Source organism: Semicossyphus pulcher, unplaced genomic scaffold, assembly GCF_022749685.1.
Source record: "Semicossyphus pulcher isolate SPU_LCO1_2020_fin unplaced genomic scaffold, fSemPul1.0.p SCAF_13, whole genome shotgun sequence".
Taxonomy (NCBI): Eukaryota; Metazoa; Chordata; class Actinopteri; order Labriformes; family Labridae; genus Semicossyphus; species Semicossyphus pulcher.
Genome location: NW_027211637.1, coordinates 9,703,345 through 9,847,523, shown reverse-complemented (window position 1 = coordinate 9,847,523; position 144,179 = coordinate 9,703,345). Strand labels below are relative to the sequence as shown.

The window sequence follows — 144,179 nt, the reverse complement described above, 5'->3', positions numbered from 1 at the left end:
TGGCTGTGAAACTGTTCAGTAAGTTTGCTCAGCAGACAGCCTAAAACTATACTTTCACAAGGAAAGGTTGTAAACTAATAACAGGTTATTTTAAATGCTGCAGATAATAAAAAGATTTGCTAATCTGCAGAATTCCTAAAGATGTACTCTGATGGTCAGGCTGCCTGCAGTCTGGTTTGGCAGATTCTCAACATAAAGGACGTCCTTGTTTTTATGTCACAAATTTGCTTGAACACCTGCCCAGGAGCAGAAGACAGACGTGACTGTTAGAATAAAATGACAAAAATAACATTTTTTTGGGGTCTTTCATGCCTTTATTGAGAGAGGACAGTGGATAGTGTCGGAAACAGGGGAAGAAGAGGGGGGAAGACACACGGCAAAGTGCCAAGGGCAGGAGTTCAACCCAGGGCCGCCGCATCGAGCACCATTGCCTATGACTGCCAATTTAACCGCTGAGCTAAACCGTCACCACAAAAATAATAATAATTCATTAATATATCGTGACTGCATTTCATCCACTTTGTGTTCTGGGTTAAATTGGAACTAGGTTGAAGACTTCCTCAATACACCTGAAAATTGTAAAATCACAACCACACACAAACACTTCACTTTGAAATAATGCTTCAGAATAATTACAGAAGTAACAAACGTGATCGTGAACGTGATTTACATAAATCTTTCTTCTCTGGCTTGACCCTTCTGTCATCTCTTTCTTTCGCTCCTCCCTGACTCTGTTCTCACTCCACTACGCCTCACTATTTAGTATTTCAGAAACCTGTGCCACTCTAAGTCACGATTTCTCTTAGAACTTGAAGGACTGCTAACCTTCTGCTCCAGAGGAAAGAGCACTGTCAACTTGAGGTGAGAGAAAGAGAGAGAGAGAGAGAGAGATGAACTTTGCCAACTGCATAACATTGTTTTTACTTTGAACATATTGCTACAACACATGTGACAGTAACACTATGTATGAAACCACATTCAGAGTCAATAACAGGAAGAGGAAGTCGCTCAGCAAAGCACAACCACCCTCTGTGGAAAGAACTCATACATTGCGACGCAGTCAGGGGCACTTCAACAAAAAGCGGGCAGTCATTGGATAATTGGATATTGATGAAGAGGTACAGACAAATGCTTTCAATTTAAAATTGTCTACAAGTGTGTCTTTTTATGTTTAATTACATGGTTTATGCTATGTCTATTTATTTTTGCAACCCATTATCTTCACCATAATATGAATCTTCCAATTTTGAATTCACGGTGCATTGACTGAGTATGAAAGTTTTCACAGTCATTATGTCTTTGTAAAAAAATAAACCACCCTAGTTTCAGGATGGATTTGGCTCTTGATCATTGATGTGGAAACACTGGTGATCGTAGCTCTCGTGTTTACAATGTGTATTTATTCCTTAATTTGCACGGCTCCTTGTCAAACATACTCAAATCAAATAAACTAGACTTCTAGCTTAAAGAGGAGGGGGAGGGGACTGAAAATTAAACTAAAAGTGAAGCTGTCAGCCTCCCATGATAGAGCAGCACATGTACAAGAGTGAGGCCAGCATTAGACAGAACTATTGAAGAATTGTATCCTCTGCATGTATCTGGTAAGATTGAAAGTCTATGTATTTTAAATTATTTTGCCTCTGTGCCTCTCTAAAACAAAAAAACACCAGACTCATATTTTAATTCCAACAGTTTAACATTTTTGTCAATGTCTCAAAAAATAAAAATAAATAAATAAATAAATCTTCCTAAATTAACTTCCACTCCTAAAACGAGAGACGGAATATGCAAAGTCTGGAACTCAATGTGTAACAAATCTGTGTAGTGCAAGTCCTTGTATTCACTTTCAACGAAATGATATAAAATATAGAATAATTCTTCCAAAGTGAACTCCTCCTAAAACTAGACAGAATATGCAAAGCCTGGAACTCAGTGTGGGACAAATGTTTGCAGTGTGAGTCCTATTCACTTTTAACAAAATAAAAAGATATAATACAAAATAAATAAATAAAATTATCTTCCCAAGTAAACTTCCACTTCTAAAACTAGATATGGAATATTCAAAGTATTGAACTCAAAGTGGAACAAATGTCTGTCATGCAGGTGTAGGTATTCACTTTTAACACCATTTTAAACTGTAGCAGTCACGTGGCAGCTTATTGCTTCATCTCAGCAAGCTTTTCATCAATTTGCTTTTCAATCTCTTGAAGAGATGCCTTCTTTTCTTTGGCAGTGCGACGCAAACTGTTAGATTTTGTGATGAAAGTCAGTTTCCCAGTGGATTCAGCTTTGTCAGCGTACTCATCAGCCGACTTCTCCAGTGCACCAATGTTTTTCTCTACACTGGCCCTCTTCTTTTTAAGTTCATCCAGCTCATCTGCAAGAGCCTTTCTTTTTTGCACACTCCTTTCCTTCTCATTGATCCTCTTCTGTTCATCCAGGTAGCTGTGCCTTTGTCTTGCTCCAGAAACTGAGATCAAAAGCTCTTTGGTGAGTTGCACATTAGTTACACCACCCACAGATCTGATATGGCCAACGATGAGTCTCTGAGCAACCAGAGAGGCCTCCTTCTGATTCTCCACAATCAGCTCCTTGTTGATTGAGAACCCTCTCTCAACACTGGCCTGTCCATGAGAGAGAACTAGCAGCATCTTCACCACATGCCATACCTTGGAGAAAGCTTTGCTGGTTCCCATTGTCTCATGTAGTTGAGTGACCACTCTGTTTGTCCTGGGGTCAAACTCCCTGAAGCTGGCTTGAAGGGCCGCAAAATCACAAAACTGTCCGAATTCTCAAAGGATGTCATCACACACCGACTCCTCAACATGGTTAGCCTCAACAAGGTGGTGCAGCATCCTTTTCATTTGAGCCAGGCACACTTCTTTGGACTCAGCCATGCGTCTTGGGTAAAGGCACTGCATACTTCTCACTAGCTGGTGGTTCACAGGAGCCTTACTCTGTAGCTTCTCCAGTATTGTGATCAGGAATGTCTTGCATTCCATCTTTAGCTCCAGGGCCTGTCTCTCTGATATCTTGTTGATGGATTTCAGTTGGTTGAGACAGGTTTCAGCTGAGAATCCCAGGTTGATTTTGGTGGCATCCTTGTGTAAGCTGCTATCCTGGAGAGGGATATGCAGAAGCTTCAGGACTGAGGTGGCGTCCTTCAGAGGTTTTTCTTTGCAGAATCGCCCCATAAGTCCTGTGAATTACATAAATTCAAATTAGTGTAAAAATTCAAATTCAATTGTCAATATACCCCATGTACACCAAAAGAGGAAAACAATATTATTTAGTCTACCTAAATCAAATTACAATTGGTACCAACAACATTTAAACTCACAAGACTGAAACAATTAACAGAATGGATTAATCAATGAACAGAAAACTGAAATTTTAGTCTAATTTTACTTGTTTTGTAATGTGTTTCTGTGCATGTAACTGTGTAAAATAATCTGATATGTACCACTTACAACTTTATAGTTGTGTTTGTCTTTGTCCATATAATTATAAGAAAAGTTAGGTTTCTGACTGCTGGATAAAAATTAAGTTATTTCCAGATGACGGTTTGGGTTCAGATAATGAGTGATGAACATTTACCATAATTGTATACTTTTTCAACCTTATTTCTCTAGCATTTAATGGTCTAAATCAGTTGCATTGAGTAATCAAATAATTGTTAGTTGCAAACCTTCTCACTTTAATCATGAAAAGTCAATATAGTAACAAATAGAGATTACCCACATTTGTACTGATCAAAATTATGCATTTATATATTTAACCTATATTTTACTGGGTTGTCCCATTGAGATGCACTTTTTTTTTAGAGAGACCTTCTCCATGAAATGGCAGTGCCAGCAGTAATGTTACATGACACATTATAATACATACAAAATTAGATATTAATAATCACATTAAAATATAGCAGAATCAGGGCAATGATCAAGGCCTGGATTAAAATCAACATCCCAAACAGAGAACTCAATTCAGAGTAAGTCTCTAGGTGTCACTGTTGTTCACTTATTCGTTCAGAGTGGGGATTTAAAATGTTGATAGAATAGTAGAAACACAACGCTTATATGGCAAATTCAATAACCATTAGCGTCAATTAAATATTAGGCCCATGGCTACTACAGACAAACAGAGGGCAGAAACAGAGCATACACATATAATATGAAAATCCCTACTTTTCATCAGTTAAAGCATATCCTTGCTGAGGAAGGGGAGCATGGGCTTATCCGTCTGATAGAGCGTGAGGAAGGGGGTGATCTCTCTCGCGATGCTGTTGAAGATCATCACTTTTGGGATGAACAGAGGATCCTTGGAACTGTTCTTCACAGCCTCAAAAGATCCGAAGCCTCGGAAGATCACGCGTAAGCACTCTCTCTACGTAGGGTTGTCACGTAGGGCCAAAGCTTCAGAGCTCGGTCAGACACACTGACATTTTCAAGCAAACGGTGTCTGCAGAACTTCAGCATCACGGTGCTGCATCCAGTGGCGGTTACGAAGTCCTGACGACGAGCAGGACAATCATGGAAAAGCCAGTATAGGCTCGAGAGTGTGTGCTCAATGTCCCAGCTAGTAGCTTTGCATCCCTCTCTAAAGGCGTTGTGCATGATATGCAAACCGCAAGAACTAGTGTTGAGAAGCGATCTGTCCACCTGCTTTTGCATCTCTTTCTGTAGAAGTCCAAACGCTTTCCAGTTCACGTGTGGCCCGTCCATAGACAGCTGGATGAGGTTATTAACTCCTGTCTCCGACAGCGCGTTGCTAATCTTTTTGCGACGATATCAACTGCAGTGGAATGTCCCAAAAATTCCGACCCAACATAGTTAGTGTTTACTTCTGCTACATCCGACAGCCTCACGTGTAAATCCATTTGTTTGGACTGCAAATGTTGGTTTAGGCTTTCGTCAAACAGCACTACATATGCCGTTTGTTGGGACACTTCTAACAGTAAGAGTCTTTTAAAGTCCGGAGCAAGCCCAAAAGTACAGACATAGGCACACTTGTTCTCACCACAGGTAAATTTCGCTGCAATCTGGCTGTCCGGGAACATAGCGGCGAAAAGACTGCTCGTGTCCTCAGATGACTTGAATGAGTAGTGTGAATTTATGATTTTTAGTGCCCACAGTATCTGCGCTTTGAGGACTTCATTTTTTGCAGAAACGTCCAAAGTTGTCTGCTTTGTTGCTGTGGAAACTGTAGTAGTGTTGCTGGATGTCCTCACAGCATCAGCGTTCATAAACTCACCTATGGGTATTGCGCTGCTAGCAACTGCGGCTACAGTCTCTTGCTTTTTCCCCTTCAAGTGGCTAACGAGCGCTGCCTCGCCCATATTCGAAATGTCAAATGTTTTACAGCACAGTTTGCATTTAGCACGTCTTGGGTCAGTGTCTTTGGCCAGCCATAATTGGTATTTGTCCTTAAAAAGCCATTTATTGTTGAAGCTGCACTTCCCTGGCATTTTGTCGGCATCGTCCGTTTGCTAGCACTAAGCAACTCCAGGCTAGTGGGTGTGCCTGCAGTTCCTACGCGCTTGCACGACGCATGCCCAGTAACACAGACTGAGCCAGACTGAATAAACTTTTCACACCACCAAAATATCATGACGGTCCGTGGCAATTGACATTTTATTACGACACATTGATTTTGTTTGGATTCATTGATGAAACTTTAGATATATTTCCATGATTTTTCCAAAACTTTTGAAAAAATATAATTTTCCATAACTTTTCCAGGGCCTGGAAATTGCATTTTAAAATTCCATTACTTTTCCAGGTTTTTCATGACCGTACGGACCCTGATTATGGGATGTGTGGTTTTGGAGCTGGACCTCAAAGTAAGACAGGAGAAACAATATATCCTTACGCTGCGTTCATTTTGACGAGACTTCTTTGGATGTGTCTTTCATGAGTCAGCTTTATGGGAGAGCAAAACAGAATTGTTTTATGGGTGCTTGGCAGAAGGTAGAGAGTAGAGGTCTTCACGGGTCTACCAGAACCCTAGGACCCGGGACCGGGACGGGTTCGGGTCCACGTATTACGTGGTCAAACGGGTCCGGGTCGGGACTTGTTCTGTAATCCTCGGTTCCGGGCCACATTATGTGTAATACCCGGATGGATCCGGGAAGACCTGTCACAGTTTAACTGGTGTTGAATTTACTGGTGGCGGTCACAGATGTATGTGGGCGTGGCTTATGAGTCCGTTGTCCACAAACGAGGAAATAAACGACTCGATTGCATTTCGCTGCTTTATCTCAATCAATCTGTGTCTTTCCAGACATTGTAAGACACACAGTTTGCTGGAACATTAATTTTTCTGTGGACAATATTACATACCAATAGTGAACCGTACACTTGCCAACTTACCGTCTCTGCTTCTGTTTTCTTAAAATAACGCAATGCCACGGAAACATCTAGTAAATAGAGAGGAAATTCAAATCGGTAAAAGCTTCACAATAACTCAAACTCAATACATCAGCATGAGTGATCTGTGGTGTAACGGAACACATTAACTGGTCAGCTGAAGTTTGAATTAACTTGTGATGTTCCACTGTGTGCGGCTGCGGTTGCAAAGGCGATCTCAGAGCTCGTTTTTATGATGCTGTTGGAAAAAATGTTGAAGCTTTATAATCAAATGTTTTAGAGTTGAAGTTATATAATCAAAAGTTTTATAATGATATGTTTTAGTTGAAACTTTATAATTAAATGTTTTAGAGTTGATGATATATAATCAAAAGTGTTATAATGATATGTTTTAGTTGAAACTTTATAATCGAAGGTTTTAGAGTTGAAGTTATATAACCATAAGATTTATAAATTATAGTTATAATGCCTTAAAGTTAACTTTCCTATAGTCTAAGGCCTTAAAGTTAAAGTTTTTATAGTTAAAATGTCTTAAAGTTAACTTTTCTATAGTCTAAAGCCTTAAAGTTAAAGTTGTACAGTCAAATGTCTTAAAGTTAAAGTTTTACAGTCAAGTTTTTTATAGTTGAGGTTTAACAGTCAAATGTTTTATAGTTAAGGTTTTATATTCTAATGTTTTATAATAAGTTTTTATAATCTAAGGTGTTAAAACTCTAAATATAGAATCCTAAGCTGAGAAACTTGCTGGGCTCAGTATGAAAGCCAGGTGCAGGGTTGGCAGCTGGCCAAGAAAAACAGGTGCCCCCCCCCCAGCCCCTCCCTTTTCTGTTGTACAGTGCATGAACGTGCCTAATTGGCCGGAGTGAAGAAGAGTCCTGCAGAAAAGTTGGAAATGGGTCAGGCAAAACTGAGAGGAAACCAACTGAGGGAAGAGAGCCAGAGCGAGGGGGGGCTCCAACAGGTGTTGGGGCAAGCTGAAGCCCAGCGAGGGAGGGGCTTAGAGTATATAAGACCCGAGCGGCTGACCCGTGGGCAGTCTCATCCGGATGACACTCATTTATTTATTGATGTATCAGTTCTGTAATCAATAAAGATTTTTGTTGCATCAGATTTTGCTTTTTCTAAGATTATTTTTGACAGTTTTATTTCTCAATTTGAAGACTTATTCGACCAAGTTTATTAACTATTTTTAAGATTTTATTATATATTGGAGATTGAAATTAAGTTGCAGATAAGATAGTTTGTGGAACTTTTTGCCACAACATTTGGCGAGCCAGCCAGGAGGAGTGCAGACGGAGGGGGGGCAGAACCTGGTGGGGTCCTGCATTTCAACACTTTTGGCCAACAAACGAACAGAGGTAAGCAGTTTTATTTCTGCATAATTCGGACTGTGTTTTGAATGCGAGATCCTCCCGGGTACATGTCTCCTCCCGTCTCCTTCCAAAGAGCCTAGATAACATTCTGAAAATCCAAAATAATAATTACGCACCAATATCCTTGCTTTTAATTAACTATTATACAAAAACAGATTGAATCAAACCAAGAGCGCTGAGACTAAAATTCCATCTCAGCAGAATCTGATGCAATGATTTATGTTTGTCTGTGTCTATGTATGTTTGTCTGTGTCTGTTTATCTGTAACTAACCCAATCACGTTGTGAAAGGTGTTTATGGGATGAGATATAGCTGCAAATGGCTATAGTGTTGGACTTCTGTCTGCTTTTCTCCTTGAGAGAGAAAGTGTAGAGAGTGGAGCTGTTGAAAGGTTTTAGTAAGTGAAGTGAAAGAAATATAATCAAGTGAGTGTGTGAGGCAGAAACTGTACTCTGTGCATGTGAAAAGATAAGTCTGAGAGGGAGTGTGGAATACAGTAACTGTGACTCTTGTGTGCGTGCATGAAGTTGTATTGTGAGCTCATTGTGTTGTTTAACTGTTTCGTCGCGTCTAGATGTACGTTACAGAATGTAAGCTTACTATAGGAGTGAGGTACATTGTGTGTTAAAAAAGTGTGTTTAATGTTTATGGTTCAAACAAACAATAGAATTAGTTTTTGTGTTTTGTTTTTCTTTTTGTTTTGTTTTCAAACTAATTGAATCAAACCAAAAGCACTAAGAAGAAAATTCTGGTAGAATCTGGTGCAACTTTACATGTTTGTCTGTCTGTCTGTCTGAAGTACCATGGGAAGGAAGTGTGGATTTGAAGAGATACTCCTGCAAATAGTCATAGCAATTTGGTGTGGTGTGTGTGTTGCTATAGTGGGGGGATTGGCATGGTTTGAAATAAGAGCATCAGAAGAAAAAGCTAAGCAATAAGTCGGTAAACAGCTAGAAATAACAGGTAGAAAACAAGGAAATCTATGGTACATTGTGCGAGTGAATGAAGCTGATATGTGAATTTATTGTGCTGTTAGATGGTGTTGTGGTGTTTAGATATGTGTTACCATGTAGTCAAAGCATGAGCTTGCCACAGGTTTTAAGAATAACTGTTGCCTTGAACAATACATCACTTGGCGTGATGCATTTTGTGCTAAAAAGGTTTGTTAAATAAAGTCTGAATTTCTATTTTTATTTCTATTATTTTTTCATTTTTATATGCCCCCAAACGTAAGATCCTCGGGGGACGAGTGACAGCCACGCTTTAAAGGGGAAGAAGTTTTTTTCCATTTTTATACGCCCCCAAGCGTAAGATCCTCGGGACACGAGTGACAGCCACGCTTTAAAGGGGAAGAAGGTTTTTTTTTTTCCATTTTTATATGCCCCCAAACGTAAGATCCTCGGGGGACGAGCGACAGCCACGCTTTAAAGGGGAAGAAGTTTTTTTCCATTATTATACGCCCCCAAGCGTAAGATCCTCGGGAGACGAGTGACAGCCACGCTTTAAAGGGGAAGAAGTTTATTTTTTATTTTTTATTTTTATTTTTTTTTATATACCCCCAAGCGTAAGATCCTCGGGGGACGAGTGACAATGCTTTAAAGGGTAAAACATTTTTTTCATTTTTATATACCCCCATGCGTTAAATCGTCGTGTGACGAAGTGAAGACGGTGGGGAGGGTAAAACATCTTTTCATTTTTATATACCTCCATGCGTTAATTCGTCGTGTGACGAAGTGAAGACGGTGGGGAGGGTAAAACATTTTTTCATTTTTATATACCCCCATGCGTTAATTCGTCGTGTGACGAAGTGAAGACGGTGGGGAGGGTAAAACATTTTTTCATTTTTATATACCCCCATGCGTTAAATCGTTGTGTGACGAAGTGAAGACGGTGGGGAGGGTAAAACATTTTTTCATTTTTTATATACCCCCATGCGTGAAACTGTCGTGTGACGAGTGAAGACCCCCAAGCGTAATTTTTTCATTTTTATATACCCCCATGCGTGAAACTGTCGTGTGACGAGTGAAGACCCCCAAGCGTAATTTTTTCACTTTTTATATACCCCCATGCGTGAAATCATCGTGTGACGAAGTGAAGACGGTGGGAGGGTAAAACATTTTTTCATTTTTAAATACCCCCATGCATTAATTCGTCGTGTGACGAAGTGAAGACGGTGGGGAGGGTAAAACATTTTTTCATTTTTATATACCCCCATGCGTTAAATCGTTGTGTGACGAAGTGAAGACGGTGGGGAGGGTAAAACATTTTTTCATTTTTTATATACCCCCATGCGTGAAACTGTCGTGTGACGAGTGAAGACCCCCAAGCGTAATTTTTTCATTTTTTATATACCCCCATGCGTGAAATCTTCGTGTGACGAGTGAAGACCCCCAAGCATAATTTTTTCATTTTTTATATACCCCAGGCGTGAAATCCCCGTGAGACGAGGGAAAACGCTGCGGAGGGGTGTGAGTTTTTTATTTTTTATTTTTTAATTTTTTTATCTTTGGTTCAGGTTTTGATTATTTCTTTGAGTTTGAGAGAGTAATGAGATTATCTCGAAGTACACCAGCTGTAACGTCCGTGAAGTGATACGGGGTCAGTGTGGTGTAAGGAATCTCAGGGCACCAACAGAGGATAGTCGCCGCGAGAACGACGCTGGCCAGAGTACATACAAGTAACCAAAACGTTTCTATGTTTGTGATTAGTCTAGAATAGTGTATGTTGAAAAATATTATGTAACTGCTGTAAAAAGTGCTTAGTAGATCCGCGGCTGTATGTCTCCTGCCAGCTCCAAAAGGACCAAGTGGGAAGCAGGGAAGTGAGAATATATAATCAGACTTCTGTAAGAAGGCAGACTAGAAATAACTAGAATACCATCCTTCTAAAAGAAGTAGATATAAAACCAGCATGACAGCAGGAAAGAAAAGTTAAGAAGAACAACAACGATCAGACAAAAAGCCGAAGATCCTTATATCACAGGCAACTAGTGCATGTTAAAGCTACATGGGAGCCAAACACGCCAAAGAAATTGAAAAGTTAACAAGAGGCAATTTGGTGACACCGGTAACGTTAATAATATTACGCCATCCCGATTACAAAAAACAAATTCAACACTACATGAAAAAATGGAATGAAAGAACCAAAAAAGGCCTACAGTGGCCAAAAGAGGGCACTTTCAGTATGGCGTGCTGTAATGAAGTGGAGGCTAGCATAAGGCTCTACAAGACTAAAGACACAAGTGCCAGAGAGAAGTGTTGCAGTGGTTTAAATATGAAACAGAAAAAAGCCAACAGATTGTCAGAGCCACGAGAAAAATATCATATGAAGAGGGGAAATCTCAAGACGACAAAAAAGGAAGAAGAGGGAGGGCAAATGAGGACCTAGGACCACGCCCAACTGCTCCACAATGGCAGCCAGACCCTCCGCCTTACCCAGACAGTGGAAAAACAAGCAATCGCACCAACTCTGACACAACAGGCCAAGAAGACACTGACTCAGAAAGTGACTCAGAGAAAGCAAAAGACAGAGAAGCCTATCGCAAAGCAGAAAGAAATTACCAGGCAACTAGAGAACAGCACGGAAGAACCAATTCCGACACAGAAGAAGAAGACACTCAACCAAGAGATAAAAAAAGAAGCCGAAGCTCACGCAAAAAAGTGCAAAGTAGCACCCGGGGACAGTATGAGGCGGAGCTTAAACAAACTGGACAATCCAACCAGATCAGAGAAATGAGGAGAGAAAGAAGCGAACGACAAAGAAAAGAAGAAGCACGGAACAGAATGGAATCATCACAGCAGGAGCTGGAAGAAGAGCTGAGAAGGCTAGAAGCTGCTCTTGCAAAGGAAAAAGAAGCAGCCATTCAAAAAACGACAAGAGACACAAAAAGATCAAAGGAGAGACCCCAAAAAGAGCCACAAAGGGGACCAACTCACCAAAGTACGCCAGGACCAATGATGGTGCATCTGAGCGGTATGATGGAGCCAGCAGATGCGGAAGTTGATAGTCTACAACAGCAATTGAAAGATATGGAAGACAGAATAATAAGACGAGCCGATTCCATGAGCAGAAGTGTGAATGAGTCGCTTCGTAAGCCTCCAGTGGAAGACTATTTAGATCTAAGATTTGGGAAAACTTTTCCCAGGAAGCATGATGCCAAGAAGAAGGCTCCTCCTGGTGTTAAGCCCAGCAGGTGCTATAGCATGGATGAGATGAATCAAGATCCTGATGAAGAAGACCAGGAACAGCCTGTAAGCCTGATGCCACTGGTGACTAAAGGGCAAGGCCCCCCCCCGATATGTACCCTGGTCATTCATGGACATGATAGGCCTGGCCGATAGACTGCCAACCCTTACGGAGGGAGCAAACAAATGGATCACAGCCTTGGAGGAAAGCACAGCAGGATTGAAGTTGGCTCTGGGTGATGTAAAAGCTTTGCTAATGCTCACGGCAGGGAAGCAGATAACGGAGGAAATCTTCAATGATGCTGGCCTAAGACTAGCAGTGTCAGGACACACTGCAGACCATGTGGGTTTTGACAGAAATCGTGGCAACGTGTGGAGAGAAGTAAGGAAACATTTCCCAGAGAAAAGGGATCCATCAAAACTGGAGGGGGAAATATTAAAGGATGAAGAGTGCCCGCTCAAATTCCTACACTCTTTCCAACGGAAATGGAAAGATGAAACAGGCGAGGCCTGGAATGCTAATGATACCACAAAGAGTTTGTTTAAGTTGATGGTAAAGAAGGCTATGCCACCTGAGGTGCAGAAACATCTAGAGGGCGTGGTGGGGTTGATGAAGATGGAGTGGCCTCTATTCTCAGAACACATCGTCCATCATGTGGAGCGATGCAGGAAAGAGCAGAAACACTCGGAACATCAAAACAAACAGCTAGCCAACAAGCTCACTCAGCTGCAGCTGGGAGAATTATCCAAATCTAGAAAAGACAAAGGTCGGACTCGAGCTCCAGTGATAACAGCCACGCAAGCCCAAGATCCACCTAAAACAGTGATAGTTGCCCCGCAAATACCAACTATCTGTCAAAACCAAAATCAACCACCAGCAAACAGACCAGAGCAACTGACAACAAACCAACCTTTAGCTACCACGACACCACCCATATATGTGCTGTTAATGCACCAACTGGAGGAAGACCATATCCAGGACAAGGTAGAGAAGGACCTATGCAAAGAGACGGGAGGTCCCAAAGAGGAACATGGAGAGGACCGCCCACACAACAGTACAGACGATCTCAGTCCATCATAAACCAGAGTGAACGACCACCAGGACCACTTGGATCACAAAGAGGTGTATGCTGGGGGTGTGGACAAAGTAATCACATCCAGAAAGACTGTCCGACCCAACCATGGCCCGAACCAACTGGTTACACAACCAGCCGATGGATGGGACCTGCTACAGATTGGCAATAGGGGTGCCCAGAGAAGCAAGAGGGAGAGAAAATGACACCAGTCATCTCATCACAACCACAAGATGAACCCACCATACCAGTTCTAGTGCAAGATTGTGAACATTCCTTTATGGTGGATACAGGTGCAACGTACTCGTGCATTGGTAAAGAAGGCTCCGGTCTCCCCCTCTCCAACTCGTCTATCAAGACAAGTAGGCTTCTCTGGGAAGACTCAGATAACACCACTAACACAGCTGGTTCCAATGTTGATTGCAGGAAAAACAATTGTGGCACCCTTGCTCTTGTCAGTAAACGCACCTATAAATCTACTAGGACGAGACATCTTGTGTACATTAAAAGCAAAGATCATGTGTACGCAGGATGGACTCTATGTGGACTTTCCAGAAGAATCAGGTATAAATATGATGTCCCAAATGGCCAAAGAAGAAGCGTCAAACACTATCCAGCCTTTGGCTTACTGGATACGACTGACGCCACAAGAACCAATGCTTCACGTACAATGGAAAGTATGGGAATCATGGGTAAAAGCTCTGCTGGGAAAAGCTGATGATCCACACTTACCACTGCATTGCACCCTGCAGTACGATGAAAACCATGATCACACAGACTATGAAGCTTGTTGGGATGAGATAATCAATAAAAAGATGTACTCCATCACCAGCCATGACATCTACATTGGACCCCAAGGTGCTGCTGCAGCTGTAACACTCCCTACAGAACTACACGAATGGTTCAAGGTCAAGAAGTCAACTCCGCATGTCAAGCTGCTGATAGCGGAAGGACATCAGTCACACGAACTAGGCCCAATGATGAAAAAAGCTTTGCAAGTTCAAGAATGGAAAACCACAGACAACAAACACATTCATGTTTCTCCAGATAAACAGTTCACCAGAATTTCAATAAAAAACTCCGACACTGGACTGGCAGAAAAGTTTTGGTAGATCAGAGAACCCTCACTCAAAGGGCTATAGCACCAGAACATGAAAGACTGCTAGCACAAGTACCCCAAGAAGTATGGTCTAAACACAACACCGATGTTGGCTGTGTAAAATCAGCACAGCCCGTGCGCATCAAGCTAAAGCCAAACGCAAGACTGCCTTTTGTGAAACAATATCCACTCAAACCGCACCAGCTGGAAGGAATTAAGCCCACAATTGACGGTTTGGTTGCAGCAGGAGTCTTGGTAGAAGCAAAAAGCCCCTGCAACACACCAATTTTCCCAATCAAGAAAGGACAAACAAATAATTACCGATTGGCTCACAATCTGAGGGCTATTAACTCCATCGTTGACGCTGAAACACCACTTGTTCCAGACCCACACACACTACTTTCTCACATTCCACCTGACACAAAGTGGTACACTATTATTGATTTATGTTCAGCCTTCTTTAGTGTACCAGTGCATCCAGACTCACAGCATCTATTCGCATTCACATACCAAGGGAAACAATATATATATCGTAGGATACCTCAAGGATTTTTGGAGTCACCTATGCTTTTTAACCGCGTGTTGGCTCAAGATCTACAACACATAAATGTCCCTTCTGTCATTCTGCAATACGTCCACGACTTATTGATTGCCAGTCCAACAAAGGAACAGTGCGAACAAGACTCCATTGCAGTACTCGCCGCACTCGCAAATGGAGGCCATAAAGTCAGCAAAGAAAAGTTACAATTCTGCCAGCAAAAAGTTGAGTACTTAGGCAGACTATTATACGGAAATAAAAGACTCATTGCGCCATCACAAGTGGAAACCATAATCAAAGCCCCACAGCCACAGACTGTGGGACAAATGCTCTCCTTCCTGGGAATGGCGGGATACAGCCGACCGTGGATCTGTGACTATGCTCTCAAGACTGCTCCACTACGAGCCCTTATCAGAGCAGCTGGTCAAATAGACAATGCAGCTAAACTGCAGTGGACAGAGACAGCGGAAATAGCCTTCCAGTCTCTAAAAGGAGATATGCAGTCAGCACCAGCACTTGGGAACCCAAATTACAGTCAACCATTTCATCTGTACGTTTCAGAAAGATCAGGTTTCGCCAACGCGGTGTTAATGCAAGACACAGCGATAGGCAAACAACCGTTAGCCTATTACAGCACCAAACTGGACAATGTGGAATCAGGTCTGCCACCCTGTTACCAAGGATTGGCCGCTGCAGTTTTTGCCTTTCAAAAGGCCTCCTCACTAACTATGGGACACCAAGTAATATTGTATACGTCCTACCAGCTACATGCAATGCTTACCAGCCCACGGTTTGTTTTGACCCAAGCTAGAAGGACTGGCTATGAGGTCATACTTGCTGCACCAGAGTTAACTATCCAACGCTGCAACACCATTAACCCTGCCTCCAGGATGGTGTTGCCTGATGATGGTACTCCTCATGACTGTGTTAAAAACACTGAGGTGTTCATGCATGCTCGGGAAGATTTGTATAGTCAACCTATAACAGCAGACCTCACGCTATTCGTTGATGGATCCTGCTTCAGAAATGCCACAGGCAATCATGCAGGTTATGGCATTGTGCAACTAGATGAGGATGGCGCGACCTTCACGGAGATTCAGTCAGTGAAAATTGATCAGCCGTGCTCCGCCCAGCTCGCAGAAATCAAAGCTTTAAGTGCCGCATGTAACTTATCTTCAGGGAAAAGACTAAATGTGTACACTGACTCCTCATATGCATTCGGAGTCTGCCATATTTACGGAAACATATGGAGACAAAGAGGATTTCAGAGGGCAGATGGCACCCCCATCACACATGGAGAAGATATTTCATGTCTTTTGGAAGCAATGATGCTCCCCACAGCAGTGGCAATTATCAAATGTTCCGCACATCAAAAAAAGGACACCCTCATTGCTCAGGGTAACAACCTTGCTGATGAAGTTGCCAGACGTATAGCAGTTGAGACAATAATGGGACCAATACTAATAGCAGAGGATCTGGCGCCCCTTATGTCAGTAGACTCACTCATCCAAGCACAGGACAGGGAAAAAAGGGTGTGGTTAGAAAGAGGAGCCATTAAAAATACCCACACGGGCCCCCACAGGGGCTTATGGCGCAGCAGTAATGGATACTTTGTGTTACCTGGGGCTTTGCTTCACTTTGCTATTCGCAATGCTCATGGTTCTGATCATTGCGCGAGGGGGGAGGTGATAAGACGCCTTCAACGCAGTTGGTGGTTGCCATTTTTGGCAACAACAGTTGACAGAGTGTTGCATGAATGTGATGAGTGTGCTCAGTACAATGTTAGGAAAGCTTTTTCAGTCCCAATAGCACACATGCCACCATTAGATGGCCCTTTCAGACATTTAGTAATAGATTTTGTGGACATGCTTGAGCGTGTAGGAGGAAAAAGATATATTTTGGTAGTTGTTTGCCGTTTCAGTCGGTGGATTGAAGCTACACCCACTCCAGGGCCAGATGCGAGATCAACAGCGAAGTTTCTGTGCAAAGAGGTTTTTCCTCGATTTGGTCTACCTGATAGCATCGTGTCTGACAATGGTCCAAGTTTTGTGGCAGAAACATTCAAGCTAGCGTTAAAAATGCTAGGCATTAAACAGAGGTTTGGGTGTGTGTATCACCCTCAATTTCAGGGTACAGTCGAAAGAGCTAATGGAACTCTGAAAACTAAAATAGCAAAAATAATAGCAGATGGAAACCTCAAGTGGACAGAGGCTTTACCTTTGGCGCTAATGTCTATGAGAATGCAGACTAACAGAATCACGCATCTAACCCCGCATGAAATGCTTACGGGTCGACCCATGCCTTTCTTCAGAGGTCCCTATAAGGGACCTCAGCTTGAGCAGCTTGAAAGAGAACTAACAAGTTATCTAACCCAAATGACTAAAATTCACAAAGACATTTTTCAACAGACAAAGGCAGCCTCAGAAGACAGAGACACTGAGATCCCTGAGGACATTCAGAGGGTGACACCTGGTGATTGAGTATACGTGAAGGTGTTCAAAAGAAAGTGGAACCAGCCAAGACGCGAAGGTCCCTTCAAAGTCATATTAGCAACCCCAACCGCTCTCAAAGTTGAAGGTAAGAGAGTTTGGTTTCATCTCAACCACTGCTGCAGAGCAGACAAGCCAGGCAGAACACTTGAAGAGATTAGAAGAAGAGCAACAAGTCCTGAGCCCCAAGGGGAAGGCGACGCCTCCCCGCAGAGTCAGGAGGGGCATCAGGAAAGGGACGGCGATGCCTCCATGCAGGGAAATGAAGAAGGGGATGGTCATGCCACCCCGCAAGGAGGAAGACGATCCCAAAGACTCGCTGCCAGGCGACAGATCTAAAGACGAAAAAGCACCAGCTCATCAGGTAGTGGGGGCTCAGTCAATGGGCCCCCCGCCAGTGCCACAGGAGGGTCCCCTAGTCAGTAAGAGGAAAGGCAGGCTACAGAGACAGACCTCAGGGCCAGAGGGCTAGTAAGAAAGATGTGAGATACAGGGGCACGTGGAAGGCAGTCATACTAACCTTAGTAGTATTAATGGCCAACTCAGCTCAAACCAGACCCTTGACCCAACCAAAAAATGTTCAGGAAATAGAAAAAACAGAACCAGCCAGAGTGTATACTACACAAATGTCAAAAAATTGTGTTCCCAATTTGCATAGCCCGAGGCCAACAACTGGAGAGACTCCTACGTGCAACCATTCTGAAACAAAACCAAACAGCCAAATTAAACCAAATCAAATGTCATTACGATCAGGTAATCAATGCCAAATGTAACACCACAACTCAGTCCAGGATCGCGTGTCAGCAGGTGATAGCCAACGGACAGTATGTGTACAAGCACCTATCAGAAACTGAAGTCCACAGATTCCACCTCCCTGATTATTCTAATGGTACAAAAGTAGTCGGAGATGTGTTCTGGTTCTGTGAAGAAGATAGGGTGATCAAGCCAACATTAACAGAGAATTGGACCGGAATATGTGCTCCAGTAATGTTGACAGGGCGACTACTGGTGCTAGGGTTAGGTGATAAAAGAACAAAGAGGGACGTAAAAGGACAGTGGGAGCCAGACGATAAGGCGTTTGTATCATTTAACGGAGAACCTCATGGGATAGCAGCAGAACATCAGGCCATTTCAGAGGGATGGATAATAACCGCTCAGCTTACAGGACTAATACCAATATGGGGAGCCATGGGTACAGCACAGCACACAGCAAAAAACAGCAGATGGGTCAATTACTTATGGTATAATCAGCAGAGGTTTATGAATTTCTCCATACAGGCTTTAGAGGGGATAAAAACATAGTTGCATGCCACCTCAGTTATGACACTGCAGAATAGGTTTGCCTTAGACTCCTTGCTGGCTGAAGAAAACGGAGTATGCGAACAGATTGGTGATGAGTGCTGTACTGCCATCCCAATGCCCACAGACGATGGAGGTAATCTCACCCAAGCATTGACTAAACTAGAAAGGCTGAGAGACGAACATGTTAAGACTACCCATGTAGTTCCAGGTCCTGAGTTGTGGAAGTGGTTGACGTCTAACACATGGCAGGGAATCCTAACCAAAATAGGCATGGTGCTAGGAACCCTTATGCTAATTCTAGTATCAATATCATGCTGTGTGTTACCATTAGTTCAGGCTGTAGTGAAGAAAACTGCTAAGGTAACCACAGGACAGTTCCCAATCCAAATAGACCAAGAAACTGAAATGGGAGAAGGACCAATGGTGGATGAGACATACTTAAGTACGCCACCCCAACCAACGAGTACTCAACAAAAAGCGTCTACATGACCATGGAACCAATAGAATGACAAATTTGATAGCGAACAAACAACAAATAGAATACACAAATAAAAATCAATTCAGTGGAAAAACGTCACACCACCAATTTACGACCTTAGACTGTCAAATGTAATTTGTAAAAACATGGCAAAATAAGTAACATTTGTCACCACACAATGTAACTCTTAAACAAAGTTGAAATATGAAATAATTAACCAAAAGCTCAAATACTTAATAAATAAATTAATAAATTGTTTAATAAATTAATTAATAAATAAATGAATTAATAACTAAAAAGGGGAGAGGATACTCAGTACAGTCAGGATAGGCTTTAATATGTTCTTTAGTACTAACAACAAAGTGGCTGGGCTCTGCAGAAAGGGAATGCAATGTGAACTAATAAAAATGTTAGGCAAGTCACAGCTAGTACAAGGGAAGAATTAAGGTTTCCCATGGGCTTTGAAATTTGCTTTTAAACAATTGATTTATGCTTGATATTCTCTCAATAGATAATCATGGCTAAAGGACAAAATTGGAATGAAGAAAATGGTTTCCGAAGCTTATATCCCCAATACATGCCTCTGAGAGTCCAGCACAGAATGAAAGGGTGCAGCCAGCCCCACTGTTTCAACCCGAAGTTAATGCCAATGTCCAGCCCCCCATGAGGCAAGGATATGAGGGAAATTCCCCTTTCTCAGAATTTCGAGACAACCCCCTAATGAGTCAGTTGCCCCAGCATCAGCAGGGATATCAGGCAGGAGAAGGTGTTTCCATTCCAGGTCCCTCCACGCCAAGCAGCCCGGGCCCGAGTTCCAGCAGAGGACCAGCATCGGGGGTATCAGGCAGGATGCCGGGAGGCCATGGCGAACCGATCCAGGACAACCCATGGACGCCACCTGGAGCCAGGCCATCGTGTCTACAACAGCTGCTTCAGGGGACCTACTCGGGATATGTCACCAGAGAGCCAGTGGAATCATTCACGCCAAGGATTATCCAGTATGGACCAAAACCAACCCCAAAGGCCGAGCTACCGGGGATCAGCAGCAGAAAAACCCTGTTCGAAACGTCACGCCACCGACAGGTCAAAGATGGCTGGTACCTATCTCAGGTATCTCTGATGATGACGAGACAAGTGATTCCATGAACAGTGTTCACCCTTGTGCTGGGAGACAGATGGGGAACCCAGACATGCGCAGTGACCCCACCAGCTGGGAATCGGAGGACACCACCGACGAATATAGACTGACATCACCAATAGATTCTGCTGATAGCCCCACAGGACCAGATGAGCCGAAACTGGAGGAACACTGGTCTCAGAACAGACAGACCCCCTCACATGTTCCCCCAACTCCTCCTCATCCATCCCCAGCTAGACCGGATCAACCTGAGGACGAGCACATTGCCGGTCCTCCGACTTCTGCTCAGGTCCAGGTCTAATGTTTAACCTACCACCTGACCTGGGCACAATGTCTATCCTGCAGTTTAAGCAATTCTACAATACAGTGCCACCACAGTAGTCCTCCGGGAAGGGTCTCCTCTGTGCTGCCTGCCATGGAAAGGGAGTGTGTATGGGAGAGCGAATGGCTGCTCGGAGGCTTCCGCTGTGCATAGCTACTCATGGCATACTCAGAAGCAGCGGTTCCTCCTGCTTTTTTCTCTAATCACAGAGGGTCTGTATTTTATCGAGAACGTGTCTGAATAAGCCAGAGGGCTCAACGGCTTGGAGGAGAAACTCGGTGCGCTGTGTCTCTGGCAGCTCTGTGAATGTTGGTCACAAATGGTGCTGAGCGACCACCGTCTCAGCCATGTGATAGCCGCTAAACTGGAGGGCAGGAGGATAAAATCCATCATCCAACAAACCACATCCCACTTGCTGGGATTCTCATTCTTTGCCAGAACGAATGAGAATTCATTTTCTTTGATTCTTTGCCAGTCGTTGAGCGTAGTACCTGCAATTCCTCTCGGGAACAGTGGGATTCCTGCTCATGATGTTAGGCTTTGTGGGCTGCCAGTGTCTCATCCATTGGAGGAATGTTAGCTAATTCACAGCCTCCACATCCTCCAAGTCTAAGACCCTGGTAAACAGCAGTGACAGCCGAGCCTGAGGGGATGCTGAAGGCCATGAGAGCTCATACACAAAGTTGGGGAAAACTGGTAATTTGTGTCTCTCTGCTGGGAGCTGTTGGCGGGGAGGTGCCGTTGGTTTTGGTAGAAGTACCTCCAGCTCCGAGAGCCTGGGAAGGCTCTTCATCTCCTCCACATGTGGCTTTGGTGTCCTCCCCTTAGAGGCTGCCCGAAGGGGCAAAAGAAAGCTCATCCTCATACTGAGCTATGCAATGTCGATGGTGACGATAAAATCCACAGTATTTCCTCAGTGTTGTATACAAGTGTTAATAGTCTGTAAGCAATTTCACTTATAGACTAGTTGTTGATTTGCTGTTACAAAGTGTGACTGAATAAAAATAATCCCATTAGGTTCCACACAAGGAGACATGTGGTTCCTAAATTTGGACAAGAGAGCACTGGTATTGGATCAGTAGTCAGTATTGGCACATACCCCTAGTGAAGGTTTCAGAATGAGTATTAAGGATGAGCTGGAAAAGTGCATCCCTAATATTTACTTTTGTTTGGCTGAGATAACCCCAACTTCCCAGACTTGAACTGCTTGACACAGCTGGTCTGAGAAGATCTTAATTGTCACATATGAGGAGGAGGTTTTCATGACGATGTATGGATTCTGGTAATGCAGATTATGTGGAAAAACACAGTCCTGACACATTCTTCAAACAAACCTCTCACTATTTAACTAAGATGATGCTGCTGAATTTTTCTAAAACACCCTGGTTAAATATAGGGAATAATCATCATAAATATTTACTGACAGAGGAGCTAACCCACAGGCTAGCAGCAGTATCAGAAATGTTCTTGTCATGGTGCAGCTTTTTGGACCAACTGAAGACTCTTTAGAGACTTATTAGAGCAAACTGACAATGGGAAATTGCAATAATCCAACCTGAAAGTGTCAAATGCGTTGACTCGTTTTTCTGCATGGGAGTTAAAGGACTTATCATAATCACATAGAACTCCCAGATTCCTGACTAAGGTGCGGGATGCCAGGCTAACATATCTCTACAGTGTTTAGGGCCAAGCACAAGAACTTCAGTTTTGTTTAAGTGAAGTAGCAGAAAATTGCTGGTCTTTATGTCTTTAAGGCATGCTTCGAGTTAAGTTAACTGACTTGTTTTATCTAGCTTCATTGATAAGTATAATCAAGTGTCATCTGCATAACAATGAACTGTAGAAGCCAACGTGCAGAGAAGCATCACTCCACAGCACAGATTTAACCTACCTTCTGATCCTGATGGTTATTAAAGAACAAAAATAAACTGTTCACATTTATGCTGTAGTTCTGAGCCTGTAAAACAGGTAAACTATAAATATTGCACATCTTCTGACTTTCACTCATCCCTCTTTCTGGTGTAACATGAACATTCGTTTTTCAGTACCAGTTCATAATTTTGGGCCTTGCAGTTATTTGGGTGGTTGTGTGGTTGTGGTCCTGAAAATCCCTGACTTCCCCAAAGTATTTTGTGTTTTTTTATACCTTGATGAAAATGGTTCTAATATTCGAACTTTTCAGTAAAAGTGTAGTAACAGCAAAATGTTAAGAAGAATCAACCAAATGTTGTTATTTTATCATTACTGACTTAACGTCATCATTAAATTGTAAGTTCCAATGCATCAACCAACATTTTAAAGTTCTCACTCTTTAGTGACTGAATTAGCTGAGGTGACACCTAGCTGACAGTTACCTTTTTTCATGCAAAGTTGGGTATCTTTATGTGGGCCCTAATGTGGATGGCTCGCTTTTGGAGCCAGCCTCAAGTGGCCTCTCAGAGGAGGGGACTGCAGTTTTTGGCATGCCCATGCTGGCTGCCATCATAACCGTCAATCATATTCCCTATTATTTATTATTATTATTATTATTGTCTCTGACATACTCCCGATGTTGCTGTTATGAATGTATGTATGGTTTGGGTGGACTGTAAAGAATTGCCCTTTTGGGATAAATAAAGTTGTCTGAATCTTAATCGGAATATTCCTCCACACAAAAGGAGAAAGGATAACTACATTTCTCTACGTTTTTCTTCATAGATGAATACTGTGAATAAAGATATGTTTCTAACATTTAATGTCTTTCACCCTGGAGTTTCTTGTTTTTTGTTTGTTTGTCGAATTTGCACATTTCATAACACAAATTTGTTTTTTAACAGAACAATCGCTTTCTGTCAAAAAAGTCAAATGTATTAATTTCGCCTGCCCTGGTCTGAAGTTAGGACCCAGATCTAGTTCATAACTGAATTTTTTTTGGGATGTCTCAACATAGTTTATTGACTTTATTGTCATTTCCATGAAATCTGGTTATGTTTAGTTTTTTTTTTTGTGTCTATGTTGTCTTGTGGCTTCCTGTTTTATTTTGAAATCTGACTCTCCTCTCGTTTCAGGTAACTTGCTCCTTCCCCTTGTGTGTTCCCAGTTGGTCAGATTGTCTTCACTGCCCTGATTGTTTCCACCTGTTCCCCATTACCTTGTCTATATTTTGTCTGCGTTTCTCTTTGTTCTGTGCCAGTTTGTCTTGTCCCGTGAGTCAGAGAACCTACGCCTTGTCCATGCTATGCTCTATGTGTAATCAGGTTTTGTATTATTTTGATACTTTGTCTAGCCTTTTTTGTCACAGAAGTTTTCTCCTCATTAGAGTGATTTTTTGTTTCTTCATTGTTGTAGTGTTTTTCCACTGTAGAGTGATTTTCATTTGGCACTTTGTTATTAATGTTATTTTGAACTTTGTTTCTGAGTCGTGCATTTGGGTTCAAGTCCTAGTTCAGTTGTGACATTTACAATCTTGTAGCAATTTATATTGGTCCAATCTAAGTGCTGTTAGCTCAGAAAACGGGTCTAATTAAGAGCAGTAACAACTTCAGGCTCACACTATGGTAGCTGTAGCTAGAGTCATTTGATTATTGTTAAGAGTAACGTCAGAAGAGAACTGTTGAAATTTGCTACAATGTAAAGAAGTTTAAATCCAAATGATACATCACAATCTGTTTCAAACGGTTTTATAAAGCTAACGTTAGATTCTGAAACAGGCCGAGTATGGACTGCGAGATACAATGGACTACGTGGATAATTTGTTGAGGTTAACATGGAGATTGGTATAAAATCTGATGAGACAAATTACTGATCAGTATATATCCGTTTATTGATTCAGTATATATCAAACAGAACTGTTGTTACTTCTGATTGCAGTGATGTCATCAAGGCCTGACCTCCTGGTGGAAAAGACATCACCAGTGTGACATTCTCATGACCGAAGTAACATCAAATGGCGCTGATCTTCACAATGGCTTGCCACAAACAGAACCCAGCTTGTAGGTGCACTGTAAGTCATTGGGGGAACCTTGGATTTAAAAGAAACAACAATTAGGGATGCAAATAGTTATTAACTTACTGTCAAATAATCTAATACATTTTTTGGATTAATTGTTGAGGCAATATAGTGTCGGAGAATAGTTAAAAATGGCCATAACAATTCTCAAAAGTTACAAATGTGTTAAAACTCAATCAAATGTATTAACTAAAACAACATTATTCAAAAACCATTAAGGTTACAAAAGGTTATTAGATAATTTAAGAACTAAATCTGTTTTTTTAGCTGCCCCTGAAAAAAGAAAATATCACAATTACAGGAAAATAGAAAACCAGGGGGTACCTTTTGAAGTTTAACTCCAAACAATGTTTTTTTTTTTATGAGCATTGTGTGGCTCATGAGGTCCCCAGAACTTAAACGCAAATTTGGAACCATCACTCCACAGCCACACACCCTCCTGAGAAAAAAACAATAGCAAAAATTAAAATTTACTTTTCAGCTGAAAAAATGAATCCTGTCATCCAGTAATGATATGGTAGGTAATAGGGATAGGAAATCAGATCCTGTTAGTCATTATATGACTCACCTTCATCGAATCACTGCCTCCAATCCAAGTTCGTGCATCTTTGCCAGTGGCCTTTTTAATCAAACTTCTAATGCCGTCATACTGCACTTTGTTATGCACTGAGGCCAGATTCCCACCAACAGATACGCAAGAAACCTAGTGAGGAAGTCAAAGGCAATCATGAAAAGGAATATATAGACTGAGTAAGTTGGTTGAGGGAAGTGGAAGAAATTGAAAACAGTGGAGAGACAAAGTGATAATGTGACAAGAAATAATAAAGGACTTATACTCAATGATTGTTGAAAGAGTCAGCTGTTTGTAAGCACATGCTAAGACTTACAGTGTGGCAGTTATGCTGATATTGTTTCAAAAAGTACCTCTGCATCAGCCCAGTCCTTTGCTGCAGACTGGTACAAGTAACAGTTGTTACCAAGCTTAGTCCATCCAGGAGGGCATTTCTTACAGCAACATTCATCAACATAAATAGAGATGACAGGTACTCATGATTTTTGTTTGGGTGACCAATATGAAAATCAAGAGTCAAACCAAGAGTGTATCATCAAATTCTGTATATCCTACATTGTTTAATTGCTTATCCACAGTGGAGGGATACTTCAGCATCACACAAGTGGCATTAGTGGAAAACAGCAAGGAATTATATCATTTGTATCATTTTAGTTAAATTTGAAATGTGCCTCCTGCTAATGAGAATCATCGTGGCCAACCTAATACACAGAAGCAAGAAGTCAAAAAGTAATAATTGAAAATTGAAATTCAACTAGTCACATAATTTCAAATTTAATGTATTTTAAGTCTTCGTAATTATAGGAAATACCAACCTAGGTCTTGTTGGGCCTGTGAACATAAAGAGATCATTAGATTATTAAAACTGATCTCAACCTAAACTTGTTTTCTTTTGACTCACGTTTATTGTGTATTGTCTGAATGATGCTGTCACTTTGTGCCAATCTCAGATTTTCATTTCAAATGTATTAACAATGTCATGTTGAAAACATAATATTATGGTCAGAGAACTCTAATTGGCCTAAGAGTTATGATTTAAATGTAACAAAAACAAGGGTTGATTAAAAATTAGTTATACTTCTGCATCTGCACCAATCCACAGTCCACTGCTCAAGCAAACAAATGCAATGAAATAAAGGCCAGGGGTCCGTTTCACAAAGAAGGTTCAACAAACTCTGAGTCTAACCCTGGACTCTGAGTTGATCTACTCTGAGATAGGAAACTCTGAGTTTTCGGTTCCAGAACAGCTGATCAGAGTTAGTTCAATCAACTCTGAGTAGGTTCACCCAGAGTTAAGTGCGTGCACGCTGACTGTAAAAAGCCAGTATTAATGGAGCCCCGACACCACGATTCACCATGGCAACGGTACACAAAAAGAGGTCCTCCTACGTCACACCAGCGGAGCTCGAAATCCTCATGCGGACGTTCAGCGAATACGAGCATGTTTTTAGAAAAATAAAGTAACACGGCTGCAGCTGCAAAAGAGAGAGAAGCGGCGTGGGAAGAAACTGCTGCTCGAGTAAATTTGCAAGTTTGAACTGGTCTATTTATTTAATACTTAATCACGACCGGAAGCTAAAATTTATATTAATTTAGGAGCAATCCAGCGGGAGAAAAACGTAAATGGAAGCACTTCAATCATATTTTCAATATTAAACAGATTAAATATCATTCAGTGGCTGTTTTAATGTGCATCAGCTTTATCCCTAACATGATGCTGACTTCACATACATTATAATTCATGTAGATTAAACTGAATGTGTTAGTTTAAAAAAAAATAAATCCAATAACTAACGGCGTCTTATTTGAGCGCTCTCGGCAGTGGTGGTGGAAAATCTAAAAATGATGACTTTGACACAGATTTGTCTTTTGATTTTTTTTATCATAAATATAAAAGACTTTTGCAAAGCGGTCAGAGCAGCACAGAGACGCAACGTTTCTTCTTTTAATTCGGTAACCGCTCAAACACACGCGTGAGACGGGCTGAATGAATGAGGAAGTCGAATGAGGGTTTTATATTCTAGAGGGAGGAGACAGAGCGAAACTCTGAGTTTCCTGAAGAAAACCTGCTCACGACCAGGTTAGGTTCATAGAGTCTGTTACTACAGTAACTGACCGAGAGCTTAAGTTACCTCTCTCTGTGAAACAGGCTAGAGTTACCCCTCTTTCTCTGGTTTGAGTTACCTCCCTTTGTGAAACGGAAAACTCAGAGTTTCCCTCATTTCAGGGTTAACAGACTCAGAGTTTTCAATAAACCTGCTTTGTGAAACAGACCCCAGATGCCATCTGTGTAAAGATACATTAGAGAAGTAAATGCAAAAGATAGTTTTTTCATTGTCTTAAAGGCCCTGGAAACTCAACTTCAAATAGCAAAAATGAACCACTAGAAAACTTTGTTGAAAAACGGCTCATTAGGCTATTCAGACCATTCCTCAGGACTGTGTAGGCGTGGCAAAACCTGTGCTGATTGACAGCTGCCAGGGTCCGCCTGTCTGCGTTCTCATGGCAACTGTCAACACAACAATGGCGCATGGGAAAGCAGTGTTTCCTCTAGGATTTTCAGTAGCAGGATAGAGGCTTTGTACCACCCAGGTATGTGCGCATCTGCACATCATATCAAAACTATTGCTGTCAGGTGATTCAAAAAATTAATCTAATTAATTACAGGCTTTGTAATTAATTGACTTCAATTAATCTCATATATCAATGATTTCTGTGAGAAGCACATCACACGTATACGCCGATCCAGAGCACCCCAAACATGCTCAATGGGTGACATGTCCGGTGAGTATGCTGGCCATGTAAGAACTGGGATGTTTTCAGCTTCCAGGAATTGTGTACAGATCCTTGCAACATGGGGCCGTGCATTATCATGCTGCAACATGAGGTGATGGTCATGGATTAATGGCACAACAATTGGCCTCAGGATCTCGTCACGGTATCTCTTTGCATTCAAAATGCCATCAATAAAATGCACCTGTGTTCATTGTCCATAACATACGCCTGCCCATACCATAACCCCACCGCCACCATGGGCCACTCGATTCACAATGTTGACATCAGCAAACCGCTCACCCACACGACACCATACACGCTGTCTGCCATCTGTCCTTTACATTGAAAACCAGGATTCATCCGTGAAGGGAACACCTCTCCAAACTGCCAGACGCCATTGAATGTGAGCATTTGCCCACTCAAGTCAGTTATGACGACAAACTGCAGTCAGGTCAAGACCCCGATGAGGACGACGAGCATGCAGATGAGCTTACCTGAGACAGTTTGTGCAGAAATTCTTTGGTTATGCAAACCGATTGTTGCAGCAGCTGTCTGGGTGGCTGGTCTCAGACGATCTTGGAGGTGAAGATGGTGTGGTCTGGTGTGATTACACATGGTCTGCGGTTGTGAGGCCGGTTGGATGTTGGATTTCAAAGCAATGCTAGATGTTGTGTGAGGGTTTGCCTCAGCTAACACTCACTCCACAAAATTGGGGAAAAAAGAACAATCTTGCTCCCAGTTACATTATATATCTCCTTGTTCAATTTTCGACTTCTCATCCACTCCGATTATCTAATCTTAGCGTTCTATCCATCCCATGCTCAAATTGCTTTTAGCCCCCACACACTGGAATCATCTTCCACAATCTGCTGAATCTTTGGACTGCTTCAATAGGGTTCTAAACAAAATCATCTATATAGGCTTGCCTTCCTGTAACTCTCCATCACTGTCTTGTGTTTAAATTTTTTGTTTTGTCCAATTCTCAGTCCCTCCAGGATTTCGTCTGCATTTTCTGTGATTGTTACTGCCAAAAATGCATGATTTCACTGCAAAAAGTTGTAATTCAATTTGTGGGCTTTCTTTTCTGTGCATCACATTACACATCAAAAATGTGAGCGACTGGGAAAAATGGTCTAATGAAGCCAGCTATGTACTGAGCGAGATGTTTGACTTCTGACCTCACTTTGGACAATACTGGAATTTTGAAAGGGTCATATTAGCAGCATGCATCATAGTCTGTCTTGCTTAATAATTTATGGGTGTAATTTGAAGCTTTGTAATGATTAAACTGACCTTGGTTATGAGTAATGTCTAGATTTGGAGGTAAAAAACTCAGTTTAATTTAGTTTTCATTAATTACAATTAAAAGAAAGATATTGTAATGATTAAATTTAACAGATTAAGTAAATCATCATGGTCATTAAAGTGTGCGATGGTCAGTCTCAAGTAGCTGGAATCAACAGTACAGTTACTGAAATTAAAGTGGTTAGCGAATTTGTCTCACAGCCAGAAGATTCCTAGTTCAAACCCCGGGTTCGACTAGGTGGGGCTTTCTGTGTGGGGTTTGCATGTTCTCCCTGTGCATGTGTGGGTACTCCGGCTTCCTCACACAGTCCAAAGACATGCTTGGCAGGTAAATTGGTGACTCTATAAAGGTTGTCTCTCTCTATGTGTCAGTACTGTGATTCACTGGTGATCAGTCCGGGGTATACCCCGCCTCTCGCCCAATGACAGCTGGGATAGGCTCCAGCCCCCAGTGACCCTGAACAGGATAAGCGCTATAGAATATGGATGGATGGGTTCCACACAAGGAGACATATCATTTCTAAATTTGGAAAAGAGAGCACTGGTATCAGATCAGTACTTGGTATTGGCAGATACCCTAACTTGAGGTGCGAATGAGAGTGAGTATCAGCAAAAAAGAAGCTGGCATGCCTAATGGTTACTTGGCTGAGCTATCTCTAACTTCAAAAGCCTTTATCTGCTTGACTCAGGGGACACACTTCATTCCTATATTTGCACTCAACCCTGGCACTGGGTGAAGATACTGAGATGCAGGTATGTATCATTTAAGTGTAACTGGGGTGGCTGGGGCTCAGTGGCAGAGTGGGCGGTCTCTCAATTGGAAGGTTGGCAGTCCAATCAAAAGCTGCTTTGAATGGTCTTGTATGGATTCTGGTAAAACAATTTATGTGGAAACCTAGTCCCCGACACATTCTTTAAACAATCCCCTCTTTAGTGTTTAATCAAGATGAAACAGTTACATTTTCTTGGTTATATATAGTGAAAATATCATCCTAAATAAATACTGACATAAAAGATATATCTACAAGGAAAATGTTTTACAGTGTTTTTATTACTGTTATTTATGTGACTGTTATTATTTATATTGTGATATTTCTTATCCTTTTATTAACACCTGTACCTTTTGTCTATTTTTATTACCTGAGTACTTTATTTAATTTTGCCTGTTTTGTGAGCTGCTGTAACATGTAAATTTCCCCAGTGGGGCTCAATAAAGCTTACCTTTTTCTTAAATATGAAGATGGACAAAAAAAGACTGCCTAATTGAAGAAAGCTATAGCTCTATTTATGTGTTATATTATAGTAACTTCATTAACTTTGTGGCTCTTTTAATGACTGTGCTTCAGTTTCTTATTTGTGCTTAAGGTGTTAAATGAAGCACCAAGAGGGTTTTCTTTCAAGAGGGTGTGGACTTTGTGGGTTTAAACACAGATATCTATTACTGCATCAATTTGCTTGACAAATAAAAAGCTTCCCTCAAGGTCTTTTCAAAATCTCAAAAAACTATAAAACTATATATATAAAAAAATTGTTCACATTTATGACATGAGCTATGGGCCCCAAAAAAATCTGATAAGATAACCCTTTATGCTGATTGGGAGACGATGGAGACTGAAAAAGTTATCACGATTGTCAATCACTGTGGTTGATGCAGAATCTCCAATTCTAATCTCAGCTGTAATATTCAACACATGGTTTAAAAGATTCAAGACTTGTGATCTTCAAGTCCAAGGGCCACTTTTCACGGTCTTTTAGGCTTTGCATTACACAGCATATTGGTACCATCTCTCGTTGTTGTTCTTGTTAACGGACTGTATCTTTGAGCAGTGATTTTATGGTCTGGTGCATGATCAAGAATGTCATGTAAAATGTTCTCTATTCCCTTTGATAACAGCCAGTGCTTTTGCAATCTCATGCCAAAACATCTGTTTTGGGGAACCTACTACATTGTACAACCAATATGTAGGTCCCTCCACATTGTGTTTAGATTTTTTTAAGCATGTTTTCTTTTTTCTTTTTTTATAATGACAACTAGAGAGAGACAGGAATGTAATGTAGTGTGTTGGGATGGCATGCGGCAAAAGGCCTGGGCTGGAATCACACCCAGGTGGCCCTGTTATTGACTCAGCCTAAGTACAAGGTATGTGCTCTTCCAGGTGAGCTCCTGGGCCAACAATGGTGCTACCCTCTCACCATTATGGAGATCTAGTTGCCTGGTGTTGACCAACCCCTTGAAAGAGTTTGGGATATTGTCTTTGCATCTCTGATTTTAAGTCTGTCACTGATATGTTTGTACCAATTCTCAGCACACAACTAAACTCAATGGCAATTTTTATAAATAAAAGCATAAAACATGGAACGAAAAATAACCACAGCTGAAACAAAAGATATTACAATATTTACTACTCTTTTCTATATTTACTGGCAGGAAAAACTGTTGCATGATCTGATCCACAAAATGGAGAGAGAAACAGCCCTGAAGCCTCTATGGAATGGAGCACAGCAGCTGTCCAGAGCTCCCTCCAGGGGAACATGCAATGTGTTGATGAAAGTTAAGAACAACTTCTTTATGGTTCCAACGGTTAAAGTCTCCAGCCACAATCACAACAGCTTCAGGCTGCCAGTCCAATGCCAACACAACTAGCTCTAAAAGTAACTCTCTCTGTATCTGAATCTGTCTGCATTTACATTTTTAGTTGCACCTCTTAAGAAAAATTGTCTTTGTTATCTGATGTCCTACATTTTTTGGAGTGTTTTTCTTATGCTGTTGTGTGTATTTAAGGTTTACAGCGAGTGTGTTGTATGTTTTCTCTATCCTCTGCAATGTTATAGTTCCTCCACAAGAGGGCTCCTTCCCCATAGAAGTAAGCTTATTCTTTACAAGCAGTACAATACCCTCTTCTTTAGGTTTATCTGTTACTATAGTTCTGTATCTACCAACTACATATCTGAGATAAATGTACATTTTTAATTGTTTTTTTTTTCTCCACTGTCTGACACATTTTAGTACCTCTCAGAATACAATTACTAATTTCTTCCTTTCATGTGAAAACGATGATGAGTTCACCTATTTCAAAGGCTAAATACACTATTCAACCCCTCTTTGATCATTGGCAAAATGCAAAAATGTTTTCAACTTTAATTATCTGTATGAGAAATAACAAGTGGGGACATGCAAAGGAGTAGGGAAAGGTCAGACTGGGGTGGAAGCAAATGCCTGCTTGTGTGTGGATATTGTATTAATTTCCCTTGTTGCTGAAGAGCTCCTCGATTACTTGAGTGATCTTTTGTTGTGAGGTCCAGATGCTGCAGAAGGCTGTTTACAAATGAGTGTGGTTTTGCTAAAGGTTTCTGCACGCTTAAAATCAGTTTTTCTTAGCAACTGTTGCCAAATACCTGCTCAAGGTGGATTAATGTTGGGTCTCTATATATAATATAACAAAGAGTACGGTGTAGACCTGCCCTTTTTGTAAAGATAACTTTTGTTAAGATTTGGCGCTATATAAATAAAAATGTATTTATTGATTGACTATAGAGCCTTCACAATGCTCAGTGAATGTCTCTTTCCATTAGAGAGGATCTGGCCCTCGTGAAATTTCTTTGCACACATTCTATGGTATGTGTTCCAAAGAGATAGCGAGAGCATGCAGGTGTTTGTCTGTGTGTATGCGGTATATGTGTGTGTTATTCGCATTAGATCTTGATGGAAGAGCTTGACTTCCTCTCTGCATTCATTTTTAATTGCTGGAGGCTCATTGACTGTATCCTGTGTTTGTACCTGTGTTCCTGTTTATGTGTGTGTGTGTGTGTGTGTGTGTGTGTGTGTGTGTGTGTGTTCGTGCTTGTGCGCGTGTGTGTGTGTGTGTGTGTGTGTACGTGTGTGTGTGTGTGTGTCTTTGGTTTTTTGATGTACACAGATAGGACCAAATCCTATTAGACTTGTTTTGTTTCAATCGGAAGGTTGGGGCTGTGATCCCTGACTGCTACAGTCACATGCCAAAGTGTCCTTGGGCAAGACACTGAACCCCAAATTCCTCCCAGTGGCATAGCATATGAATGGTCATAGATCTGATGGGTGAATGTGACATGTAGTGTAAAAGCAACTTTGAGTGGTCCCAAGACTAGAAAAGCGCTATACAATTACTGTTTGCTGCATTTAACTACGTCTCTCTCTCTCTCTCTCTCTCTCTCTCTCTCTCTCTATCTATCTCTCTCAAACCTTTCCTGTCTCTCGTCAGGTGTCACTGTCTAATAAAGGCAAAAATGCCTGGGAAAAATCTTCATAAAAAGGTGATTAAAAAAAACAAAACAATAATAATAGGAAAACACTGATTGCTTACATTTTGCTAGCTTACACTCTGCTGCACTGTTGTTGTATACACACATGATGGCAGCAAGTGCAACTTGCTGTGTGGCTTTTTTTTGCCCCAATGACACTATTCTATTTTTCACATGAGGTAGTGTATTATTCTTGCATATACCCCAACCTGCATTTTTAGACTGTATCTGGGGCATTTAGTATTGTTATGTCGGCATCAGAACAACCCAAACTTCAATAAAGTACGGCCCTTTTTACTTTGGTTTGAATTGTGAGGATAAGGTTACTATGATTCTATATTTATCATACTGTCAACAAATCCCATGTAAAGACAAAACTAATTATATGTTTATATGTCCAACTATCAGTGATTTTAGACTGCTTTCACCAGCATCAAATTTCCACAGAAATTTTTCCTAACTGATCATTTTGGATTTGAGAAAATGCTAAGAATTTTCCTGAATCAGCTGGGAATGGTTGTTTTTGGTAAACCCCAATGTGTGCACTTGTTAGGGACTATTTTCAGCTTGTAAGCGTCAATGAGTTTTTATAGCAGCAGGACTGTCCACATGGGATTGACTCAAAACAAAACACAATGTTTATCATTATGAATTGAAAATGTAATTAATTAATTAACCAACTTGGTCATACACAGTCCAATGATGGACGCTTCTTACTTTTAGTCTTTTGCCTCGCTCCTTTCACCTTAAACACCACCACGTGATTTTCAGAGATGGATGAACAGATACACAAGAACAGAGTTGAGTCTTAGGTGGCAGCTTTGTCATAAGAACTCCTTAAGCCTCCTCAAATACCATTTTAGCTAAGTTTAGACTGCACACACACACACACACACACACACACACACACACACACACACACACACACACACACACACAGATGTATATCTTTAACCTCAGTGCCTCCTAAGTCTGACTTGGTAGATAGCAAGAGATCCTGTGCAGCCAGACTTCAGTTAAATCCATTCAATTGTTCACAGAAACATCACTGTGGGATTTATATTTGAAGTTTTGTTGAGTTTTAAGACAGAAAAGATAAGAACAAGTTAAAGTTACTCAAAAAGTTTGGATAATGTACTTGAATTTTTAAAATTCCTTAGTCGCTGAGAGTTAAATCCACACCTTGGTTTGACTCCTGCACCAAAAAAAAAGAATCAAGTAGGTTTACACAAGGTATTTGACTTGGTGTTTAGGTGCAGAACAATGAACGTGATGTTATAATTTTATATCATTAGATATCTCTTTGTATGGCCCTGAGAGCTGCATGGTAGACTGTTGTATATGTAGCCTACTATGGGGAAGTGCTCATAAAGCCTACTTCTCCTCCATTTCCTGCATCCAGCAGGTTGAGATCTCAGTTTGTGTATTTGTTTTACAAACAACAGATACAGCCTGAGGTTTCCCACTCTGTTGTCAGTGTAGAGCAGACCTTTGTTCTTTTGGTTTGTACTCTGTTCCTTCCTTCAAGCTATTCTTCTTCTTCTGTATTTTGTGTTTCAGCTGAATCTCACCTTTTTTTTTGTCCAATTTTTTTTTAATTTCATACAAATGTTGCATTTGTTGCAAAAACTGCATTTCTTTTAATCCAATACCTACCAAATACCTAATGCAAAACATAACCGCTTTTTGTCTCTTGGTGACATGTGAGTACTCAAGATAAACACAAGGATAAAAGTAATATATCTTCAGATGAATAATAATAATAATTTTGTTTGTTTTGGCTGCAGTTTTGGCTGCTTTACAGTGAACAGAGAGTTAACTGCTGCCTAATAACCATTCCTCTATAATTCCAGCTTTCTTGTGTTCTCCAAATGCTGCCTCAACAAAACACCATCTGTCCATTCAGATAGGTTAGGACTCTTCTTAAGCTCTCCTTTATCCGCAGAGATAATAAGCACTTTCACAGCCCTGGCATATTAATAACATCATTTTATTCCCATCTGTGGGAACACATTATGTCAGGGCATTAATTGCTAGGGCAGAAAGTCATGATGAGTGCAGATAAGTCTGACATTAACAAGTCAAATGTCTTAATCCAAATATGGTATGGTTTGGAATGTGAATAAAAGTTACATTGGGAAGGTCACTCACTTTAAACAGACAAAGTACTATTTTGTTTCTCCCTTTGTTTTTATTTTACTCCGAGGGCACCTATAACCTTTTTGAAGGTAGGCTTAATTCCTGTCCACCATGCAACTTAAAACATGCTAAACTAGGCTACCCCCAAAGTCCCACTCTCTCTGTAGCAAGAAAGAAGTTGCAAAATAATTGTAATATAGGCAAAATGAAACCTTACAACCACAAGTAGCCAGCAGTTGCACTAGCTGAAAAAGTATAAAATAAATGGCATCAGTAAACTGCTCTAAGTAAAAAGATGACAGTTCTCAGCAGATTTTTTGCATGTCAGATTATGTCCTGGTGAACTGTAGCATGATGTTATTATAATGAGATTGATGAGGCTGTACAGAGACAGAACAGTGGTGTTTTAAGCTCATGCTCACAATGGCATAGCTTAAATGCTAATGATGCAATGTCTCCAATCTAAGTTTAACATGTCACTATGTTAGCATGCTAACATTTACCAACTGCAAATCATGAATATCTGAACACATTTTTTTATCAATTAGCAAGTTGTTGTGATATTACAACCCCGGTCTCCTATAAGTTATTTTTGCAAATTACTAAACTGCTTCCAAAGTTACAAAGTCAAACCACTGAAGAGTGACTGAAACTCAGGATTTACCAGGATGTTGCTGGGATGGATGTTGGGTGGCTAAGGTTTTGGGAGAATATGTTTTTGGCTGTAGTTCCTAAGAATGGATAGTGTGTTGCAAGATTGCCTTTTTTTTTTTTTAAGATCATTTTTTGCCTTTGCCTTTATTTATAGGACAGCTGAAGAGAGACAGGAAAAGTTGGGATGAGAAAGTAGGGGATGACATGCACCAAATGATCAGCAGGCGGGGAGATGAACCTGCGATCGATGCATTGAGGACTGTAGCCTCTGTATATGGGGCGTCTGCTCTACCAACCGAGCTAAACCAGCACCCAAGATTGCCTATTTTGATGGGGAAAAATATGTCCTCATCTAACATTATTCTTGTACATCAAATATCAACAATTTCGCAACATTTTATCAGGTATGTTAATAAACACCATTTTGCATTATGTTAAAATTGAACTTGGCCGGCATTATGTTTTCCTTCAACGTGTTCTTGCTGTTTCAGGGCAATTTCAATCAGTACAAAATGAAAAGAAAACAGGCTGCACGGTGGTGCAATGCGGCGCTTCAGAGCTAGAAGGCTCCTGGTTTTAATCTTGGTTTGGTTGGGCAGCCTTTCTGTGTGGAATTTGCTTGTTCTTCCTGTGTCTGTGTGGGGTCTCCCCCGGTACTCCAGTTTCCTCCCACAGTCCAAAGACATGCTCGTTAGGTTAATTGTGGACTCTTAAATTGTCTTAAGGTGTGAATGTGTGTGCTGTGTGAAAGGTTTGCTGTGTCCAAAACCCTATACTAACGTACTACCTACTACATACTCAAACAGCATGTACTGTATACTGCCTACTAACCTGACTATTAAGATGCCGGTGGCATCACACTTAGAGTCGTCTTCCCATATCACGTGACTAAATCGTTTATGTATGTCCAGTCTGATCTCCGGTCCATCTCCGCCATAGTAGAAGCTGAACAGCCGCAATGCATTTTGGGGCGGTTGAGTACAACCAGTGAGCTCCCGTCTCATCAAATATCCGGGCCAATCTAGTTTACATCTGGGCATTTCTCGCATGCACAAAATTGCATACTATGAGATGGGGACGCATGACATACTCAATTTTACGTCACGGTTAGTATGATTAGTATGATAGTATGTGGTTTCTGAAACACCGGTTGTCTGTCTCTAAGTGTCAGCCCTGAAATTGATTGGCAATCAGTCCAGGGTGTACCCTGCTGGGCCCCAGCGACCCTGGGCAGAATAAGGATAGATAAAGGATAGATGAAACAAAAACTTGCTAAATTTCAACAAACATTTATTTGTGAATTCTATGACAAACAGGAGGCAGTTATATCTCATTTACAGCTAGCTACATCAGTTGGAAAAAACAAAACTCCCAACACTTTAAAAAATGCACATGGATCAAATGTTCCTATTTTCTTCATTTAATGTTTGATGCCTTTTTGTTTCCCATTTCTTCAAAATGCACCTTTGTACAGAAGAAATGCTCAAGTGTGGTCTATAAGAGGAGAGAGCTACATACTTCTACAGCAACCTGGTTCAGATCAGCTGTTGACATTCAGCTTTTCTCAAAGAAATAAAAGGACAGAGAGTACAAACCTTTACTTTCTTTCCAAGTTGCAATACAAAGGGACAGACACATTTCCTTACAGTGTACTCATTTTAGATTTCTTTCATTGCATTCTCCTTTTATTCAAGAATCAAGCGTTATACAAAAAGACAAGAGTAGGTTATATATAGCGAATATACAGGCAGTCTCTAGGTTATAGTTCAGCTAACTTTATGAACAGCTAAGGGTTCCTGTACACATACCCAGGGTGGTATAATAAAATGAATGGAATGGAGACGTTTAAAAGGCTGGAAAGACGATACTTTTCTTACAGGCACACACAGAAAGGGAACAATGAGACCCATGGTTTGTGCCATGCAACCTGTATGAACTCATCAGTCATTGGCTGGTGATGCTGTGTGACATGTAAAACTGTCTGTCATTGGCTGCAATTTCTAGTACTCTCTATAACCTGAGGGAGAGGAGCAAATGTAACACCTGGCAGGCAGGTGGAAAGGCTGGAGAGACAGAGACATAACTGACCGATGACATCATAGTCAGAGAGCAATTTGAGTGTTATGTAGACTGCGTCATTTCAGATTTTTACATTAAATGCAAGAAAATACGCATTTGGTTTATAAAATACCAGGAGGAGCTGTAAGATGTATGTCCAGCTGTAATACTTAACATCGGATGTTTGCTTTAGCAAAAGTCATTATTAAATAATGATTATTCCATTTTAAAGTAATAAAAAAGTTCTCTTTTAAAATATCAGTTAAAAAGGTGAAATGTGTTTCCACTTTTTCTGTGTCCTCTTAATATGACATAAACCCAGCATCAAAACAACAGTGATAGTTTTATCCACAACCTGAACATGTGCTGGGTCTTCATCTCATCTAAAACAAGGAATATGCTCAACTTCATATCAGAAAAAGTTTAAGACAGGTAAGACAATGTAACCTTTATCCGAATCTTCAGCTATTTGGAGGTCTGGTCACACAAAAGTGAAGCAAAACTAATTTCTAAGGCATACTGTCCTATGAAACCTTGACACTGAGATCCCTTATTGGCTTGCAACACGCACTGTCCGTCAGAATGTATAAAGTAAAACAACCATTGACGATCAATGTAAACATAAAGTCAGTCTACACCTACCGCAATACATCAAATTAAGACATTTAATCTTAATTCCAGACGTAATGAATCCAGATTAGCATAATAACAGTTTGTACTTAGTTGGAGCCAAATATTTCCAGAAAAGTAAAAGTTTTAATTAAACAAAGACATCTTTGTAGAGGAAAGGCACAAGGTGACTTTCTCATTGACAGCGAGACCAAAAGACAATAGGACTAAGGCCCTGGTAGCAAGTATGTTAAGAAGAGTGATGCACAGTTATGTCTTTTACAACATGTCTCAGAGTATAGTAACGGTGTAAAAAGTGTAAGAGGTAGAACAGAATCTGCTTTAACTTTCTCCAGGTCAAAAGATTCTGTTAATCCATGAAATTGACAGCATCGTGACTTTTCAAAAAAATTTGTATTTAAATCACAAAATATGTCTGTGCTTAAATTATATTTGCACAGAAACTTTGAATAATTAAATTCACGTAATGTTTTAAGTAAACAACCAAAATTTCTACAATGAATTTCAGTGTTTTATATAAAAAAAGTTCTTTCAGGTTTGTGCTTTTATTTTGAAGGTATTCGTTTTTTCTTTACTTTAAAACAAAAATCTTGTTTGTTGTAAACCTGTTATTAGCATCTTCTGACGTTTTACATGCTACATGTTTGAATTTGAAATGCAATGGAAAAATGTTAAGAATAAACTGAAGACTAAAGCCTTATGCTTCTGTCGCTTTGCAAAACATGCTTTTTAAAAAAGCAGAAACAGAGCCAAACCTAATATTTCAGTATGATAAAGTTTCCTTGATGCGTTCAGATTATTCATCTCTGTGGGTGCTGGGAGAGGCTTTGGAAAGACTGAGTCATTATTTGAGTGTAGTTACAACCGAGAGGTTTTGGGCAAAGATTTGGCAGCTATAATGGAGACGCACAGTTTATGGGCCACACTGATGGAAATATTACTTTAGTTTTTGTATTTTTTCCCCTATAACACCATGTTTAGTCTGCGTGTGTAATGCGTCTGAACTATTTTGAGTACAGATAATAACATGTTGGTTAGCCAGTCAGCCTAATATGCAGTTTGTCCTGTAATTTGTGCACTTGCATGAGAAGTGAGCATTAGTGGCTAGCATTTGTTAAAGTGGAAAGATATGTGAAATGTCTTTGTTTGGTGTACTATACAGGCTCAACCAGTTTTATTGTGTTGGTATATTAAAACTGACACATTTAGGTTTTGAAATCCTGCAACACTGGACCTTGGAGAGGCCTGGAAGCGTATATCTTAATTGTGGTTTGATTGAATAAAGCAGACCTCCAGACCAGTGACTCTCCATTAAAAACCTTTGTATTGAAAGGAAACTAAAGAACATTTCTGTTGATGCCCTTGGGAATCGTTCTTCCTTATCTGCATCATTAGCACCAGAATGATCTGTTTTCAGCATTTCCCTTTCTTAACTATTGTTTTCAAATACATAACATTTGTGCACATCAGATTAATTCTCCCCTGTGACTACACCAGGGATTTCTTATTGTGTGATGTAACTAAAACAATTTAAAAGATGGAAATATAACAGAATGTAGAAAGGAATGTACTCAGCCTTATTAGCTGTCCTATTTGTGATGCTTTTTCAATGAGGTTATGCTAGACTATAAGATTTCCTCGGCCTCAGCCAATCAGATCAGCCTGACTTAAACTACCTGTTGCACAATTGTGACTAAAAACTAGCAAGACTATTCCTGTTCCATTTAGGCCAGAGACCTTTCAAGTGGCTTATGGTTGCAGACGGGTTGATTTTCTACCAGCTGTGAGGGATGGAATGGAGACAGACAGCAGCATGTAGCCTGTGGGTTTTTCCTCACTATGTTATTTAAATACATGCCATGTTACTGTAATGCCCTATTTTATACTGCTGAGTCAAAAATGCAGATGGACAAACGCTCAACTGCTGCTCATACACAAAAACTGGAAAAGACATTGTAAATAGATGGATAGATGCCTTGTTAAAGGCTGAGAGCCCATAGCAGACGAATTAGCACCATAACCATAACTTAATGGAAAAAGCGAATTAACAGACAAAAATATCCATATAAAATAAACAAAACAATAATAATTTACTTTCCAGAAAAAAACAAAACCCTTGGTATAAAAAGTTAATACATAGTGTGTATACTCTATTCTACTATACCTGTAAACCATTTTTTCCCTCCCTCCTCCCTGGTACAGTACTTTATTAGCTTAAGTACAGCCTGATCACAATTATGTGCATAAAAACATTTGTACCCATTAAAAAAGGCCTGCTGGGGTTATTTGTGTGTTTTATATGGAGTCCAGTTTTGGTGTGAGCTGACTAACAAGAAACCTGACAGGCACTTATATATCTGTTGATTGATTTGAACAGTGACAGTGACAGGGCAAACAAAGAGGTGAAAGGTGAAAGAAATATGATTGTTCTCCGTATTTTTTATGATTTAAATTCACTTATACTTGGGCCAGACTTTTACTTCTTCCAATGGTTTTTCACTTAGATGTGCAGACATCATCAGGAAACGTTATACTACTTAGAAATGTTTTATCGCTGAAACTGACTGTATGTAAAAGGATGAACGAAACAACCTTGTTTGATAAGCTACATTTTATAATATCAAATTCAGTAAAACAAATCATGTTTTTCTTAAAAAGTAAAAACTGTCAGTGCTTTAATTACTCTGACAGCAGATTGACAGCAACAGCTCTGTTGATTACCAAGATGATGCTACATTTTTGTATAGGGTTAGTACAGTAGCTACGCTGTCAGTGTAGTACTACTAAATAAGAAAGGTTGTGCAATAGAGAAGAGCAGAGACAAAGACGGAATTAAGAGGTGACTATATTAAAACTATCACCTCCATACACGAACACATCTGGAAAAAGACTCTCTCTCATAAAAGGAATGCATTTACTGGATTCTCCTTGGACATGGTATAGAGTTGTCATCCATTTCTGGTGATAGTAGATGATGCTTTTTGTGTTTGGATCATTATTGTATTGTATCAATTATGTAAATCAGAATCAAAAAGTCACAGAATTCAGTGTAAACCACGTTCATTTTCTGCACTTGTCTTCATAATAAGATAAATAGAACACGTAATTTGTTGGTTTGGGCTTAAGTACCTTAAAAGACCGTTGAGGCACTCTGAAAAACGGGTAAAAGAAGAGAAAAATAATCTGAGTGCATCTCTAAACAATGCAAAGCTGAATTTGCAGCGGGGCTTTTAAGTAAACCTTTCTATCAATCAAAAAAAAATTGATGTAACCAACTTTAACGTTTCAGGACAGTGTGCTGTAGGTTAAAGGACAAATCTTGACATTAGTGTATTTCCCAGAAATATGACACCAACAGGCACTGCCCTAGAATTCCCAATCAGAAGTAGGTAAGAAGTAGGTTGTCTTACATCTACAAGGTCATGGCTGCAATGCCACAGAAAATCCCAGTATTTGTTGTCAAAGTCCTTCAGGGAACATAGTGGGAAGTCGCATCTAATCAAGCCTGAAGAGCTTTTAGTTGTTTTGGTTTTCTACTTAAACACAAATGTAGGAGGTCGACTTGGATCAGATTTATGGTCTCAAGTCAATAGATCTTCAGTTTTCCCTGTTGCATTCTAATTTAATTTGAGAAAAATTCAGGTCTGCAAATGAAGCAGATAAGTCATCACAATGTGGAGTTTCCAGATCCATGTTGAACGTTGTTGTGCTAATCCATCAAAAAGGCATAACTGCATTTCCCAGCACAGCGTGTGTGTACTTGACAATGTTCAAAGAAAAATATACTCTGGCGATTGATGGTTTCAGAGTATCTAACACAATGTCGGAGATCTTTCCAGGTGTGACAGATGTTTCCTCTCTGGTTTTATAATGAAAATTCCAAAGTAACAAATGCACTTTCACTGCACATTGAAACTTTGACCAAACTCTTCGTTCCGCCTAAACCCTGCATGACTGCTGGTCCAAAAACATGATGTCATCACCATTTGTAGCGCCCTTTTTTGTGAGTTTGGCGAGGGGTCCAATCCTGACATCATAGTTTAATTTGTTGGACTCTTTTCAGTTTGTCGAGTTGTTCTCATTTAGCGTGTAAGATTAAGTGTGTTAAATTTGATGTCTTGCTGGTAGTTTTGTGATGGTTGGATCTGCTGCTGGGTTGGATTTTCAGTCCTCCCTGTCCTTGGCATCAGAATGGTACAGTCCAAGACAAGTGTAATAATGCCTGGGTTCTGTGTGTGTGTGTGTGTGTGTGTGTGTGTGTTTATGAATGTGTGAATGTGAAAGTGTGTGCGTGGGGCAGCATGTACAGTGTGCTAGTAGTGTGTGTTATGTTTGGCAGTGCGCCTGTGAGGCAGGTTTAGGTGTGTATGTACATTTGATGTGTTAAAGTGTGTTTTCATGGCAGTGGTGTGGTGCTTGTGAAGAATCAGTATTGCTATGAGCTTGTTGTGTGTCTTTGCATGTGGCAGTAGAAGTGTCGTCACTCGTTGCAGGTGTCCCCCTTCTCCTCGGTTGTTGCCGGAGACTCTTGTGGGCGGTGTTTGCACTGGCTGAGGGAGTGGCGAGCTGCTGCTCGTGATGGTCGGGCGAAGCAGGAAGACTGGCCAGCACAGTCACAGGGTGCATCCTGGGAAATGAAAAGATGTGTTATTAACCGTAACACGCAGATAAGTTATGTTTTCATCTAACACATATTTTTTTTAATGTGTTTCCGAATGAGTTTTAGAAAGTAAGAATCAAAAGATTTAGCTTCTTTACAAATTCTTGTTTTGCAGACCATTGTTTTTCCTACAAGCCCAGACAGCCATCAGTTTCCATTCATTTCTGTACAAACACACATTTTAAAAACTTGTTTAAGGCTAAAAGTAACAAATTATTTTGCTGCTTTTGGGTGTATTTTTTTGAAAGACTTCTGAATTGATCCCAGGTTGTAGTGAAGCAAACTCTGGCACAGTTCAGTCTGCTCTGTAGGATGCAGAGGTGGTACATTTATTGTTGTTGTTTTGGAGTTAGGAATAGCAAATGTCTAAATTTTGAGGTTTAGTGTCACATGCCATATTCACTTTCACCAATCATGACCAAATTTAATGCATCAATTAGTCATGGCTCAAGATCAGGCAAACCAAATTCAAAGTCAGTTTTTATACTGACACCATCTGGTGATGAGTTTACAGTCCACATTACCCCAATCTCACCATTCTCTATCTCATCCAAATGTAGTGTTTATTTCCTATGTGTATTTTCCTTTTCTTTGCAGACTGTTTTTTTTTAGCAAACTCTGGTTTGGTTGTGTTGTCTGTCAATATACAGTGTCTTTGATTACAGTTTGTGGTCCTTTCTGATTACCTAGACTAAGACTTTCAATGCATGTCAGTGAAAATGGTCTTTATGTTGCTTGTTCAGTCTTAGCAGTTTTCAGCTAGACTTGAGTAAAATTCAAGTCTGCAAAGATCTCTGTCATTGTCAAATTATCGTTACAGGTAAGGCAGAGCAGACTTTTTAAATCTATGTGCACTTACACTACATTACCCTTAAATGATGCACCAATGAGCAAAACCAATACAGGAGGATTACACAGCCTCACAAAGTTTTAAGTGTCATTGATTTCCATTTTGTGCAGAAAATAATGGAAACCAATTGCATCTGAATTTAATCAAAATGGTAGGAAACACATTAAAAGTTTTGATGTATAAAAAATATCACAGGGCCGCACCTCCGTCCCAGATCCTGCAGCTCCCGCGTTGCCTGTTTCTTTCCCTCCTCCCATGATGCTGACCATCTCCTCCCCCGCCGTCTGTCTCATAAACCTCTTATTGACAATCCTGGTGACATTGTCGTTGCCTCCACCCAACCCAGCCAACGCTCCAAGTCCTCCACCCACGGCTGACACGCACTCTGGCTTGGGCTCATCCACTGCAACCAAACCCCCCACACCCACACCTCCGAGGCCGTTGAGAGAATCTCTTGGTGCTCTCTCTGCGGGCAGGGTGACTCCTGCCTGGCCACGGCTGCTGCAGACGTTCCTGAAGAACTCCTGGACGAGGCCGCCGTAACGCTGAGAGCCAGGATCAGGTGAACAGATGGACACAACAGAGGGCTTTCCTGCAGCTGGAGGATGCCGTGCTGGACTGGCAACCTGGCTGGTTCCTAATAGCAATCAGGGAAAGATGGAGATGAAATTGATTTCTACAAATTGTAGCTGATTCTGTTGTCAGGACATTGAAGCTTAAACTGTTTAGATAAAGCAGGCTCTGGAAAGTTTTTTGTTTTGTTTTGATCTGACTTATGTCTTTAAATTTAATAGTGTTTGATAATGATTCAACATGCTGTTTACCAGTGTGAAAAGAGTATTTGTTTTGCAGAACAGTTTGAAATATTTAATTGGTTGCTTCTGCAGAGCATTATTGACTGATAAATTTCTCATCAATTTAATTTTCTATTTAGTGCAGCAGGGCACATGCTTAAAAAACACAATTATTTTTCAATGGCATAAATTCTGGGCAATTTTTTCTCTCGTCCAATGGCAGCAGGGATCGGCTCCAGCCCCTCCAGGACCCTTAACAGTGTAAGCAGTATTTATAATGGATGGATGGATGGCATTAATATTTTTAATAGATAAATGGTCAAATTGGATATGTAAAGGTCAGCAAAAATATTGGCTATGGAAAGGTCTATTTCCCCTCAGACCTGCTGACATTTGGAGGAAAAGAACAGGTGTTACTAATAGCAGCAAGAATGTCTTGTTCATACTAATTGTCCCTATAAATCATAACAGGGAGCCATCATTATTTGTAATTGTTTACAATGTGTACTTTCCTAAATTGACACATCAACATGTCCTCCCTGAAAAAGTAAAAAAACAACAACAGAAACTTACCTCCATCACCCCTCCACAGTGACTCTGTGCTTCCTGTGTGCTCCACCACGCTGAAGAGGCTGGAGAGGCCATCAGTGAGGCCGCTCAGGACTGGGCTGTCCCGGGTGGTGGTGGAGCGAGCCCAGGCCGAGCCTCCTCCTCCTCCCATGGATCTTTGCTGGAGGCTCCACAGGCTCCGGTCCCTGGGGGAGGAAGTCCCATCCAGTCTGGAAGTGGAGCCTAAAAGCAGAACAGTTGAATATCTCATTCTCACAGAGAATACTGTCTCCAGTGAAGATATATATGAAGCACATTAATGGCAAGATGTAATTACCAGAAGACACTCTGCGTTGGAGTTTGGGTGATCCATACTTGGGTGAACAGCATGGCCTCTCGATGCGGCTGTGAACTTTATCCAGGGATGTTGATATCTGTCGTGTTCGGGCCGACGCTAGTGAGGAGGTGGTTGTTGAGGAGGGGCGGGGAGACCAGGCTTTGGAGTGTAACCCAGCCCCCCTGCTGCTGGGAAGGTTGTCTGTTTGAAGCCCGATGCTAGCGTACTGGGCAGCAGTCTGTGTGGATCTGGTGGACATACCGACAGCCTGGGCGGAGAAATTAAGAATGTTTAAACCTACACTAAGAAACTTCATATATTGGTAAGATGTACTGCATCTCCATCATACCAAGAATACCTGTCTATGAAGTTGTATACGTATTTTCTAAAAACATGTAACAACTGCCTGTATCCAATGCAAATCAACTAGTAGTGGTTAGCATTATTATGATTCTGGCTAGAGAAGTCTTATCGAGAATCGTTTTTTGTCAAGTATTGTGTCCTCTTTCATATTCATGAAAACAACATGAAGACCAACAATTAGACTTGAATTTGACTACCTGACACCCAGGTTCCTTGGTTGATTTCCTCTCGAGGGAAGAGGAGCGTATGGCCTGGCGGACACAGTTGGTCATCTCCTTCATGTCATCACTTAAATTAGCTGAAATCTCTCCCATTCCGAGGCCGTGGAAAGCCGACGGGGACGTGATCCCATCGACCAAACTGTTAGCAGAGCCACCAATGCCATTGCTGACGACACTGGAGATCGAACCAGCAATACAGCCACTTCTGCTCTCCAACAGCTCCCTGTGCTGCTTGGACAGCGAGCTAAGCCACTGCTCGTATGAGGACGAAAAGGAGGATGGAGGTTGTTGTTCCTGAACCTGCAGGGTTTCCACAGCAGCCAATCCTATGTCTGAGCCACTCTGTCCCAGGAATGCGCTCCCATTCTGCGCCTGCTGTGGCTCTTTGGCCTCCTGGTTCCTGTTTCGATGTTCCATGCGTCGAACAGCAGGAGGGCTGTAGTAGATGCGGATGCCGGTGCGGTCTGGAGCAGTGTAGCTCCTCTGGACTGACTCCAGGTCCAGCTCTGATCCCACTAAGCTGCTGCAGGAGCCACTGGGGCCATCCCAGGTTTTACAAGTGTCCCCAACCTCTGGGGTCTGAGAAGGGAAGAGAAAGTGAGACAAGAGAAACCAGTCTATTTATGAATGTTTCAATTCCTGAGATAAGTATGATTAAGAAATTAAATATCTTTTTTTAGTGTTAAGGAATAAATTAAGCCTTTTAACACTTGTCTTCCCAAATATAAGTGAAGATAAAAAAGTAATGACAATAATTTGGACATTTTAAACCAGTTAACTAGAAAATATTATTCACCTCATTGGTCAGGTAGGTCCAATTCTTCCTGGTGAGGTCACCCAACTCTGGACGATTGAAAAGAGGCAGAGCAGCAAACTGGATATTCTCCTCTTGATTGGCTGTCCCATTGACCTCCAGTCCATCCAGCTCGGCTGTGGATTTGGTCCTTTTCATTGAAAGAGTAGTTGATGAGAAGAGACAAGATAAGTTATGCGTACTTCTTTTTCAAGATGAGAAGGTAAAACATATTTATGAAACTGTTTTTAACATTTTGCAAATAGAAGGCAGTGATGAAACAGTCCAAAAGAGTTTTTCAGGATTTTTTTCAGATTTCGTCACATTAAGGATAAAATTTTCAAATTTCTTGAGGTTAAGATAAAGTTTTGAATTGTTACCTTGGTGACCCTGTTCCATTAGCGACAAATGTTTCTGCAGAGGACTCGCCAACTGTCAACTTCGACTGTGAGGACAGAAGATTAGACTGTTGGTCAAAATGAAATAAATGATTCTATTGTTTTTTTTTTTTGTTTTTTTTTTACAGCTTATAACATATAAATGCCCAACAAATCAGTCCCAAGTTTTTCTGTTGCATTTTTTACTTCTTTCCTGCTCTGCAAAACACACTCTGTTGGCCCCATCTTTCAATGTCATCCACCTCTTCTGAAACTGTTTTGGCAAGAAAGTGGAGACAGACTAAAATCTATCTGTGGCAGACAGCGTGAAACTCACACACACCCTCACACACGGATAATAGTGCTGAGTCAGTGTGCCTCTTGATCTCACACTCTGAAGCCATTTCCCCTTAGAGGAAAGAAACCAAAGGAGAGAGAGCTGAAGAAGAGAAAAGGGCATCTGCAGATTATGCGCTTAGTTGTGCAGACAAACTGATGGTCTTTCCCCTGCAACTCACTGAACTGCAGACCAGACAGTCTGGATGTGTGCAATATACAGACAGATAGATAATATACATCAGTTCAGAATCACTGGGTTACTTGAACCTAAAGAGGACTTCTGCACTTGGTACGTGAGGCTTGGAAAGATTGAGGAGCCGCACAACTAACTGAAATAAAATAGTAGTTAGCATATGAGTAGTAAGTTAGGCTTTGATTGATCCCTGCCTCCCTGTGTCACAATCAGCCCCACCATCTGTTCTAAATTGCATCTAAATAAATTAAATTCTAAAATGATTCACAACATTAACAGATTATTTTACTAACTTAAGTCCAACAGAAAAAAAGCTGGCTGCCTTTACACTAACCGGCCAGATGGGGGCACTATAATCAAATGTCAGAAGTCTTTGAAAGGCCCAAGAATATGATAAAAGCAGAGCAGATAGTAAATTAGATTTGTGGGTGTCAGAGCATGACACAGACACAGTCAGAGAGACTGAGACAGAGTGAATTAAAGTATGACAAGCTTCGGCCTCCTGCCAAGTTTCCATGGAGGACACAGTCCCTTAATGGAAGGAGTCAGACGGGATCACACTTATCAGACAAACAGGAGGAAGGAAGAGGAGGCAGATGGACAAGAAGGGCAATGAAAAGAATTATTGGAAAGGAAAGCGGGTGAGAAACCTTAAAGGAAGCACGGACAGCAGACAGAAGGGAGAGGTGGAGGAGTTCTGACCTACTAACTGTATTTGGGTCTTTATGTCTGTGTGTATTTGTAGAAAAAAAGCTATGAGTAATGACCACTTTAAAAACTGATGCAATCGCACTACAGCCCTGACATGAAGCAGCAGCTTGGCCGTGTCTGCTCTGGTGTATAATCAGACCGACCATGTTTTTCTGGAGAGTGAACGTAACATTAAACCTCAGTTCAACCACTGTTACCTTATGCACATTAAAGGCTGTTGGTTTTCTGTCAGCATCAGCAAAGTTTCCTGACAGGAAAATACGGCCCTAAAGACAGCAGCTGGTCAACTTTTTAGAATATTTTGTCATTTTAAGTGTAGTGCAGTGAATTCTGGAGTACACAGAGTACTCCGATTTTTCAGCTGATCAGATGCAATGTAAGATTAGGCTTTTGTATGTCGGAGCAAATTTTTTTTTGTCAAACAAAAAGCAATATTCCAGTTTATAAAAGGGTTTGAAAAGTAGATGTTAGGCTTTTTTCAACTGGAAAATATCACTTTCTCGCTCTTAGACTGTGTTCAAACCATAAATAGCAACAGATTGACCAGGTAGGTAGCACTAGACTGCTGCGTAGGTGTGTTGCTTAAGGTACTCCTGAGAAGTTGAAGTACAATCTTGGACATCCAGTTTTAGTAACAGAACACTGTTACTGTAAACACTGGAAAAACTAAAGGTTGAGTTTATATTTGTATAAGAGACCTAGAAACACATGTATCATATTCTCAATAAGAGACAAAAACTAGCAGTAGCAGCTGATTGGTCTGTATTGTGCAGTTGCACAATGTAAGGTGTGCATGCAATAGGTGAAAAGACACCTCACTTTTGTAATAGTTTGAAATGTTTTTTGCATCAGCAGAACATAGCTTGTGTTTGCCATCTAGGCTCCGACCTCATCACTCCTCGCACATTTATTTTACATACATAATTTTGAGGAGTGATGAGATAATATCTTAAACCCCCCCTAGCAGGAGCCTGCAGGTGGATGCGGGGCTGGTGGAGGAGCTGAAAGTATGAGCGCAGTGCTGGTGCAGAGCAACGGTGGCAATGACAGAGCAGAGGGAGAGAGCGGAAATTTTGCAGCTTAAATAGAGAGCTAAATCGTGAGGAAGTGTTTGTCAGGTGATTGTGGAGAATAACACATGTCAAGTTTGAAATCAGTGCAGCTTGAGTTGCCTGCCCGAACTAGCTTGCAGGCATTGGTCCATGGAATTTGATTCCATGGAGTTATGACTCAGGTGGTATGACATTTGTGGCAACATGTGTCAGTTATAAGGACAGAAAACTAAAATTACCCATCCCTTTGAAAAAAACAAAAAACAAAATAGCATGCTGTGTGTAGTAGAACTCAATTTTGGCTCAGCTGGAAGATGCTCTCTTAAAATCAATATACTTTAAATGTCCTCTTTATCCAAGACATACAACCCCATCCTGTCAGATTCTATCATCCCAAGATACTCTCTCCTTATCTCTTCCTCATCTTTGACATTTCTCTCTCTCTCTCCCTCATGCACACACACACTTTTAATCATGTAGCTCCTCATACCTTCCCCTGCTGTGCTGTGGCCTCTCTCAGCCTCTGCTCCCACTGAGCTCTCTCCTGGCTGAACCTCTCCAGCAGCTCCAGCTTCTCTCTGCCCCAGTTCCTCTCTCCGATCTGAAGCTGATTGGTTCGTAGGTCGGCCACAGCGGAGAGACAAATAAAGAAGGAAAACATCAGAGGGGAAAAAATAAGATGGATGTGGAGCGCACACCAGCAGAATATGACGGCTGAATTTCCGAAAACCAGGACAATGTTCAAAAAGTAACTACCCTTGAGCTAACACAACAAATTGGATTACAGGCTCTTACATTTTTATAATTTGGCAATGAAACTGCCCAACTTTAAATCTATCCACAATAATCTAAAAACAGCCATTTAAAGACCGTAAGACTTTTTTTTGTTTACAAATTGCATACAACACAATTTTCTTTATCTACGTTTAATAACTTTGCCATCTAACTTTACTTATTCCACATTCACTAAAACACACACATACCTGTTTAGTTAGGTCCATCACTGCTGCGTAGGACTCTGCCAGGAGATGCTGGTGTTCTTCACGCTCCCTCTTCAGCGCCACCTTCAGGTCTGGAGGCTCCAGTGCATCAGTGGTGGGCAGAGCTGCTGCTGCTTTGCCTGCTTTGGTCTCAAGCTGGAAGGAGAAAGACACAGATCATAGTCAATATAAAAGTTACACCAATTGTATCCTAAATCCTTTGTGACAAAAATACACAAGTCATGCTGTATTACATTAAGGACTTCAAATGATATTTTGTGACCATGAAATACAATTAATTTCCACATTTGTGAATTTGTGCAAGAGAAATGTGTATACAGACATCTTGAAAAACAGACCAGTCTTTTCCCGAAACATAAAGTGCAGTGCACTTGCCTCAAGTGTCTGTCAATAAAGTTGATTACAAGTTAGCAACATTTTTAAATAGCTATTTAATTTGGGAATCATCCTGGAAAGAGATAACACGGTATGTCAACACTAATCATCATCTGCATGGTGGTAACTTGTAATTTGCTATTCCACCCAAGTGTGTTGCCAGGTGGAGCAGACATTGTGAGCCATTTGGTATGGCCTGACCTGACCTGGGATTCATTGCACTGACAGTGATTGGGTGATATGGGGCACCTGTTGGCAGGCTGTGTTAAAGAACACTATTTGAAACATTTTGTCAGTGCATTTAGCCTAAATCTTCTTCATGACTGTGGCCAACTTGGTGGAGGAGAAGGAGGCTACTCTAGGCAGCTGCAAAGCTACTCATAGCACCAGCATTATGCAGAGAGACAATGACACTTTACAATGAATAAAGCTTGCTCTGTAAACTGTAATACTTTTAGTTATTAATCATTTTTCAGTGAAATCAGATGCAGAAAAGGGATTCAGAATTCAGAATTTTACACAAGCAGAAGTTAATTAAAATATGCAGCATTTTTTGGCATGATAATGAAGTTAAATTGAATGTACACCGTATTATAAAGTAGGGCTTTTTTATTGTGTTAAAAGATTGATGCATGAATTTGTAAGAAATATTATTGTGATATGGCTGAACCAATACACCAATGTTTTCAAAATATTGTTGAGTCATTTCATCTACACATATTAACTTTATTAAAAAGATCATCATATATTTTGAATGCAATGTAATTAACTGGGTAGTAAACTAGTTATTACACTAAAATTGAAGTTCAATATTCCCTGGTGAGTATAAGAGAAGTGTGGAAATACACAAAGTACAAGCATATTAAAAAGTTGCTGCAGCACTGCCCTTTAGTAAATGGACACGCTTTCTATAAAAAAACAATTGCAATGACGCACACAGAAACACATACCACACAAATAAGTACTAGTTATCGTAAATACATCTTTGACTCATTTGACTACAAAGAGGCTTTTTATGGGAAGTCCCAGCATCTCCTCGTGTTTCTTCCTCATGCAGGACAGTTTTATAAATGACTTCATGGACACTTTCGAAGGCAACACATGAATAGAGGGTAATCTAAAGTCTCCAAACAGCTGAAATACTGAATACTGAATGATGTTCATATTGAGGTGAGGGCATAATAAGATATGAACAGTGCAGAATATTTTCTCTTTAACTTTCTGCTGCTTTTTTCCACTTCGAAGATCCCTCCTGCTATTCCTTCCTCTCTCCCCTTTACTTCTAACCCTTTCTTCCCCTCTCTCTATCCTTCTCACCCCTCGTCTCTCATGACAGCATTCTCTCCCTCTATTTTGAGCTTTTTCACGCCCTTTTTCGCTCTCCATAAATCTGGCACGCTGTCACAGAGCTTGTAGGTGGGATCGCTTGCAATTTTTATGAGCATCTCTGCTTTCCCTTTTCCTCTGTCTTACCGTCATAGTTCACACAACTGACACTAGCAGGTCCATCAATTTGACAAAAAGGCACCCACACACTCTGACACACAAACAAACGCACACACAGACACACACTCCAGACCCATCAATCTTCTCCCTGCCTCTCTCTGGCTCTGTGGCGCTGGCGTCTGTATATGGTGCTAATGGAACAGCCTGGCAGCCAATCACAGTGTAACACACGCACACTGAGCCCAGCTCCCGTCTCCTATGGCAACTGAGTATATCGTTAATGAGGAACGCGGCTTAACGAGCCTCATGTCTTAACAAGGTTTACTGCTGATGCATTAAGAGGGAGGCGATTTTAGTAGATGACTGGCGTTTATTGGTGGATTAGAGACGTCTGTTTCATGACTCGCTACTCACCATTTAGCAATTTCAATTACTTCTATTTATTCAACTAAAACCTTGAATATAAAAGCAGAGATTTATTCATTAAGTTAAACTTAAATGCGTCGAAATCTCATGTAAAATATTCATCATTTGTCTTGCATCTGACTTTGTAAGCTATTAACGATGATAAGGGAATGCAAATCAATTAATCTCACACTGTTTTACGTGGAGAGTGAAAGGTCAGGAGGCAGAAGTCAATGTTTTTCATCTTTGGATCCATTGATTTTATCATTATACCAATTAGAGGCTTAATAAAAAGTATTATTCCACCTAAAAAACTGAATATTAAAAAGCCAGAAAAGGGATGAATATTTTATCACTGTACAGCTGTTGCAACAAATGAAAATGACTTTGTTCTAGAAACAAAAGTGATGCACAATGTGCTTTTTTAAGTAGCATATCAGTTGCCTGGAGCAGATTTTTGCAACAAAGCATACATTATCTGTTATCTTATCAGTACCACATACCAACCATCAGCTGTTAATTCTTGGGCAAGCAGCAACCACAACAATCAGGTCTATAAATAAAACCATAGCCTAGATATTATATAATGCACACAGATGATATAGATGGTAAATACAGCCATGTAACCAGCTGACTGTGTTGTGTGCTGTGTCTTTAAATTTGAAGCTCTTAAGTCACATTTCAACCTCAATCTCGCCCCTCTCTATCTGTAGCCATTTATTAATGTTTATTAATATTATTTGGATATACTTTATGTTTACCACAAACAAATAAAAAAGGATGTACAATACTACTACTATTATTTTTATCTACAAGAATGTTACAATGTTATAATTTCATTAAGCTGATGCTTTTGTCCAAAGTGACGTACATCTGACAGTTAATGATCTATGGATTTCATACCCGATGGCAATGCCACAGGAAGCAATTTGGGGTTCAGTGTCTTGCCCAAGGACACTTCGACATTTGACTGTAGCAGTCAGGGATTGTGGTCATTTCGCCCTAAGGAAGATGGGTGCATAGCCTGCAGGCTATAAAACTACCTCAAACTTACACAAACCTGACACACAACTCAGGCGGGACTATGTAAAAACCTTCGTCAGGACAAGACATCAGGACATTACAGATAGATGCAAACTCACATTCGCCCACGACCTTTCACCAGCAACTATCTGACAGAGACGAGAGTTCAACAGCGTCAAGAAGCTGGTTATTTACATGGGGACTTATTAAGGCTCCATAACCACCCTTGAAAACTAAGGATGCTACACAATGGGTAGATTCAGCAGTTTTCTTTACCGCAGGAAGGTCCAAGAATTCCACTGTATGTTAACTGCCTGATAAATCACACATGGCCAGGTTTGCCTTGCATGAGAAGAGGCGAGTGTGTCTGCTTTTAAGCATATACAAACTTAAGCTCCAACAAGACAAGAAAACACTTCTTTTCCGACAGTCATTTTCAGTCCTCATGTAAATTACCATGTTTGCAATTTACATGAGGACTCATAGAATACTGAGTTGCATCTGCAATTGAGTCATTTTTTTCTTCCACTCTAACTTCATCCCCTCTTCTTGAATGAAGTGGATTCAACACATGTGATGAGCGATCGATCAGAGCTTCCAGCTGTTCACTCTGTGTCGTCACAGAGACAGCAGGTCTTTGCAACGTGTCCTGCAGTCAGGATGGATGACTGACCAAAGAAAAAAAGCAGACATGTGTTGTACTTCTGCTTTCACGGATCTGGATATCGTCTCTACTTCCCTGGCGCTGTTTGTTTACGAGGCTGAATGGAAAAGATAATTTCCTGTCAGGCAATGTGACGGGTAGGACAGAGTTTGAAATTGAGTTGACTTGTTCGACAAGGCAACAGCTGGAGAAGCCGTGGCACGCTGCCAGGACGCCTTGGCACAGATGTGATTCGGCTGGCTAGTGGATGTCTACTCACAAACGCGCACTAACACACCACCAGGGCAGATTAATGGCATACTTTACAGTGTGCGTTGTTGGCAGAGAAGAGAGGTTCCAGCTGTGGCATCTAGGCCAGGGTTACTCACACACACGCACACACTTTAACGGCTAGTTTACTGGGCAAAAAAGAGCTGATGATGGCATGAAAGTGTGGAACATTTCACAGCATAATGTGACACTTATGCGTGTGCAATATTCAGCATGATAAATTGGTTTTCAAAAATAAATCCCGCCAGGTGATTCAATCTTTGATTAAACCGCAAACATTTGTTTCAATTGTATCTAAAGAAACCCTGCAGCACGTCACATTCAGGGAATGCAGAACATCTCCGTGAAACGTTGCTCTCACCTCCCATTGGCTGCCAGACCAGTCAGAAGTCAAATGATCTGGAACCACAGCATAAGGGCAGAATCTCTCTGATGATGGCGATGATTAATGACAGGGTGGTGAGTGTGTGGGGGTATTCTTGTGAGGACATTTATGACTTCACAAAAGGGGAATATAAGTCTTAGAATTTAGCGTTGAGATCAAGATTTGAGTTTGCATAATGCCAAATGAATCAAGTTAGATTATTGAGAATTAAAGACATAGAAAACTTGATATGCCTTACACTATTAAAAATAATTTTCCTTTAACATCTATAATATTTTGTTTTGCTTTTATATTGTGCTCCTTTTGCTTTGTTTGCATTGTTATACTATAAGATTAGGTGACAGGAACTTCTAAAATGTATGGATTTAGATATATATGATATATATATATCATATTCAAAGTCCAGTTGATTTAGGTGTTTCTGGTATTTTTTTCTTCAGACAATGATTTTGACTGAACTGTGGTTGCTTTTGTGATACACTCTGGGCTCAATGTGTTCTGAAGTACACAACTTTTTCTTATTCTTGCTTCTACTTCAGTGTGACTTCCTTTGTTTACTAGACTGCCTTCAACAAACTGAATAAATAAACTTTCATGATGCTACACTGCATTCTGGTCTACCTCCTTGTACTGCTGTTTGACTTCCTCCTATAAAGAGCTGCTCTTGACATTGGATTCTGAGGAACTGCCACCAAATGCCCTTACATGAAACAAAAAAACAAAAAATGTTGTATGTATAAGTGTAAAATTCATCTTGTAGGCTGGCTTTAAGCTTTAGAGTTACAATATGGATTTGTGAAGGTGTTACTAATGTAATAATTTTCTAATGTGGTTTTAGGGTGAACTTAATGTTGACAACGATTTGACCGAATATGCGAAATACTGTATGATGGCATAGATATAAAACTTTAAGCTACTTGGACAAAAGCCATAGCACTAAAATATCATATAACATAACATATGTTTTTGCCTACGCGCTCCAGTCTGTGTTCATACTAGTTACCTAAAGATCTTCAAAAGTTAACCCACAGGTATGAACAGGCCCAAAATCTAGAGGTGGTTCACTTTTCATCAATGTAATATTTCCATATGAGCCATAAGATATGTCAGGTTACCACATCCACAGGAGGGATGAGTATTGACTTATATTATATATTGACTTGAAAAGTATGAAAAAAATCACAACAATGATTACACAAACAGGGACCAGGTAGGAACACATGAAAGGCCTTTTCTAATTGCCAACCTTTAACAGGCATCTCTTTGCTCTCTTTCTTTTCTTTTATCGCTCTCTCTGTCTCAATTACTGGGCAGTAACACACAGGCTGTGTTCTATCTCAGAGGCTGTTAATTAACACTTAGACAATTACTGCCTCTGCTGCTGTCATGAGACAGACAGAAAACAATGATAGAGGAGAGGAGGGAAAATATTAAAACCATTACTCACAGACTGTAGAAATACAGACAGAGACAGACAGAGAGACAGACAGGAATAAAAGGCTCGGAGGGACAATAAGCCACCTGCAAATCGAGAGGTAGCAATTGACCTCCTATGTGAATGAATATTGGCCACTTCAGAGCAGAAACACTTCAAATCATTCTCTATTCATCCTTCTGTTGCCCACCCATGCCAGCAAAGAGCACAGGCTAGAAAGTTTGCAAGCAGAAGTCACAGATTGTAAGCAGCTTGTTTTTTTGTTTGACTTGTCAGAATTGGTTGTTGTAACTTCTCTGTAGTCAATAGACAATTGCTCATGCACTGATTTACCGTGACGGCCATATACCTAGTCGTCCCACGGCCTTAATTTTTCTTATTGTCCTTAATTAATTTAGCTTTGCCCAATTTTCTCAGCGTCTAAAGGCTTTTTACTGTGAACATATGTCTCCTCACTCTCAAAACTGCAGAGCAACCAAAGGAAACTGGATTAGCCTATGTGATTAATGGACAACATAGTGGTCGTAGAATATGTAATAAAAGGAGAGGCATGAATTTATAACCTGGCTGCATCAAGGTCTCCATCTCCTTTTAGCAATAAACACTGCAGTTAAGGTTCCTGTCCCAAGCAAAGGTTAAGGGTAAAATAAGAAAAAATGAAAGTTGATGGGTTTTGCGTAATGTACGCTGTATAACTACTACTTTTCTTTTTCTCAAAGATACGTTTTTTGGCCTTCTATGACTTTATTTTAAAAGCAGACAGTGGATAGTGTTGGAAACAGGGGACGAGAGAGAGGGGATGACACTCGGCAAAGGGCCGAGGGTAGGAATCGAACCTGGGGCCGCCGCATCAAGGACTGTAGCCTCTGTACATAGCCTGCAGACTTAACCGCTGAGCTAAACCAGCACTAAACTGTTACTTTTTAAAGCTTGGTTTCAAATATAAAGTACCGGTACTTCTCTACAGTATATCATTCAGAATGACTAAATAAGCACTAATTAAATCCTATTATTATTCATACAAAAAAACTAATTGTTTGACTGATGGTTGCCTGGAAACATTTGCAAACAACCCAACTGTTGTAAACCAAAGTTACTGCTTAATACTGACTGGTGCACAGAAATATGGGGAAAACAGCACTAACAGAAATCTTCCACAAGAAATAATCAAAACTCTAACAACAATGCAAACACTGCTGGATTCCTGTTGGAGCACATCCCTCGCACTTAAAACATGTGTTCCTGCCTCTTTTAGTTTCTGTAGTTTTTACAGTATCCATCCTTACCTGTGTGATGAGGCTCTTCAGTTCGGTCCTCTCCACCTCCCATGATGCCTTGGCCTTGGCGAACTGCTGGGTGAGTTCCTGCGAGCCTTGTCTCTCCTGTCGCAACTCTCCGCTCAGATCCTGCAGCGCCACCTTCAGGTCTGCCAAGGTGCTGCTCACTGCGCTAGACTGAAGGTAAAGACATTTAATGCATGTAAGAATGTGTATGCGACACTACTTGTGTGTGTGTGTGTGTGTGTGTGTGTGTGTGTGTATATGTGTGTGTCACTACCTACCTTGATCGTTGGGCTGAGAGGTTGTTCATCTGCAGCAGCCCTCTTGTCTGTCTGGTGGGCGGGGCTTGTCAGGTTGTCCTCCTCCAACAGCAGGTAGAGGTCCTTCAGGCTGTTCATCTAAAAAAACCCATCACAGAACAGGTTCACCTGCCAATCACTTATCTCTGCCTTTAACATTATGTATGTAAGTTTTTACATTTGCATCGGCACATTTGTTTAATTTTCTATAGAACTGCAATATTTAAAATTTAACAAAATACATTATGTCATCATTCCAACATTTCTGAGGACAAATGGAGATTTCCTTTGAAACTTTGAAATCATTACTTAAACAAAAGTACAGACTCAACTTTCAACTCTTACAAAAAGAAAAATATATTTTCCTTTCCATGCTCATACCTCCAATATGTCTTTCCACTCCGCATCTTTCCTGCAGCCCAGCCTCCACTGTTTGAGGAAGCAGCGCAGTTTGAGGCTGAGCAGTAACAAAGCCTGTTTGAGGTGCTGAGACTCCTGCACCAGCAGAGTCCTCTCCTGGCTCCACAGCTTCTGATGAAGTCGAGCCTGGAGGCCCAAACTCTGCAGCTGGAAGTCCCGACGGAGCAGAGCCTTCTGGTGATCCTCCTGGAGCTGCAAGGGAAAGACAATATGTAAAAACCAAACTATTTGAAGTTTTTGTTTGCTCAGACAGGTTATGGATGCATCAATCTTTTAACTGCCAAACACCAGGCATTTCTGGTTGTCTATCCTTAAAGTTGTGTCTGTTTTTGAGGCTATTCGAACTTTTGAAACATAGGATTTCAAACATTATGTTTGAACCTACAGCATATAACAGCAAGATTAACAGCATACGTAACCACATAAAAAAATAAAATATAGACTAAGCAACATAAAAAATGTTATCTATACATTCTTCAGTGTGTCCATGTAAGTTTAAAGTTTTTTGTTTACAAGTTTAGTTCCTAAGTTTGTATGTATTGTCAGTATCAATTACTGCAAACTGACCTGTGTGAGTTTAAGAGTAGTTTCTCTCTGAGCTTGCATCTCCTTCTCCACCTCCTCCTGATGTCTGAGACCAAACTTCTCTGCTTCTGACAGCTCAGCCTGGAGGTCATAGGAAGGCTGAGGGGACAAAGGAGAGGATGAGTGGGAGGTAGAAGATAAGGATGGAGAGGGGTTGAGGGAAGTAAAATAAAAATTGAGGAGAAGAAAGAGAGGAGGAAAAGAGCAGTGGGTTGGAAAACAGTGGTTAGTAGGATAAAAGAGGGAAGTAGGCAGACATTCATGTAACAAAAAAAGGGACAAAAATGGAGGCAGGAATGGCAGGAGAATTAGGTAGAGAAGAGAGAGTTAGAAGGAAATAAAAAGGAGAGAAACAGCTGAGTGTGAGAAGAACATGACATGGCAGTTTTGTCCTAGAACACCCTTTAAATCACACCTCAGCTGCGGCACGCTACTGTACGTCCACACACACAAACCTCCTCTCATGCACTCTCCCATGCCTCATTTGGCTGCTGAGTGAGTGCGATCCATCGACCCACTGCTGTACCATTAATGTCCTCTTTCACCCTCCACTGGGCTCGGCCTCCGCCCCCATCGCCCTCCATCACCCTCCATCACCCTCCATCACCCTCAACCCAGAACACCACCCGGTCGTTCACAGCCTCCCCTGCCAGCCTGAAAAACTACACTGACCTCTGTTTCAAAATGACTCACTCTGTGGAAAAATGGCAGGTGTTCATGCAAAATGAGCAACATTTGCCTCTGTAGCATCCTGATAGAAAATATGTGTAATTGAATGCGATGTGATAAAACCACTCATCAGACGTTATTGTCGAGAAATATAATGAGTTCTGAGCTCAAGGACGTTGGTAGATGATCCTTTTTCATTTCCTTAGAGACCAGCTCCAGTCATGTTTTAAGACATATAAAATGCTCGGCTTGAAATAAGAAATTGTGTGTGATATGTTTTTTCTGCAAAATACATTTAATTACTTTGCAAAAATCCTCCCAAGGCATCTCCTACTTCTCCCTCATTAAAACTTCCTGAATCTTCAAAGTCCCCGCCCACTAGGTACTACGTTTCTCCTTCAGTAAAATTACAGCAAAAAACAAAACACGTCTCTGTCATCGTTAGGGGCAACTTCTTGAAACCTAGCTAGCTTGAAATGTAATAATTAGTAGTAGTAACGTTAACGTTAGTAGTCAGTAGTGATTTTTCTGTCCATTAACAGGATTGGCTCCTTAGGTTTGTGACGTTGATGTTCTGAAAACGTGTTGTTCAGCCTGTCCTTGGTACACTGCAGTTTAAAAGCAGACAGGCCCTACCATGGTGACGACTGCTTATGTTGTCCCTGATATGTCTTGTAGCATATGAAAAACACCACATGGAGATGTTTACAAGGTTAAAAAACTTGATTTTCACTGGAGGGGGCCTTTACATTTGAAAAATAGAATGCCAAATCAATTTAAAATACTTTTTTACAGTGTAATTGAGAAAGGCTTACCAAGCATACCAAACCAAAAGAAAAATTTGCTATTTTAGGGTACTCCCTCTTAGCTAAAGAGCCAGGAGTCAAATAGCATTAAGTTTGGAAGCTTTTTTCAAAGTTAAGTAGACAAACCAGTATGGGCCGGCAACCAGCAACTGGGCACAGTGAGTCTCTGCTAGTTGTGCTTCCTCAAGGTGCAAGATCCCAGAGTGCCACTGTGCCCACATAGAAATAGTTTCAGCAAATAAACCCCCTTAAAACCACATCTTCACAGGTGCTGGTAGGTGTTTTAATGGGTGTTTCACTGTTTATTTTAAGCTTATCGACTCCTGGCACTAGCTTCATAATAACAATAACTGACAGGAGGAAATAACTAGCCTGACTCTGTCTGAAGGTGTGGTGTAACTATCCTTTGGTAAACTACAGCTGGGTGCAGTAACTGAGCAGAGCTTCCTGGAGTCTTGTAATCATAGAGAAGTTGTGATTACTTATTGACTATATTTAGCAAACCGGAAGTGCTCGCCAGATGGACGGACTGTTATTTGCCAGAAATGGACAAATAACACTTTATATCATCTTTAATATCTACTGTTTAAAACAAACTGTATCATTCAGTAAGATATGAGTAAAATCTAAATCTCTCCTGTTGATTTCTTTGTCATTTTATTTTCTTCTCGTAGCCGCCCTCTCCAGCTCCCATAAAGATGCAGACACACACAGCCTTGGTTACCATGGAGACAGGCCAGGAAAAGGTCAACCGAACAAAGGTCTTTTCTTCCTGTCAGTCCCACATCTGATGGTGAAGTCACTGTTTGTTTGTTTTCAGCACTGTGTTGCTACCATGAGGTTCCACCACTATACCACATCAGTAACTTCTGCCTACTGCATGCAGGTGTTTCTATGTTTGTGTTTAAAGAAAGCCTTTAATAAAGGTTTGCAGGGCTGCTTGCTGTTATGGCTGTTATGGCTATTACAGTCAATTTTGGGGGTGCATAAGTAAGGGTTGTATAAGATTTACTTACATAAATAATACAAACAAACACTTAAAGTTGAAGTGTTTGTGTGTACAAGTGAGAAAGAGAAATATTTAATATAAAAAAACTGGCTTCAGTTTGATGTTTGGTTCTCGGAGACGCATTTTCAAGCTGTCAGCTGTAAGATGGAGGAGGGCTGAAATTTCAGGCTCCTGCAGTTGTTGGGTGTGAATGTTTAAGCCTGTCAAGATGTGAATGATTGTGATTTTGAGCGACTCACCAGTGCATCATCTGTCTCCTTCACTCCCTGTTCGAGCTGGCTGATTTCCTGTGTTTGCGTCTCATTGCTGTCTGATTGGCTGTTCTCTTCAGTTTGACCTTTGACCTCCGGCTCTGATTGGTCCCTATAATCAGGCTGCTGCATGCATGCATGGGTAAGTTAATGAAGTAAAAACAAACAAAGAAACAAAAAAAATAGAGGAGAGAGGGAGGGAAATTGTGGAACAAAAACAAAAATGATGAGGTTGATAAAAATGAAAAGTAAACAAGACAAACAAACACAACAATAAGAATAAAAACAATTCAACCAAAATGGCGTCCATCCATATGACAACATGGAGAAAATGAAAAACAGGAACAAAACAGAAATAGTTGAGTATGGATCTCACAAGACGAAGAAGAGGATGTAGAGGAAAAAGAGCTTGGTCAGAGAGGAGAAGGACAGAGTGGAGAAAAGGAAGAAAAGGAGGATGGAGGGTAGAATGAACGGCTGAGGGGGGAGGAAAGAAAAGGACATTGAAGAGTCGGAAGACGAGAGAGACAGGGGAGAAACCGCAATGGGAGACAGAGGAGGAAAAGGAGAAGGAAAGAGGGAAGAAAAGATCAATGGGAGGGCAAGAGAAGGAGTAAGAAGGTTAGGGTGAAAGGTTAGAGCGAAGGGGTGAAAGAGAAGAGGGAGAAACGAGTGCAGACGGTGAAGCAAAGCAGAAACAAAGGAGAAGTAGAAGAAAGAGCAGGAACGATGTTAGGAAAGGTGAGGTGAGCAAGGGGGAGTCAGGGGAAAGAAGGATTAAGGAAAGGTTGAGAGTGGGACACGGAAGTGGGACATGGAGGTGGAGTGCAGAAACCGACGGTTATGGTGCCCGTGCAGAGAGGAAGAGGGAAGGAGGAAGGGATGCAGAAAGGATAGGGAGAAAGGAAAAAGGGAGGAGAGATCGGAGGGGTGTTGGGACTCAGAACTGGCCTCTAATGGAGTCTAAACATTTAATGTGTTCTCTAAAAATATTGTATTATTTCATCAAAGCAAATTAGATACGATTGAATAGAAAAAGCTGCTACTGTAAGAACTAAGAAATTGTCCAAAGTCTATTGAGAAAAAACTGACTATTAACAAAAAGAGTCTCTTACATGACTTTATTTATTACTAAGAATTATGGATTCTTATCAGATCAATCTTTTTTCAATGATGATCCTGACAGTCAAAGGCCAGGGGAAATATGCCAGCACATTACAGTAGAAAAGGAAGCTATAAAGTATCAATTCAATGTTCCTGCTGATTCAAATTGGTAACTTTAATGATGATATGCTGAATTTAATCTGGACTATTACAGAGTTGTAAATCACTGACAATACCAAAAAACTCTTTACCAAAAATGTCCCAATGTAGCATTTCAGAATTAAATTGTGATTTATGAAGTATGATGGAAATCTATTTAGACCAGGCTCACTGTCTCTGTGGGCAACCCTTTCAAACATTATCCAGGGTGAATCTCTGAACAAATGATGGATTTCAAGAACTTGCGGTGTTTGATTTGTTTTCAGACTCAGGATTTTATGGTTTTACAATACAAGCAATTTTTAAGTGTTTTATCTATCAATATTAATGCTCTTGTTATAACTACCAGACGATGTCATTTTAAAGGCACTGGCTTTCATTCACAGCAGAGTGCTGAGAGTCTGCAGTCCAGAAGGACCTTATAGTAGCCAAAATAACTGGACAACATCAAATACTAGCCTTTACCTTTTTTACCATTACCACATCTGTTGAATTTTTTTAAATACAATATTGAAAATGGTAATCTCGAAGATCTCAGTTTCGTTCTCTTTGGTGGCACCTATGGCGATAATTGTGGGAGCACACTTCCCAGATATCCAGACAGTGTTGCGTGTGTGACGTCCACGGTTGGCTCCTGTTGTAACTATTGTTTTTTTCCTGCTGACAGTCGCTTTCCTTTTTAGACTGTTTGCCTTCATCTGAGCGCCAAATTGGTTAATTTTTCTTTGGATTTTCACTTATATTTGAAGTTGTATCTGTAGTCATCGATCCTTTCTTTGTTTGTTCAGCCATAGTAGATTACTGTTCACTCACAACACTTGCAGAGACCAGAAAAGCAGCCGCTTAGCTCCGCCTACCCTCTCTGGCAGACCAACCACTGCTGGGTGATGGAAAACGCGTCACTAACTGGGCGCTGCTTTTGATTTTTTCTATGAAAGTCGCAGCAGACACCCAGTCCGTTATACTGCAAATGCAAAGGCTTTCATCAGTGGGCCATAGGCTCAATCACCATTGTGTTACCTAATTCAGCAATATATAATGACTTAACAGAAAATCTTCGAGATTATCACTTCAAACCAAACTACATTTAGATATTTGGACTATGATTAATAGTTTTATCATGATACCATTCTCAGTTACAGCTCAAATGTGTATAAACTACGGATATACATGTAACTTTAAATTAAATTTGATATTACTCAACCACATTAGAAGAAAATCTAGACTTTAAGTTAAATTGGTTGTATTGTATGCTGATAAATATTTAAATCAATAAAGGTTGCCCTTCATAAATCTTCTATGTCCATGCAACAAACAGGCTCCATTTGAGGCCTTTAGCAACACCTCAATTCCAGGTTAGGAGTAAATTTAACAGCATGCAGAGGACATGGATGGCATTGTGTTGAGAGGTTTACACTGGAGGCTCAAATCGGAATTCATCTAATACAGCAAAGCTCTATTTGTCACTAAATGGCAATGTGTCAAGTATTTCGGGATAAGTAAGAATAAGAAGTGGACAGACAAAAGGATTTAGAGTGCTTTCTGCTGATGTTATGCCTGCTTTGGAAGCCCTTTTTAAATCCCTAGCATTTAGCCAACAGTGTTAAAAAGCTGTTTTTCTCGTATAAACAGATCTTAATGAATCTTGATAATCGACTGCAGAGCCAAAATGAATATTCAGTTATCTCACTTCTTTTTTTTCGCTTAGTCTCTTGTTTGTTTTTATTATAAGAAAGTGTCTGCTACATCAGATTTGAGCCTGCTGTGTAAATCCATTCTCCACTGTGAAGAAAAACTAAAGCAGCATGTCCAGATGGGATTGGGAGTGTTACTCAGCCAAACTAATGGTAAGGCAGTGGACCAAACATAAAACTGAAGAAAAGAAAAACAAACTAGTGACAAAAGAAAATAATCCAACGAAAACAAAAGCTTAAAAAAAGGACTGAAAAAAAATGAAAGAGACAGGAGTGACAAGGAGTGAACAGGAGAATTGTGTTTCTTGTCTTTTACCTTCTTCTCAGCAGTGTTCAGTCCATCCAGGTTGTCTGCAGAACAGGGGAGGGAGGAGCATGATGAGCCCAGAGGAGATGCTCCTTCCACCAGAAGGTCCCTTCCTGCTGCTGGGGGTTTACCCACACCATCAACCCGCTCAACAAAGGTCTGTAGCTGGGCATGTAGGGCCTGGAGCCTGCTAGTCAGAGCCCCAACCAGAGGCCGGTCTGCCAGGTCAGACAGCTCGGAAATCTGGGGACAAAACAAATAACAGAATTTATTAAAAAATCAGTCATTATTGGCTGTGAGAGATAACTGCTGGTTTAACTTGACAAGTTGTAAGGCTGATAATGTAGTGTGCTGAACAGTCAGTCTAAGAAAAAGCGTCAAAGCAGAAGATACATTTGAAACACATTAGTCACTGCGACTGTTTTTTACTTTTGTTTTCCTCTTCTTTGAAATATAGAAACAAAAAGATCACTTGTTGCCCTTTAAAGGTAATTACAGTGGGTTTATAGTGACTTAATGGAAATAAATAAAGGCTTGTAAACAGGAAGTCACATAGACCTGACAGATAACTCATTCAGTAAACAGCTTTGGTGACTTCTCATCCTGAATCATCAGAAAACACTTTTCCGGTGACTAACAATAACCGTCTGTCCTGTAGAGCATCATGAAGGAAGGGATGAGTAGAAAATACAATTTCTTTTTTCTAAAGCACAAAGAAGTGGCCTTTTTAATCATTAAATAATAATGCAACATGATCCTCTGACAACAACGTTGATAATCGATTCATAGTGAAAGTGAAAGTGACTATATCTACAAATAACTACATATAATACACTTATTATCTGGTGTCAGCTGTATGAGTTTGAGAATTTGCGGCTTTACTGTATTTTAAATAATTGTAAACTGAATATCTTTGGGTTTTGGACTTTTGGTCTTTCGAAGTAAGCAATTACAAGAGGTCAACTTTGGCTTATGACATTTTTTTAAAATACGTTTTTCATTTCATAGTCACAACAATTATTCTGTCGATCAAATCAGAAAAAAACGGAGATTATTTGAGTAAAGAAAATAATAGTTTCTGTCCTTCTGTTATATTATAATATAAAAATAATTTTATATCCATCACTGCATAAGGAATAAGATAGATAGATAGATAGATAGATAGATAGATTTTGCGTTGTCCGTGGTTTTGTACAAGTGAATGTTACATCGTTACAGTTCTAGTAGGTTTAATAAAGATAGATAAAACATCAGCATGGTATTTAAATAGAGGTTTCTTTTCTCTCTTCTCACAGGACTGAGGTACAACAGAACTCCAAACACAGGACATGTACCTGGCTGTGAGGCTGAGGTTTCTCCAGGTCACACGGCTCTGCAGCCTCGGTGCAAACCTTGTGATAGATGGATGGTGAGGAAGAGAGGCAGTTAGACTCGGGGGAGGTCAGGAGCTGTATCGCTGTGGAAACCAAGCGAGCCTGGTCCCTCATGGCCAGCAAGGCATCATGGTCCTTCTGCCCCAGGCACTCGGGGAGTGAGGTTGTTGCGTAAGCGTTGTCCTCGATGTTCTTTTTCTGTTCCTTGATCTCCAGGGCGTCATTCTCACCCCCTACCGGCTCGTTGCGGTGGGGCGGGCTGAGGGAAATACAGAGAGAGAGAGCACATTTAGTTTTGTCATCCTTTGTTGGGTCAAACTTTAGGATTTAAAGTTCATTATTTGCGTTAGATGGCTCACAAAAATGAATCTATAATTCAATGATCACTTGCATGCACGTTTTGTGACAAAATGACCATAAGTCTTACACAGCTCATCATCCTATTGTTTTTTCATTTACACGCTTCAGAAGAGCTTCTTAATGGACTTTGTGGTGAAAGCATTTTGTCAGTCTTTGTTTCCAGGGTCAAGAAATCTCAAAGTAGTTCACTACTGATAAGCAATGATGGGTAGCTTCTCAAGTCCCTATAGCTCAAGTCTCAAGTATACTGTGTGAGTCATGAGGTTTAAGCACTATTATAGTTCAAAATCAGGGGTCAGGGGTCCTGCTAATGTCTCTTCACCCCCTAATTTAAACATTCATAGTGCCCAGAGAATGAATCCTTCTGACTTTAGAGATCCACTGACTGATTTTAGTTGAAATATCTCAACTTAGCTAAAAGGAAAACATCAGAATTTTCCTCATCATTGTTTGTAGGTTTTGCTGATGTTACAATTTCGCTCAAAGCATGAGTAATTGCGTGCTGTGCCTCAGTGCAGCCTTTCTGATACTATGGCTGGCTTCCTCACTAACTTTTGCACTGGATAAACATGTCAAGACATCCTGATAGAGATAGATGGAGACAGAGATGGGGTGGACTCACTGATTGTTGTCAAATTAATATACAGTTGTTAACAAGTGTGATATTTGGCCAAACACAATTGTGGGAGAAAAAATGTACTTTACCATGTTTTTTTACCTGTACCTCTTTACCGAGTGTATTTTTGTCTATACTGTACGTAGTAAACTGGAGGAAGATTAATGTCACTGACTGTTAAATGATTGAATTCTACCCAATTAAAAATAAACATCGTTGACTTTCAATGATCAGATGTCTAACACAGGGGTCTTTTTAGAACATATCAATGAGGTTATCAATAAATGTGCCACTGTAGAACCACAAATTATCCCAAAAACCGAAACTGTAAAATATAGTAGTACCTGGTGGGGAGGCACTCAGCTGAGTCTCCAGCCTCTGCATCTGTCTCCAGAGCAAGTCGTAGTGACGAGGAAGAGGAGGAGGAAGGAGCGTGGTAGGAGGCCAGATCACAGCGCTGCAGGTTGGACAGAAGCACTCGGTTCTCATACTGCAGCTTCTTCACCTTCCCGCTCAGTTCTCCAATCTGTAGCCTCGCCAATCCGAGCTCCTCCTCCTGGGCCGGGGCGTCTGTGCTGATAAGCACCGCCCCTTCCTGGATGGAGTGCACCGGGCTGTCGTTGAGCAGGCCGTCCGTCAGTGACACTAATGAATTGGACGATAGTGTGCTCGTTGGCGGTGGGATTTCGGACTTATAGCGGTTAATCTCATTCATCAGGAGTTTGTTCTGTTCCTCCATCTCGATTAGAGACCTCCTCAGGAGCTCCGCCTCCTCCTCCACAAACTGGAGGTGTCTCTGGAGCTCCATAACATTTTCGGATGAAGCCCCTCCCCCAAGTACCATGGTCCCTCCTCCTACACCAAGACCTGCCCCCAGACCACCACCAACACCAGAGAGTTCTTGAGGACCATCTAGGGAAAAGAAACAATGAGTGTTAAAGCAGTTTAGAAAGCAAGGGGAAATTAAAACAGCAAAGTGTATAAAATAACCACAGAATATTATAAATATTAAAAAAAGAAGCTAATAATAGGGTTTATCTGTTACTTACTAAAGTCTCCACTAGTTTCCTGGCAGGTTGATAAAAAGACTGTTCCTCTTTGTTTCTAAGCTAACTGTCTGCCTGCTTTATATTTGACATACAGACATGAAAGTGCCACTGATCTTCTCATCTAACTTTCAAAAGAAGAGAATTAGCACCTGTCCTAACAATCAGGTCAATTTTAAGTTGCATATCAGTCATAGTAGTATGATTACCAAAGATCTTAAAGCTCCTGTGTGGAACTTTCAGTTATTGTTGATTTTGGCATAACGTGGACAAAGCCGTACCTCTTATCTCTTTGCTGATTTTGTCCTCTACATGCTTAAGTGGTGGTAACAAACAAAAAAATCTTATCCTGCTTTCTCTAACAGTCATTTGTATCACTCACTTTACATTTTTGCCCTGGAAAATGTAAACAAAGGCAGCATGCGCTTCGCCTGACACCTACCCCCCACCAGCAGTTTCAGGCTTTAAAAATTACTATATAGAAATAATCAACCTTGTCCCTGATGCTCTGGTTGCTTTTGTAGATCATATAGAGTAATCAGAATTAATTTCAGTCTGTTTCATAACCAGCGAAAAACTCCTCAAAAATAGTAACAACATTTTAATTTCTGAAATACGGAAACTTATGAACGAATGAAAACGTAAGGCTTGATATTCCAACATACTTTCAGAATCCACCTTTTATTTCATTGCTATACTTGTGAATAAATAAGCGTATTTCTATTTTGTTTTTGTGTTAGTTTTAATATAACTTGAACTGATAAAAAATGAAATGTAACTATAATGCTGAGAAGCTTTTGCAAACTTTCAAGTTATCCAAGTCAGTTAGTTTATATAATTCAAACTAGATGCACAACAGTTTAGCCGTCAAGGTGAGCATTGCTATTCTTCTAACAGTACAAATGCCATAGTCATTAATCAGTGATAACAGCCTGTGCCGGACACATTTTACAATTACAACTTAATCACACATTTCATCACGTCTTTCCAATTAGCCAGTGCTACCAGTTGAGCACACACATTAATTCAGCCTGCAAAGAAGCTTTTGTCTCTAAGTACTTAATGAAAGAAAAAAAAATGGGCCGATGACCCATAAGTTGAGTAAAAAAAAAAAAACCTTGTGGTCCCTTCATGTCGTCCATCTCAGCTCGGAGTCCCCTGTTCTCCACCTCCAGCTCCACGATTCGTCGACTCAGCAGGTTGGCCTCCTCCTCCACCAGCTTCAGGTGGACTCTGATCTCCGCCTCTCGGGTGTGGGGGGAGTCAGCAACCTAGGTGTGAGGATTGGGTGGGGGTTGTTAATTCACAACGTTGTTAAACTTTTTACGCTAAAGACTGTTGCCAAGAAGCAACAGTTTTAAAGAGCTGCTTCACTTTTATGGATGGAAAGGACAACTGTCATACTTACAACTATAATACTGTTTTTATATTCAATGTTGAAACAACAGGTAAGAATGTGTGAAAATAATTGACCACAATCTCTTTTCAGTAATTTTTTTACATTTGGTTTTCAGCTTTGGTCACTGAAATGGCTCCATCGTGAGTGATTAAATCAGCTCCATGGAGAACATTTTGGCTGTTTCTAAAACAATACAATTACACCTTTGTAGAGTTTTCCAGGCGTCTCTGGCATTGGGCGTGATATTTTACAAACCATGAGCACCATAACAGCCTGAAGGCACTGTTTTGCAGCTCTCAGAGAAACATTAAGCAATAAAAGAGCTAAATGCTGAGAAAAGATTGAGACTAAGGCTTTAAACTTTCAGAGAACACTTCTGATGGCTGTTTCAAAGCTCTAAATATGAGCTTAAGATCCTTTTACTTCTCCTTTTAGAGTTTTTAATTCTTCTTATAGTGATCTCTACTAAGAAACTGTTTCATGGCCTTGTTCACAGACTGCTAATTTGTCCGTGCTAATTTGCTCATTAATCACTATCTGACAGTGACAAACTTCTTGCTCCGGTGTATATACAGTATAATGGCTCTATAGCAGAATATCTAGGTCTTTACATCCTCCTAAATGTCCCCTCACCTCCTCCACGGTGAGCGAGGCGTTGACGTCTCCATACAGCGACCTGTACTTGGCCAGCTCCTCCTTCATGGCCTCACTGTCCTTCACCAGCTTGGTCAGCTTCTTGCACATCAGGGCTGATTCCTCTTTAGCAAAGTGAAGCTGACACTTCAAGTCGGAGCTGTCCTCCTGCAGTGACGGGACAGAAAGAGAAGAGAGCACTGAGGTGACATTGTTACAAAAACTGCTGCATCACAAGAGAGGTTGACATGCACACAGATCTCATATCATTGATCAGTTGACATTTAAGGCCTGGAACCAGTGAGTGAATGACTGGTTTCATCACTGATAATGATTTTGACAGATTTATCAATAGGGTAATATGTTAAATATAAAAAGACGGATGTAAAATAACTTAACAGAAAAACATCTAGAGATAAAGACACACATATCTTCTCTAAACTTGCACAGAGAGTAGATATGGTGTGTCTAATCTGACCTGTCACCATACTGTACATACAGACAGGAGACACAAAGAAAGCAGGGCACTTTAATCAGTCCTCCTTGGGACAGAGGTTATATAGAGATGGAGAGAGAACTTGACAGAGGTGGAAACATAAATAGAAAGTAAAAGCTGCAGACAGATGGATAAATGCATTAAACAGTGCAGCTGAGCAGCCAGATCACTTCATGCATGGAGCTTCTCAACCTGGACTCTGCATCTTAAAATCCATCTTGCTGATGGCCAACGGCTCAACTTTTGAGACCAAAGGGGTCACGCACAATGATTTCTTTCAGTGAACGTGTATTTTTCAAACCGCAGAGATTTTCTGACATCATCCCTGGCCATTAAAGGATGCAATTAACTTTGTGCTTTTAGTCAGTTGAGTAAAAGCCACAGCCCATTAGAGAACTGCAGCCTTACTGGGATGAATTGGCTTTTAATTTGTTTAAAATGGCCTTGAAATAAAAAGATAATGACAAAGAGGTTTTTGAGTAACTTGCTGCTTTTAGCTGCCAAATGGTGAAATCACAGTCATGCTGTTTTTTTGTGTGTGAGCTTTTTACAAAAAACACAGGAAAGAGAGAAAACCCAAGAAAACACAGTCATTAGTGGTTTCCCTCAGATGTTGTTTGGATTTTGAAATGAATATTTACTGACTCACTGGCCTACAAAATACACAACTGTAAGACTAAAAATAGATCACAGATGACTGAGAAAGCAAATCCGTGTTACACTATGTATTTGAGAGGTAATGTAAGAACGAGTGCGGTCATTTAAACCTAAAATAATCAATATTTGAATTAATAGCAATAGTTAATGGTTAATGGTAATGAGTTAATGGCATAATGGTACAGTAGCCCAGATAATAAGAAACAAGTCATAAAGTCAGTTTAGGTACTAAGTTATATTTGGTAAACAGCAAAATAAAATCTGAAGATTGCTAACATTAGCAACCATTAGCTGAAGGTGCTAAGAAACTATGTAACTCTAATAGCTAATATAAATTGTCCAAGAGTGCGTATTTTTACTAAGGAATTAATCTTGATTTAAAAAAAAAAAAAGGATCGTCATTTTTTCCCCCAAAGTACATGTTTTTAACTTGGAATCACATGACGCAGTTGTGACTCATAGTGCGGGAAACACAGAATTATGACCAAATTTGTGGATATTTTAGGAAGCTCTTTTGGTTTGACTGCACATTTACTGTATGGTTCAGAGTCAAACTTCTCATAAACATGATAGAGCAGCAGGCAGCCGTTTTCAGCAAAAAGCTCTGATAATCCCACAGTGCTACCTGCCTAGCATCAAACCTAATATATATAAACCTAAAGTTAGCCGCTAGCTGTGGAACATATCCACAGACGTAGCAGACAAATATGCAGAAATTACACTCAGGGATTAGTGGGGCTCAAGTTCTTAAGTTAAATGACAATAGGCTACATGAAGTTTGCTAACATTAACGTTGGACACCATAAACTGAAGGTGCTGGTTCAGAGTCAAACTTCTCATAAACATGATAGAGCAGCAGGCAGCCATTTTCAGCAAAAAAGCTGTAATAATCCCACAGTGTACTACCCTCCTAGCATCAAACCTAGGCCAAAGTTAGCCACTAGCTGATGAACAAATGTTCAACAGACAAAGACAGGAATATCACTCAGGGATTAGAGCTGGTTAAAACGTGGTGAATATTGGAGTACATTCATTAGGTGACAAAAAACACAACTCATAAAAATGCTTTGTTGCTCTGTGTCCATTGGACATGTACGTTGGCAACTGTTTTCTGAAGGGTGATAGTATATCAGGGTTGTGTTTTTGTCACACAAGTCATAGTAAGTAAGTCAAGTTGAGTTGTTTTTCTGCCCACTACTGGCAAAAAATATATATATATATCGATAGATATATATATTTTGATCTTTATTTTTTACCCTCTGTGTGCTGATTCTTTCCTATTGTATTGTACTGTATAAGCTGCTGGAGACTGAATTTCCCAGAGGGAGTCATCCCAAAGGGATCAATAAAGTTGAGTCTAAGTCTAAGTCTAAGTCTAAAAACAGTTCCAGCTAAAAACTTGAATAAATAAAGTTTATACACCAACAGAGACTTTCTTGACCCTTTTTGAGGAGTGCAAGGCCCACAACATAACCATCTCATAGTAGTATAGTCAGTATAATAGTAAAATTGAATGTACTGTTGTTGTTTGTTGAAGATCGTTCGTATTCATAAATGTATCTTTCTCTCTCATCCCAAACTCAGTTTTAACTACTGCTGACCTTGGGCGATCCTTTGCACCCATTCCTGAGAAGCAGTTCTGTGGCGGTATTTGTTTTACAGCCTGTGGAGCATTTCCAACCACATTAAGCAAGGCGAGAGCCAGTGAATTTACAGCCATTTATGGTATGTGGCTTGGAGAGGAAGCTTGGGCTCGCGTAACCCTGCAGATAGAGAGAGATGGTGGTGAGAAAATTACCTTGACCTCAAACACATTTTGGAGTGATGCGGTAGTCCCGTAGTCTGTATCTCTATTTATTCAATGTATACCCGAGCTCGCTTATGTCTAGCTCCGATAGTGCCATTTTTATAGGAGGGGAAAAAAAGATTCAGCAGTATTTGAACTATCTTAGTAATGTGGAAAAAACAAAGATGAGAGGGAGACTTTGGAAAAGTGAAGTTGAGGAAATAGCAGTTCACTTTTTGTGTCTTTGGAAAGCAGAGGGAGAATGAAGAGGAGGTAGAGATAAACAGTGAGATGTTAGGGCCTGATCTGTAAACCAAACATAAACAAAACTTGGTATGCAGGCATGATATTAAGTACAAACACCTACGGGACAAGAAAGAGGGCAGTAAATAGACAGGGATCGCATGAGGATGAGAGGGAATAAAGGAACTGCTGATCTATCTGCTTCAAATGCACACAGCTTGTTTGGACAGATAGAGTGCGAACCCCAGAGGAAATAGGTCAGAGGCAACAGAGATACACAGAGAGCTCGATCATGAGCTGAGAGGCACGAACACATTAAAGGATCAAACGTGTCAGATTTGTAACATGATGGTTGTGATCTGCTATCAATATTTAATCTGTTTCTTGTCATGATATTTGAGTTTGAAAGAAACCCAAAGTAAAACTTCCGACTGCCATTAAAAAATAATGTTTTAATTGATTTGTTTCTAATTGAACCAAACCATGCTGCTGATTGCTGCCACCAATTGCAATACATTATAATGGGAGCATAAACACTCCCAACTCTTTTCAAAAATAGATCCCATTTCACTGAATCCTGTGCAGAAGTTGACTGGTAGAATCAAAATTTATTTTCATCATTTGGAACCACTGCAGCTCGGTTTGACCTAACAACTGTTGCCACATGTAGGTGAAGATAACAGTCACAGCTCTTGTGGTCCTGTAGTACACACAATCCTGTTTCTGGAGAAATGAAAGCTGCCTCGGGTGCTGCTGACACAGCAAAAACTACACCAAACTACTACATTTATTATCTATTAGGACAAGAACAGAAAAAAAAGTAAAAAACTGAGAAGGCTTCTTGGAGATTTGTGCGGTCCATCCATCACACAGAAAAACAATCTTCTATAGACTGTAATGCTGATGTCAGTCATATCCTATCTTCCTCTCCCTTAGGCCCTCTTTGTTTCATTTAGAATCGCCCTCTTTTTTAAACTCACTTGTCTTTCTCCATTTTTATTTATTTTTCATCAGCTTTCAATCATGTCTGCCCTCCATCTCTCTCTCTCTCTGGCATTTGTTTTCTATTCATCTGTTTGTGTGTGTTTTAAATGTCATTCCCTCTCTCAGGTTAGTTGCTTATTGATTTGTTTGGAATGTGAAGATAGCAGCGTGTTTACTTGTACGCGTGTGTGTGTGTGTGTGTGTGAGTTACCTGTGGAGCCAGCTTCTTGTCAGGTTTGTTGTTGGGTCGTGCTCCTCTTTTCTTCTGGGAGTTCTGAAACAGACACACACACAGAGGCTCATTAGGAACGTGGACGTGGAACTCATTAGGACGTGACACAGCAATGAATGCATCCAGTCTGACACAGAACAGAGGAAGTGAGGAGACGACCTGCTGTGGACAAGAAACGTGGGATTTATACTCTATTCATTCATTCATTACTATGCCTTTTTTTCAACTTTCCATATGTGCAGATATTAGTGACTAAAATAAACCCCTACCTAGCATGTCTTTGATTTGACTTAAACCTGTTTTCACTCACTGACTCATGAGATATTCATCATTCATTATAAGTAGTTCAGAGACTTTGAAATCATAAGTGACCACTAAACAGCCAATGACTTCACCTTTATGTCATCCATGAACAAAGCCATAATCACAGCTTTCCGCTGCTGCATGGAAAATGATGCAATTGGTTGCTATTACAACCTTAAAACAATGTCTGTAGGAATAAAGGAACCATTTGAGAACTGATTTGCTTTTTAGCAGAGAGTTACAATGAGAAGATCAAAACAACTGAAAGAGCTACCTTAGCAAAGAGTGAGGACTCTAAACCATAGACTGTGTAAAAAGATGGACGAAATGACGGCTCCCTAAAAGTGAAGCCAAAACATTTGGAGCGCCCCCTGCTGACACGCTGCAGTGTAGGTCATAATGCCAACCTCCTCCATGTTAACAGATGGGACATGAGTCAAACTATAAAATCAAAATACATGTCAAATACATTTTTCTCAAACATGGTTTCTGTCATTATAGTTAGTTCTTATCATGCTGATGTATGTCCAAGTGTTCATTTTATTGACAAGTTTATATTTAATTAGTTATTTGATGCTGTAAAAAGGATGATTGACAGCTCTGTTGACAAATACGACTCCTGCAGCTGATCTTTTCCGGATTAGCAGAGTGGAGGACGAACGGCGAGAGGAAACGTAACAAAAACAATCACTACAGTCATTGAAGTTCCCCTATCTGTTAACGTCTGCTTCAGACCAACACAAGAAGCTGTTCTGCTGTTAAATACGCCAACGTCTTATTGAGAATCATGGGATGGAACCATTTCTTGGCTGGGTTAAGCCAATATAGTCTCTTTGCCCCAGCTTCATCTTCAGCGGATGTGGGTGATCTTGTTATCTAATTAATTTAATTTTTTTATATCATATCACACGGTTACTCTCCTATCGTGTTATGCCCCAGATACTATGGTGATGCTAATCATTCCCATAGTGATTTCGATGACAACGGCAATCAAAAACCAATGTGCCCATGGAATTACAGCTTGGATGTGAGGGTACAAGTATACGAACAGGAGAAGGAGAGAGAGTGAAGGAGAAAAGGAAGGAGATAGAGACAAAAAGGGAACAATTAAGAGAGAAAAGCAAAGTAGGGAGAAAATATCTCAGAACCAAAAATATGGTGCATTGCTCATAACTGCTCTGCTAACACACATACTCATACACACACAACCTCTGTTCATCCAAGTGTCTGCCCAGTGAATTAGAATCACATAAATCATCATCCTAGACTCTTCACACACACACACGCACGCACGCACGCACGCGCACACACACACACACACACACACACACACACACACACACACACACACACACACACACACACACACACACACACACATGCACAGAGGGAGTTAGGACAGACGCTGCAGTGCAAGTAGCTCATCTCATCTGGCTCATTCCGTAACCATGGAAACAAGCTACTCTCTGCAATGAACCGGCGACAACAAAGAAAGAAATGGAGGGATGCAAGGAAAGTAAAGGTTCGAAAGGAGGACAGAAAAATGAAGATTTGAACTAATTTTGTCAATCTTTTTCATTTATATTTATTTTACTAGAATTTGAACGTAACATGTTTAAATTAATTATCAAAAAATACTTAAAGCTTCAAACAGAGAAGAAGAAGAATTCCTTTCATCTCCAGGTTAAGTTGCAGTGCAGCATCAGCATGAAGGGTATTTGCTTATTTGTCTGTTTATCTCCTCCCTCACTTCTCCTCGTTCTCTCCTTTCATAATCTCAGTCCTCCCTTTCATCCTCCTCTCCCTCTCCCTCCTTCATCACTCATCTGGCTATTTCCCAACATTTTTATTTTTCATTTCCCGTGTTAATCCCTCCCTCTTCTCTCCAGTCTCCCTCCCTAAATCCCTCCCTCTCTCCCTCTCTCTCAGTCTCCTAACCCACTTTAACATCAGTTTATCAGGATGCAAACAGTCTATTAATGGCTCTAAACTAACTGATCAATAAGGCTGCCTGATAATGGAAACATTGATTGTGGCTGGAGGTGGAACACATGTCGGTACTATTTGATCAGGCTTTTAGCTGAGCAGCGTTTAGTTGCAGAAGTGGGCTTCCAGGGAAAGATGGAAATTAATACACGTGGGACTCGAGAGAGGGAGCTGATGATGCTGAGCATCACACCTTGTTTCCTCTGCATGAGCGATGCTGAACTACCAGCAAGAGGAAAGGTTACCTGATTGGACAAATGATAGTTTGCAACACAAACGTCTTTTATGGGTTAAAAACTGAAATGTGTTAAAGTGTAATTACGCTTTGTCAGCTCATGCTGATGGTTAATTAAGGAGAGTAAGTAATGCAGGTAAACCTCAAAGTGGTACTCTTACATCACTCATTAGGGCGGAGCCAGCGTGGGCAGCAGTGTAAAGTTGCCAAATGTAGTACGATGGAGCTTTCATACCTGCATTTTCATCTGTATACTGTTTTGGACAGTTAATTAGGATCATACAGATACATGACAAGTATATACTGTGTGCTTTGTCCTTTGCTTTGGCAAAAGAAGGTTGAACCATCACGTTATTTATTTCATTTCTGTAACCAGTTAAAGAGCAACTTGCAGGTTGGAGACCCCAGTGAATCAATGTGTAAGAAAATGATGTAGTAATTTTATCTTCAACAGACACCGCGAGTCTCTCTTGTTCCGTAATATGACACAATGTTAAAAAAAAAAAAAAGCGGTTTTCACCAGCTTTACTGAAAAAGGCCACTTTTTCCTTTAAACTTGGGCCCTTATGTCTGTAAATAATATGAAATCAAGGATTAGCCTTTTCGAAACAGCCAGATTGAGTATTAATGTAGCAAAAATGGTAACATGCAAGTTGCTCTATAATTAACTTGTTGACTCCAATTGTGCACCATTGTGGAGAGCTACTCCTTCTTACAGAAATTACAGTCTCATTTTGAATTTGCTTTCTTTTGTTTCCGGAAATGTGAAAGAAATTGAACTAAATTAGGATGGACAGTTGTTTTCCCTGAACTGCCAAAGAGTTGCCCGGACTGTCAAGCTGCTTTCTTAACCTCCCTGAATGTGACATTACTGTAAAATACCAGATAGCAGCACAAACTGGCAATTAGACCCCTGAGCAGCCTGAACCACAGAATGCTGAGTCAGTTTGTCAAACACACGCCTAAACTGATAAATATCAGTCTGAAATGTGTCAGAGTTGCCTCAAATTAGCAGCTACATCAGCAGAACTGTCAGTTTAACTTATACTGGGGAACCACCGCCTGAGGCTGGAAACTTTTGGCAAAAATTTTAAGCCAAAATTTGAAAATGATGAATGCTATATATCAGTTAACATATATTTCAACAGATAAAGTTTTGGAATGTTTCACAGAATATCATCAGCAACAGCATCTAATACTAAAATTAATGGTTCTATTTCTAGGAGACCCTCATTCTCACTTTTACAAAAGTATGCCTGGAGATGTTCTTTATTCATTATGTAAAAGCACTAACACACACACACACACACACACACACACACACACACACACACACACACACACACACACACACACACACACACACACACACACACACACACACACCACAGCCTTGTTCTCATGTTCCTGAGGCCGCAGGTCTACAGTTACACCGCAGATAAGATAACAGGTTGAGTCCCATGCTATCTGATAACATATTTAACAGCTTCTGGCTGTGTCCTCTGCTATTCAAGCTGCAGCAAAGCTTTTGTCAGGTACATTTCCTTTATATTGAGTGTATTTGGAAAGGGGAAATGATGAGGACGGAGAGGGAAAGTGGGAGAGAAGGCCGGTGACAAGAGAGAAAAGTCAGAGAGACAGATACCAACAGCGATGGCAGAGCGAGAAAAGAAGAGGGAGAGTGAAAGAGAGAGATGTTGTCATTCCTCCGTCATGGATGAGGAAGCACAGCACAGCGGTGTGAACTCTCCTCCTTCCAATCCAATCTGATCTGTAGCTCAACCAGCCGTGACACTCAGAGCTGGGCGGGTTCAAACACACACAGAGACCAAATGAAACACCCTGAGGACAGTGAGGACAGTCTGAATGGGGAGAGTGAAAAATGGCTAATAAAGGACAGGAAAAATGTAAGACGGATGATGAAATGCTTCAACTTATTATGCAACATAAGACTGCAGACAGGGAGCAAATGAGGACTAAGTACACAGAAAATTTACAATAATGAGAGGACAGCATTAGCAATAGTCACTTGAGGTGCTGATAATTGACATAAAGTAATAATAAAAGTGTAGCACAACCTCAAAAAGCAGTAAAAATTATTCAAAACTGCTGAACAGAGATGTTCCTGCTTCTATTGGGGTGACAGACCAGAGCAAAGTACCAATGCTTTTGCAGTGATCTGATATAGAAATGATTTTAACAGCCTAGTCAGGTTACCGCCCGTCATACAGGTTAACTGCCTGAAGATGAGATGGAACTCTGGGGATGGGAGAGAGCGAGAGAGGAAGCAGCACACAAATCAGATTTGCTCTCAGTGAACAGACTCACCTGAACCACGCAGGCGTGACATCCTGAGAGCTTCCCCGGCAGAGGAGAAGAATTTTATGTTGAAATGGATTTTAGGGGTATGTGTCCAAGGGGTACTTTATTCTATTTTTAGCCTATAGGACCTGCAATTGTATTTTTTATTGGTCTTAGTGGGGGAAACAGCTTGGCTGGCTCTCTCCAAAGTTGAAGGATAAGACAACCAACACCTCTAAAGTGCTCTAATTAAGTCTACTTTGTATCTCGTTCTTTGTATCTCATTAAACTTAAAGTTCGGATCATAACAGGGTTTTGAGTCGGATCAACTAAAATAAGAAAAAAGTATATTTATGTTTGGGATTATGTCTTCAGTTTTTGGACCCATCACTGCGCTATGAAATGCAGTTTGTGTATTACCAGTGACTTAACATAGACATAACTTAAACATGTTTAGCAACTGATTGATCGCTTGTAGAAAAATTCAAACGAGCCTGGCATGTTTTACAGTTATAGAGTGGATCTCTGTGGACTGACACTCCTAACAGCACCTTTTTTTGCTGCTTCACCTAGCAAGCACAGTGGTGAATCTAGTGCTTCCCCTCCAAATGTTCTGTCACTGCATCAATGCATGATCGTCCAAAACTCTAATAATTGTACATCAGAGTAAAACACATCACGTTGTGTAACTCTGCATTGAGATGTAGAAGCAGTAAAACTGTATTTTACACCACCATGTGAATCTTTGCATCGGTCTGCAGATCACATGCGTTCTGAACCGCGGGGGTTGATCCATACGGATCACGGATCAGTTGTGAACTGTAACACCACTAATTCTTTCAGACAGAAACATTGACATGACTCTTGTTAGAGGGATTCACATGCCTCCCCTAAAACCAAAAATCATTTTCACATTTCTGTTAGGACAAAACCGAAAGTTTACATTAACTTTTCAGTTGTTGGTTGGCCTATATTTTTGGCTGACTGCCGGGGTCAGCCCTACACACGGGTCTGTATGTGACTGACTGACTGACTAAGTAACTGACTGACTGAGTGACGGTACTTTCACAGCTGTAGAGAGAGAGCGTTGGCACATAGCAATGGCGGATCATGGAGGATATTGGACCTCCACTGACGTGACTCTCTGTCTATACGGCTCTGGATACTTTGTTCGGGGAGTAGGCGGGGCTGCTCCTCCGCTGCTCGACCGCTATCCTCACCTACGTCCGCAGCGCGCACCTGCTTTTAAACACGTTGTCATCAGCCTCATAAAGACAGTACCAATACCAATACCAGTATACCAATATGAATTTGCAATGGAAACATACAGAGCTGAGATTTTGTCGGTATACATTTTCAAACAATTTTCTGGTTTCACAGCTTTGTGTTCGGTGAGTGATCAGTTAGTTTCAGACACAGCATTGGCTTGTTGCTTTGCATTGAAGCCAACATCTATTTTAAATGGTTGTCCATGACAGAACAAACGTTTATTTGTTTATGGATCAAATACATTTTTTAAGGTAAAATCCCCCAAAGTCACCTTCAGTACCACATTTCCAAAGCTCTGAGCTCAATTGACAAGCTTTTTGTTGTCATTTTTTAAATGTGCAACTTTTAAGCGCTGAAATACTACAACAAATATTTCCTCAGAGGGCAGAATGATATCAACTGCCAGATACTAAGTGAACTGTGTGTTTGTTGTGTGTGTGTGTGTGTGTGCACATGTAGTGAGAGTGGGTTTCTGGACAGGAAAATGATTTATCAGAAGTGCATGCAGCAGCAGAAAACACACACACACACACACACTCTAAAAGGCAAGTGGCCAGTCTCAGTGAACAGTACTCTTCTGTCTCTTCATCATCACCGCTGCACACATCCAGACAAAGAGTCTACACAATGAAACACACAATGGGTTACATAACCAGGGTTTGTGTGTGTCTATGTGTAATAGATTGGGATGGATGTAAGCAAAAAGAAAAGGGAGACACGTCTTTTTTCTTCTCAACTCCCCCAATTGACCAAGTACAAATAATCCACTAATGTTCATTTAACAATACAAACTGGATGTTTGTAGTTTTGCATGCAGATTCTAATATCATATTCATCCTTAGTCACACTTGATAACAGCTCTTCCTGAATTCCTCGGATGCAAACGCAGCGCTAAGCGCTCTCTCCGTTTGTCTGCTGCAGAGGAAAGCAGCTCAGAGCACAACGGAGCCGAGCAGATAAGGCGAAAGCAACACCAGCGCTTCACAAATCCCCCGTCTGCTCGCCTCATTACTACACACTCACGCTGTTTCCACACTCTGCGGCAGCTAACACACATTTTGTAAATACATAATAACACCCTGCTCGCTCTGAATTAGGAAATAAACAGCCCATTCACTGTCAGGGCTTCAAGCATAAAGCCTCTTTGTCTGCTGCGATGTGGTCCATGAGCCTGAATTGAGGTTCAGAAATGAAATAAATCAGACTCTTTGCTATCCAGTTGTTCATAAATTACCATAACAGGGGTTTTGAATGCTCCAGTGTATTTATAACAGGTCAAGCTTTATATCACTTTAACCATTCTGCCGAAAGCTGCTGTAGTTCAGATATTTCGGAGAACCATCTTTACTGCTCAGCCACACATACACCAAACAGCCATAACATTACTTGTTACAATGGCACCTGTCAGTGGGTGGGATACCTTAGCCAGCAAGTGAACAGTTTGATCTCGAACTTAATGTGTTGGAAGCAGGAAAAATGGACAAGTGTAAGGATGTGAGAGACAAGGGCCAAAGTGTCAGAGCATCTCCAAAGCTGCAGCTCTTATGGGGCATTCCTGGTCTGCAGTGGTCAGTACCTTCCAAAAGTGGTCCAAGGAAGGGAAACTCGTGACCCAGCGACAGGGTCATGGGCGGCCGCAGACCCCTGTCCATTGCTGAGAGCGCCTACAAATGGCATGTGATGCTCACTGGACCACAGAGTAATGGAAGAAGGTGGCATGGTCTGATGAGTCATGTTTTCTTTTAGATCATGTGGATGGCCGAGTGCGTATGTGTCGCTACCTGGGGAAGGCATGGCACCAGGAGGCACTATAGGAAGAAGGCAAGCCGGCAGAGGCAGTGTGATGCTTTGGGCAATGTTCTGCTGGAAAAGCTTTGGTCCTGCTTTTCATGTGGATGTTACTTTGACATGTACCACCTCCCTGAACATTGTTGGAGACCAAGTATATCCCTTCAACAGTATTCCCTAACGGCAGTGGCCTCTTTCAGCACGATAATGAGCCCTGCCACACTTCAGAAATGGTTTAAGTCAACACAAGTTCAAGATGTTGACTTGGCCTCCAAATTCCCCAGATCTCCATCCAATCGAGCATCTGTGGGATGTCCTGGACAAACAAGCCCGATGAACGGAGGCCCCACCTCGTCACTAACAGGACTTCAAGGATCTGCTGCTAACGTCTTGGGGCCAGATACCACAGCACATCCTCAGAGGTCTAGTGGAGGTCTAGTGGAGTCCATGCCTCGACAGGCCAGGGTATTTTTGGTGGCAACAGAGGGACCTTCACAATATAAGATAGGTGGTCATAATGTTATGGTTGATCGGTGTAGATTCATGGCATGTTTTGTCGGTGAGAGGCTTAAATGTAGTGCAACAGGAGAGTCATAGAGTCAATAAACTCATTATTGTAAGATAAACAGTATTATGTACTGAAATATAGCTAACATGGGCTAACATTAGCAATGACAACCGAAGGCACAGAACAGGACCACCCAGAGCAAAACTGATCCTCATGTCTTCCTAACCACTAATCATGCATGGGAAAGGTTTGTTTCTCACCCATGAATTTTACAATCTCACATAAAAAAACATAAAAACATAAAAAAGGAGGAAAAAAAACAAAGGTATAAGGAGTATGACGGTAGGGATGGATATAAAACAGATAAAGTCATTAACTCCATAAAGACAACTGAACCTTAAAGGCCACCAAACGGTGTGTTTAAGGTGTCCATAAAACTGCCTTATTCTAAAAATGGTTCAGGGAAAATCATAAAAGGAAAGTCTGCAACACAGAAGCATTTCATGTCTTGAATTTAACATTTAGTGACGTCACCTTGAACTTTTTGTAATCAAATCTAAAACAAAGCCCTCATTCTCTCTACATGTGCTCCCTGTTACTGTATGCCCCCTCTGTTTGTACACAGTTTCTCCCTGTGTTCACATCACTGTAGGGAAGGTCTGATTATTGAGGAACAGAGTAGAGAAGCATTTCAGTGGCGATGTGGGGCATTAAACATTGCCTGGCAGGTCATAAAATGTCACTTCATCACACACAGGTACAAAGAAACGTGAAGGAGGACAAGATATGCTGACTGAAAAATATTTATTTCTCTATTTCACTCTGTTGCCTCAGGTTGTCAGGGAGAAAAGGTCACAACCCTGAGACGACTAACACAGACAGAATGATATAAATCAACAGTTTTCCTCTGCTTTGTGTCTACAAGCCAAGAAGTGGAACAATGAAAACTGCAGCGATGCTGCGAGTGACTCACAAGGGAAATCCATCATGTCAGCATTGATTGTGTTCGGACAAGATCTATACTGTCTGGTACCATGTTATAGTATGTTCAGTGTTATTTCATATAGTTCTTAGTTATTTTGAAATTCACAATTTTTTCAGCTTTCATTGATCGACCCCTTTTGATAGCAACAAAATATAACACATATTGTTAATCACTGTTAATGCTAACCCAAACCAACTCTGTTTTCCCTTGATTAGATATGTCAGCTCAAAGAAATAATGATTGTGAGGATTACAGTTTCTCATACAAAAGGGAACCAACGCAGAAAATCACCCTAAATTGCATGAAGTATACATGCATTATTTTCCTGAAGAAAAAAATGAAACAAGCGTTGTGTAAATACTTTTGCATGGGGCACAATATGAATCCTTTTCACTTCCAGAAACACAATTCTCATGGCCAATACTGATGAGATAACTTATGAGTTCTCGTTTTACTTAAAAAAGCCTGCAGCTTTTGCACAACTTAGGGTAATAAGTAGTGCTCATATATGGATGATTTAATATCAGATCACTCTCAGGATGCAAATTGCTGCATTTTATTATCATTTGACAAAAACATCCACATTGGGGTGCTGGTTTAGCTCAGTTGGTAGAGCAGGCACCCCATGTACAGAGGCCACAGCCCTCGACGCACTGATCGCAGGCTGGTTTGATGCATGTTCTCCCCCACTCTCTACTCCCCACACTTGCTGTCACTCTTCCCCAAAAAATCTTAAGAAACAAACAAACAACCATCCACATTGATGACAACATGTTGTAATAGTACAGTTAACAAAATTGACGATAACTTTTTGCTCTGCGATTGTGAAAAATACAGCAAATTATACCAGATGAACACAGTGTGTATATGTCCATGCGTTGGACATAAAAATGTGCTTTTATGTCCATATAAACAATTAACAATCAAACATGTTACTATTTTGGACTATTCAGTCTATTATCATCAAACTAAACAAAACCTCTTCCACTTTTAACATACTTGGTTCAGTGACTCTGATAGAGAGTTCAGTTGGAGTGACACATATTTTAAAATAAATACAGACCTGTGTGCTGCAGTTGTGCTATACGATACGTCACTATACTACGTCATATAATTAATTAACGGTGTTCAAATGTATGTTTACTCAGCGTGATCAACGCAGTGACGGTAACTTTTTGAAACTAAAGCTCACAGTATCCTACTTCCTGTCGGCACACAACTTCATACAATGTGTGCGCTGCAAGTGTAGCCGCTAAATGTAAACACTCCGCGGCACGGAGAACATGTTAGCTAATACCAACATGTAAAGTCCTAACTATGGTAGAATTAGAATGAGAAATACTTTATTTAAATTTGTGAAGGCTAATGACTGTGATAATTCATTGGTCCGATAAGCCTACGTATTGTGCATCCCTGCTGCTTCACCACATCTGACTGCACACATCTTTTCATCACCTCTCCTGAGATGGATTTTCCTGTCAAAAACTGGTGTTAATCCATCTACCGCCGGCTAAATGAAAATTCCACACTGCCTTATATAAATGATCCAACCCAGCTGTGAATTAGCCGCCACTTACTGATAAATCACCTGAAGCTAAAGTGTCACAAATCACACTCTCGTAGATACTGTCCAGTTATAGAGCTTACATCTGTTCTGTTATTCATTTGAGTGCAGCCTAATCTAAATATGTTTACATTACAGCTCAGCTCTGCTTGATAAACAACATAATTTGAGCACCATTTCTTTAAATACTCCCAGCACGTCTGTTGTTGTATTTCCAGTAGTGCAAATGAACGCCGACATGATGTAACAAAACAGTGATTCAGCCCACATCCGATTGTGTGTATCAGCGCTACTAAAGCCAGGAGAGTGAATGGGCAATTAGCATGGCATTAGCATAGCATTAGCACTGCAACTAAGCGCTTGAATACTGATAGGGGATGGATATGACACCTACTCTGCAGAAACCATACACACACACACTCCACAGTCCTTAGTCTGTGTGACTTTGTCTTTCTCTCCTTCCACTCTCCATCTCTCGCTCTCTTTCTTTCCTTCAATAAGTAATCATGACAACAACAGGCTGCATCTCAGACAGGCAAACCCAGTCTCCTCCTCCTCTTGTGTTTACTTTGGCTCTTCACACAGAGGCACACACTGGTAAATATGCAAACAATAGATCAATGAAGAGAGAGATAAAAAAAATAACGCAGGAGAGGAGAAGAGGAGGAAGAAAGGAGGGAGGGGAAGGAGGGGCAGAGGAAGGAGGATTTGCAGTTCTTTGTTACCAGAAGCACTGCTCACTTCCAGCCACCTCCATTAGAGTAACGCTTGTGTATGTCTGCCAGCGTGTGTATATGTGTGTGTGTCTCAGACACTCTGCTTATTAAGGCAGTATGTTAGTAGGTGACCTTGCGCAAATGAACAGCCCTTCAAGAACAACCTGCTTCTTTGTATTGATCTGAATTATTCATGTGTGTATGGTGTGTATGTTGTGTACATAGGTCTGTTAAGCTGTGTGTATCTAATTTTCTGTGCAAGAAATGTGTGTGTAGCATATTTATGCATGTGTGGAAGGATGTGTGTGTTTTTACATGTGCCCAGCCGTGTTGATAACTGAACAGCCAGAGAGGGGGACATGTATGTGTGTGTATGTGTGTGTGTGTGTGTGTGTGTGTGGCAGACATCAAATCTCAACGGCCAAATGCCATTCTCATCTTATCCCCCCCCCTCCCCATATGTTCCCCCCTTCTCTCCTCAGGGTCCTACTGCCCCTAAACCTTAATTAAAGCGCTAATTGTCTCATTTTATGTACAAACCAGCTAATTTCTGTTTGGTTTGCAGGATTCTAAAGAGTACGGCTACAATTCATGATCTGTAATAAATAAATTACATATTCATTTAACATATTATGATGATATTGGACTGTTTGACTTAGTTATTCACTTGATTTATTGACTAATAGTTGCAGCTCTATAATACAGAACACCTCAGAGCTGCTTTTATGTGAGAAACAGTTCTTGCTCAGGGCAGGAATAGATTAAAAAAAAGCACATTGTTTCCCAGCTCTGTAGAGCAATACCAGGTACTTTTTTCTTGTTCCAGGGCAATGGATCAGACAGTACCTGAATATGCAGGCCAATTTGAAACAAAACAAACCGCTGCTTCAGCTTTATAAAAACTTTGAGAAAAAAGGTATAAAAGACGAACAAAACCAGGTCACAAAACTGAGGACATTAGTGCCATTTTTGCCTGCTATGTCCACCAGATTGCAGTAATAGAGAGGATATATATTTTTACTAAGGGGGATATCTAGCAATAGTCAAAAGAAACATATTACTTCTTCTGGTTTACTCTAGTTTTGGTAGGAACTGGCAAAGTGACACAGGCAGATATACAACCTCCACAACCTGGGCATGCAGCTCTACAGCTACTTACACTACCGCCAGTGGGATGTGGGGAACATATGATTACATGTCACTGACATTCAAATTAGGTCATGTGAGTAACAAGAAACATGAACCTATCAACGTGTACAAGGCTTATTTCTCACTGTGGTAGCAGTTTGTGCATGTACTAACTTGTGCAGCACGTAAGGACGGAACACAGTAACACTAAATGATAAATTGCATAATTTTGTCCGATGTTGTCATGATCATAATTGCACATGAATACAAGCTGTTTTAACTTGTATGTTTCCCAATATTGACTCTTGAAAATGACCTGGTAAAGGATGCAGAGAACACTTGACAAAGACATCAGAGTAATGAAGCAATTAAAAGGCAGTTTTTAAACAGTAAGGTGAGGATGGGGGGATGGGGGGATGGGGGGATGGTAAAGGCAAAATAGATGTAGAGAGAGACAAAGCAGGAGCTCAGCGTCTGCAGAATTTAATATTTGATTGTCTGACCTCCTCTTCTCTGAGGAGCAGTTCCAGCACGCAAAGGATGCAGCCTACATTTTACACCCCCCGCCTCCCACCCCTCCCGACAAAACGCCTCAACGACCACAGACTATGATATGTTGCCGTGGCGACAGCATCTGCAGCCTGTCGCCAAGATACCCTGCTGGCAAACACATTAATGAAAAGGCAGAAAGAGGAAGAGGAGGGAGGATGGAGCGGGGGATGATTGATAAGAGGGTTAGAGGCGGAGGGAGGAGAGAAAAGGTTGAAGGAGGAGAGAGGGAAAGAGGAGAGAAGGGAAGGCGGTTGGATGGAGTGAGAAACAAATGGTAAACAAAGAAAGTGCAGGAAACACAAAAAGGAAAAGGAAGCTGTGCCTCTTCAAAACCAAATATAGTGATTATAATTAAAAGCTTGTAAGATATTCTCTGTCCTCTCGTGCTCCTTGTTTGCTTTTGTTGAAAAAAAAATGTCTTTGTTAATGAGCCCAGAGAATGAAATCCTTCATACGCTGACTTTACTGTAGTACAAATACCATTGACAGCAAACAGCAGAACCCCTCTGTGTACATTTGAATATCATGTGTGGGTCCACTAAGATATAATGGTGTTGGCCTGTAAACAGAAGCTGTGAGATAAATGGAAGTTATGGGAACGTTCTGGCTTTCTTGAACAAATCACTTCAGTGTATTCTCATAACATTTGCAGGTTTTATACCAAAGCTATAATGATGTTTTTCACCAAACTGTAGCTCTGTAACACTCATAATGACATCAGGGAAATAACAAAAAATGATGCAAATCTGTGTTTTTCTGTGCAGAACGACAAAACAATATTCCTCTGTGCATATTTGGATACATTCTGTAGTTCTAATGCAAACCAATGTGAACATCGGACATGATGTATTGTCTAATATCTGCATATCTTGTAAACATTGGGTAGCTCTGCACCCCGCTGGTGTGCTATATTATTATTTTTGTTAGTATGAGAAAAGCAAAAGGGAATGCAACGATGATTCATGGAGCTCATTCTGTTTGCACTTCCACAGTAGCTGAAATAAACAGCGTGGAAGTTTTACTTTACAGCAAAAACAAATGTAAGTCGGGGAAACTAAAGTGGTTGTGACACTTGGGGGTTATTTTATGGTGTTGCTCAGTGGGTGCTAGGTAGTTGTTTGGAAAGTTATGAGGTGGTTTCATGGATATAAGTTATCACTTATGGGGTGTCTGTAAAGGTTTTTCACAGTGGATTGTGTAAGAGGGTTTTATGGGTATTTTGTTGTTTTGTAAATGGTGGTAGGTGTGGTGGTACTGGGTGGTGGTTAAGGCCATTTTTTTTTGTTTCTGCTTACGTGTTGCCTTTGTGGGTTTCTTTGCAGTGCTAGGTGGTGACTCTAGTGAGTAATAGGTGGTAATCATGATTCCTGTTATGTTGAACTTCAAGATAATTTTAAGAAAAGGACAAAATGCAGCATATGAGTCCATGAGGATGTTAATGTTTTAGGTATCTTTGAGTTAAAATGTGAACATTTTAATGTTTGTGTGAAAAATATCCAGAAAATACTGGTCATAGGTTTGTCATTCATCCCTTACCATTTTCAACATACACAGACAGTAAATCATAGTGGGGCAACTGATCACAGTCAATCGATGATCTGTACGGATCACCCCCCACTAAGCACGCATGCGATCTGTGGACTGATGCAAAGTTTGACATCATGATGTAAAATACAGTTTTACATCAACTTTTCACATAATTTCCCAGTTTGGGATCAATAAAGTACATCTATCTATCTATCTATCTATCTGTCTGTCTGTCTGTCTATTTTACTGCCACTTATTCCTAATGCAGATTTACTACAGACAACACAAAGTGATGTGATGTACAGTTATTAGAGGGTAGGACTTTGAAGCGGACTTGAAGATTAAGCATCGATGCAGTAACATAACATAAAGTGTGGGAAAAAAGGGATCCCCCCCAAATATTGGTATTCTTTGGATCTTTTTGGACAGCCTTGTTTACAGATTCTTGGCCCTTGCATGATAATGCTCCTCTATCTTTCCTGCAGGACGTAGAGATATAGAAGATCTTTTGTACCCACAGCCACCAGACTTTTTAATTCTTCAGTAAATGGTTAATAAGATGCCAGACAAGTGAATTTCCCTTTGGGGATCAATAAAGTGATTGTTATTGTTATAAGATAAGCCTTTATTCGTCCCACAAAAGGGACAGTTGATATAAATAGTATTTGGATCTTAATCGCTCTTAATCGCAATGTTTTTTTTTTTTCAATTTGCAAGGAATAACAAGGGTTAAACATCTTCATCCTCCCCTCCCTCCCTGCTTTCTCACTTTGCGGGCACCTGAGCTGCCAGCAACTGTCACCAGAGTCACGGAGAGAAACCATATGTGAACGAGAACACAACACAGGCTTGTCCACCAACATGTAGAGCATCCATCTGGTGTGTGTGACAGAGGGTGTCCCTGCAAACCACAACACAGCACCTTGTTCTGTTATGTCCTATTAATAGAGTGTCATCTGCAGTAACACCTCCGTGCTCTTCTGCAGAGTCTCTTGATCTCACTGTAGCTTTTATATTTCAGACAAGAGGAGGATACTAAAGAGTTGAGAGCTGAAATTATCCATCAGTATGTTGCCATGATTAGTAGGAACACTGAGGAAAAAGGAGTGAAATTAAAGCCACTAAAGAATTTTAAACCTTAACTCAATTTCTGTAGCATTGATAGAATTATTGAGTTGAAAAAAGCTTTCTTTTGGTAGTGCACTTATTGCTCTGCTTGTATGTATAGATTCAGCAGAAGAGATGATATAACATAATACGATACCCATTAATCTGAAAGCAAAGTTAGTCAGCCAAAACCTGCATGGAATAATTGTTACAGCTCTTACCAGAACTGAATCAAGATGGACAATTCATTATGTATGCAAAACCTCCTGATCTCTTCGCTCTGATGCTCACACGCGCATAAACAGGTTGGACACACAGACACATCCATATGACCTCCATATGGCCTGTGGGCCTGTGATGAACGTGCTTCACGTCTTAAATCAGACCGGATGTCTTGTCATATGTGGTTTCACACCTGCCACCCACGCACACACACACACACGGCTGTGATAGCTCCTAGCATGTCAGAGTGTACTGTATGTGTGTGTGTGTGTGTGTGTGTGTGTGTGTGTGTGTGTGAGAGACAGTGAAGTGGAGTGTGTATGACAGGTTGACTGGGTGTTCCAGTTATCTGCACGTGAACTGCATCATTATGCCAAAGTGTGTGCATGTGTGTGTGCGTTTGCATGAGTGTTTCATTTTTTGTCACGGTTGCAAATAATTGTGTTATTAGGAGAAATACTAGCTGCATATATTACAATAAAATATAAACAATAATTATTTCCATAATAAATGATGATGAACTTGTTAAGTGTCATATAAAATATCAAATAATACAAGTATTTATAATACATGTGTGAGAGCATTAATTTCATGTTTGTCAAAAAATATGAAAAATTCAAACTAATAATAATTCCATGTTCGCTACTTAACAGGAGCTCCTTTATATGTTATATCCTGTCTACAGTAGAAGCCCATTGTGTGCTTCATAAAGGTGGACTGAGTGCTATTAAGCCCTTTGTGCTGTGAATATTAACAGCCTGTTTGAGCTCACTGACAGCAGAACAAAGCCAGGCCCTGATGGACATGTCAGAGCTCTGGTGACCTTAAGGTGTGTCTGGCAGTTCAAACACAGACTCAGATCAAACACAGGGACCACACACAGGTATTAAAGTGATGTGGCAAACTGCTTGACATCATTTCAGCAACCCTGTTTGACACTTCGGTATGATAATGCTCCTGAGATTATCTACAACATGGCCACTAACGTCTTGAGGAACAGCCTTTTTGGAAATATGCTAATTTTGAATCTGGCTCAGGAGGTACAGCAGGTCGCTGGTTTGATCCCTGGCTCCTCAAATCCACATGTAGAAGTGTCCAATTGTGCAAGATACTGAATCCTTATGTGCTCCCCCATAAGCTCATGTGTCTTAACGTGCAATAGATAATTAGATCTGCATTAGATTTGACCTAAGTGTATGAATGAATGTGAATGGGTTAATATTGACATGCAGTGCTTAAAGCTTTGCGTGGTCACAAAATAGAAAAGCACTATATAAGAGCAATCCATTTACATTTACTCATGTTTGTATGCAAAATATAAAGTTCAAGCCTGGCTTTATAAATGTAAAACAAAGAGACAGGCTCCAGGAAGGAACAATAGATTTTCATCTTAAATGTTCATAATTAAATTTATACTATTTTTTTTAAATATTAATTGACAATAATGATCTGTGCACCCTTATAAGCCACTGAGTCAAATTTGTAAGTCAATGCAATGCATTGCTTTAAAGTGGTAATCTTGAAAGACACTTCCCAGATATCTAGACAGTGTTGCATGTGTGACGTCTACGGTTGGCTCCCTTTGTTACGGTTGTAACTCTTGATTTTCCTCTCTGACGGTCGCTTTCCTTTGTAGACTGTTTGCCTTCATCTGAGCATCAAATTTGTTTCTTTTTCTTTGGATTTTCACTTATTCTTGAAGTTGTATCTGTAGTCATTGATCTTTTCTTTTCTTTGTTTGTTCAGCCATTGTAGATTACTGTTTACTTGCAACACTTGCAGAGAGCGGAAAAGCAGCCGCTTGGCTCCGCCTACCCTCTCTGGCAGACCAACCACTGCTGGGTGATGGAAAACACGTCACTAACTGGGCGGTTGCTTGTGATTTTTTCCGCGAATGTCACCACAGACACCCAGTCCATAATAATACTATATACTGCAAATGCAAAGGCTTTCATCAGTGGGCCATAGGCTCAATCACCATTGTGTTACCTCATTTGGTGATAGATAGTGACTTCACAGACATTTATTTAAATGAAAATCTTCGAGATTATATCTTTAAAATGAGAAATACAGCTGTTCTTTCATATAAAACTCAGCTAAAGTCACAGGATTTATTGCGGAAAAAAGTGTTTGTTCTTTTAACTTCTGACTTCGCCTTTTGCTGTATTTTGAGTTACATATGAACAAATACATAAGCTCTATATCCCTAGAACAATTTATATAATGGAAATAATGCACAAAGCTGTTATCAAGCTGTTATCTGTTACCTGTTCCACCTTGTCAAAGCAGTTCATAAATTCGACTTTTCAAGCATGTTGTGTACTATCATTTTTAAGATTTTCATATGCTTTTGGCAGTGTCTTCAATAATTGAATGAGATAGAGTTTTGGTTTAAATGTTTCTAAGAATAACAGAGGCTTTGAAAGGCTATGGAGAAAAACAACATGTTTTCCTTCTTAGTTAAGACAACAGACGGGGGAAGAACAGGCAACAACCTCATTAGTGTGGCATTTATGGGGAATTATGGGCTTACCTTAGAGAATCATTGCTACAAACAAGACCTTTGCTGGGAGATGGAGGCAACAAATCAGCTCCTGTCAAATAAATTACAACCGGGTAACATCATTTGTTTGTGGTTGGTTTCCTGATGTGGAAGTTTGCTCTTACATTTCAAGCTCTACAATGTTTAATGCTTTATTTACTACATTTTTCAGTGACAAATGTATGCGTGTGATGTGCAAAGTTACAATAAAATCTCACTTAAGATTTGGTATTGTTGCAGTGTGACAGCATTTACCCATAAATTACACATGCTGTCACCAGCTGAAGCATATCCTCAAAGGTTTCTCAACTGACATTAAACACACCATTCGTCTTTCAGCCTGTCTGTATATTTCCTCAACTTGATTTCCCATCCTTCCCACCTCCGTCGTGTCAGAGCCTTGTAATCCTGCCGATCAGCCCCTCTGACAGGAAATCAAACAGGATGTGACACGCTGATTGAAGCCTTAACCTCGCTCTCTGAGGAGAAAGAGATGTTGTGACCTCGCCTTGTCCCCAATAATAAGTCACCTCATGGGGAAAATGGCTCCTCTTGGTCTATAGGATCTACACATGTGCAGGACTTTGTACTGTGATGATGATGCATGTTTCCGATTGAGTAAACCATCTGCAAGTCAGCGTGTTTTGTTCCTCTTCCCTTATTCTGGCCATAATTATGCATTACATATATACTTACAGTGTTATAGTGTTTTTACTCAGACTGCATACATGCATAACTTTTGGTGTCTCTGTATGAATATTAAGTTATTACAATGATATGCTCTTTATTGCACCTAAATAGATACATTCAAATGAGTTACTTTATTAATAAATTAGCAGTATATATTATATCAAGCTTTTTCTAATATATACTCCACTTTTTCTTTCTTTAACAATCACTATTTTTTAAATGATTCAGTTTTCCATTAAGATCCTTAGAATCATGTTTTTCCTTGTTTCTTTTTCTTTCAGTTTTGTTTTTACTTTCTTTCTTTCGTTTTTGTTTTCTTGTACTTTCTTTTTAGTTTGTTTTTCTTTCTCTTTTTGTTCTTTCTTTCCTTCGATCTTTTTTTCTTTCCTCCCCTTGCTTTCCCTTCCTTCTATGTGCGCCCACTCTGATTGGCTGTTAAATATTTGAATTTTTAAAAAGGGATAATCCCCCTTACAACAGTTGCAGTGTATGACACACACACAGGATGCACACTAATCTTCTTGTAATTTTCTTTCTTTTTTTAGCTTTTTTCACTCCACTCTGATTTGACTCTCCCAAACTTCAGACTCATTCAGGAGTAATACCCAGCATCACAGATAGAAAGCCCTATCCCTGTGTGAATTACTGATGATGTTTGGCGTGCCGTTGATAATTAAATCATGAAAAGGAGTGAGCAAAACAAATGTTCACCACATGGCACAGTTTGACCTGATTGATGCAGCTTCAGGCTGCTGTGGCCTGATTATTGTGGCTGAAATGACTTACAGAGATGCTAACAAGGCACGTAACAACATAAACAGGCATGAATGTGTTCATATGTTAGCTTTCAGTTACGGGATGAGCTCAATACGCTTTTAACAGGCCGGTGTATCGACCGGCTGCCAGGATGAAGTTATTACCAGAGAGAGAGCGAGGCGCTGAGAACAGACAACATCCCCGATTACTGATAAACATCTCTAATAAACAAGATGATCATACAGTGCGGTTGTGTTTTTATTGTGCGGTTGTTACCGTATAAAGAAGAGATTTTTCCAGTGGGACAATAAAGTTAAGGGATTCATAAATTAGAAGCAGAGCAGGAGAGTGGGAACACAGGAGGAAGCGGTAGAGAGGGAAGGAAAGATGAGAGGAGGAAGGAGGGAGAGTAAAACAAACAGTGGGATGAACAAGATCTAAATTATGACCAAATTCAAACCTGAAACTAAACATGCGGTCAAACTAATGTATTCTTACCTAACAAAGCAAAGAGGCCTGAAACTACTCGGGGATGTGTTTCTTTAGGGTCTCTTTTTGTGCTGGCTTTAATCCTAGCTGTTTAAATGTCAATACATTTACAAAATCTATTTTGTAAGTCTTTGTAATTTAATGATTGCTATTAAACAATTTCAGTCAGAAGCAGAAAAAAATCATCTTAAAGCAGAATTCACTTATTGTCTTGGCCACTAGGGGCACCCAGGAGAGCTGTAAAAAACAACTGAAAAAACAACAAACGTGATCACAGCTTTGTAGGCAGAACAGAGAGGTAGATAATCTCGTTGAAAATCATCATTTGGAGTTAGGTAGTAGATATCGGCGGGTGGAGCCGCCGTAGCCACTTCTGCTAACCAAAACACACGCTTAAATTTTTGGGGAAAAAAACGCAAAGATCACGCACATCTGCTTATTTAACAGCAGAACAGCTTCTTTGTGTTGGTCTGAAGCAGATGTTCACAGATATGGAAACTTCAGTGACTGTAGTGATTTTTTCAGTCACGTTTCCTCTCGCCGTTCCTCCGCCACTCTGCTAATCCGCAACAGATCAGCTGCAGGAGCTGTATTTTGTCAACAGAGCTGTGAATCATCCTTTTTACAGCATAAAATAACTAATTAAAAATAAACAAAAACAAAATAAAGAGAAATGAACACTTGTTGTAAATCAGCATGATAAGAACTAACTATAATGACAGAAACCATGTTTGACAAAAAATTATTTAGCATATATTTTGATTTTTATAGTTTGACTCATGACCCTCCTGTTAACATGGAGGAGGCGGGCTTTAGGACCTATACTGCAGCCAGTCAGCAGGGGGTGCTCCAAATGTTTTGGCTTCACTTTCAGGGAGCTGTCATGTCGTCCATCTTTTTATACAGTCCATGTTGATCACCAGGACAAATGATTACTGCTCCTCCATCCACTACTGCAGCTTTCGTAAAGACTAAAAACAATCGATACATCACAACACTATGTCAGAATGAGTAACCAGGTGAGCCATACAGGCCGAGGAAATTCAATTCAAACCAGTCAGAAAATGACAGTCAGGCATGAATTTCTTATGTTAAATAACCAGTGTGGTTCTAACTTTGGAAACTGTTTTCATTTGTTCGTAGTAAGGAGCTGATGAAGACAACTGTTTTTTTTTTACCGCCTTTTAATAAACCAAACATCACACATTCAGTCTCACACCAGTGATGATCTTAACACCAGAAGCCTTCACTCACTTAAAGGGCAGTGTGTCTCTCTGTGTCTGTGCTGCAATAAATTACTCTGGTGAATCCTCTAGCACAGATTGAGGTCCTGGAAGGCAACACACACACACACAAACACACACACACACATACCAATGCCAGACCACTTCGCTCTGCTCCACTGCTCCGATCAAATCAGTGCTGGGACCACGAGGCGGTAGCCATTAATTTCTGACCTCAGCTTGACAGAATAACACAAACTGGCTGTGCTGAACCCTCGGAGATCCGGGCAGGGAATCACCAGACTGCTCGGAGTACCCAAAGATAACTCAGGGAGGGAAATTACCACCAAATTGCTCGTAAATCTTGACTCCAGCTGGCCTGTCCACACTTAACAGCCAATTTAACAGGCAGCCAACTATCATTCTGACATCCCATTGCATTCAATAAACCTCAAGTGGTAAGTATCTGACAGGTAAATTTTAGGATTCATCACCAGTTGTCTACAAGAGAGGTTCTTTTCTGCTCTAATGACACTTGAGCCACATCATGACATCTCTTTTTTTAACATCATAAAAGCAGTTCCTCAATCTGACAGCAGGAGATAGATTTAGAGAATATTTATGGGACTTCATTACCCATAATTCCAGAGCTGAAGTGCCAGAAACAGACTTGTTTTAGTCCTTTTACAGGCAATTAGTGGGAGACTTAAAAAACAAAACAAAAGCTAGATTTTTTGCCGTTGTTTCAGCAGTTTTTTGGAATCAAGTTTTCACTGGATAATGTGTTTTTCTTACCTGTCTCGCTAGCCAGAATTGTAATGAATTCATCAGGCTAGGTCACACCAGAAAGCAGCATTCATTCTCCATTTCAGAGAAACATTTGGTTTTAGGAGCTTGTAACATGCTAACTTCTCACAGGGCTAATTGATGAACTTTTGTGGCTGCCAAGCTAGCCACTGACATGCTTGCAAACATGGACCATGTAATGCTAACCTGTCAGAATACTGTGTCCCTCAAGGGTTGTGTGCTATTTCCTCTATACTGAGCTGTTTGCTTTTCCTGCCCTTATACTCTCAGGACTTCATACAACAAAGAGATTTTTTTGAAGAGGGGAATAAGGCTCTCCAAGCAAACAAGCGTGCAGACTCCAAGTTCACATTTTTTTAAAAGATATATTTGCCTTTCTTTTACAATGTAATTGACAGCAAAGCATATCTCTTTTGTGGGGCACTTTACAAACGTTAAAATAAAAAATATCAATAAAAGTTAATTAAAATTGAGTGTAACCACTATGACACTATAGCTGCTTTCCCACTGGTCAAAAAACCCGCTAACTCTCGGCTTTTTTGCCTAATGGGAAAGGTTACAATCGGCATTCAGACCCGGGTCAAATTACTCTGCAGTAGACCCGGGTAATTATCGCCTTGGCTTCGATCGGCACTGATGTGAACACAAAATCTGGGTCAACGCGCTAATCTCCACCCCGTTTCCGGTGCGATGCTGTGTTCCATCGGTAACTTGTCACTGCGACTCCTTGTCATCTCAGCTAAAAATTCTGCCCATCTCCGTCTGAGCAGCGCTCGAACATCGTTACAAATTTGTTGGTGCCGAGCACACATAAATTGACTGAATGAGTAATAGATACAATAAAGACCTAACCACCGTAACATCTTCACTGTTTACTAACCCTGTTTCGGGCACATTTATGACGTCAGTCAGTGACGCAGCAGAAAAGAGATTGACAGGAGTATACTCCACTGGCAATGGGAAAAGAGACAATCGCCATCTATGAGCAGGTGTTCCCGGGTCTGAAGAAAACGGTGGGAAAGGGGTATGTGACTTCCTCCATAACTGACTCTGGCTTGGAGTTTTTGTAAAGGTCAACACTGTAAAGACAACTTGCAAATTGTCAGTGATGTAAAATTCAGGGGTCAAAGTTCAAATTATCAGTTTCAATAAAAATACAAGAAAACCTTATGAATGTACATCTCCCACATGAGTGGAATCAATGATGAAAGAATTTCTATAGGACTAACTGATGTCCTCTCAAAGTTTCACTGCATTAAATATTGGTGTGAGCAGAGCTTAAAGTTTGGCGTTGTCACCTGACTGACCTCATCTAAAAGAGAAATGACCTTTTATAAAAGAATGTGTGCAAATCAAAATGTAAAGCTGCACAGACAATGTCTTAAATTTCCATAATTATCATTAGAAATATAAAGTTTTTTTTTTCCCTAGAATCTTATACACTTTTCCATTGTGACACACATTCATATCCCTGTCCTGCAGCTTATAATCACCATAGAAACAGTAGTTCCCTCTGTGAGGAAGCTGAGTGTTTAAAACTTTTCCCTAATTATTCTCACATATGGTTTAGGTCTTGGCTTGCATTGCTGCCGTGGGCGATGTTTGTGCTAGTTATGAAAAATCTTATTTAAGGGAAATCCAGAGCCAATTCTGGAAGTATGACATCAAGATATTCATAATTAAAGTGAGATAATTAATAACTACATGACTCATCAATTTAGTGGTTTTTATATAGCAGCATGTAACTGTGCTCTCATACAATAACAGTGCATAAGACAGTGAAAGAGCTTTAGTGCAGCAGACTCAGATCATGTGCAGGTTAATGATCTGTAACAGTGTGGATATTGGCCATTTAACCAGTGATGGTCTGGCCTTGTGCACTGCAGTGACGTTATAATTCGGCCATTATCTGCCCTTACAGCTTACAATGACAGCCCTGCGCTGAGAGTACAGAACATTCAGTAAACCAGCTGAATGCAGGTGTCCATGAAGGGTAGATGTACTGAAATTACAAAGGACAGACCTTCAGCAAACTGACCTTGACAGCAGGACACACTCAAAGGATTCTTTTTACATTTAAAGCTGCAGCAAGCAAACTCACATCCTGGTAGACTGAAGGGCTCTGAGGAGGAAATGATTAAAAAGTCCAGTCCACAAATCCTGTAGTGGTGTCAGTATAGTGCAATTAATAAGCTTATGCTTATAAATCCGAACCTTTATGACACTTGATAGTTTTATAATTGTATACAAAGAGAGGCAAATAGTGTAATGTTGACCCAGATTTCTTGTCTGTATTCTACCCCTACAATACCAATAGGTGTGCGTACATTAGAATCAATTAGAAATTAACTTGAAATTCAATTTATTCATATTAGTCCATTTTAGTTGAACAGTCCTACATTTCAGGCAGCTAATGGGTTTAAGTTATTCAGTACAGTATTGTAATCCCATTGCAGATTTGAAAAATGAATAAAACATTGCAGGAAATCGTGGTTCCCTGCAAGGTCACTGAATGCTTATCATCATATTGTCCTGGTTGGTGCTTTTATGATGTTTTGAATTCAGCTCCTCTTAAGAGCAAGAAATTACATCGTCATCCTTTCACAGTATCCATATTTTGTTTGGTTTTGATTTTCTTAAAACATAAAATAGCTTGCAATCCGATATCCTCTGTGGATTGTGGATATAGAATATAGCCATGCACTGAAAGCAAAGTAATCTTTTGATTATAGTAATCAACCCCGACAAAAATGTAGCAGCTTTGGTAACAACTACCATGTGCTGAAAATAGTTTGTACTACAAGAAAAAAGACCATTCAACATTTCTCTAAATTGGACAAGACACCCTTAAGTGCCTTTACCTGTTAATAGATTCTTCCATCAGCTCACACCTACAGTGTGATCGTGGTCTCCTCATGAATTTGAGGTCTTTACAATGGTCCACTGGTGTCCTTTACCATCGTACAAAAGGACAGAGATAAATCTGTCTCACAGTTGAATTACAGTCATCCACTCCACTGAGCATGTCCATCCCTGACATCTCGCAGATCCCCCTCACCCCTCCTTCCATACTCATACTCCATCATATATTTCCATCACCATATTTTTGCCTTTCATTTTCTTCTCCAGCCTTCCAGCTTCAACCATCTGTCTTTCCATACTGCCTTCATCTCAGGTTTCTTTGTACCTGTGCCCGCTCTCCTTCTCTCTATGTTTTGCACTTGTCCTTCACTCTCTCTCTCTCTGGGTGCCACTGACTTTTTTTCTCTTTTCATCTGAATTCTGGGACGATTTTATTTGGTTCCCAGAAAGTTCCTTTTAATAGTAGGAGAACGTTCTCTGAAAACATTTTCTGAAAGCTGAAGTGAGAATGTTCAAATCACATTTCAGGAATGTTTTATAAATCACGTTCTGATAGTTCAGGCCATACTAACATCCTGAAATGATCCTCAGAATGTTAAAGTTAAAAAGCTTTGTCTTAGTTTAAATTTTAACTTTACAAGAACATTATTTGAAATGATAAACATCTTTAAAACGTTCTTTGAATATTAGATTAAAATGTTTTCTTTCAAATGTAATTAGAACTTGTAGGTAATGTTAGCCAATGTTATGGGAACGTTCCCTGCTGCGTTTGAAGTCCCCTTGACCTGTGCTCCTCTGGAATACCACAAGCAGACTTCACGGCACGGTTCTTGACAATGCTGCCAGCATAATTGCAGGGCAAAGGAATTGGTCCATTCCAAACTGCACATGTTTGGGCGTGTGCTGCAAATGGCCAGGCCCAAAGCCAAAATAATAATGGGAAGGAATTGAATGTGCTGCTTCTAGCATCACATTCGTATCACTATTATTAACCTTGATAGGAATACAAGAAGAGTCATAGCCGCGTCATCACACAAGTTGGTATTGTAAGTGAGTTTTTTTATTAACCTGATCTGATACCTCCATGACACTGTTATACCGGTCTTTAGAGAATACACTGAAGATGTCCCAGTTCATGCAGTTTGCTGTTGGGAAAACACGATCAAACGCGCTGTCACAGGAACTGTTGAAGGCTCTTTAAGTCTCTTTAAGCAGTTACACAATCAGTCCTGCTGCCACCACCAGGGCCATCACATAACAATCCCTTTATTTCTGTCTATTCCAACTAGTCAGTCACTGTGTGATTACATTAGAGCTTCTCTTCTGTGCTCAGCTGGGCCCCGGATACCCACAGCTCCATTCTGCCCAATTAACCAGCCAGTGATTGTTTCTGCTCTGGATGGCTGGTTAAGGCTCAGTGTCGTGCTACAAGTGAATTATCGCAACACCAGAAGGTTCCTATTATGAAACAATGACACCAGCTTTCTTCTTAGAATTAACAAAATGTAAAACAAGGCAATGGTATAATATTTGGAATGTTAAATTGTACTTACTGAAGAGCTGACAAACCACAGTTTAAAGCTATTCAATCAGACCACTGAGTGCACTGCTGAGGGCCCAACGACGGGGAAAAGAAGGGAGATTCCAAACTTTCAGTGTTCAGCCAAAATGCTTTTGTTTCAGTCTACATTCCACTTAAAGTGAGATATGATGTTGGAGAACCTCTTTAACTTTAGATCTCTTTATTGTTTTTTCTCAAAAAACCATTGCCACCTGAGTAAAACTGAAGCCAACAAGGTTCCAGATGGTGATGAATGTGTCTTCATTTAATCAGTATTGATCCTGCAGAGATTTAGACTCATTTTTCAAGCCATACCTGACACACTGAGCACCTTTATGTGCAGGCAGACAGAACAACTGACAAAAATGGCCCCCTGGACGTCAGCACTCGATCCAGATCCGAACAGAAAAGACTGCCGCAGCCACTCAGCATCTTTTATGTAACCTCGTCATCAGTGTGATCAAAGGAGCACTGAGAGAGAGAGAGAGAGAGGAGGGCAGAGAGATAATGTGCTTTTGTCCCTGTCCGTCTATCCTGCTTACATAATCCACTGGAAATGAGATGAGGATTAGAAGGACTGCTCTATATACAGTAAAGAAGATAGAAGTAAGTAATATAAATGTATTAGGAATGGCTGCTTTTACTCATGTTACTGCTCTGCACTGGTAACGATATATATGTGGGTTGAGGAAGAACATGTTTGGTGTGTTATTGAGTCAATAACAGACATTTCCATGCAAGGACGCAATGGTAGTTAAAGAAAGAAGCAATGGACAAAGCAGAACACAGTGAAACTTTCCTGCTTCCATTGTTTATCTGTTGTTTAAAAGAGAATATCTGCAGATAAAAAACTCAGGACAATGCAGACAGAGAGAAGAGAGAGAGAGAGACTAATCCTCCCACATGAGAACATGAATAACAAAATCAATATTCTGTCTGAGACTTCGTAACGGCCACCTGCGATGAATTATAAAATGGATCTGAATATTTTTCAGGTTCAGGTTGAAAGAACCTGCAGAGGTGTTTTAAGTTCAGGTCGTGTCATAATATGTCTGAGAACATTTTGTGACAGGTTGGGCTGACGTTAAGGCTGCCTCCCTACTTTCTATTACCAAGAATGTACTGTTCTTGATGAAAAGAAAACTAGCAAGTAATGGAACCAAGGTGGAGTGGGTGATAGAAGACTTCTCCCATGAGAACAAATAGAACTGATGAAGAAAGAGTGAAAGGAAAACAGTGCCAGAGAGAGAGAGAAAGAGAAACAACCATCCTGTCAAAACAAACACAAAGCACCAGCACTAACTCATCCTAATGAGCACAACCTAATGGAAGTACGGGAATGTGAATTATGCAACACAGGCCTGAAAAAGTGAAAGAGAAACAATGAAACACTATGAGGAGATCATCTTTATCTCCATGTGGTGCTTCCCTTTACAACCCGCCCGGTGCGATGGCCTAAGACTTTCTTTATCATGAGCTCACTGCTGGGAACATTCAGCTACGACAGGAGAACAAGGGAACAGTGAAAGCTGAAAATTATTCAGGTAACAACGAAATAATGAAGTACATTAGTAATAAAAGCACCATGGAACTGATCCCAGCTGTCACTGGGCGAGAGGCGGGGCACCTTGGACTAAATGTCAGTCAATCACAGAGCTGACACATAGAGACAGACAACCTTTCACACCTTTTACAGGCAATTTCACAGTCACCAATTAACCTATTGAGCATGTCTTTAGACTGCGGGAGGAAGCCAGAGTAGCTGGAGAACATGCAAACTCTAAAAGGCCAAACCAGGAATTGAACCAGGAACCTTCTTGCTGTAAGGCAACAGTGCTAACCACTGAACCACTCTGCCGGCCAAGCCAACAATCAAATATTCCATTTTGTCTACACAAACATACTTTCTTGATAGCTGTGAGTACCAACAACAGCCATGTCTGTTGTCTAGGTTCATTATGAAGGTATAATGTACAGTGAGCAGGTTGTTATAGCAGAATTGAACCTTCGACAGAGTGATGCAGGACTGATGAAGAATGAGTTTCCTTAGTCAATTAATAAACAGCTCTTGCTTACTGTGAACCTGCATGTTACACTTTCTGTAACAACTTAAGAAATTGCTGGCAGGCCATAAATAATGACATCATAAAGTAATGTATCAAATTCCAAGTCAATCTGATTCAGAGCCTAATCTTTCTCCTGCATTGAACAATCAATGGGTTAACAGTACAGAGCCTGACTTTCTCCTTCCCTGTCGGGCTTACAGCTGCTGTGGGACATCACAGTAGCAGCGTTACCATAGCAACACACCACACCGGCAATGTAGCCATGGTAACAACAGTGCAGCCAGACAGGCATCAGCGGGAGGTGCCAGCTACTCATTTTCCACGTCTCCACTTCCACATCACAACAAGAGCCGGCAGCGCGGTGATGATGTCACAGCCTCTCTTTGGGAGCAGGAAGAGGGCAGTGGAGAGAGAGAGAGGCAGGAGGAGAAGTGGGAAGGGGTGAAGAAAGGAAGGGAGAAAAAGAAGGAAAAGGAAAAAGGAATGAGGACATAAAAGGGAATTATATTTGGAACAAAGAGGGACACACACACATGTTCTGAGCCCATATGTTTTACAAATGACCTGCCGCTGCAGCCCATGCTTTTCTGCCTGCTCGCTGAGTGCTGCCACTGCAGAGCGACGTCGATACACAGCAGTGCTCACATTCATCATCAGCAGTAAACCTCCTCATCCATCATCCATCATTAGAATATAAACCTCTCATCCGCTGGCAATAAACAGTAACAGGGTCGGTCAAGTCTTCTCATGGAAAACTGCTCATCTTAGAAACACCTCAAATATGGCAACTTTAAGTGACTTAAAGAGATAGATGGTTATCAGTATCAAAATGTATTAGCTTACTGCAAATATATTGATATTTGTGTAGATATCTGCTAAAAAATGTCAGCACAGAAATAACCTGATACATTTTTGTGTTCAAAAACTGTGTATTATGATTGGAAACTCCAATTAGCTGACCTTGAGTGATGGTGACTTTGTCAAGTTTCATCCTCTGGGGTATAAATCAAAGGTTTCATCACAATACAGTATTATATCGATTCTAAAGACAACAAAAAAGTCTTTGCTAATATCACAAAGTCTGCATCAAATTCAGAGGCCTACGATCAACATGAGACAACACAGTCAGTAAAACTTCATCCAGCCCACAAAAAACAACTAAAACAGTGTTTCAAAATTCTGTTACTGACCTCTGCCAAGAGTTTAATTGAAGAGTAATCAAATTATACATTGAACAACGTATCTTTAAGTCGACTATATATGGATCAAGGTTTGTACTGATATTGAATCCTTGATCATTGTCAATATCAATCCATATCATTCCCTTGTAGGGATGGGTTTCATTGGGATCATTAGGATTAGGGATGGGTGTTGTTAAGATTTTAACGGTATTACTACTCTTATTGATACTGCTTAATGATCTGGTACTTTGTTATTATTTAAGAGAAAGAAATTAAAGAAATTAAGAACAGAATTAAGATTGCTTTATTTTCTGAAATGTAATATAAACAATTATTCACAGCAAAAGAAACAGCAATGTTTAGATCAGATCACTGTTATAGACTCCAATGTTGTGGGGATGGAAATATAAAACAAATTTGACTGGCTGGTAGTGGGCGGGGCTTATCAATTAACCCCTAAGTTTTCTGGGAAACAGCGTTCAGTGAGAAGTTTGTCTCTGCCTGGTATATGAGGCAGCCATTTGGACAGATTGCTCGTGTTTCTGCCCTTACAAGCCAAAGTGTTGTTGCACTTTTGTCAACGAGCATTGTCGGCATCGACTCTTGTGAAGTGTAACCTCACTTTTGAATGTTTAGTTCTCTCTGCCACGAGCAGGATCTCTTGTGTGCCTGCGCGTGTATGTGTGCGTGCTGTAGCGTGTGAGAGAGAGAGCTGCCCTCGCGCTCTCTTCTGGATTGGGAGTATGCATCACAGACAGATGTCTTAATCTTATTGCAAATTAGAAACGGTTGGTGAGATTAAATGTGCAAGATAACGTTTTTGTAGCAATAATAAACAGGAAGTTTATTTTATTGATTTCTCCAGTACCGAAAGCAAAACTGATAACGTCAGAAGTCAGAAGCACAGACACTGCTGGTCAAGACCAATTCTTATCGATTCTTTATCAATAATATTCTCCATATTTGGTGCAAAAAACAAAGACGTCTTTATCAGGGTGTCTGATAATATCCCTCTGGACAGTAAACAGTAACAGTAAATGTAGTAACAGTAACAATCATAAGCTGTCATAGTAACTCAAAATATTCACACTTAGCCGAGAACATTGAATGCAAAGCACAGCAGAACATAAACAGTTATGTGTATAAATGTGCATAAAAAAAACAAAAAGACAAATAGTGACTCATCCTACACCACAGCTAGAAGGCCTTTTGTCCTTCATGTGTAACTTTATGCTCGGCATTGTCCTGACATTGCAATCATCAGCAGAAATAGAGGCTTAAAATATTGTTTTCCAAGGATTACAAGAGAAGATTATGACTTCACTCACTGAGTCTATTATAGAAATGAGGCAACTATTGTTTATTTTTGCAATTTAAAAGAAGAATAATCCCTTCAACTCAACTGTGTTTTAAGCCTTGGAAGAATATTTGGCCTGCAGCTGGAGTTATCTCCAGAGAATAACCAAAGACAAATCTATTGTTTTTTTTCTGTTTTGCAGTTGAGAGTTGCTCCAGTGGTTTCTTAAGGTGTTTTACAGAGTCAGAAGTTGCAACATTTCCCTCATTTGAAGTTTAAACATTGAAATCCTCTCAAGTCTTCAAACCGCAGTGATCTTTGTTGGAACAGAGAGGAAACATTGGGATTCCGTGCTTGGCTCATGTACACAGCTTAATACCTTACACCTGTAATACAGTCAGGCCTGCCAGCACTGCAAGGGAATATAAATGAGCCACCACACCCGGATACTTAAACTATCCTTCACTCAGCATAAAACTCTGTGCATCATAAATCACTGCATCATCTGTCTTTTGTCTCATATAACTGCAAAGACACAGTCGGCTGTCGTGTTTTAACGAGTAAAGCCAGACAACCAAAACCATGACCTATGGAATATTTAGCCTGAATATTGGGTCTCCCAAGTTGACTTGAACACTGGGGATTTAATTGACTTTAGGGTCTACACACAACATGAGCTCAGGGGAAATGACACACAAAGAGCACAAGAGCCAGAAACACAGCAAATGTGCAGCTGCTGAATGATGATGTTCCGCTTTCCCCACAGCTCCACATCACAGCGGCTCTTTAGAAACCATGGCATTTTCACTTAGCAAAGTGTGAAGCTATTAAATTCAAAAGCACTCAATCCTTTTAAAAAATGTAAATGCCTTTATTGATTTGGCTGTGGGCAAACTGGGCTGCCTCCGGCCTCCTCGCTTTATCTGTCCGACAGTGAGAAAGCAGCAGTAAAGCCACAGACAGGCTGAGGCTGATGCGCCGTCTGCTGAGCAGATTAACAAGCACCGAGGGAGGTTTCATTCAAGTGACACTGGAAAAATGCATAAATGTCAAAATGAAATGGGGTCGGTGTTGGTGCTCACATCGAAATTAAACAAACATGAAATCCGAATAATTATCCAGCTGCTTAGGATGTAGCAACATACATGTATAGTGCTCTGTATACAGCTCAAACGTGAAGAATAGCAGTGAGATTGCACATGAAGGAAGCTTCTAAATGTGTCATATTATGTTAATTATGTTGCCTGCACACACGCACACTCACACACCCTGTATGAACACATACAAAAAGTAGGCTATAGCATATAATGAAATCTCTTGGGACCAAAACTGGGTCTACACAGTATGGTCCATATATAACACAATCAATAGATCATCACATGAACACTTCCAGTACACATGCTCACATGTGTGAGTGTGTGTGCAGTGTGCAGTGTGTCTTCTAACTCCAGCAGACACAATGGTTCCCAGCAGAGACCAGACTGGAACCTTTTTAGCAAACCAGTTTGTCCCCCACAGGTGAGATAATCTGCACTCCAGTCAGCTTTCAACGTTTTAATGGGTGAGAGAGAGAGAGAGAGAGAGAGAGAGAGAGAGAGTCGTCCTTCCCCTCTCTTTCTCACACCATCCACTCCATTTTGGACATCGAGAGGCCTAAAGCTTCAAATCAATCAGTGAGTGTCTCCATCTAAACTTCCATCTATCTCCCATTTAAACCTCCCATTAACAACCTGTTCTTCATTCATACAGAGCACAGAGACATGGAAAATATGTATGCAGATGCAGGCAAAGGTAAGGGAAATGCTCAGCTGCTTCTCATACACATGCAATTACCATTGAAATGCCATTCCTGCTCAGGGTAATCCAATTTTGATTATATGACAGATACATTTTTAACAGTTATTATTAAAAATGAGATGAAACTGGACTCAAAGGGGAAAATTAACATTTTTTCTCCACATGAAAATCACATAGCGATCCGACATTAATTTCTTGAACAGACTGTCCTCCTACGATTGAAAGTGCATAATGTGTGTTTTATTGGCTGCTATGGTTTTTCCGAAAGTCACATTTAATTTGAACTACAGAAGCACTTTGACAGGAAAACACAAGTAAAAGTTACCACTATTTATAATTTGTTTTGTGAATATATTCAAAAATAGGGACACGTGGACACAAGGCTACGGAGGATGAGTCATTCGTAGCCTGCGTAGACCGCTAAGGCCGAACTGAAATAGGACAGTCTGAAAACCAAAACTTTTACATTCAAAAATGTATTCCCCGTATGTTGAAAGCCTGAGATTTTACTTGCTTTTAACCACACATTTGCATTTGCAGAATGGCTGCCACGCGTTCCCTGCATCTGTTTGGTGTGTTGGCAGTGCACATCCTCAAAACTCAGCTGCAGTATAGCAGCAGAGGGGATGTGACAGGGTCAATAATGGCAGAAAGTTTTGAAGAAGAGCTGAAAAAATCAGTCCGCAATGCTCCAGATCAGAACGATGTGTCATTGCCGCTGCACAGTAACAAACATGCCTGTCAAACAACTGCCGACATATAAGTTTCATTGTAGAATTTGATGTGGAAACCTGCAAAACTAAATGGAAACAAGTCCGGGAGCGTTACGTCCGTGCACGGAGGAAGAAACAGAGTGGGGACAGTGGGGACAGTGGGGACGACGACGGTGTGTTCTGTCCACCGAACACACACAAGCTGTTGCTGTTTCTGCTGTTATCTCAGAATAAACGCAATAGTAACCTCCTCGAGGGTCGCCATGTCTGTTGTTTACATCCCACAAATTCGGGAGTTGCATATGGCCTCTATAGGTATCCTCCTAACACACGTAGTGCATAGTCAAGTACAGTATGTGAACAATTACGCTCACAACGCAGCCGGTTGTGTACGTGAACGCTTAGGGTTAGAAGCAAGTATATCTCCGGCTTAAGAGTAGTACGTTGGGCCTCGAAGGATGCACCCGATGGATCCTTCGTGGCCCAGGAAAAGGAGGATGCATTTGTCGGACGCATCTGAAGGAGCCTTCGAAATGTACAGCCTTCAACACGCCGCTATTGGCCTCCTCGGAAGGATGCAGTCCATGAATTGGTACACAGCTGCTGTGTGATGTTATATAAAATGAAGTGACAATAGAAAGTAGCATCTTTCTCCTTTTGGTATTTACAGATGACGGTAGAGCAACAGACTGACGCTTCTAATAATCCACCATCGCACAACAATTAAGTTTGACATTTTCAACGCTTCAGTTAGTGCTCATGTCGCTTGAGCAACTGCGCGGTGATAATAAATCAAATCAAATCAACAGAAGACAACAGTGATGTCTCACCACAATGCTTCTTTCTGGGTCGGGAAATTCAGTGATTCTTCCAGTCGAGGTGACATTTCAGAGGGATGAGTTTAACACCTCAGAAGAGCGATGCAGCGGCTGTTAGGAGTCATTTTCTGCTAATGCATTCGCACTCAAATGAAGTGTCCTGCAGTCAAAGGTGAGCATTTACCTGGTATTTTAAAATGGGTTTTAATGGCACACAGGCAATCGGAACTGCAGGTCAGACATCAATGTTTTATGACTCAGAGCTGGAGCTCATCCATCCTTACCTGTGTCTCTCTTCTTTCTGTGCTTATTGCTGAGCAGAAAAAAAGGCTATCATTACAACCTTTCATTCATCACTATCAATTCTAAGTTAATTTAATAAAGTTATTTATTGACACAAAATTGCCAAACACTGACTGGTTGATCTCCTCCCTGTGGTGTTTCTATCCTTAAATGGTGTCTTCAATTTCACCCCACCTCTCTCAATCCATTTATCCTCCCTCGCTCTTTCCATCTTTTACCCCCTGGTCCTCCCTCCGTCTCTCCCCTCTTGTGTATTTCAGTGTTATTACTCCCCAGTCACCTCTAAGTATCTCCATCAGTGACTCGAGCAGTTCAGGGCCCTTCCGAACTCGTGGCATCTCAGACTCACTTGTGTTCCAGCTACTGAGGCATGAAATTACCTCCGCGCCCCCTCCGGGCCCCTAAAAGATGCTCAACTGTTGAAAAATTTAACACAAATATTAGCAGGAAGGAGAGAGGACATGATGCAGAGGCAAACAAAACGCTAATGATCTGCGCATGAAAGCATCATGACATCAAAGAGGATTTACTGTATGTAAGCTCTGGCCTTCTTCTGGGAGTGTGAGAGTAAGAGTGTTGAAAAATTAATCCAAATGTATTTGGTGGGGAAAGAACACAAGAGGGTGCAGAGTTAGGAGTGTGCAAATCACTGTGTAAGAGGCATCAGTACACAATGATTCATGCCTGCCCCTCGACTGTCCCAAACAGATAAACAGAAGCTCTGCTATGTTGGAAAAGCTTAAAAAGATTTGTTTGTATATTCGTAAGCAGAGAAAATTGTGGAATGTTGTTAGTAACATATACACACACCTACAAATCACACAATGGAGGATGTGTTGTGTAACCTAACCTCAAAAATGTACCTTGACCATGGGTGCAGCAATTAGAGTAAGAGTTAGCTGATAAATGTATGTTACATATGAAGTTCATTGTATTCCTCCAATCGGGCGCACCCTCAGTGATGAGGTCAAAAGACCTCTTATGAGAGCAGGCTTTACGTTAGCCGGTATCTAATTCCACACGGCCTTTGAAACTGTCATTTGGGATTTTGGGGGAAAGAACAGCCCAGAGAAGCCGCCTCACTGAGGAAAAAGTGACAAGGTTGATCAGACTTGCAAGTTGTCCCGATGGGTTGGATGGCTTCAACTTTGAAAAAGCAGCTGAGCACTTGTGTTCACTGAAGCCGTGCCGCAAACTGACCTGAACTGCAATATGACAAACACGAAATTGGACCTATATTGGCTTCTTCAAGTAGCTTATTTTAGAGTTATTTTATTTAATGTTAATAGAATGCAAAGACACACATTTAGGATGATGTCTAATTAATTAATTCATGTCGAATTAATTAATTAATTAATCAATTACTTAGGCATATATGGCTATTGAAAGCGTATGTTCAATAGTTGTTCCACATGGCCAGAATTCTGGAACATTAACGGCTATTCGGCCATTAAAGAAGTCTAGCGTAAACTCTGAATGAGAGTGCGGCAGAAAAGCTTGAGGAAAAGTGAAAATACATCTTTTTCTCTCAGTTTTCTCTTTATAAAAGCTAGAGAGAACAATAATTAAATGTATACTAACAGTATACTATACTTATTAATGTTCCCTTTAAAATGTTTCATCCCTCAGATAGTGTGCAGTGTGCGGGGTCCAACAGCAGCTGCAGATGTGTGTGTACTTTGTGGGAAATAGGGGAGGAGATGTGACGTGTTATTCTCTGGTTTGGCTTTGATTGACTCTCTCTCTCTCTGCATGTGTGTGTGTGAGTGTGTAAGTGTCTATAGGACCTTGACATCCCCAGAGGATCCTCTGCTCTCCTATACATTACAGTGTACGGAGCTTGTGTCCTACAATATGTGTGTATGTGTATATGAACAAGTACAAGTGCATAACTCTGTGTGTTTGAGTGTGTGTAATTGTGTGTGTGTTTGTGTGACCTTTGTGTGTCCCACTGGTACCAGTGAAGCTCCAGTCGACCAAGAATCGCTACCGGCAAGATTCCCTTTGTCTTTCCCATCCCGCCTCCATTTTTCTTCTGCTGTTCCCTCTTTTCATGTCACACTTTCTCTTATTTTCTCTCTCTCTCTCTCTCTCTCTCTCTCTCTCTCTCTCTCCTTTGCTCACAAACTGTTTCTTAGTTTCTCCTTATCTCACTGTTATCCTTCCATCTTTTCTTTTCTTTCCTTTAATATATTACTTTGTAATTCTTTTTTTTCCAAACAGCCTCCTTATCTGTCACTCCCACTCTAAAAATACTCCCTCTCTTGTTCTCTTCATCTCTTTCCATTACCCATTTTCTTATCCGTCACTCATCTGAGTGTTCCCTAAGTCTATTGTTTTCTATCTCCGTATCACTCCCCTTTATCTCTCTCATATTCCCTCTCCACCCTGACCCAGCTTATCATCTATCCTGATATTATCATTTCTCCCTCCTTTACATTTCCCCATTTTTTTTTGACTACATAGAATCTTGTCTGTTTTCTGTCTGTCTCCTCTTTCCCTTCATATTCTCTCAATAATTCAGTTACAGCATTCAGTTATTGCAGCTGCAATGGCAACTCCAAAATCAGGTTCTCCCAGTTTAAGGAAGATTGCTATCATCTGTCATTCCTTTTTTCCCAACAGTATTCACTTCTCCTGCTCCAATGCCCCAAAACATTTCTAACTTTTCTTCATCTGATTTTCTTCTCCTCTAACACGCACAGATCCCCCCGTCTCCGGTGTGGAGTGGGGGTACTGTGTGGCTGATTTCCCTCTCTGTTCTTCTAAGACCCTCTTTGCTCTAATCAATCACTCTGACCCACATAGAGCTAAGTTTAAACCCGGACTGCTTTGATGCTCTGACCCATTTAACTACACTTGTGTCCCTGCAGACAACACACTGCTTTCTCTGTGTCCTGCTGGCCTGAGATTTACCACCGGGAAATAACACGAGTGTCACGACCTGCATGCTGCAGAGAAGGAGATATGGAGGGGTAAAAGGGGGACTGGCCAATGAATGATTGATAATCTGTTTGGCTGAGACAGGATGAAGTTGAGGTGTTATTATTAAACTCAGCTTTTTACAGCATCAGAGCAGTCTGCAGCGTTTGGGGCACTATTTTTAATTCCTGCAGTGTTTCACTCCTGGCAGACGCTGTAATAGTCCCACAAAACTTGACCGTGTTTCAGGTAACCTTTCCTAAAAAATAAAATGAAGGATCTGAGGCTGGAATTGAGGACAGCATATATCTTTTTTACTATCACAGAGAGTGATACTCTTTTTTTTTAACTCATGAAATATGTAAAGACGTGCATGGGAAGCATAAGGAATAGAGGACAGTAGGAACACATTTGTTAAGGGCCATCTGTTCAGTGAAGTTTACAGCACGATGGAGTTGCAATGACTTGATTAACTGACATAAAGATTTAATGAAAATATTTTGTATATATTTTCATTTTTCAAAAGAAGAATGGTTTGGACTTTTGGCTTCACAAAGCTAATAGGAAATTGAAGGCATCACTGTGGGCTTTTGTGTCACAGTTTGCTACATTTACAGAAGATATGAGTGATTGACAAATTCATTAATAATAATAATAATAATCCTTAAATGCAGCCCTACAGCAGGCGGTACGTCCTACTAATGCATCACAAATGACCTTCTTCCATAGGGCTGCACGACCCACGCTGCGCAGCAGAGTCTGTGTGCCACTGTGTGCGCAGCAGAGTCTGTGTGCCACCTGCCTGTAAACTGTAAACCTGCTGCTGCCTTCCCAGATCATGTCGGCGGATTTATCGAGACAGACACTCCCATATGTGAGGTGGCTTATAAGTGTTTGATTCCCGTTATCAGCAGCACCTCGTCCCAGTGCTAGTTAACACTGTGGCTACATAAAAGGACTGTTCACGGAGCAGATATGCCACCAAGTGTTTACTTTTAACCGCTACACTTGCAGCGCACACAGGGCATAAGGTCGTGTGTGCTGACAGGAAGTAGGATACAGCCAGCTTTCGTTTCAAAAAGTTTCCGTCACCGGGTTGATCACGATAATTAAACATGCATTTAAACACTGTTAGAAATTATATGACATGGTATAATGACATACCATATTGCACAAATGTCCCCAAAATTAAAAAGTATGATTATAAATTATTTAGGCATATACGGACATAAAAACACACTGCGTTAGCCAGTATAATTTCCTGTAAAGGCAATACACATCGCAGATCAAAAATGTATTGCAATGTCAGTTTTTTCAAACAATGTGCAGCCCTATTTGGACCTTTGGATGAGATTGATGCACCTAACCAATAATGAAAATTACAATACACAAGATGAGTAGCTAACATATACATGGATTTAGCTAGGCTTGTATCTAAAGGGAGTGACAACCAAGTAAAACAGTCAGGGGATTAATGTGTTAATAGAGGCCTTGAATATAAACAGCCTGCTTTTAACCTCATTTTGTCACCCTAACTTTACAGCTTAACTGACCTTCCATTAACCCCGAATCTCTCTCTGCCGTCTCCCTCGCTCTCTCTACATTAAAAACACCCATGCAGCAAGCTTTCACATGTGCATGCAGTAATACACATAAAAGTTTAATACAAGCATGAACATTAACACAAACTTAGCAATAACCTGCATGTGTGAGTGAACGCCCAGTCCAAATACAGACTCAAAAACACACACTGCCAAGTCTCCGGCTAATTTGACCCACATCCCTAAACTGGCTCCAAACAATAGGCAGCACTTCCTGAGAGTCAGAAATAACAGGGAACAGTTTCCTTCAGCAGTAGACGGGGAATAAGATTAACGCTGTGTCCAAAATCACTCCCTTGTTTTCTCATGTACCTTAATACTCATAATTTACCCTTTAGTGAATAAATAGAATATATTATTGACACATGGCCAACTCCAACATGGCATTCATGGCACTGGTCAGGTTGCTGACCCAGTGAAGACGCTGGTGAGAAAGATTGCTCCTTTCTCAGTTGGCCCACTGCACATGAATGCTGTCCAGGTGAAACCATGCATCTCCAAAACATACAGTACTCTTCAGCTAACCCAGCTCAAGAGGCTGGATAACTTTCTTTCCCCATGAAGTAACACCACAGTACAGTATTCAGAATTGCTAAGTTTCTCTGGACAAAGAGGATATGTCCATGTTTCTAAAGCCTGCAGGTTGTGCGAGGCACGTTAGGCAGGGAGCCAGGCCCGGCTATCAGGATGTTCTTTGCTACTTTTTTATTGTTATTTTTGTTAGCCTATACCTTGGGCCATGACAAGATAATTACGACCACTCCCAAGTCAGGGCCGTTTGGTCTCCGGGGCCCAAAAAACTCTCTTTTGAAAGATGCGTTTGTCGACATGATGCCCAATTTTATAAGCTTCAATTTGAGCCTAAGATGACCTTTCTGTCTTCAAAATGACCCTTGCTGTAACCAAAACGCTTTCATTGTACCTCAAATCAGAAAGCACAGAATTGTCAGTTACCAACCTTACAGAACGTAGGGGTGATGAATAGGCTTGTAGTGCACTGGATGTTCTTTTCTGGCAAGGGCATTGGACACTCCTTTGCCAACTCTCTTAGGATATCTTAGATTGTTGAAAAAGCCAGCAAGTCAAGTGTGATCCTGACAGATGCATTATGGGAAGGGTGTGTTAAAGAGAGAGAGAAGGAGGGCATAAAAATGTCCATTTAATATATGTATATGTGCCCAAGCTGACAAAGTGACCTTATCATCCACAACAGGCTAACTCTAAATCCACATGCTTTCAAACACACACACACACACACACACACACACACACACACACACACAGAGAGAGAGAGGAGGATACCTCTCAAATGACCTTCAAGAGAAACCTGGGAATTATGCAGAGGAGCAGAGAGAGTGTGTGTGTGTGTTTTATATTTGTACTTGTGAGAGAAACAAAGAACAGGCTGCCTGAAAAAGGTAAACCAGAGAAAGACAGAGAAGAAAAAAGACAAATAAGGAAAAGGAAGAATTCCACTCTTCAGTCAGTGACATGATGTTTTTTCCAATAAAGGCTGTTATCACTTTTACTGCCAGCTTTCCTTCAAAGACCCCACATGGTACAGTCCCCTTTCTCTCCCTCTCTCCTTCAGTCCTGTAGCATATAATTTCATCTCTCACTTTTTTCTCCTTTGTTTCATTTCGTGTGTCTTTCTCAGTGGAATACTTCGAGTTCATCCAACCAACCATGCAGCTTTGTATCCCTCTATTTCACATCCATCCATCTGTCTACCTCTCCCTCTTTTTATCTCTCTATCACTCAACTAGTCCTTTGTGTTTAGTCACCTTGAGGCGGTATGGACACAGCAGGAATAAAAGCATTTTTGGTCAGTTTCTACAGCAGGAACAAAAGAGCACCAGGATTCAGGCTGCTCACACAGCAGCAACATCTAGTACAATGGATGTTTTGCATGCCTCAGCGTGACATCTAAAAATGTTATATGAGGACAATATGATTTTAAAAATGCTGATGCGGGTTATTCTAGGGCTGCAAAATACATGTAATAATATGCAGGCAAACAAAAGTGAGGGTAAGTGTGCATAGATGGAACTGATGGTGTTTAGATAAGAAAAAACACTGTGAGCTTTCAAAATGCTTCAACCAAATCATGCAAATAGACTACATATTGTGCGCTCTGGTAGCTCAACTGGGATGCACCCAGTCTTTGCCGCAGTGGCCAGGGTGTGATTCCAACGCTCACCCTTTGCTGCATCCAACCCCCCCACCACACATTTCCTGTCTTTCTTTAGCTTTTTTATCAATAAAGGCAAAAATGCCCCAAAACAGATCCTTAGAAAGATATGATATATATCTAATTAAAATCAAAATTTAAATAAGAAAAAAATATATGGTTACACCTAAGGGGAAAATTAGAAAATAACTACATGTCATGTCATGTCATGTGAGTCTTCTAAGCATCAAAGTTCAAGTGCTAGATTGAAAAAAGGAATGGATGAGGATCAGTATAATGTGGTGAAAGTACATGGACAACACTTATATAGCACTCAAACACACCAAAATTCAGCATACTGTAAATGGTAGCTTATAAGAGCATCATCGGGAATCACAAAACAACAACAAAGAGAAAGTGTAAATGGTGGTAACATAGACTGTGTAAAAAGATGGACGACATAACAGCTCCCTATAAAGTGAAGCCAAAACATTTCGGGTGCCCCTGCTGACACGCTGCAGTATAGGTCATAAAGCCTGCCTCCTCCATGTTAACAGATGGGACATGGGTCAAACTATAAAATTAAAATACACGGCAAATACATTTTTGTCAAACATGGTTTCTGTCATTATAGCTAGTTCTTATCATGCTGATTTATGTCCAAGTGTTCATTTTTCTGACAAGTTTATATTAAATTAGTTATTTGATGCTTTCAAAAGGATGATTGACAACTCTGTTAACCAAACATCTCCTGTAGCCGATCTGTTCCGGGTTAGAAGAGTAGAGGGCGAGAGGAAACGTAACAAAAACAACGGTATGCTCTACTTGCAAACAAATGTTTCTCTTTTTTGTAACAGACAAATCTACATCCCTTCCCTTCTTCCTCCGTCCCTCCAATCAATCCTTCCCTGAACACCTGGAAAAGAAGCACCTTATCCATCCTCCCCTTTACAGTATTTCACATTAAACCCACAGTCTTTCTCTCCCTGCATCTATACCTCCTAACCTATATTTCTGTCTAACCCACATCCCCCTATCTCCATCACACGTGACCTTGCCTCCTTCAAAGGTCAAACAGCTGGATTGGATCGATTCCTTCAGAGCGGGAAGGAGAGACTGCAGCAGAGGAAAAGAGAAAGAGAAGGGGAGGAGAAAGAAGAAAAATGAAGAGGTATAAGTGAGTGAGGGAATAAGGTCTTTTGTATGGAGGAGGGAGAGGCCGATGAGAGGAGGAGGACAGGAGGAGGGAGAAGAGGAGGAGGCGGTCAGAGAAGAGATTTTGAAAGAGAGGAGGGAGACAGGATTAAGGAATCCCTGCATCAGCATTCCTCTGGGTCTCCACGGGAGCAGCAGGAGCGGAGGGAGGCAGAAAGAATAGAAGGTGATAATAAATAAGGAGAAAGAGACGGAGGGAGAGAGGGAGGGATGGAGGAGGAGGTGGACTGGTATGTGAAGGAGGAATGAGAGAAAAGGAAAAGGAGAATGAGACAAAGGAAAATCTCCCCTTCACTTGTTCCACTTAACTGCATTGATTGTCACTTTAGCCTCAGGGTGGGAAACAATAGAGATGTGTGTGTGCACATGCAGGTGTGTGTTTGTTTAACGGTGTGTGAGCACACTCTCCCAGACAATGTGTAAATATAACACAATATGATATACAAGCATACAGCTTCACAGACAAAAACAGTCTGAGTCAATAACGTTATTATTAAACTTACATTTGCCTGCTTACGACGTGTCTAACCTACTCAGAAAGCATTTCAGACTCATTTTCATTTGTCCATCTTCAGCACGTCTGATAGTGCAGATATCCCTCTTTTGTAAACAATGCAGCTGTCTGGCTGCTTAACCTGAGGCACATTTTACACTTAAAGCCTTTTCTTTTCTCCATTTCATGTGTAACTACAGTAATTGTGTTGGGCAGCAATGGGCAAAAAGGCAGGTGACCTACACTGAGTACTGTGCCTGAACACATCTTGTGGAGATACAGTTGGTGGGCTGAAGCTAAAGCTAAAGCTAATGCTGCAGCTTGGCTAACCGGCTACTCAAACTACACTTCCTGTCTAGACAAAGTGCTACAATAGCTTACTAGTTTTGTATACAATTATAGTCCACTTTTACTATTTTAGGATACCAATAACATCTGGCAAAAGGGACTCCCGATGAAAACTAGCCTTTCGGCTAATTTGGGTGCATTTACATTTTGTTTGAATGTTAATTAATGTACATTGTCCCTTTTCTTCAAATAAACTAATACAAAAAACACAAACATTGTTGGCAATAAATTAAACCATGGAAATAGCTATCAATATTTTTATAATAAGAAAATGCTCTGTGAAGAAAATGTAGCTTTCTCTGTGTGTGTTTTATAACATTGAGATTATTGAAACTATTCCTCATTCTGTTTTTCTGCATAACGCATTAAGACTGTCCTGCAGAAACGTATCCCTCCCCAGCTCACAGTAAAATATCGATGGCCAGCAGCAACACAATAAAGGTCTAGCCAGTAACCCACACAGCATAGATCTGCTCTGTAAAGCCTGCAGCCGCCACGAGAGCACGATCAATAATTCACGAACCTTTTCACCTGTGAATCACCAAAGCCTCCATCGTCTGTGTCTGTTCCTCTGTCTCTCTATGTGCCTTTATGTCCAGTTTGTTTAACCTTTTTACACTCATTTCTATAGTGTGTTTATCTCTTTTTAGCATGTTGTCTCTCTCTAAAGGTCCTGTTTCTTATCTCCCCTTCATGTTTTCAGTGGCTGTACTAGAATTCTCCTGTTTATGCTGCATTATCAAAGATGAGACACAGATGAGTGAGGCATTCCTCTGTGGATGAGCACACACTCACACACACACACACACACACACACACACACACACACAAACACAGTTCCATGAATCATATCACGTATGTGAAGAATTCTGTTCTTCACATATTCACATTTCGGGTCAGCATAACTCAGCGCAGCAGACACTAACACAGCTAGTGAAAGCATGTGAGTCAGACCGTTAGCAAGCAGCTAGAGAATCACTCAGCATGGCAGTCAGCTGGTCATAACGTCAACTCCATTGTTTACATTAGGTGCTTGCACTTTACTTCCAGTTTTCCATACATTTCTGATCTTTGTTCTCCTATTTATAATGTCTTCATTTATTGATTTCTGCATTGACAGTAAAGGGGACTGACAGTTGGTTTGATTCAAGGCTTGGATTTGCACTGAATCGTTGGTGTAAAGATGGGCAACTGTGTTAGAAAATATCTGGTTCAAGTCGAGTCAAAGCAAGAGCAGGAACAAAAACAATTATCCAGGAGACCACAACTCCTAAGGAGCACTTCATGTAGCATCCACTGCTAACAGCGATCAAAAACGAGTATGCAAGAAGATTACCTTCAGCAGTTTAAATTCACGCTGAAATGTGTTTTGAATTTCCTGCAGCTCTTATTCACGCCTCTGAATGGCTTCCTCTCCATTGCACTGACAGCAGATGATCATGGTAATAATTAGGGCCATTAACATACCAAACAAAAACACATGATTTCTCAGAAACAAAGCTGCTAAGCTAAACTGACTATTGTTATAGCATATGAGAGACTCCAGTGTTTCCATGTTGAGGAACATTTAGGATTCTGTGGGGGGAAACTTCTTCATTAATTATTTAACTCGTGAAAAAAGGCTGCAATTTCTATGAAATACAACATGATTGAAGGAGGGAGCAAAGTATCTGCTGGTGTCTGCAATCTTTTTTAATTCACAAGCTCACAATTGTAAGTGATGGTTGGAATAAAAATTTAATGGTAAAGTACATATTTGTTGAAGACATATCGCTGTAGATGCCTCATCAATATGTCTCACATTCCATTTTACGATCATTAATTAGGGACAAACAAGCACGCTTTCATCTCTCCATTTATACATCCAGTTGTGGTAAATAAACTCTCCAATGCTTATCTACTGCTTAAAGTCAACATCTGGAAACATTAAGCATCTCTCCCAGCCATCCACAGACAGCAAACTGGCATTTGTATGGAGAGAACACACAGTCTAGCCAGACTGAAGCTGACAGACCAAGATCCCATGCCAGATACCCAGCCATCCATCCAGCACTGACCCACATCAGGGGCTTGGTCCTGGGCCAAGGCCTTGACCATCAGCCCATCAGCCCGTCTGACACAAAGGAACAGAAACAAAGGCTGGAGAAAGAGAGGGAGATGGGTGGAAAGATGGGGCCTCGTGTTATGCTTTTCACTCAGATTAGACTGACGGAGGAGAGGTCATTTTGCTTAACTCGGAGCATATGCAACATCAATTTATCTTTATTTATACTCCCTTTCAAAAGGAGTGCAACACCACTTCAGGTTTGTTTATTTCACTTCAGCGGGCCCTGACATTAAATTGTATTCTTGCCTTTCAGAGCTTTATTGGCTACACATGGTATAACAACAAAGTCCCTGGAGTTGCAGCAGAGTGGCAGAAAGGAAGTCAACACTAGATGAGTACAGAGAAGGGCTCTCCTGAGACGCCACTGAGCATGGTAAACAAAGGGCCAAAAGGACGACAGGCTTAAAAAGGATCTGCCAGAACGTCGATACTTAGCTAAAATTCACAGGTTGGTCAAAAGTCAAATGAAAGTGGAGTAGTGAATTCCAAGACTACTGCTGCTTCAACAACACATCTGCATTCAGTGAGCCAACTGGCCCAGCAGTTGTCTCCATACAGCACAATGTTTCGGCTATTTCGATCTTACCTTGTCAATCTCCTGCTGCAGGACCTGTTTGGCGACCTCCAGGTCCTGCAGTCTGACCCTCAGCTCCTCGTTCTCCTGCTCCAGGCGACTCCTCTTCTTTTCCACACTGTCCAGCTGGCTGTGGAGACGAATGGACACGTCCTTTGCAACCTGAGAGAGTAAAAATGGAAGGATGAAAAGAAAGAAGGTCAATGCATCTGCAAGGTAAATCGTGTAGAGAGTGGAAGAGACATTTAATGCAACACCTTTATTGTAGAGAAAGTATTTTTTCTTATGCATAAAATCTATCTCAATTAACTATGAAACAGTGAGAGAAAGTGGACTTTAAGGTGTGGAGGAGATCGATGAACAGTTGCAGTAAATATATCTTTTGCCAGTGGTGTCTTAAATATCCTTTAAACTGCCATCATCAGATAAAGCTCAAGAGATTTTTCCTGACCTGTTCAGGTAAAAGAGCCTGAAACTTGGCCTTATTTTATTCAATTTTAAGCCTCAGATCTGTTCTAGGAATGCTGCCAGGGTAAACAGGACCAGTTCAATGCTGGTTACTTTAGCAGAGTCTACAAAGCGTGTCATCTCCGTCAGCAGCTTTTAATCGAATAAAGCCGAAAAGATAATTAATATCACACTGGCAGGAACGGATCTTTCATACATAATGTGGTTATATGAAAGTGTGATTGTTTCTCCCTGAAGGGGGTTTGTTCATTAAAAGTTTAAATGTCAAAGAGTCAAACTAGGACAAAGTCAAATCCCTGATGTCTGAAGTGATAGCAGCACAACAGGAAACCAAAGGCAGCAGCAAAATCTCCCATCTGATAACTGAATTATGGTTGAGTGGAACTAATTATACTGTTTTAATATTCAGAATTACAAAGAGTGATTTTCATCTGAAACTCATTAGTGATCACTTTAGTTGTTATTGTTTTACATTTTTACCAATAAACAGAACTCAACATTAAGGGACCATTTTGCCGTCCAAATTGTATAAAGTGCTTTATATTGTTCTAGTTTATGTTTTATATCCAAATGTATCGACCGGTTGAAACAAAATGCTTCCCATAGATTAAATGAAACCGGTTCTGTGTCTTGGGGAAACAATGCTCACACAGAGAGACGATGTTAAACCACAGGGTTCATTTCTGTGTTTTCTGTTTCTCACTGGCTGTGGATATTTTGGATCCTATTCGTGTCCCAATAATAACGCTGTAGAACTTTTAGAAGCTCAGCAGCAATTACAAAAGCATAACACTTTATATTCAGAGCCATAATGATGGCCATTTCTGACTAATGCTGCCATATACCACCTCGCATTGGTTTCTGGACAGGCAGATTTTGAAGAAGATGTTAAGCTTTTGTTTTTCCCCATAACGCTTTTGTTATTACCTTGCAATGCAAATACAATAAGATAACATAAGATTTAAACTGAGGCTGAGGGGCTAACAGATACATACTTTGGCCTGATTCACTAAAGGACTGCGCAGCTTTTGCGCACGCAAAACCTGTTCAAATGAGACAAAAAGACTCGTTCTCCAAGCACACGCAGAGGTTGGACTGCACCCCAAGAGTTGCAACAACTGACTGTCCTGTAGAGCTTTTGGCTGCTTGTACTATCAATATGTTTCACCATTAAATAGACCAAGTATTTTTGTCATTTAATTGATTAATCCTTTGATCGTTAAAATGTTAATTTTCAAGCATGTCTTTCCTGTATTTTAAACTCAGCTCAGAAAAAGAAAGAGGACGAGAACAGAAAGAGAGGACATGACATGCCACAGGTCCTCCAGTTACTATTGTTAAATGGCGCGTTGTGCACAACAAACAGACCAACACCCAAGATCTTCACTAAAGACAAAGCGGAAAAGGTAATTTTTGGCAATTTTGCTTCAATAAATTCATAATGGTCTTGCACATAACCTCTTTAAATCAGTGAATTTGCAATTTGTAGGAATAAAACAAATAAGAAACGATAGTTATCTGTTGACCATTAGAGGTGCTGGTATGTGAATTCTGTGAGCAGTTGCATCGTCAATGAAGAGAAGTTTGAATGATGTCAATCAACCATTCAAAAGCTCTTTGATGTACTTGTTAAATGTAATGACAAAATGAATTAACTAATGTCAAATTAAGATTTTTTTATAGGCTATACTTTCATGTTAATATGTGGTGAGTGAAGGCCAAATGTATTTGTTTTTCATTATATTTTTACATAAAATCTTCACACCTGAAAAATGATGTGTGACAACACTGAACCATATAATCCTACTGTACTTCTGCTCTGCACAATGGCCCACCAGCTGTTTTCATCTGATTTTATGGAAACAAGGTCGGGCCATTCAAAGCAAGGCGAAACCTGGTGATAACATGACTTGTAGCTTTCTGGGACGTTTACTACATGTCAAAGTATAACATATCACCAATGGACAGAGCACAATTTCATTTAAATGTCAAGTTTTTTTAAAAAGTTCTAAAATTGTATTTCTCGACTTACAGCTGACCAAGCGAAATAACTCACTAACTTGAAGATGAAAAAAAATCAAGTTTGTATCTGAATATGTTTAACTATTTAACCTATTTAACTGTTATCTACATTGTACAGTATATTTAATTTGCAGCAGTGTGAAGGGAAGTGTGAATAGTAGCTGCAGCTCTGATGTGATGACTGTGCAAGAGAAAAGAGTAATCTAATGGTACAGCAGTTTAATTATAATTGTACAGTTTGTAATTATCTGTGAGTGGCTGTCAGCATGTTTGTGTTTATTGTGTGTTTTTGGTGTCTGATTGTTTCCCCATGACTTACTCTCACAATATGTCTCTCACTGCTTATTTGCAAAACCTCTATGAACATAGTTTGTGAATGTGTTTATTTACTGTGTGAATGTGTGAATGTGTGTTTGTATGTCTGCATCTTTGTGTTTGTTTGTGTGTGTGTGTGTGTGTGTGTGTGTGTGTGTGTGTGTGTGTGTACGTGTGTGTGTGTGTGTGTGTGTGTCTGTGTGTGTGTGTGTGTATATCTGTGTGTATGTCTGTGTGAGCCGGTGCCAGTTTGCAGCTGAGTCCCACAATGCCCCTCTGTACTGCCCACACTCACTCTAACCAATAGCTCCCTGAGTTCCACCATGCTCCAATTCATCTTTCAATGTGACTGTATTTTTGTGTGTGTGTGTGTGTCTCTGTGTTTGTGTGTGTGTGTGTGTGTGTGTGTGTGTGTGTGTGTGCGTGTTGGTAGATTGTGTATTTCTTCCTCTCTTTATACAGCTATTTTTCTCTTTGTCAATACCTGTTTCAATTTTAGTAAAAATTCTCTAATTTCAGTGAAATATTATTTTGCTACTCTCTCAAAAGTAGTTTAACCTCTAATTCATAAAAATCTTTTCACTTGCCCTCAATTACAAATGCTGACAGTGCAGTATTTTGGCAGTGCTGTGCAGGGAATGATGAAGGACATACCAATCAATTAAAGTTTAATTGCTTATGAAATCACTTACTAGATTGATAATTGATGAATCGGTTTGAGTTCTAAATGAAAAAGAAGTTAAAATGTTGTTTTAATGTGAATATGATCTGGTATATTTACTCCTCTCTAACAGTAAACTGAATATATTTGGGTTGTGGACAAATGAGGAAATCGTCTCCGGCTGTGGGAAACACAGACTGACATGTGTTGTCACATTTTCTGGCCTCAAGAATTTACTTATTTATTTATGGGTTACCCAGTTATACAGTAAGCCAGCCAAACAGTGAGCAGCTGCACTAACTCGTATATATTGTGTTGTACAAACCCCTATTCCAAATGTGAATAAAAACAGTGATTTTCAACCTATATGCAATTCAATACAGCACAAATACACAATATTTAATGTTCAAACTGATCAACTTCATTGGTTTTTTTTTTAAATATACACACATTCTGAATTTGATGCCTGCAGGCAGGGGTTTGTACAACAATGCCCATCAACACACATATATGTTTTAGCAATGTCAAGTGGCAACAACACTAACTGCGAGAGACTGATAACCAAATAATTTAACTCCTCGTTTTTTACATTTCAGCTTATCTGAACCATTCTGATACAAAAAGTTGGCTTATGCCTCCTTAGAAATAGTGACCTCAGATCTGTGCAACATGAATGGTTTGTTGAATTGGGACTTGGTAACGCAATCCCCCTGAAGCCACCAGTACTCAGAATAAAACAATTAGCTTGAAGCATGCAACTCGTAAGCCTTATTTTAGACCTCTGAGTTATATCCTCCATCTGTGTTTATAGATTTGTAAAAGTCTTGTGAGTTGCCTGAAGGCTATAGGCCAGTTGCTGAAACCATTGGCCAATAAGAGTTAGATGGCAGGATCTTTCTTCCTTGGTTGCTAGCTACTTATCAAAAGAGCTGCAACAGTTTGTTAATGTTAACACTGACCACAGCCTTTGACTTACCTTAAACCTTAAACCCTAAATCTAATGAACCCTTAAGCATTGAGGTCTCTGATTAGAATATGCTATTTTTTGTAACAGTTGTTTGCTATGGTACATGGAAAGCACCAACAAATGATGTGGTCTGTTGTTGTGGAAGGTAATAATCACATTGTATTTTGTCCTTTAATTTACAGGCGTTGTTGGTGCAGATTTTTGTAAATCTATTGATAAGTTCAAGCAAGATCCACAGTATATTTCAACATTATGTGTGTATTAAAACACAAAGAAGAACAAAATGTGCTCATAGCTTTATATGGATTGATGTGAAAAAAAAGGTAATTGATTAACTCTGTGTGCTTAACTTCGATCCGTACATCAATATTTGAAACAAGTAAACTGCATTTATTAATGGGATGTTTTACCACTGCAGGTTTATGTGTCTGCACCTCCCCTCCTCCATATACCTCTTCTCCCTCTCCTCATTTCCTCAATTCTTTAAGGTCCTCCTCTTCAGAACTCCTTTGTAAGTGTTTGACTCCTAATAAATGCTGTATTGTTCTTCTATGTTACAGGGAAACGTGAAGGAATTTAACACCATTGAAGCTTTGGTTTTACCCAGCAACAGAGCTATAGGGTGTAATTAGTATTCAGTCCGGGTGCTGCAGAGCAGGGTTAAAACATGCATGCGTGTGTGTGTGTGTGTGTGTGTGTGTGTGTGTGTGTGTGTGTGTGTGTGTGTGTGTGTGTGTGCGTGTATGTGTTAAAGAGAGCGTGCTTGTGTATGACAGAGACAGTATGGAATATGGAGAGTATAGGAAAGTATAGGAAAGCTCCAGTAGCATAAAGAAGGATGGTTTCTTGGTATTTCCTTTCCTCACACACAAAAATAGACAACTTATAACACACACACACACACACACACACATGCCAGAGGCTAAAACAGTGATATCATTCAACAAGTGGCAGTTAGTCTTCAAACAGATCTCTTTCTTGTGCTCTGTGTTTTGGATGTGTATTTGAATGCATTCAACAACCACATTCTTGTTCCTCCTGTTATCCAGCCTGCACACACGCAGAAATACATACTCACTTGCGCGTGTGCGCACACACACACACACACACACACACACACACACACACACACACACACACACACTGTTGTGTTGCCATAACGGTTATCTCTCTCCAACGACTTCCCTCCCTCTAGATTTTTCTAGATTTAGAAGAGGTTTAACATGCAGCCAGTAGAGTACGTGTGTGTGTGTGCTTGTATTTATCTTAGTGAGGATCAAATTCAGTTTCCAACTTAATAAAATTAAATTCTGTCCCACCCTCCTCAAAATGCTGTATTAGAATTAAGGTTAGAGATAGGTTGAAGCTGCTTGTGCTGAGCAAGGATAAACATAAAGGATTTCTCTGTCCAACAAGGCATGCTTATAGACAAGCATTTTGCCTAAAATGTCAGAGCTTTCCTGTTATGTTAAGTAGGTTTAACTTTATTCATGAAGAGAGTTATCCTCTAGATGTAATCTGTTCTGTTTAGGAGCAGTGGGCAGCAGAGTGCAGCACCTTGGGACAACTTCAGTCTTACCCATCAGCAATCACAGAAGTCCTAACACCCCCGGTTAAACATTAATGTCCTGTTGGTGTGGGAGGAAACATGCACACTGGTGAAAGTCTTCAGTCAGCCCTTATGGGATCTGAGATCAGGACCTTCTTGAAATAAGGCAACAGTAAAAAAAAAATGCTGTATATTAATTTATTACACCACTCTTGACCACTTCAAAAACTCAAACTCAGCAGTCAAGTTCTTTATTTGAAAGTGTTATTTATGGCTTACAGCATTTGGATTATATTTACAGATGCTTTTTCACTTTGGGTTTTATGTCTATCTATTTTAGTTTCCTGCAATGCTAGCCTCTTCTGTTGTCAGATAAAAAAAAAAAAGAAACTTAAGATTTATACTGATGAAAAATCTGACACAGACATTCATTCAACCTGTACTTTTATTTACCTCAGCACTCTAAGTGGCTCAGTCCTGCATGTTGTTAATTAAGTATCAGGCTGTGGCCTCATGTTGGGGAACGATGACTCCACTGAAACTATAAAGCAAGGTCAACCTTGGAGGCTACTATATTGTTTTTTGATGAGCTTTAAAATGTGCTTACAAAGTGTGGCTCCCTGAAGAATTATTGGCAGATTTAGCTGAACTCTTAACTTTATCACAGAGGTGAGTACTGCAGAATCAGCTGTTATGTAGCTTGACAGACAGATAAGGAGGGCTTTTGAACTTTAATTGTCACACCAATAGTTCCAGAATAAACAAAATCAGAATAAACAGCAGATTTGTCACCATCTGGTTTCATTACAAAATGGACATGTTTAAATGTGCTTTCTATTGCAACACATACTGTTCAATCAATAAAAATAACAGAGTACAAATAATCAGAGTATTAAAAACTTCTGTGCAAACCAGACCATCGGCGACAAGATTGATTATTGAAAATCGACACAAACCGAAAGTTCACAGGAGCTTAGTTAAACCGATGGCAGTAACATCATATTTTATGACCTTTTGTTTTGCAGGTACAGTCTTTACCTGCCAAGTATCAAAATATAGCCATCAAGTTCCAAGTTTCCACTTCTGCTTCTGTTACTTCCATTCTGTATTTGAGAATAAGGAAGTCCATTTTTGTTTCTTTTTTTTCTTCGATTTCCAAAAAACGTATTTTTATATTCCATCAGATTAGCGCTGGTGTTCATGTCTGACTGCTGTCATCATTTCATAACAAGACATAGCTTTGCAGCTGTGGAAACCATGCATGCTACTTCCTACTTATCTTACACACTTCAATGCTATTAGCAGCTACAATCCACAATTGCATTACTCATTAAATGTGCTCTCTTGCTCACAATTTATTTTGTCGCAGATTTCACCCAGGTCTGCTCAAAAGAAAGACTAGGATTTTGTTGGAGGTAACTCTGAGGTAACACTGGTGACGATGTTTACTGTGAGGCTGTTGACCTTTTTGACAAACATGAAAAGGATGTTACATCACATGTAATCTGCTCTGAGACTATTTATAAAACCATTATGTGTGAACGCGTTAGAGAGAAAGAGCCACTAACGTGCCAGTGGTTCCTGTACGGGCTGTGATCCAGCTATCTTTGGATAAAGGGAGAGAGAGAGAGAGAGAGCGAGAGAGCAAAGTGACAAAGGGTGAAGGAGTGATGAATTCCCACTATCCTTGGCATGTCATTTGGCAGTTGTAAACGTGTAATCTCACCTCCAATATCACCAACCATCATCCCATCTGTCAATGCGTCCTCCCATGCATACATACAGGCTTATACCGGCCTGTGTAGATGCAGTACTTGATATCATGGTAGTGGTATTAGTGGCTTCAGAGAGCATGCAAATCCCCCACCAGCCAAGTTTAACACTACGTTTGCCAGCCCGGCTGACTAGGTAGTTACCTTTGCATTATTTTCAAGACAAGAGGTTGACTACATTATTTTGTAGGGTTTCAGCTTACACTTGTTGTGGACTGGAACATGCACGGTGCGGGAGCCAAGTTGCTAGAATAACAGAGTTTAGTGTAACAATAGCACCTTTGTCCTGCTCTTCATTTGGTTTGGGGAAGTTTACACTCCAGTAACTCCATCCAGACTTGTGTCAGATAGTGTTATGTTCCATCAGTTGTTCTGTATCATCTTCTCTTGTGAAAGTGAAACATACTCTTTGAAAACATGAAAAAACACAAGTCTAACCACTGTGTTCTTCTGCCAAAGCAAGTTGTTCTATAGGAAACCTTTAGAAGGTACAAGGGTTTTGCTAACATGAATAATATTAAATAACATTTCTATATATAATACTTTACTTTAGCTAATAAGGGGGCTAACTGGGTCTCGCAAATGTCCTACATGTTTGGCAGGGCTGTAAAAGAGCAATGGGCACTATAGTGGTAGATATAATGAGTGCATCAGAATCAGAAGAATTAATACTAATTTGTTCCTGTAGTGCATGACACAAGAGGAGTGGGGGATGGGAGGCAGGTGTGTGTATCTACGTGTATGAGAGAGACAGAGAAACGGATGCAAGAGGAATACTCCACTAGAGCTGATAGAGTACAACAACTAAACTGAAACACACACACTCAATGACTGCATATAACATAACATATGGTGATGAAGCTGGGAGCTGGCCCCGCTCAGATAAATGTTCCGGATACTGCTGCTTCCCTGCTCTAATCTAATGATTATGTGTGTGTGTGTGTGTGTGTGTGTGTGTGTGTGTGTTGGGGGTATGTATGTGCTCTGGTGCTTCTATCATTGTGAGGACCAGGGTTGAGCTCGAGACCTTGAGAGTGGGGACATTTTTTGCAAAGTGAGGACATCATATCCAAGCCCCACTTTGCCCTTTTTATTATTAAAACTTGTGGTTATACATTAGCTTATGAAGGTTGGGCCTACATACTGGGGAATGTTATATCTCAATTAAGACCTCACAACTATAGAGTATATAGTAATATATCTGGGAGATAGCAAGTGAGGAAGTAGCCTCTTAAACCTGTGATGAAGCCCATTATATCATACACAGGAAGCACAAACAAAAACACTTACACGCACTCCAGTCTGCATCATAGCAACAAATAATGTATCTTTAGTAATGAGGTTGGATGATCATGTGAGACAGTGATACAGAGAATAAATGAAAAAAAATAGTGAGAAAGAAAGATGATATAATAGAAATAATAGTTAAGATAGTGAGTTGGACAAAACTAACAAGGGCTAAAAGGAAACAGTTGGGTCTTATAAACAGTAAACTACGCCCAATGATTAGATTAACATCATATGAATGTTGACATTACCAGTGGACTCTACTCTCGTGCTTTGCGTAGCAAAAAAATAACACATAGCACCGTAAAGCTGTCATGTTTAACAGTGACTGCTGTAGTGGTCTCAGGCCTCTCCTTATTTGGTCAACCACACTGAAGTCTCCAAGCTCCACATTGCTCCCAATCTCCATGTTAAGCTATGCTAAACACATCCTTGACCAGCCTTTACACTGAAGGCACAGGGATGAAATTAAAATCTTGCTTCTCGATACTCCTTTAAAGGATCTGATTACTGAAATCCACCAAACATATTTTACACATATTACATATTCTAGTTGAGATCATAAGTGTCAGATAATTTATAGCCGGCCCTTCAAGAGCAGCAAAACTTTAAAAAAAGAATGGTGAAGTATAACTGCTGTGTTGACAGCATGAGAATCCTAACAACTACTTCCTGTGTGTGCGTCTGCCTGTCCAGATGTCTGTAGCCTGTGGGAATGAGAGCAGTGTGTGAGTAGGACAGGATATGATGTCACATATCCTCATGGAGATTCTGACAGCCTTACCCCTTTTAAAACCCAACAATATACACCCACACACACAAAGTCACATGCATGTCGACACACACATAGAAATCTACAAAAAGATATCTACAACAAAACAAATAAGAGCATGTGATGTACATAAGGAGATGCATTTGTCCCAAAATATTCATGTGACAAACATTTATACAATCATACAGTTCTCATTCTATCCTTTCACCATCTGTTTTTTTCACTCCCATCAGCCCCCATATTCTCCCTAGAGGACCACTAAAGGTCAAGTAAACAGAATGACAGTTTGGGAAAGAGGAGCAGAATGAAGGACTGACATAGTTTGTGTGAGCGAAAATAGGGTGTGAGTGAGTTCATGTGCATCTCCCAGTTTAAATCCATGTGTGTGTCTTGCCAGTTTGAGTCTATTTGCATGTGAGTGAGTCATCAAATCCGGGCCTGAACAGTAGTTAAGCCAATTTGTTTTGTAAAGCAGCTCAGTGCAGCAGAGCTCAGCAAGTCAAGGTCAAGTTGGATCCTGTAGTACAACTGTAGTTCAACAGTCCAACAGTGAGAAACACCTCAGAAACATCATGTAATGGTATCACATTCTTCTTATCTAACAAGGCCATTCATTACTAAATTTAAATATTTTACCAAATGTATTCTCCCCACTTTTTATTACATGAATATGTAAATTGCAGGAGGGGGTCATTTATTGTAAAGTCCTGCTCTTACAGGAGGAAATTAATGTAGAAATTAATTTTATGTCATCATAAAAACTTGTGGGGCCAATTCAGTACGTATACTGTATATCTATACATAATGGCAAAACCTGGAAAAGATTAGTATTACAATAATAAAAACTTAATTCTGTGCATCTTTGCATCCTGTTTTGCTGCAGTCCTTCACAGTTATCACACCTAAAGGGCTTAAGTCAGTGGTAACTAAATACAATATGTGTTAAGTTTTAAGGTTGTATTAATACAATACAACCTTTACACAAATGCATTTCTATTTTTAACCACATAACACAGGTTGTCCATGACTTGTGAGCACTGCTGGAGAAACAAATTGGTTTGTGAGAAGCCTCAGAAGTTGGACACTGCTGGCTAGTTATCTTCATGTTTTTTCATGTTCATGTCTTTCGTCTGCATAGCAATAATGTGGGTTAGCTTAAGATTCTGTCAGCATGCTATATTAGCGTAATTTGTTGGTCATTTTGTCATGTTAGTTGCTGTTTGGTAATTTGATCGCTCAGGCAGCTGCTTAGCATAATGCTTCTATGAAGTTAGCATGCAAGCTAGCTAAATGTGATTTGGGGATGACATAGATGTATGCTTTTTTGCCTTTTAGGTGAAGTAGCTGAGAATAATTGTTTGGCTGTTTGTGGGTTTGTAGCTCGATATATGGTTATCTGTTTGTTAGCTAACATGCTATCAAGTGATAATGTGTAGACAGCAGTGAATATACTGTAGCTTCCTATGGGTGCAGTGAAAGGGATGGGGTCTGCTTTGTATTGCTGGAACATACTGAGGGGTTTCCTGTGTCGGGGCCGAACTCAATCAGTTAAACTCACATTTAGCAACACAAAATATATTATGTTTGAGACAGATGGAGGAATTTCATGTCCTTAATGCTAAGCTGGAAACTTTCCCAAAAATCAGGAATCCAGAGCTTTTAAAGCTTCTGCTTCCAGTATTCATGCTAGAGGTAGCACTGAACTGTTAATAGCCAGTATCTTTTTTTTTCCTGCTTAAGTTATTTTCCAGATGAATAAGTGATGAGTCACAGCAGCAGGGGTGAGTGTCTGTTTTTATAAAGCTAATGATAAAGCCATCAGTGTAAACAGAGGAGTGACTGTGAGAGGCTTGCAAAAGAGAAGCTTAACATGGAATTAATGCATGCATGCACACACACGTCTGCAGACACACACACACAAGCAGCATGGTGTAACCTGACCTGCCATCTGAGTCTTTGGCCCCGGTGGCAATAAGACACAATCAGCCATGTGTTGTGGGAGACGTTTGTCTTCCTGCAGTGTATGTTTTTTCAGGATCATGTGTTGACGATTCCTGTTTGCTGCAGCTAACAGATGCAGAATCTACTCATTTTTTTCTTTTTCTTTGTCTTTCTATTTTCTCCACCTCAGTCTAGCTAAATGCTTCCCTTGGTTTTTCTTGATTTATGTTACTTTCTGGTTTTGTTTTACATCTTTTATGTAAGTGTTTTTTTCTTTTTTTCATCCCCGCCTCATCCTCCCTCTATGATTGGCTGATTTAAATTTTCGAACAGTGACCAATCCCCCTCCGTCCTTACAGACTCAACACACCCCCACCCTCAGTGACACAGGATGTACGCTTATCCTTTTCCCTTTTCCCTTCCTTCCTTCCTTCTTTCAAAACAACCAGATGGTGAGACAGGCGCAGAGAGACAGACAGCAACAGCCGGCAGAAACTCTGGAAAGTGACATCAGAGTCTCACTCTCCCACACGCTCTTTCTCTCTTACAGGGTATAAAGGCCCCATTGTATCCTCTATCACATGGAAAATGTTGGAGGAACGTTGTGAATTCGACGGAGTGTATCCATAGTCCAGGGTCAGCATGACAGAAAACAGCCACAGAAGCTTCACCCTGCACGTAGTGTTTGTGTATATCTGGCCTTTACCAGAGATTCCTGATGTGACTGGGATAGCTGGTGTGTATGCAAACTGTGAAGGGCCCCTGTAAAAGAGAGTGTTCTCTATATGTACATTAACTGTAACTCTGTGTGTTTTTGTGCGTGTGCAGTTGGAATGACTGATACGATCTGTGTGTGTTAACATACATGTTTGAGGTCAATGAGACCAGTCTTTGAGACTGGAGTTCAGAGACAATTAGTGTGCATTCATTTTAAACAGGGGAGTTCCATAACAAATTAGAGGAAGCCTGACCTCACCATGCTCTCGTGACTTCTTCAGTGTGAAGAAAGTAGGTCATAAGAACGGTCTCGAAATACGCTACCAGACAAACCAAAACGCAGCATGTGTGTCGGAATGACCAGGCATATTTAAGGTTCATAAATCTTGGACAAAAGTGATTAGCTTTTGATCTGGTAATAGTTTTAAACTTTAATCTGGGCATGTCACGTTAAAAGATGTAGGACGGATCTTTCTTTTCAGATATCCACTAAGTTAGCTTGCTAGAAATGTTATAAGGCAGTGAGCGCAAAGTCCACAATGATTTTCCACAAACTGATTTTTGATTCCTGGAGAACAAAGACTTTTTGCTGAAGCTAAATTAGCTTTAATGCAAACAAAGTGTTTAGAGGAGCAGAGTGTGTAAATAAACAACAATGAATCAGATATCTCACTGTCTTCTATCCCATATAGCCATTTCAATCAGTGTCTCTCATGCACACTTACTTTGACGTCTTGCTCCAGCGTTCGTATCAGCTCACCATCTACCTGCCCAGTTTGGGCCACGCGGAGAGAGCGTCGCTCTGCCTTCCTCAGACGGTACTGCAGGATGCGGCAGGTCTTATTTGCCTAAAAAAAGCAGTTTGAGAAGATGATGTTATGGGACATCCATCTATGCCATCTTTGCACAGATTCTATGTGTTTTCACTTAATCACTTGGTCATCCCAGAGTTGTACCTGCTCCAGCTGTTGCCGTAGTTCCTGCAGCTGGTAGACGTCTTCCTCCATGTACATGTCCCTCATCTCCAGCATCTCAGACCTCAGCTCCTCCATCTCATCCTGGAGACAGTGAAGAAGAGAGAGAGCGTATTAGTCCATCTTTAATTTTAACATCAAATATCAACCAGCAGAGGAAGAGTTGTTATGTATTGTAGAGTCGTGGATCATAGCATCTTTTACTGTAACTCATAGTGCAGACAGCATTGTGTGCACATGTGTGGGGTCATAAAGGGAAGCCTTTAATCTTTAAGAGGAGTCATTAAAGCTTCAGCATCCTTGTCATAAATGCAAGACAATCTTCATCGAACATCATCTTCCATAAAGACTGTAACATCGTAATCGAATCTATCACTCAGTGCTTGCTGTCATTAGCCACCACTTCTTTCGTCTTCATCATCCTCATTATCAGTATCACCATTACAACAATTAGTGTCTTCTTAAAATGAACTGTAATGTAATATTCTCTCATGTCAGATAAAAGGGGTCATCAGAAATAGAGATCTACATGCAGAATGGGGAACTGAGTAATGCATTAAGATACTGTATTGATTCTCCTATCTCTCCCATTACCAAGGAGCAAATGCAGAGGTCAACGGTCAAATGAGGAGACTCTTAACAGTTCCTACAGGGAATTTGAGTGCAAAGGAAAGCAAATTCCTATACGATTAAAAGTATACCTGAACTTAAAGTTTTCAGAAACTATGAAAAGATTTAAATACCACTCAAAAGTAATTCAGTCCATGTGCGATATCTGCATGATTCATTTCAGCCTGAGAGCATGATTTACATCATCCCTCTGAAAATTACTTAAGGTGCAGCTCTTGTCTGAGTGTGTGTGCCTGCACTGAAGTGAACCACACCCCACATGAAGCAATCTGGGTCGCTTGGCTTCATGGGACAGCGAGTCGGGTGTTACACAATGTGATTCCGAAAGTGTGTAATGTGCGTACCGCCTAAAGTGTGTGTGTATGATGTAAAAGAATAATAAGCAAAAGGAGTATGTGCATCTGTAGTAGTAGTAGTAGTAGTAGTGCTGTCAGAATTTGCTACAGTACTGAATGTGGGTCAGCATCTGCAGAGCTAGAAGTGTAGCAACAATGAGCTCTGGGAATAAGTGCGTGCGTGTGTGGAAAAACAGCATGAAAGAGTGAGGGAGTAAAGGAGTAAGGGTGGGTCTGTGCTGCTACTACATACAACAATGTGTTAACAAATTGTGCACAATTTATTCACTATTAAGGTAATGTATGTGGTGTGGCATGCAACAAAATGTGTGTGAGAATTTGTGTGTGTGTGTGTGTGTGTGTGTGTTTGTAATCTGGTGAAAGAGATAGGTTGATCAAGCTAAAATGGACTGCAGCAATGAGTCTGCACGACACTGACCGCTGTGCTACATATGTGCAATACAGAGGAAAGAGGGGGAGCGAAGGGAACGAAATTAGTAAAATGGATAGAAGGAAATTAAAGAAGGGATGAGAAAAGAAAGAAACTGAAAAGAAAAGAAAAAGGAAAGGAAACAACCAAAGGGATGGTAAATGAAGACATGAAGACAAAGAGGAGGAGAGGAGAGAAAGAAAGAAAGGGGAAAAGAAAAGAAAAAAAGAAATAGAAAGACCAACAGGGAAACAGTAATGGATAGAATGGGGGGGAAAGGGAATGGAACTTAAGGAAGCAGATAGTGGAAAAGATGGACAAAACATGGATGGGAAAAACAGAGCATGAAAGAAATGTAGACAGTGAGGGAGATAAAACACGAGAGTGGGGAGTGAGAATGTGAGGACACGAAACGAGGGAATCACAAGTTAATGTGGTAAGAGACAGAGAGAGAGAACACTGGTCCACTGACCTGCTTTTTCACAGCTAACTAAAGGAGATGATTTAGTTAGTTTCTGTAATGCGTGCAACCAGACAGTCAGGAGAGTGAATCCACCAATCAGATGTCGGTATTTAGTGAGCCAGACAGGTCAGTGTTAGAAATTAGAGCTCACGCACATCTGCTGTGATAACAGTTCCTGATGTGAGCCTGTCTGGCCTGTTATGGTTTTAGAAACCAAACCACAGAGTCCCGTCATAGATTCAGACTTTATTCTACATTTTTTTGTTACTTAAGACGTTAGCTGACGCTGCAGTGATTGTTATTAATTTGTTTTTGTACTGGCTGTAGAATATGCAACAAGCTTTTCTACAACTGTTAAAGAGAAAGAAGGAAACACCCGTTTTACATGTGTACAGTGTTTTAATTAGTCTAATGTAAACATGCTTTGATGCATTTATCGTGGGTCATCTGATAAAAGTACTATACATTACAGTATGTTTCAGTTGTGTGCATCTTTTTTTGCCTGAAAGTAATTTTTTCTTGCTAATATAGGCTAACTAGCTTCTAGCTTTAGCACAGAGATATATGACTGGTATCTACCTTCTCATCTAGGCTAAATCTTGGCAGGTGAGCATTAATTTACATTAATGCCATGTTAAAGGAGTGTCCGACAAAATTGCGGAAATGATCCCTATGAAGATCATACTGTTTTTAAAGAGTAAGATCCTTTTTGTGTAACCAGAAACAGAATTCCGCTCAAGGAGAAGTCTCGCTCTGAAATCTCACAGGCGGTGAGATGTTACCTGAACAGGACGGTGGGACTTCTACGAGTTCTTCGTCCAAATACTCCGGCTCAAATAAATAGGGACGGCCATCGAATTGAAATGCCTCATCTTCATCAAGAAATCAGGTAAGTATTCAGCCATGGCTCTTGAAATATATTCTTGCTGGCAGTCCTATACGTATACAAATCCTCTCTCCAACTCTAACTCATGTTCCAGTAATACCTCACCAGCCGCGGGAATTCAGAGCGAGACTTCTGTTTCTGGTGACACAAAAAGGATCTTATTCTTTTAAAAAAGGACGATCTTTGTAGGGATAATTTCCATACTGTTTTCGGACACCTGGAGTAACAATCTAAGCCTGTAAGTGGCAAAAACAAGTACTTTTAGTGGACGTACTTTGATCGGGTGCAATTGCCCCAGGGGATTATGTCACAGCCATTGTGGCCGTATCGCAGCTACATCTACTTGTACGTTTCCAAAAGTTTTAGTTCCTATGACTCGACATGACTCGACACCCAAATTTGTCAGAAAAAGGGCCCAGGTTTAAAGATACTGAACTTCTCCTATAAGTGATGGGTAAAACTTAACTGAACTGTGTATCTGAACCACGACAGGAATTCCTTAGAAAGTAAAATATTGATAATTTTGAAGAATAGTAGCAAGTAGGATAAACAGTCATCTGTATTGGCACAGCATGTACACATGCTAAACTGCTAAAACTGTAGTCACAGGATACATTCCGAAAAATTAAGACCAGAAAGCCCCGTCTCTGTGACTCTGTCAGGTTCAGCGGTAACATAAGGCCGGCAGTGAAAACCTACATCTTGTTTATCATGTCTGAACTCATGAAGACACGAACAATTACTTATTAATTGTTGGGCTTCCTGCTGAGTGAGAGCAATGTCAGCAAGGTGTGTAGGTGGTAGGAATGACTGAGAGCATTAGACACACAATCAATCAAACTGCTGATGGCATGTCATCAAAAATAAGTATGCTCTGGCTGTAGGAAGGTAAGATAACAAAGAAGATAAACATTGAGCAGACAGAAATATTGATTCATAATAATAGAGATTCCAACAGATGTCATGTATGTAAGAATGTTATGATGTAAGAATGCAGAATCAGCATACAGTAGTAAAATTACTACATGAGGCTAAAGCAGAAGAGAAAAAAGGATGAACATTAGGGGTGTACGTTGAGTTGAAGGTGTGACTTAGAAGCTGAACGTAGAAATAAATCATGCAAACGCACATGTTGTTTTTGATCTTTGGATTACTGAACAGGTGTTCCTCACAGCTGCAACAACAGACTCAGGCAGACTCACTTCACTGCCAGGCCCTCCCACGAGGCTTTGGGGTGGTCCAGTAAGGTAGCTCTCTTGCATGCTGTCCTATATAATGAGACAGCAGCTCTGTACTGCCATAAACACACACCAACATACACACAGCTGCAGATGTGCACCTATTGGAACCCTATTTACATCTGAAAATTAAGTGTTGATAGATGAAGAAAACCACAGACGTACTGGTGCCGTAGGACCGGATTCTGCATTTTTTCATTACACAGTAAAAACTTTTTCATAAAAAAAAAACTTGAGCTGTGAGAACCCTTCTGGGTCCACAAAGTATCAAAATTCTCCAAACCTGTTGCAGTGCTGTCCGCGAAAAGACGAGGGGGTCTTCCTGATTTGTGCTGTTGATCAATCACCCTCCCCAATCAATCCCTGACAATCATTGGCTTGTCTGGTAACGGCCAGTTAGTGCTTAGGGACACGCTCACGTAATCAATCCATGCCAGTAATCAATCGCTCTTGAGGCAGAATGGATCTGCTCGACTGGTGGATCTCCGTGTATTACATTTCACTGCCTGCAGGTGTAAGAGCTGAGAGATGCCTTTAGAATCAAAATCTGACTCTGGGTACTAGTGATGAGCCAGTGATGGTCTGGCTATTGTTTCGAGTGCTGATGTGTAAGCGTCAGTTTGAAAGACATATTTTCTGATTGTGTCCAATGACCCTTACACATAGGCAATCATTTGTGTTCAGAGTCCATTATCTGCTTCTTGCCAGGATTTAAAAGACAAAAAAGCGATATCTAAACAACCACAGGCTACATGTTAAACCAATGCTAATCAAATATTAGCAGAAAGGCAGAAAGAGACCAATTTCACTGCAGGCTACAGAGACTGACAGCCCCTCAGGCTATAAAACTATATCCCTACCTCCATCATGTGATCTGGTGGAAACACAACCGACTGGCCAAGGAGCCACTGTCTGTCCAAAATATAAGGCTATATTTATGATATCTTACTCTTTGCAGTATTTCACATTTCCTCTACATTGAACATGCAGATATTCCATATGAAATAGCTCTTCTGAGGCAACAAGGCAGCATGATTTGCAAATTTGCCACTGGGGAAGCAGACCCTCTTTTCATAACATTACCACTCACGTTGTGAGTAGCTTTGCATGGCATTCAAAGAGGTGTTTACACACTGAGCAACAAGACAGTACACAAAAACCATTATTCTGCCTGAGAGAGGATTTTACATCTTGTTCTAATGAAAAATGAAAGTAAAACATATAAGTGGTAATAATTAGGCTTTTGTTGTGCAAAACCCTTCCCATGGGATCAGAGTGTCTTGAGGCAGAGTGTAAAGTTGGGATGCATTGAGGTAGGCAATGTGGTATCTCAATTCACATATTTATAGCAAACACTAAAGAAAACACAATGGACTTACTTTGAGGTAATCATTCTCAGATCTCAGTTCTTCAATCTCCCTGACAAACTCCTCATGCATGCCGTCCATAAACTCCTCCGTGAGGTCTGAGAAAGCCAGGGATGTGCTGGCAGGCACCCTGCTGTCAAACGAGGTGACCGAGCGCTCCTCGCCAGGGGATATGCTCCCTTCCCCGGTCTCCACGCCCAGTGAGAGCCGGTCCTTCTCTGCAGTTGAGCAGGTCGTTCTGGTGGCGGCTTGTTGGCAGGCTCTGTCCGCCAACGCGCTATCCCTGAGCGGCTTGTCTCCATCAGTTCCACCGCCCCGGCTGCTCCTCGATTCGGCGTCGCTGCTAACAGCGTCCGTGGAGAGCTTGTTTTCCTCAGAGGCGCAGTCCGACAGCTCGGAGCTGCTGTCGGTAGGGGAGAGCTTCCCGGTGGTGCAGCCAGAGTCCTTGGATAAATCGTCGGATCCAATGCTAGCGTCCGACACCTTTCTCCGTCCCCCGGTGCTCTTTGCTGCCTTAGCCGCTGAGGACTTGGACAACGCGGCCGAAGAGAAGGAGGATTTGCCCGACGGTTTCCTCTCCGCTTTACCGTCCTTTCCAGAAAGGCTCCCCACGGGGCTCCGTCTGGAAATACGGCTACCCAGGTGGATAGCTCCCGGCTTCACGCTCAGAGTCGGGGTCCCAATCCCTCCGCGGATCTTCGTGAGCGACCACCCGGGCACATCTTTTGGTCTGGCCGGGGACGGAGCCCGGTTTATCTTCTTCTTCCCGCCCTGTGGCTGAGCAGGGAGCCTGGCAGAGAGCTCCGCGGCTTCAGGCTGCTGCTGCCCGGGCTCCGCGTGCTGCGGCTTCCCACTGTCCGAGCCCTCAGTCCCGCCTCCGCTTTCCATCTTCTGCCGGAGATGGAGTCTCCGTTCCTTGGGCGAGGCAAAGACGAGGTGAGTCGGGGAGTTATGGACATCAACCTCCTTTGTTTTTGTCATTCATTCCGTTTAGGCCAAAACAAGAAAAACAGAAATGAAACCTCCTATTTGCTGAAACAGGAGGAAGAAGTTGGAGTGTGAATAAACAACTGCAGAGCAACACAAAAGGAGGCGATCCTCGCTCCACAATAACAGCTCCTGTAGTGCAACAAGACGCAGAAGCAGGAAGCAGAGTCCAGAAATTGCAGAAAGCAAAATAAAATCCCGTTTTCCAATGTTTATGAAGTAAATATGTAAATTATTCCTCTTTGTTCCGACAGATCCTCCCCTCCTCTCTTCAGGAAAGCTGTCTCAATGACATGAACTCGCCGGTTCTTGCTCAGAGGTGAGAACAGAGAGGCAGTGTGCTGGATCTACCCTCTTCCTCTCTCTCCCCCTCTCCTCTCAGATAACGGGATGTCGCCCTAGAAGAGAGAGAGGAAGAATCTCATGTTTGTAGCTCTCTGTCGCCACCATAGTCTGATATAAGAAGGACACTTGGTGCAGGCTAAATACAACAATGAGTATTGATGCTCTGGGAGGTGCAGCAGGATTCACTATAGCTTGCAGCATTGCTTGAAAGCCAAAGCTGTACATTTAATATGGGATATGGTTATTTGAATTCAAAGCAAACTCAAGTTTAGGCGCATGTGAGTGTTTTGAAGCGCAATAATGTGTGCCAGCCAGAACCCACTCCCACAAAATCACCCCTCTTCAGCACCAGCACATTTGTTATTTGATAAAGCATTCAAAAAGTATATACTGCAAACTATTTGTGCAATTGCTGCATGAATGCAAACAACAATAACAACAAAAAACAATTAAGAAATGCACAATACGGTTTACACAGAAAATAAGATAATCCCATCACATTAACCCTTTATTTGGTTTCGCTCATTGTTACATTATGATAACCCAGAAAAAGAGTCTTCTTCTCAGCACAAGTGCATGCTGTAATATTCTGTATCCTGACACTTACAGGGGAAAACATGCCGAAAAAATCCTTTGATAACATCTTACTTACATAGCCCCTGGAAAGTCAATCATAGGATACCACCAAATTTTACTGGCTGGAGGCTTATGGTTTAGACTACAGTCTAAAATAGACAAAAATCGGCAAAAGAAAAGCCCAGGTACATCACTCAAATATAAATCTAATGAATAACATATTTGTTAAATGTTATTATTGCCAATTCAAGACAATTTAAGTATGGGATGTAAAGATTATTTGTTATTATTTTCAATCAAATATCTTAGATAACTTAATTTTTAATTCAAGAGGTTACCATAATGAGTGTATCTGTACACAGACATGACTACAGCCATTCCCATCATGATTAATTCAACTCCTCTCTGTTGTGGGAGGCTGGAGCATCACCTGACTCCATCTCCATTTGGGACACCATGTGCACAGGGTAACACTGTACAGTAAGTCTCATGTTACTAATCTCTCTCTCTCTGTCTCTCTCTCTCGTTCTCTGTCTCTCGCTCTGTCTCTCTCTCTCTCTCTCTCTCTCTCTCTCTTTCTCGAGAAAATAAGAAAAAAGAAAGAAAAAAAACAAACAATCCTCAGATGACACATAGATGCACATAAAATCCAGTTAAAACTCAACCTATTGCACTCACCATACTCTATTAATGTGTTTGTGTGACAAAATAATGCCTAACCCTGTAACCACCTGTCTGTAGAACTAATAGACAACAAATAGAGTTGTGGAAATCTATTTGTAGTGTACAGACTAAATGTGTCTGGCTGAAGTATCAGGAATGTGTCTAAAATGGTAATATCAGTCTGGAAATCTCTAGTGCAATACTGTACAATCATTTAAATAATCCATCCATCCATCTATCCATTATCTATACCACTTATCCTGGTCATGGTCCCGGGGGGCTGGAGCCTATCCCAGCTGTCATTGGGTGAGAGGCGAGGTGCACCCTTGACTGATCGCCAGTCAATCACAGGGCTGACACACAGAGACAGACAACCTTTCACGCTCACATTCTCACCTACGGGCAATTAAGAGTCACCAATGAACCTAACGAGCATGTCTTTGGACTGTGGGAGGAAGCCGGAGTACCCGGAGGGAACCCACACAGGCACAGGGAGAACATGCAAACTACACACAAAAAGTTCCCCATGGCCGAAACGGGATTCAGATGAGGGACCTTCTAGCTGTGAGGCGACAGTAAATTCAATTCATTATTTGAAATATTTTCTATTATGAGGATTCACCATTCTTCACTTCAGGATTTAATATTTACTAGTAACCTGCTATCACTCAACATGAT

General features: G+C 40.6%; 1 protein-coding gene across 1 annotated transcript; it reads right to left on the bottom strand.

Moving 5' to 3' along the window:
* Nucleotides 1-37,373: 37,373 nt before the first annotated feature.
* On the bottom strand, nt 37,374-142,213 carry mtcl2 (microtubule crosslinking factor 2). Its single transcript, XM_069659457.1, has 24 exons — nt 140,943-142,213; nt 135,564-135,665; nt 135,333-135,455; nt 122,149-122,298; nt 75,390-75,452; nt 71,013-71,180; nt 70,098-70,251; nt 68,279-68,846; nt 66,920-67,217; nt 65,595-65,828; nt 62,310-62,447; nt 59,569-59,685; nt 58,963-59,193; nt 58,564-58,680; nt 58,289-58,456; nt 50,982-51,134; nt 50,489-50,605; nt 47,707-47,771; nt 47,330-47,477; nt 46,510-47,112; nt 45,950-46,217; nt 45,637-45,855; nt 44,473-44,906; nt 37,374-43,386 (listed from the first exon to the last, which is right to left on the bottom strand). Exons 1-24 carry the CDS (start codon nt 141,909-141,911, stop codon nt 43,240-43,242), a joined length of 5,754 nt encoding a protein of 1,917 aa, XP_069515558.1. The 5' UTR covers nt 141,912-142,213; the 3' UTR covers nt 37,374-43,239.
* Nucleotides 142,214-144,179: the final 1,966 nt, after the last annotated feature.

Coding starts and splice junctions, on each gene's coding strand:
- mtcl2 (XM_069659457.1), bottom strand. CDS start 141,911: ATGACAAAAACAAAGGAGGTTGATGTCCATAACTCCCCGACTCACCTC. Junction 122,299..135,332: donor CGCTGGAGCAAGACGTCAAA/GTAAGTGTGCAT, acceptor TTACTCTCTCAG/GTTGCAAAGGACGTGTCCAT. Junction 59,686..62,309: donor AGGAGACAGATGATGCACTG/GTGAGTCGCTCA, acceptor TTGTCCCCTCAG/CCTTCCTATGACCTCCAGGC.